Below are 128,471 nucleotides of genomic sequence, written 5' to 3'. Positions count from 1 at the left end.
TGACTCCATAGGAATCCCTCGGGGGGTCCCTAATGAGTACAAATTAGCTGACCAGATCGCGGCAGGGTTCGAAAATATTCCTATCATTTCAGCTATTCTTCCCATTACCCCTAACGAAAATGTAGACAGGATTAACTTTGTACATTACAATGTCCTCCGTTTAGCAAACCTCACTAGGGACGCAGTAGAAGGCCTAGCTGAACAGTTAGGGCCTACCTCCCTTATGGCTGTACAAAATAGAATGGCGTTGGATATGCTTCTGGCGGAGAAAGGGGGTGTTTGCGCAATGTTCGGTGATATGTGCTGCACGTTTATTCCCAACAACACGGCGCCTGACGGTTCCGTGACTAAAGCCTTAGAGGGTCTACGCACCCTATCTAAAACCCTGCATGAACAATCAGGGATCAAGAATCCTATGGAGGAATGGATGACAAACATGTTTGGTAAATGGAAAGGTTTAATAATGTCTCATTTCTGTGGCTACTTTTATTGCCATTTTGGTGACATGTGGTTGTTGTTGTGTGCCTTGTATCCGGTCATTGTGTGTTAGACTCATCAGTTCCACCATTGAGGGAAAAGCTGCCCCTTCCCCTTCGTACCAAATGCCCTTGTTGGCTTACGCGTCGGAGGGGGAAGAGCACGATGACTCAGCCGACAAGGACGAGTTTGTTTTAACATATTTTGGTCTCCCTCCACTGTCATAAGAAGTTGTTATGGTGGACTGTTCCTAAAGGTTTAAAGTGCTCTAAATCCCAGCTTCTGATGGATTTATATAAATGTTGGGGAACAGACACAGTAGAAAATAATGACAGTGGTTATGTTTCAAATGCTGTGTATAAGTTGATCTCTCAAGGTGAGATCAAAAGGGGGATTAAAGTCAACAGATATTGTTCGAAACTCTATTAAAGTAAACAGGTATTATCTTGAACTGTATTGAAGTAAACATGTATTATTTTTGGAATGTTTTAAGTAATCCTATATATACTGTATATAACCTTCTCACTTACACTCAATGACCCAGATACCCTGCTACACACACATACACCTCCTTCCACCAGCACACACACATATTCTTTGCTCACCTACACTCACTGACCAGATACCCTGCTACACACACATACACCTCCTCCCATCAGCACACACACATATTATTTTCAAGGTTCAATCTGGGCCAATATAATCTCAGGCACCAATATATCTGTGTATAATGTTTGATTGTTTAGGAAAGAATAGGGTTTGTGTGAAATATTCCTTGGGAAAGTAAAGGAGTAAACTCAGGTGCAAGATAAAAAGTGACTCTGTCCTTGTTTACTTCCGAAGCTCTCACACTCTGTTCAGAAGAAAAATACTTTTTCCCAGAACTCTGATTCGCTGTATTGGGCCCGACCCGAAGTGAATCCAACCAGTAAATAACACCTAGGGGAGTGAGCAGCCGAAACAACTCCTCCCCACGGACTCTCTGATTCGCTTAGGAGTAAAATGGGACGGAAGTGCCGACACAACTCCGCCCCAAATATGTCTATGTATACTGTTGTTGATTCATGCAAAATGCCCCGTTTCTGACTGGCTGGTCTCGATATCTGTATCGCACAGCAGTAGAACTGGGAGTCCAGAGTACTCTGTAACTTGTATTGGTGTTTTTTACCATTAAAATCAGATTATTGTTATAACTTTTATTCCGGTGTTTTTAACTCCTTCTCTTATTAATCTGACCAGGCTCATCTAACGGACGGCGCGGAGCGGAGGTGGGCTTTAAGCCACCACCACTGTGTTTGCTCCTACAGGACAGACACCAAAAACACATTTTGGGGAAGCTGGGTTATTTATTTAACCTTTATTTAACCAGATAAAAAGCATTGAGATAAAATCTCATTTACAATGCTGACCTGAAAATACAGAGAACACAACTAAGTAAACAAAAAGACGAAAAGCAGTCACTACATTGTGCACATTTGGGACTGTAAGAAAGGTACTCTACTTATTACTGCAAGAGCAGCTGGTGGTAAGGACTTCAGACAACTTCAATTTGGAACATGAGAGTACACAGGTACAGACAGAGAGAATGAAGAAGTAATGTGTCCCCCGAGAGTCTAAGCCTATAGCAGCAAAACTAGGGGCTGAATCTAATCAATCAATCAATCAATGTTTATTTATATAGCCCAATATCACAAATGTTACATTTGTCTCAGTGGTCTTCACAGTTTGTACAGAATATCAGTATGACAATACGACACCCTCTGTCCTTAGACCCTCACATCGTACAAGGAAAAACTTCCGGAGAAAACCCAGTTTAAAGGGAAAAATGGGAGAAACCTCAGGGAGAGCAACAGAGGGGGGATCCCTCTCCCAGGACGGACAGACGTGCAATAGATGCCGTAAATGTAAATGATGTAAATTGAAAAGATAATACATTTGCAACATAGGTAGTCCAAATGTTTGGAAATGCATTTGTGTATAATAGGAAGATGAATCCACGAGGATATCCATCCAGGACCTATGATCCAGGACCACAGCCACGACTCAAGATCCAGGGCTCGCGATCCAGGACACAGGACCGCAGGATCATTCATGACTCCGGATCCCGGCGTATATAGACACCAAAAAGAAAGAAATTTGGGGAAGCTGGGTTAATCGGAACATGAGAGTACACAGGTATAGACAGAGAGAAGGAAAAAGTAAGATGTCCCCCGACAAACTAAGCCTATATCAGCAAAACTAGGGGCTGAATCTAATCAGCCCTAACTATAAGCTTTATCAAAAAGGAAGGTCTTAAGCGCACTCTTAAAAACGGATAGGGTGTCTGCCGCCCGAACACAAACTGGAAGCTGATTCCACAAATGTGGAGCTTGATAAGAAAAGGCTCTGGCTCCCATTGTACTTTTAGAGACTCTAGGAACAACCAACAACCCTGCATTCTTGGAACGCAATGCCCTAGTAGGACAGTAGGGTATAATGAGTTATTTAAGGTAAGATGGCACCTGCCCATTAAGGGCTTTGTAGGCGAGAAGAAGAATTTTAAATTATATCCTGTGTTCTATAGGAAGCCAGTGTAAGGCAGCCAGAACAGGAGTAATGTGGTTCTTATTCCTAACTCTGGTTAGTAAACGAGCTGCAACATTTTTGAATCAGCTGAAGCGACTTGACTGACTTCTTGGTACACCCTGATAATAAGGAGATACAATAATCCAGCCTTGAAGTAACAAATGCATGGACGAGTTTCTCTGCATCGTGTTGAGGCAAGATATGCCTGATTTTTGCAATGTTACGTAGATGGAAGTAGGCGGTCCTTGAAATTGATTTTATGTGAGCGTTAAAGGATAAATCCTGATCAAATATAACACCAAGATTCCTTACAGTCTCACTGGAAGCCAAATTAATGCCATCCATAGTTAGTATATCTTTAGATAATTTGTTTCGTAGATTCTTCGGGCCAAGTACAATAACTTCAGTTTTGGTCGTGTTTAACATCAAAAAGTTTAAGGTCATCCACGTTTTTAAGTCCTTGAGCCAGTCTTGAATTTTATTTAGATGATTAATTTCATCAGGCTTGATTGATAAATAGTTGAGTATCATCCGCATAACAATGAAAATGTACAGAATGATTCCTTATAATATTGCCTAACGGAAGCATATATAATGTGAACAAAATAGGTCCGAGCACTGAGCCCTGTGGCACTCCATGCCTAACTTTGGTTTGCGTGGAAGATTCATCATTGACACGTACAAACTGAGAGCGTTCAGATAGATAGGACCTAAACCAGCCTAAAGCAGTTCCCTGTATGCCAACTAAGTGATCTAATCTTTGCAATAAGATATCATGGTCGATAGTATCAAATGCAGCACAGAGATCGAGCAAAACAAGAATAGAGACAAGTCCCTTGTCAGAGGCTATTAGAATGTCATTTGTGACTTTAACCAGAGCTGTCTCTGTGCTATGATGTGTTCTAAAGCCAGACTGAAAATCTTCAAATAAATCATTGTTTTTTAAGTAATCACACAACTGTTTTGCGACTACTTTCTCAAGAATTTTTGAGAGGAACGGAAGATTAGAAATAGGTCTATAGTTGGCTAAAACCTCTGGATCGAGGTTGTGCTTTTTAAGAAGCGGTTTTATCACTGCTACTTTGAATGATTGTGGAACATAGCCTGATAATAAAGACATATTCATAATATTTAATAAAGAAGTGCTAATTAATGGAAAAACTTCCTTCAACAGCTTAGTTGGAATTGGGTCTAAAATACACGTTGATGGTTTAGAAGAGATAATCATTGAATTTAATTGTTCAAGGTTTATGGCTGAAAAGCATTCTAGTTTATCTAGTGTAATATTAGAACTTACGTTTCCGGGAGCTGTTGATAACACTATACTGGTCAAAGGCAAGAGGTCATTCATTTTGTTTCTAAGAGTAACAATTGTATTGTTAAAAAAGCACATAAAATCATTACTACTGAGTGCTATGGGAATAGAAGGCTCAATCGAGCTATGGCTCTCTGTCAGCCTGGCTATGCCATGGAGCTAATCTATGTTGTTTTATTTTCTTCTTTTTCAAAGGAGCAACAGAGTCTAACTTTATTCGCAGCACATCTGTAGCACTATCAACAACATGATCAATTTGGGGTGGTGGACATTTTGTATAAGTTTCCTCCCCTCCATGCAGACATGCTATCTAGTTAAGTATTGGTGGAATCTCTTCCTTAAATTTGGCTATAGCACTAACAGATAGGTTTCTGCTGCAGGAGCTTTTGACTAATGCTTTGTAGTCTAGTAACAGTACTTCAAAAGTTACTAAGAAATGGTCGGATAAAGCAGGATTATGCGGTTCGACTAATAGTTGCTCAATTTCAATACCATAAGTCAGAACAAGGTCGAGAGTGTGATTATAGCAGTGGGTTGGTTCATTTACACTGACAGAAACCAACAGAATCTAATATAGAGTTAAATGCAACAGTAAGGCTATTTTTATCATCGTCAACATGAATATTAAAGTCACCTACGATAATTACTTTATCTGTTTTAAGTACCAAAATTGATAAAAACTCAGAGAATTCTGATAAGAATTCTGAATAAGGACCTGGTGCACGGTACACTGTAACAAATAAGATTGGCTGCAAAGTTTTCCAGGTCGGATGCGTAAGACTAAAAACGAGACTTTCAAAGGAGGTATAATTTAATTTTGGTTTAGTATTGATAAGTAAACTTGAGTCAAAGATTGCTGCAACTCCACCTTCAATGCCTCGGGCAATATGAATATTGATATGGCTGGGTGGAGTGGCCTCATTTATGCTGACATATTCTTCATGTCTCAACCAAGTTTCAGTGAGACATCATATATCAATATTATAATATGATATTAAATCATTTACCAATATTGCTTTAGATGCTAGAGATCTTATGTTTAAGAGACCACATTTAATCTTCCTGTTTTGTTGCACTGTAGTAGTTGTTACATTTACTTTTATTATGTATGACACCTCTATTAGGTTTTACCTTAAATTGTTCTTGGGCAGACACACACACCGCTAATATTGGGTATTTTATTGGGTTTGGGATTCCTATGGATGACTGCCTAGGAGAGAGCGCAGAGAAGCATGTAAGACTGCGACTCCGCCTCCTGGTCTCAACTCCAGTTTGTCATGGATTAAGTCCACAAAGCCCTGAAATGTTTGCTGAAATGAGATCTGCACCATCCAAAGTAGGATGAATCAGATCTTAATCAGATCAGGTTTTCCCCAGAAGGCTGTCCAATTATTTACGAAGCCCACATTGTTTGCTGGGCACCACCAAGAAAACCAGCGCTGAAATGATGACATGCGGCTATACATGTCATCATTGATCAGATTGGAGAGGGGACCAGAGAAGATTACGGTGTCCGACATTGTTTTATCATAACTACACACCGACTCCACATTAAGTTTGGTGCATTCTGATTGGCGTAAACGAACATCATTACCACCGACGTGAATAACAATCCTACTGTATTTACGTTTATTTTTAGCCAGCAGTTTAAGATGCGCCTCAACGTCGCCCGCTCTAGCCCCCGGAATGCATGTCACTGTGGAGGCTTCGGTCTCTAAATTCACGTGTCTCATAATAGAGCTACCAATAACCAGAGTTGGCTTCTCAGCGGGTGTCTCGCTGAGTGGGGAATATCTGTTAGATACGTGAACGGGTTGGTGGGGACCTGCGGGTTTCGTGTTATGCCCCTTCTGAACAGTCACCCAGTCTCCCTACTGCTCGGGAGTTGCCGGCGGACGGCTAATAGGAGCTACCTTTTGCCGGTCCGCACCGGCTAACATGGGATTTACTGTAGCTGAGTTACTTTCTAAGATGCAGAGCCGGGCTTCTATGGCTATGATTCATAGAAGCCCGCCCCTGGGGAATCACTTTCTCAGATGGGAGTGAGGACGCCTATGGAGCTGTGCTCTACCTCATTTCATTTCAAACCTTTATTTAATCAGATTGGTCCCATTGAGATCATAGATCTCTTTTTCAAGGGAGACCTGCAGCATATAGGTTCCACATGAAACATAAAACAATAAAGGACATCATACTTTATATTTACAGGATACATTTACATAGTTATAGACATTTACAAGTGCCCATAGTATCAACAAGCATTTCATTTAGCCTAGCTTTAAAAACATGCAGAGGAATGAGATTGCTCAGTTTCAATTCTTGCTGAAGATTGTTCCAAGCAAGTGGAGCTGCGCACATAAAAGCTGTCTTACCTAAGACAGTCCTTGCTCTTGGCACATCTAACAATACTACATCATGCAATCTCAGACAATAGCTGCTTGCAACTCTCTGTGTTATCAGAGAGCAGATATAATACGGGAGTTTACCCAACAAAGCTTTATAAATAAATGTGTACCAATGACTGAGCCTCTTTACAGTAAGTGATGGCAAACCTGCCTTGGCATACAGGGTACAGTGATGAGTAAGTGCTTTACAATTTGTGACAAATCTCAGTGCGCTGTGATAGGCGGAATCTAACTTGTTCAGGCAATAGGCAGGTGCATTCATATACAACAAATCACCATAGTCCAGCACAGGTAAAAAGGTCACAGTGACTAGCCTTTTCCTGGCCTCAAGCGAGAAACAGGACTTGTTTCTGAAAAAGAAACCTAGTCTAACCCTTATTAGGTTATTGACATGAAGTTTAAAACCTAGGTATTTATAACAGGTAACCACTTCAAGTACTTGTCCTTGCATAGTAACAATATCCAAAACAGGCTCTGGTGTCTTTTAGCTTTTGAAAATAGCATTACCTTGGTTTTTATCAACATTTAAAAGAAGCTTAAGTTCAGCAAGCTGAGTCTGAATAATGTTAAAAACAGCCTGTAATTTAACAACAGCCTCCTTAATGGAGGGACCTGCACAGTACATCACGGTATCATCCGCATAAAAATGTAAAGTAGCTTCATTCACATTTTCACCTAAACTGTTGATATATATGGAGAATAAAAGTGGACCTAAAACAGAACCTTGAGGAACACCATTAGTAATGTTTAACCACTCAGAAGACAGTCCATCAAAATGAACACATTGGGACCTTTCAGAGAGGTAGTTCACAAACCACCCCACTGCATGACTGGATATGCCAATACTGAGTAGGCTCTGCTTTAAGATGCGATGATCGACGGTATCAAACGCTTTGGAAAGGTCAATAAATAGAGCTGCACAATTCTGCTTATTGTCTAAAATACTCGTAATGTCATTCACCACTTTCATTGTGGCAGTGATGGTGCTATGTTGCTTTCTGAAGCCTGACTGATGTTTAGACAGGATATCATTTTTACATAAAAACTCCTTTACCTGTTCACTCACTAGGCGTTCGAGCACCTTCGCCAGAACTGACAATTTAGAGATTGGCCTATAGTTATTTAAAATAGTTGCCTCCCCTCCTTTTAGCAAAGGCAAGACATAAGCTGACTTCCATACTTTTGGAATTGCATTTGTGCTGAGGGAGAGGTTAAAAAGAGTAGTAAGAGGAAGAGCAATAAAATCTGCAGCTATCTTTAAAAAGAAAGGTTCTACGTTGTCCGGGCCAGCCGGTTTCTTAGGATGTAGCTTAGATAAGGCTTCATGAACAACATTGACAGTAAAAGGAGTAAAACTGAAAGGGTTTTCCAGACCAAATTGTTCAGAGTCACGGATTGGGGTGTTCACAGAAGCAGAGTTAGAAACAGAATCAAACATAGAACCGCAGGACACAAAATGCTCATTAAAGCAATTTAGCATAGTAGCCCTGTCCGATATAGAGCCAGATGCTGTGGTAAGGCACGGAGGTAGCTCATTACGGATCTCACCGGTGGATATCGATTTTATGGCTTTCCAAAATTTCCTAGGATTATTTAGGTTTTCTGTGGTAACTGACAAATAGTACTTCGACTTTGCACTTTTGACATGTGAAGTGAAGCTATTCCTTAGCTGCCTAAAACGCAGCCATTCTACCTCTGAGCCTGATTTCCTAGCCTTTTCCCAGGCCTTGTTTCTCTCATGCAGGAGACTAGACAGTTCAGCAGAAAACCAAGGATTGTCTCGTCCCTTCACTCTAAATTTACGCAGGGGTGCATGTCTATCAATGATCTCCATAAAACCAAGATAAAAATATGACCATGCAGTTTCTACATCAGCACACAGATCGATTTTTCCCCAATCAAACCCAAACAGATCATGAACAAAACCCTGCTCCACAAAATGTTTTATGTCTCTCTTAATAATAATACGAGGTTTAACCTTTTGAACCTTAGTGTCCCTAATTGTGGCTACAACACAGTGATGACTCAAATCATTCGCAAATACTCCCACATATAAGTATTTATAGGGATTATTAGTTAAAATGAGATCAATTCGGGAGGATTTATTAGGGGACTTAATGTTAGGGCGAGTAGGACTGTCAACAATCTGAGTAACATTCAAAGAGATACAAAGGTTTTTAAAATCCTCTGACACTGCAGTTAACCAGTCCCAGTTAAAATCTCCAAGTAGCACTATTTCCTTGTAGTCTAGTTGTGATAAAAGATTTGCTAGCGAAGACAAGGAGTCCTTGCCAGCTGAGGGGGGTCTGTAACAGCGCAGAAAAAGCCATGTTTCTGATAAAACAATGACGTCAGCGTCAGTCGAGCTCGCCCAGATGCGGACAAAATCTAGTTTACCTAACAGACTGCGCACATTCAAGTGGATGAAACCCAACCCAGACCTAGCTTTAAAATCAGCAGGCGTATCGATCTGACTACTACTACAGGGCGGACCAGGGTTAGGTTGTACATTTCCTGACAGTAATAACAACAAAAACAGGCATCTTTTCCTCTTAAACGACACACATATATTGTCATCTACTTTAGAAACACCGGAAAAGTCTGCGAGAGTGTGATTTGAGCTTAAGAAGCAGTCCTGAAGAACCATCATCGCAGGAAAACAAAAAAGACAAACATATTTTGTCGAGCAGATTGTCTGTGACAAGGCAACCGGTAATTATTTGTGCAACACATCCGAACCTTTGCAGGGGATGCCCACTGCGGGTGGCAGAACAGACCTGAATCCAGTAGACTTCTCAGAATGACTAGAGATCTTCTCATAGTGCAAAACAGTTAACAGGCACAGTCGAATCCCGATATGGGCCATTTTCCCAGACCATCACACAGTATCCGCGATGTTCCTGGAGCAAAATCAGGCGAAAAGGACAGGCGAAAACAGCAGCGTGGAAGCGCTCCGGTCCCTCCGTGGTGTCCCTCCGTGGTATCCCCGGGGTGAAAGCAGGCCTCTGCAACAGCAGAACCAGGACAGGTGGAAAGCAGGCCCCAGCCGGGGTAAAATCCTCCTCCGCACAGCAGCACACGCCCGGTGGAAGCAGGCCAAGCCCGAAGCATGGAGCCACTCCGTCTCTCCGTGACGACTCCGGGGTAAAAACCTCTCCGGTACAGCCGTATTCTACAGGTGGGAGCAGGCCTCCGTAGATCGCAGATCGCAGGCAGCAACAGGTGGAGTCGCTCCGTCTCTTCGCGATGAGCAGGCCTCCGTAGATCGCAGATCGCAGGCAGCAACAGGTGGAGCCGCTCCGTCTCTTCGCGACGTCTCCGGAGGAAAAACACCTCAGTACAGCCGTACTCGACAGGTGGGAGTAGGCCTCCGCAGATCGCAGACAACTAAAACTACTACTTGTATAAGCAGGGATGGCTAAAAGTTTGTAAGCAGGAGAGCTAGATGCTAACAGATGCCAGATGCTAACAGGTAGTGCGAGCCTGTAGAAATTGCGACTGCCTCCAATGACAGTGGAACTGCGTTGGGAGACGCAAGAAGGAGTGATCATCAGGCTAGTAGAGTCCAAAGCAAAGCTGGCACCTCTCGATCAGAAGGGGGAAGTGATCAAGGCGGAGATGTGCGGCGCGGTCTTCGCGAGTCGACTGAGGAAATATGTTGAGAAGCACGGTCGCCTGAACATCGAGCGCTGACTTCACCTCGTCGATAGCCAAACGGTATTGGGAGCTATACAGAAGGACAGCTATGGCTACCAAACATTCTATGCTAACCGGATTGGAGAAATCCAGAAGGCGGGACCAGTGGATGAATGGAAGTGGATTGAGGGCTGTCGTAACACAGCTGACATCATCACAAGGGGAGCTACTCCAGAGGAGCTCGACGAGGAGTCAGAGTGGCAAAGAGGCCCAGAGTTTCTGAGAAGGCCGGAGGCTGAGTGGCCAGTGAAGTCAGCCAGCGTTGTAGCAACTGGCATCAGCGATGAAGTTACGAGGCTTCAAAGGAAAGCATTCTCAGCGGTGGTCACCAGAACTCAATCGAAGAAGACCTCTGACCCAAGCAGGAATGAAATTGGAACTGATACAGGAGCCTCAGGGGACGGCAGTTCCATAGATTCACAGTCACCGGTTGAAATCCAAGGGCTGGTTCAAGTGGTGGCGAAACCGAAGAGGATGCCGTGGGGTGCAGCACTTGTCAGCCTTGTGGAACCTGAACGGTTCAGTACCCTGTCGAAACTATGTGGAGTAACAGCCTGGGTTCGACGGGCCGCAGAGGCGTGGATGAGCAAAAAGAATCAGGCCTCGGGTGAAGCAAAGTGGGAGGTGAAGGTCTCGGAAGTGAGACAGAAAAGGCCTGTGCTGGCCATGGAGGAACGAAAGTCCGCCTTCCAGGAGGGGATCAGCTTGGAAGGCCGCTCTTGGCACAGGTTAAAGGCTATCCAGGCCGGAGTAGATAAGTTCTGGACAAGCTGGAGTGATTTGGCAGGCCCAAACCTGTTCCTCCAACTCAAATGGCACCGAGCTGCCAGGAATGTCCAGGTGGGAGACCTGGTCTGGATCGCGGACCAGAACACCATAAGAGGTGAATTTCGACTAGGCCGAGTTGTAAAAGCCTATCCAGACAGAAGAGGAGTCGTCCGGGACGCTGATATTCGGACCTGTGTGGGCGGCTGTTTGGGTGTCCAGGGTGAATTTTGTGTGGTCTCCCTGGATCTAGTGATCGGGAGCCCAAGTGGGAGGTGTGGAGTTAATTTTGGTCGTTTATTCATTTATTTTCTATTTATTTATTTCAATCATGACGCATTAATATACTGGTTTAGTTGTGCAGATTGTCATGCAAAATAGGTTTCAGTTGGGAGGGAACCTTGGTTCCAATATTTTGTTTACCTTGGGACTCATTTGATGAGGGACCGTCAGCCATCTTAAAAAGGGCCAGTGAAATGTTTGTCAGTCATGTTTTGATCAGCCACAGGGCACACGGACAGCCGGTGAGTGTTTGGTTTACATATTTGTTTATGGTGACAGACTTTTGTGGTGTATGCGTTATGTAATTTGTGTATTATGTGTTTTCTCTTAGGTTGATAACCTAACTTTGTATGGAGGAAGTTAACTTTGAATCTAACTTAAAACGGATTTGTGAGAAGAAAAAGCTAACTTGTGAGACCATGTGCTAACTTTGAATGGAGAAGAGCACATGAAAATAAACATAAATCCTAAACTAAAGCTGAGTGGTCACGCCCCATGTTGTCCAACCCTTTCGGAGGGAGTAAAACCGAACACCAAGGGAGCAATTTAGGGTAAAGTGTCTTGCCCAAGGACACAACGGCATGTTGACTGCAGTGGCGGTCAGGGCGGGATTGAACTGGTGATCAGGCCGATGGTGGTGGTGTCAGCTAACTTGATGAAGGTGTCAGAGCTGTGTGGATTAACCCTTTCTAAAAAGGATCTGTACACATCTCCCCTGTTTAAAACAAGAGGGCAGGGACTTGTCCAGTGCTGTATAGTCCTCGTCACCAGCCTGTCCGTTTGAACTTCTGCCTTTAAGCAGGCAGCAGCAGAAGTGAGATTTGGAATGACTTGCGAAAGGGGTGGCAGTTGAGGGTCTTGTATCCACTCCGAAAAGGGGAATAAACATGTTTGGAAGTGTCTGTCGACAGTATAGTACAGTACTCTATCTGACCTAGTAACAACTCATTGTGCTGTTCAATATTGAACAAGTTATTTAATGCTTCAGAAAGCAGGCACAACAGATAAATGACACAAATTTAAAACATGTTAAGGCACCAGGTAAAAGTCCTGTTGTCTGTGGTACAATATAGTCATTAGTGCTTACCGGCATAGTGTAATTGTGACATCAAATAAGATTCACTCACAACTAGCATCTCTATACTAGCTTTTCACTTGTAACATAATTTCATAAGCGTGTTCAAATACATCATTTGAATTAGTCTTCCATGATAATAGAAACATTAACCGACTTAAAAGAATATTGCATGTTCAAATAATGCATGCAAGTTTCTTTCTCCTTTGTTGTCTTGAAAAAATAACACTTTGTAAAACATGACTGCAGTTTATGAGCAGGGAGTGCTACAGAGGAAGAAGCTTCTCATCATGGAGCACAAAAAACAACTCATTTTGTTCAGGTGAAATGTTTAGCTTCAATTATCCCCAACATTTAAAAAAAAAAACTCTTTAAACACTTTCAAGTGCAAATCTTACTCTATGCTGTGCTTTGTATTGCAAGAAGCAGTGTGTTTTCTGTCCCTAAAGAAGAAGCTTCATTCAGAGACTTCTCCATCGTGGTGCGTTTCTGGAGGAGCGTCGAGCAGCTCAAACATGTCATCAATGACCTGCCACAGGCAGCTCTCCAGAGGAAAGTCATTGTCCACCAGATTGACCAGGAAGTAGTTGTCGTGGATATACTTGATGATCATTCGTGAAGGAGACTCTTCCTCGTAGAGGTTGGCCCACTGCTCAATCCACAAAGCAAAGGCCTCGTCCTATGGAGACATGGGGAAAGGATTGTCGTTAGGCCTAAAACCTGTGAGTGTTCTAAAACCTCTTTTACACTCATTAGTTCTGTGCTGGTGCTAGTTTGATGCACCATCGACAGGATCCTGACCCTCTACAGGTGAACCTGTCTTGCGAACAACTTAAAAAAATAAGTATGTGAACATAACCAATAACCTACCATAGCCAATAACAAATACATGTAACTTATTTTATTTGTGTTGTTCATTCATATCTTATTTTACCTTAATATTTATTTATGCATTTTTTTTTTATTTCCAGTTTTAAAGGATATTTGTGGTTACTGTCCTATAGTATACATTGGAATGATTTAAAACCTGTTTATCCCAATAATTATAAAAGGAGTGCCTTGGAAATATGTGTTTACATAAATTGTGACCAAACCGATTGAACTTAGACTAAGAGTCCTTTACCTCACTGAGCTGTAGTTATCAGTCTGACTGGAGAGGACTCTCCCTCCACATTATTGTAGAAACATCTTCTTCTTATATCCGTTATAGCAGCTAGCACCAGATTCTAATAACAACAGCGCCGGTACCGGGCGGTGCGCCCTTCTCTCTCTCCCTCACTCGCATTTTGGCTGAGCTGCGGGCGCCAGATAAGCCAACATCCCCCATTTTCATCACTTACAGTGCCCATCGTACAGGGCAAATGAAACGTGTAACTGTTACTTACTTAATTATGAATATTGTTACATCAAGGCCGAAAATTAGGATGAGCGCCAACGGTCAAAAAAATGTTTTTCCCTCCCAGAACTGCCAGCCCAGCGCCTCCCCAGATATGGCGCCCTAGGCGAACATCTAGCCAGTGCTACGGGCCGGCCCTGAGTTCATATGCAACTCGCAAATATCTCTCTCTTCTCTCTCTCCCTCTATGTTGGTATGCAAATCCGCCTTATTTCAAATGACCCGGTGCTCTTTTTTTGGCGCACCTGCGCACCAGTTATGTGCAGCCCTGTGTATAACGACTTCTCTCCATAGTGAGGTGGTTACTTCTTTGCCATTATAATTCTGCTGCCATAGCTGACCGCTGGAGTGGTACGCCGATGATGGTGCTCTACCGGCATTTAGCCTATTGTCTCCTAACATCAGTGGCCGCTGGAAAGTAGTAATCCACCGTCTGACTGTAACAACAGTAACATCCCTGATGCTAATTTCCCCATAATTTCATCGGTTTCAGTTTTTATAGATAATGTTTGGCTTCATAGTGTCAATGAGTAAACATTTGAATGAGTAGGCACTTGTTGCCATTGTGGCAAGTTTTATTTTACAGGCATATTTAACCAGCGTATCCGTCACTATGATCCATCTGTGATCGAACTTGTGATTGTATTTATTACACCTGAGGCCTGTACTACGAAGCTGGTTCAACCTAACCTGGATATGTTTGAGTTAGCCGGTTGGCCTAATCCAAAACATACGCGCTCTCGCTAAACTGTACTACGACGCGGGTTATCAAGTGGATCGCTCAAGCCAGCCGTGTCCTATCTAGTTAGGTGCGCGTTCACATGAAAGGGGTGGTATTTGGAGCATTGGACCAATCACAAACATGGAGAAGCATACTGAGCATACGTTCACACAGTCGGTGATTTTTGCCGGCCGTGTTTCCTGCAACGGCAGCTTTTCTGTATTTCCTTTCTCCTGTAATATGACTTGATCGCTTTAAACTCTGCACACTGAGCTCTGATTGGTCAGCAGGCAGTGCTTTCACAGAGTTGAGCTCTTAGCCTGCAACCTAACCTGGTCCCGACCAGGTTAGCCGCACAGCATAAGTTACCATAGAGATCTAGCCTGCTAAAAAGAGAACCAGCTTCGTAGGACCGGAAACCCCGAGTTTTCCCTGAAGTTAGCCGGCTAAGCGAAAATCCTGCTTCGTAGTATACCCCCCTGGTAGTTGGTATTAAAAAAACAACAGAAGTCACAAGTATACATGGTAAATGTTGCATGACGTTTATATAACTAGTATGGTCGAGTTGCCACTTTGTGTTTTTGGCACTACCGCTTCTGTAACAGCTTTCTACTCTCCACTGTACTAGTCATGAACTGTTATTGCTCAGGTTAATCTGCTCAGACGGCAGCCTCAATTTGTGACATACGCGGTTCAATGTTTTTGGTTCTGGCAGAGAAGCTTGGGACTGAAGTTGAACAAGTTTTTTGCAGGCGCTGCAGTGAAAACACAAAACAGGGTCGCCGCAAAGGCCCTGAAACCATCTTCAAGGGGTAAACACACGTTGTGTTAAAGAGACTGTTTGGATATTTTGAAGTGTGCTTGTATGAACATCTGCTCTCAGTCAGTATTTTACCCTACATTAGAGACAACTCCGAGAAACAGTTAGAAGCATTAGTAAAACTAGAAGAGCCCACTGTCTGCCAGGAGGGGAGAGGCTATCTCCATGCAGAGCTGCTGGACAGACCAGAAGCAGCGTGTACAAATTGCTCTATATACACTATTATACTGTAGACTGCAAAAATATGTTATTGCGCCGGGCTGATTCAGTCAGACAGCTGAGTCACATAAGACATTTTATTTGGTATTAACACTTTTTATTAGTGGTTTGTCAGTATGCCAGGGTCTTGTGATGCCAAACCTAAAGAACATCAATACAAGGGAAGTAAATAAAGACAGGTTTTGGTTCATGGCTACTTTGAGTTTCAAGGTCTACACATGTTTTAGTACCTCAAGTTTGTCAGCCGTAAATATGTATTTTTCAAAATGTTAATCTATTGCAGTTCCATTTTTTACACAAATGCACACCATCATAGGGTGATGAAGGTGTGCATTAGTCAGAGTCCACTACAGTGGGCTGGACAACGTAACAATGAGGTCACTTCCTATCTCCACAACGTTTTTTAAAAGCCCTTGTTTTTGGCCAATGCATTGCACCTTAATCTTGTATCATTTTTCACTGGAAGAAAACAAGCAAATAGCAGAATGCTAATCATTCCCGAATCCCTGCATAACTCTATCTTACCTTCCAAAACATAAAGCTGACTGGGTCCACTACAGTGGGCTGGACAATCTCCCTTCCAGGAAAGATGCCCCATGTCACGGCGTTAGGCTGCATGTCAGGGGCGTTGGTCAGGTTACGGCCCTTCAAACAACATATTCATTGGGACATATTAATAATGCATATTCAGACACAAAACATGAAGTTAAAAGGTGCTCAGTAAAAACGTACGTGCACATTAACAATGTGGTAGTTGACACGGGGCTCGTACTTTTTCAGTACTTTGAGGAGAGCAGTCACATTTTCACTAGAAGTGAAGAACTCCAGATAGGCCTGTTTGATGTAAAACAAGAGGACTGAGGCATATCAACTTGTCAGACAAAAACACCCGACTCGCCAACCTGTCCATCCAGAAGGCACAATCAAGAAGAAAGAAGAGGTCCTACCTTCTGAAAGACGTAGCCTCCTGCAGGTCCCCAGCCTGCTACAGGGTCTGTGGAGGGTTTGCCGTTTATGTTGGGCTGGGAGTTGATGGTGAGGACTCCTCGTCTGTTCACTTTCTCCAGCTCGTCCTTCAGCAGGTTGGTTTCTGGGGCCAGAGGCTCATCATTCCATGGCAAACACTTCACCTAGCATGAGAGAAAACAAACATGGTGTATTTGTTGAGAGTTAATGCTTCAAAGCTATGGGCTAACTGTTGGGAGAGTTCAACAGATTAGGATTGTATTATTTTCTCCAGAGTGAAAACAGATATCAGCCCTATGTCTGTGCATCAAGTACAGAGCATGAGTCGGGACATGGTAAACCCAGTTTAGGATGAAGACGTTTAACCCATCTTTATCAAATAGCTATATTAGGGGATGATTATCTCCTCTTGCATATCTCCAAATTGCTTTTCAACTAATTACGCCGGGCATCATCATCTCTTCAAATCACGAGATCCAAACATATTCAAGTGAAACTACTGAACCTTTGGAAATAAATAATGTGTTATTCTTCACACTCATCAAAACCAAGATTCGGACAAACACGGACTGAAGGCAAAGAAAAGTCTTAGGTCGCATTCACACCAGCCTTGTTTAGTCCGGTTGAATCAAACCCTGGTGCGTTTAACCGCTTGGTGTGGTTAGTTTGGGTTGGTGTGAACACAGTCCAGACCGCTTGCTAGCAAACTCTGGAGCGGTTCATCGCTGGTATGAACGCAGTCCGCACCAAAACATAGGAAGCATAGTATTTAAGCGTCACAAGAACGCGGAGGTCTTCAAATCTTTAGCAAAAGAGTGAAGCAGAATAATGTTGAACAGTGTCATGTAAAGTAAAAATGCTCCGTCAACTATACATAAAAGTCAGAGCCCCCTGTTGTCGGTGAAACCTCCTCCTGACTGTAGAACGTCTCTCTTTATGTGTTATAATCAGGGCCATTTGAAAAAAGGCGCATTTGCGTACCAACATTGAGAGAGAAGGGAGAAAAGAGAGAAGAGAGAAGAGAGAGAAAGATATTTGCGAGTTGCATATGAACTCAGGGCCGGCCCGTAGCACTGGCGTTATAGATGTTCGCCTAGGGCGCCAGATCTGGGGAGGCGCTGCGCTGGCAGCTCTGGGAGGGAAAAAAACATTTTTGACCGTTGGGGCTCATCCTAATTTTCGGCCTTGATGTAACAATATTCATAATTAAGTAAATGTAACACCCTTTTCACCCCGGTTACACGTTTCATTTGCCCTGTACAATTGGCGCTGTAAGTGATGAAAATGGGGGATGTTGGCTTATCTGGCACCCGCAGCTCACAGCCAAAGTGCGAAGGAGGGTGCACCGGTTCCGGCGCTGTTATTAGAATCTGGTGCTAGCTGCTCTAACGGATATAAGAAGAAGATGTTGCTACAATAATGTGGAGGGAGAGTCCTCTCCAGTCAGACTGAGAGGCTGATGACTACAGCTCAGTGAGGTAAAGGACTTGGAGTGTTTAGATCAGGGATGCCCAACCAGTCGATCGCGGGGAGATTCCCAGTCGATCGCGAGATGTGTCTAAAAATAGAACAACAATATTCTGTTTTATCGTTAATGTCCTATAACTTAATCTTCCCGTGCCAGAATAATGCACTTGAACGCACCAAAGCTTTGTGATTGGCCGGCGTGATCCCATGTGGCCGGTGGGCAGTGGGAACTATTTCGCTGACGTTGTCCGTGTCAACAGGAGTGACAGTCCGCACACACACAAGACCGCAATTATGGCAGAAGCAAAAAAGCCCAAAATATATAATTTTCACTCTGAGTGGGAGGATGATTATTTTTGTATCTATTCCAATTCAAAGTCCATCTGTCTCATCTGCAATGCCAGCATGGCTTTATCGAAGAAGGGTAATTTAGGAGCGGCATTTCAAAACAGCGCACAAACGCTACGAGACGGAATTCCCTCCTAATTCTGCCCTACGCTCCCAAAAGGGGAGGGGCCTGAAAGGACAGCTAAATGCACAGCAGTCCATTTTCACCAGGCCCAACAACAAGAGCAAGGCTGCTACCAGAGCATCTTATCGTGTCAGTCACGTTATTGCGAAACACATGAAGTCTTTCAAAGACTGCGAAGTTGTGAAAGAAGCATTCCTGGAGGCTGCCGACGCGCTTTTTGGGGACAGTCAAAATAACAGAAGCATTTCAACAGGTTTTTGATATAATAAAAACTCATGTTAGATACCGTTATTAATCAGCTGTAAGTTTTAGTTAGTTTGAACTTATTCATTATAATTATTGTACAAAATGGTATAAGAATGCACACTTACATTGATTATAGTCTATTATCAATTCAGTTTAAGAAACTAGTGTTGCTTGCATCCTATTTTAAAAAGGCATTTCTTTTTATACTCTACTAAAATGCAACAAAAAAAGGGTTTGATTCTATTAATTTTGTCTTTTATTGCACTTTGGCAGCAGATTCCTGTGTAGCTTCAGATCTGAGTTGTTTTATTAGAAAGCCTAATTTTATTGGCAAAGAAAGGGGTCAGCGTCTTTTCTTTTTTCCCTGTGTCATATGTGGCAGCACTGTTCAATGTTTCTTGAAAACATTACCCACTGTAGTGACGTGTGAATAAACTCCAACTCTGTATCAACAACACTGTTGTGTAACTTCAGTTAAATACTTGTATGTGTGTAGATTAGAAAGAGCCTGAGGTAAGATAAAGGATCTGCAGTGTTTTATGGAGTATTAATCGTACAAAGGTCAGTTGTATACAAGTAGAAGTGTGTATTTACCTGGTAGTAGGCTGTCAGTAACTACGCCTCTCTATTTGGACTGGTAGATCTCGGCAGCCTGGCAACTTTAAAAGTAGCTCTCGGTTCAAAAAAGGTTGGGCACCCCTGGTTTAGATAGTTCACTTTAGTCTAAGTTATCTCAGTGGGTCTCAAACGTTTTGATCACAATTTATGTAAACACATATTTCCAAGGCACTCCTTTATAATTATTGGGATAAACAGGTTTGAAATCATTCCAATGTATACTATAGGACAGTAACCAAAAATATCCTTTAAAACTGGAAAGATAAAAACAAATGCATAAATAAATGTTAAGGTAAAATAAAATAAGTTACATTAATTTGTTATTGGCTATGGTAGGTTATTGGTTATGTTCACATACTTATTTGATTATATCCACTTGTCTAAGATGACAGAGACTTTCGACCCAAACCCAGCTGTTGACTTGTGGATGCAAGCATCTAATCGCAGACTCAACCAGAGAGAAAGAAGTAGGCCTACATCATCAGCTACCATGTCTGACAGAGAGGAAGACAGTGAGGAGAACAGTCAGGAGGGTAGTGATGACAGCTTGTAGGATTACTGGTCGTGCTAATGTTGTCTTGTGTTCACCTCTGCATGTGTGTTCTGTGTTCACCTCTGCATGTGTGTTCTGTGTTCACCTCTGCATTTGTGTTCAGCGCGTGTGTCTGGCAAATAAAGTCAAGACCCCCTCAAAAGTTACGGTTTATTTCATTTTAAGGATGAGCACCAAGCAACATCTCCAGGTCCTCCTTTGAGAACCAGGGCAAAAAAGTTATGTGCACCCCTGGTTATAATGTTTATCGCACGTCGTCTGATGGTATAATCATACTGCCCCTAGGTTCAATTCTCACAAAACATAATATCCCCTTCCATTGTTACGCTGATGTACAGATGTAACTGCCTCTCAATCAAAATGCTAACTCACTACAGCAGTTGAAGGACTGCTTAATGGAGATAAAATCCTGGCTGAGCCAAAACTTCCTTACCCTCAATGAGAGCAAGACCGAGGTCATCTTTTTTGGACCCCAACCAACAGTCTCCCCGGTTGATATTCTGGGCTCCCTCAATAAAAATATCCTCCCCTCTGTCATGAACCTTGGAGTGACCTTCAACAGCGCCTTTAAATTTGATAAGCAGGTTAGCACTGTAGTCAAGACCTGCTTTTTCAAAATACGACTATTGGCTAAGACCAAGTCGTTTTTATCTTTTAAAGACCTAGAAAGGGTTATTAACAGGGGTGCACATAACTTTTTTGCCCTGGTTCTCAAAGGAGCACCTGGAGATGTTGCTTGGTGCTCATCCTTACAATGAAATAAACCGTAACTTTTGAGGGGGTCTTGACTTTATTTGCCAGACACACAGCACTGAACACACATGCAGAGGTGAACACAGAACACACATGCAGAGGTGAACACAGAACACACATGCAGAGGTGAACACAGAACACACATGCAGAGGTGAACACAGAACACACATGCAGAGGTGAACACAAGACAACATTAGCACGACCAGTAATCCTACAAGCTGTCATCACTACCCTCCTGACTGTTCTCCTCACTGTCTTCCTCTCTGTCAGACATGGTAGCTCATGATGTAGGCCTACTTCTTTCTCTCTGGTTTTGGGTCGAAAGTCTCTGTCATCTTAGAAAAGTGGATGTAATCAAATAAGTATGTGAACATAACCAATAACCTACCATAGCCAATAACAAATTAATGTAACTTATTTTATTTGTGTTGTTCATTAATATCTTATTTTACCTTAACATTTATTTATTTATGCATTTGTTTGTATCTCTCCAGTTTTAAAGGATATTTTTGGTTACTGTCCTATAGTATACATTGGAATGATTTCAAACCTGTTTATCTCAATAATTATAAAGGAGTGCCTTGAAAATATGTGTTTACATAAATTGTGACCAAACCGTTTGAGTGTTTAGATAGTTCACTTTATTCTAAGTTCAGAGTCCTTTACCTCACTGAGCTGTAGTATCAGCCTCTCAGTCTGACTGGAGAGGACTCTCCCTCCACATTATTGTAGAAACATCTTCTTCTTATATCCGTTAGAGCAGCTAGCACCAGATTCTAATAACAGCGCCGGAACCGGTGCACCCTCCCCCTCTCCCTCGCTCACTCGCATTTTGGCTGTGATAAGCCAACATCCCCCATTTTCATCACTTACAGCGCCCATCGTACAGGGCAAATGAAACGTGTAACCGGGGTGAAAAGGGTGTTACATTTACTTAATTGTGAATATCGTTACATCAAGGCCGAAAATTAGGATGAGCATCAACGGTCAAAAATGTGTTTTTCCCTCCCAGAGCTGCCAGCGCAGCGCCTCCACAGATCTGGCGCCCTAGGCGAACATCTATTACGCCAGTGCTACGGGCCGGCCCTGAGTTCATATCATAGGTTCATATGCAACTCGCAAATATATTTCTCTCTCTTCTCTTTCCTCTCTTTTATCTTTTCTCTTCTCTCTCTCTCCCTCCCTCTCTCTCTCTCTCTCTCAATGTTGGTACGCAAATGCGCCTTTTTTCAAATGACACGGTGCTCTTTTGTTGGCGGAGGTGCGCATGCGCACCAGTTATGTGCAGCCCTGGTTATTAACGCCTTTGTTACCTCGAGACTGGATTACTGCAATGCTCTGTATGTGGGTATGGATCAGGCCTCAATTAGACGCCTCCAGCTAGTTCAGAACGCAGCTGCACGTCTTCTTACTGGCCATAGAAAGCGTGACCACATCACCCCAATTCTGGCCTCACTGCACTGGCTTCCAGTTCGGTTCAGAATAGATTTTAAACTCCTTTTATTTGTTTTCAAAGCCCTAAATGGGCTGGCTCCTGCCTATATAGCCGAACTCCTCCATCGCTACACCCCAGGCAGAGCCTTAAGGTCGGCTGATCAGCTGCTGTTGATAGTGCCTAAGACCAGGCTTAAAACCAGAGGGCATCGAGCTTTCGCAGCGGCTGGCCCTAGGCTCTGGAATACTTTGCCCCTCCATGTGAGGTCGGCCCAGACCCTGTTTTTTTTTTAAATCAACACTTAAAACTCACCTTTTCTCTCTGGCTTTTGTTTAATTATTTATTTATTTAGTTATCCTCAGAATTGATACTATTTTTAATATTATTAAATGTTATTAATATTTATGGGGTTTCAGTTTTTTATGATTAGTAGGTTGGGGGCGGGGAGACCTTAGAGAAGGTTCTGACTAGACTGACTGGTTGCTACGTCTGGTTGCTTGGAGCTGAGTTGGATTAGAACATTTTAGAAATATGAGGAATAACCTCTTGGTTTTATAAACCGTTTTGTAATTACTTCATCCATTTTTGGATCTCTGCTGGGTTTTCTTTTAAAACCTTAAACCCCCCCTTGGGCTTGGTCCCTCCCCTCTCCCTCTGCGGATCTAAGGTCTGGTAGAGGAGGATGGGGCACAGAGTCGCTTATCCAGGCGGGGGAGTGCATCTGACGAAGAGATAGGTTGTTGTGCTCTCTCTCTTTTCTTATCCTACATTTTCACCCTGGACTAGAGGGAAAGCGTTCTTGGACGCCTTTTCAGCTCTGTTTCTCACTATATTCTTCCTACCTCGTTTACCTTGAACTATTCTAGGAGAGTGTGTTGACGTTGACTCGTTGGGCCTTTCCTCCTGTACTTGTTTGTTCCCCAGTTATTTCCTTTAACTGAATCTAGGAGAGGGCATTTAGGCCTCTCTACTTCCTTCTTTTGATTAGTTTAGTTTTTCACCCCCTCCTCTGTTGCTCTCTCTGAGGTTTCTCCCATTTTTTCCCCTTAAACTGTGGGTTTTCTCTGGAAGTTTTTCCTTGTACGATGTGAGGGTCTAAGGATAGAGGGTGTCGTTTTCCTCATACTGATATTCTGAACAATCTGTGCTGTTGTATTTGCTGTAAAGTGTCTCTACTGTAGGCTAATTTTATTATATGTACAGCACTTTGGCTCGACCAAAAATCGTTTATAAATGTGCTATATAAATAAAACTTGATATGTGCCGGCCACTAGAGTCTGTTGATATGCTCTCCAGATTAGCAGCAGCATGAAAATAACCCGCGGATGCTCCATGGTGGAGGCTACAGATTTGCGTTTTTACCCGCTTAATGTCTGACCAATTGTTGAACAGCATTTCCGTGCACATGACTTGTGTTTACAGTTTATAGTCCGTTTGAGTTTTGCCCGTGTGAACGCAAACCGAACCTTCTGAAAAATTAAACAATGTAACAAACTGTCGTCAGGTGCGCACCAAAGAAGCGGACTATTAGGTGTGAATGCGACCTTAGGCTAGCGAAATTGTCTGGAAGTGGACAGCGTCAAGGCAGAGCTGCAAATTTGTGTCGACTTCACATTTGAGTGCGCAGTAGGGATGTGCATCTCCATCACTGAGGACGATGCGATGCGCATCTCGATACGTTGCCACGATACGATACATTAACGATACATTTGAAACACCAGGCCATGCGATACGATTCACCCCTGTTGCGATACAGTTCGATACGATTTGACTCAACATTATGCGATACGATAAAGTGCTTTACATATTTGGTTCTCTCTACTAGTACTGCGCATCCATTATGCGGTTTCTTTTTTTACCTTAAACTCTCCGGAGTACAGTACAATTGTATAACACCTCACAGTTAAACAATTTAAGGATGCATTGCCTATGATTAACAATGTGCAAATAACAATTACCATAGTGCAATGCCCATACAGCCAGGGGCGGACTGGCCATCTGTAGAATCTGGAGAACCACAGAACGGCCGGTCGTCAAGGGCCGTTGACGGCCGGCACTTTAAAAAAAAGAAGGTTTAACGTCATCATTTAAATTGCGCTAACGGCCGACAGAGGGCGACAGCGGCCGCTAATGCAGTTGTGTGGTTCTTATGTCAAATAATCACACACGAAGAAGAAAAAAGACCGGCCACATGAAGAGAAGGGATTAGACGCCACGGCAGACAGGGAGATGAAAAAACATGGTTAAAAATCAAAGAAAACGAAAATAAAAAGGTGGGCCAAGAAGGCAAGAGAAATAAAGGTGAAGTCACTCGCAGGTGAAGCATATAAATGTTGCAAATTGACAGACCTTTTTGGCAGCAGTGCTGCTACAAGCACTATCAGCAGCAGCTTAAAACAAGTGCAAGATGATGAAGAGAATGATGTGGGCGCGAGTTCAGATATACAGCCAGCCTCCTGCGTTCATGATGAGGGACAGAGTTGAGCTGCTGGAAGAACCAGCTCAACTGGCACATACAAGTGCAGGGCAAGAGTAAGAGGTGGGTGAGAATTATCCCTTGAACTCAGTGGCGTTTTCTCCTGGAGACCAAGGGAAGCCAGGCTTCCCCTGTTTTTTTGCATTGTAGTTATAATATTAATAAATAAATAAAAACACTTCGTTTAGTTTCGGTAATTATTCTGCCGGCCAGTCTCTCCCCCATTCTCATTGAGTATTTTACAAAGAGTGAAACAGCGCCCCTCTAGATGTTATGGTGAAACAGTAGATTGCACTCTCTATTGCGAGAGGAGGCTTGCCGAAATTGGCTTCCCTTGGTGAAAGAAAATTGAGGGATTGACCAATCAGATGAGGCTCACGTCATGCCTCACAATCCAATCAAATCGCATCAACTTCAGTTCGTACTGTAACTGTCATCACTGCCCTTAAAAAGTAGCAAGCAACTGAAGCAAGTGCAATTATGGAGGGTAGAGATTGAGTATTTCATCAAAAAATAATTGTACTAAACTTCCGCTACAGCAGCAACTAAAAATGAAATCTGATGACAGGCCAATGATCAAACTGGAGCTGTGTACAGAGAGGAAAAAAGGAGTGAATCGGACGTAAAACTTTAAATAATAAACAGCGGATTTCTAACATTTCATGTGGCCGGACTGGGTCAGTTTCCAGGGCTGAATTTTAGTCCCAGTCCGCCCCTGCATACAGCTGCCAGCCTGATGTGCTTAACACTCATTCATAGGCTAACTCACCAGTGAGCAGAAAGCAGTGGTTTCTATATGAACAATAAAGAATACAAATAACCTTTCACAAACAGGTATTTCATAACTGCTTACAGTAAAGAAGACATTTGAACTGTTATTGGCCGTCACAGGCTGTTGTAAACTAAACACCACTCTCTCTGACATAACACCTCAGAGTGATTTAACTCATGTCTAACTTTCAGGTTTCTCTTTTCAGCCGCAGACCCATGTCGCCTCTTTATGTGCGTCGCTAAGTTCCTCGTACTATTGTTTACAATTTGGAGCGATTTTTCAAGTTGTCCGTCTTTCTTGAAAAATCCGAAGTGTTGCCAAACGTTTGATTTGTAGGTATTTTTCGGTGCGCTGTGTTTCTCTTTCTCCTCGACTTCCATGTGTGTTGATAACTGAGACTCTCGGCCTCCGTAGTGCGAAGCAGAGATCAAAGATCGTCTCTGCTGAGTGCTGACAGGATGAGGGGATATTATATGAATGAATTGTTTTTTTACCAATGCAAAGACGCAACAATCGAATCGATGCATCGCGAGTTCAACCCAAACTGTAGCCGATGTGCACTCGCATCTTGAACGTTTATGCCAGTGCACCGATGCGAATCGGTGAATCTTAACATCCCTAGTGCACAGACATGTACCAGAGACTCCTTACAAACAAAAAACTCTTGAAAGCAGCCAGGAAAGGGCTAAAGTATCAAAAATAGACATTCAACTATGTGGTTAGTACACTAGAGTCTTGTCTGTTTTGAGTTTGAAGGATTCAGTGAAGCCAGGATAAAAACTAAAAGATAATCCCAAAGGGTCTCCTTTTTGGTCAGCGTTTCCGCCAGGGGGGCGTCTTGCCGTCATTTGACGCCCTTATTCAGCTCGGGACGCCCTGAACGCGAGCGTCCAAAAATATTAATAATTCGAGAGAAGATTGAGAGTTTTTATCACTTGAAATTACGAAAAGGACAAGGACATCCCTCTGTTGGAGGGGCAAAGGAGTCTGGTGGGATTATTTTCGGAGTATTGAAGATCGTTTCCCCGACATCGAAGGTGCCTGCTACAGGACAACACGGAACGTACGCGATGAGCGGGTGGGTACCAGAGCCTCGCAGCGGCGAAACTGAGGCTCTGTGGTAAACTGTGGTAACATGAAGAGCCGTTTGGGAGCCGAAACAGCCGGCGCTTTAAGAGAGCCGAGCCAAATGATCCGGCTCACTAACGTAAAAAGACAGTATCTATAAGGGACGGCTCAAGTCAAAATTCAAACCCCCCCGCGCTCGACGCCCTCTCAGCCCTGGTGGAAACACTGTTTTTGGTGTTATGGAAATGGCCACCCTAGTTCAGACACCGGCAGACACACTCAAACGTGCTTGTGTGCCTGACTGTACCAACATGCTTTCATGATTCTGTTTAGATATGCAAGTATAAGACATGATAGCTTATTTTATTAACACGCTAGTTTGATATGAAAATCAATGAATACTTCTCTTTGTAGGAAAACCTACCATCCATGACTGCCCCTGAGCTGAGTTTTATTTGTCATACAAATGTTGAGCTTTGGCTTCTCTTCTATGCATTGCAAAATGCTACACATAGGCTACTCATTAAGTATCAGATTTGAGCTCTCTTGCTATTCATTTCCAATTCAAATCTTTTTTAAATGTTGAATTAATTTTTTTCTTTCTATATGGAGACCTTTTGATAGTTCACTTCATATTTTTCATTTCCTAAAACAATTATTTTCCTCTCATATTAACAGTGTGGATCATTGAGACAGCGTGGTGTCCAGAGGTCTTATCCCGTTTTCCACTTCCTGTGAGGGGACAGCATCAGATCCACTGAGGGGGCATGAAGAAAGACCTGCACCAGCTTCATCCACGCTGGGCGTAGCTGTTATCACTGGCTCAGTGTAATTTCATTTCATGTCTTTGCATATAATTTTAATAGATTTTATTATTATCCACCTATTTGTTTTATGTCCTTTTTATTTAAAACATTCTTTGAGACTTCATCTTCTGGTTCACATTTCAATACATTGAATTTGTATAATCACTCTTTTGTCTTTATTCTACATAAAAATGTTAGAGATTCCATTCAAATCTGTTGATTATTCTTATCTTCCTCAGGCTAGGAATAGTATGTCGAGTTTTTAATGCTAAATGTATATCATTTTCTCAAAGGATATAGAATGAGACAACAGTTTGTATCCATTGTGTATGAATAAATGCTTCAGCTCTTCGTAAGATGTGAGCATGTTCCTAATTGTGTTGGTATGCAACCTAGGTCTGGTCTGTTTAATAAAGCAAATCTGCCACTTTTATATTGTAGAATTTGTTAAATTAAAGCAGTCTTTAATTGTTTGTTCTAAACATAGCCATATATGCTTTTGAAATGTAACACATCTTTGAAAAAAATAACAGTATACAGTAGTACTCGAGACCAAGACCACTTTTTAAAAAAGGTCTTGTCTCGGAATCGTCTGCATTTGGCCTCTGTCTTGTCTCGGTCCTATAGGTCTCGAGATTTTATGTCAAGACCGTTCTTATTATACATCCATCTCAATCTTTATTTATATAGCACATTTAAAACAACATTCAGTTGACCAAAGTGCTGTACAGGCAGTAACTACAATATTAAATAACACAATGGGAGTACAATAATAAAAAACATAATAAAAAGCACAATAACTAGAAACATATAATAAATAAATAAAAAAACACATACAAATATAAAAATGTAATGTTCAACTAGTATTAAAAGCCAGTGCAAAGAGGTGAGTTTTTAGCTGAGATTTAAAAAGTTCAGCAGTCCGGATATGTGCTGCAACACTGAAAGCCCTGTCACCTCTGTTTTTTTTCCTGCACCGAGGAACCACCAACATATTCTGCTGAGCTGAGCGCAATGCTCTAGCTGGAGCATGGCGGTGCAACAACTCAGACAGGTAATGTGGTGCCAGTCCATGCAATGATTTAAAAACAACAAGTACTTGAACTGGATCCTGTAACTGACAGGAAGCCAATGAAGGTCTGCCAAAACGGGTGTGATGAGGTCATAACGTCTCTTCCCAGTAAGAAGGCATGCAGCCGCATTTTGGACCAGCTGCAGGCGACGGATCAAACACTTGTCAACACCAATAGAGAGGGAGTTACAATAGTCTAAACGAGACGTTATAAATAAGTGGATTAGCTGTTCAAATTCCTTACTAGGAAGATAGGCTTTTACCTTCCCTAGAAGCCGCAGCTGGAAGAAGCTTGTCTTGACAAGATTTTTTTTTTTTTTTTACAAGTCTTTTTATTTCATTATAGTGTACAGTAATCGATGCCATTTCATTTATATTGTAATATCACAGTACCACAGTACACTCCCTCCCTGTCCTTTCTGACAGATAGGATTGAAACCATTTTAGGACGTTACCTTTAATACCAACACACAGTTCAAGGCGTGATAAAATAATTTGGTGGTCAATGGTGTCAAACGCAGCAGACAAATCTAAAAGCACAAGCACAGCAGAATTCCCAGAATCGGCAGTTAAAAGAAGTTCATTCAAAACTCTTGGAAGAGCAGTTTCCGTGCTGTGGCGTGATTTAAAACCAGACTGAAACTTCTCTGATATGCAGTTTAAAACAAGGGGTGACTGCAGTTGTGCTAAAACCACTTTCTCTAGGACTTTAGACAGGAAGGGAAGCTTAGAAATAGGTCTAAAGTTGGAGAGAACAGAATGATCAAGGTTCTGTTTTTTGATAAGAGGCTGCACTACAGCGTGTTTAAAAAAGGTTGGAACGTAGCCTGAGGTGAGAGAGATATTTATCAAAGTTAAAATATATGACCCAATAGTATTAAAAACGTCTTTCAGTAGTCTGGGAGGAATACTGTCAAAGGGGTATTGTGAAGGTTTCAATTGTTTAACCACATCAGATAACTCGGACAGTGAAACCAGGTCGAACTGCTCGAAGACAGCTGAGCACACAGGAGACACTGCTGGGTCTAAGGTGAGAGGAGGAGGTGAAGATCTGATGGCCCAGACTTTATCATTAAAAAAATGAAAGGAACTTTTCACATAGAGTAGGTGATGGCACAACACAGGGAGAGTTACAGGGATTTAAAAGACAATTAAGAGTGGTAAAAAGGAACTGGGGCCTATTTCTGTTTTTGGACACAAGATTTGAAATAAAATGAGTTTTTGCACATTTAACAGCCCTCTGATATTCACTTAAACCGTCTCTTAGAATCCCCAAGGAGACGTGAAGTTTATCCTTCTTCCATCTCCTCTCTGCTCGTCTACATGCGCGTCTCAGGGCGCGGGTAGAGTCAGTTAACCACGGTTCAGTCACAGGTTTAGGGTGTCTGGCCGTGAATGGAGCGATCAGGTCCAGAATATCCGTGCAAGTAGAATTAAAAAGGCTGAGAATCTCCTCAGCACTGGCATCACAAGAGTCATTTAACGTCGAAAGCACAGAGTCATTAAAGGCAACGGAAAACTGTGACGCTGTCAGAGGATTCAGCGCACGTAGGCGTCGCTCCGGAACGCACGAGTCAACTTGAGAGCAAGGCAGCATCATAGTAAATAACACAGGCAAATGGTCCGAAATACCAGTGTCACAAATGTCCCTGATACAAATATCTAAACCATGAGACAACACAAGGTCCAGTGTGTGTCCCTTCTCATGTGTCGGGCCATTAACCGACTGTGTAAGATTAAAAGAGTCAATGAGATTCATAAAATCTTTGACGAGCGGTCGGGAATCACAGCACACATGAATATTAAAATCGCCAATAATTAAAAATCGATCAAAGTTCAAGATAACCCCCGCTAAAAAGTCTGAGAATTCCTGAATAAAATCCTTATTTTACTTCGGAGGGCGATAGATCAAAGCAAAGAGCACTGGAAGTGTTAAGTGTAGTTTGAAAAGTTGCAGCTCAAAGCTGGAGAAGCTGTTCGACGGAGTTTTACGGCAGTTAAAGCTGGATTTAAAGACCGACGCCAGCCCTCCACCTCTACCGGTGGTCCGCGGGGTGCTGATGAATGAACAGTCAGGTGGTAGAAGTTCCGAAAAAGCTGTTAACTCACCAGCACAAATCCACGTCTCCGTCAGAAACATAAAGTCCAAATCCCGGGATTTAAAAAAGTCATTAAGCAGGAAAGTCTTGTTAGCTAGCGATCTAGCATTGATGAGTGCCAGGCGGAGAGTAAGCTCCTCTCTTCCCGGTTTTTGAGTCAAATCCAGTGGGCGAAGGTGTCTGTGATCCACGCCACCCCTGCGTATCCGCCTGGGAAAATTAGCCTGCTCCGGTAGGCTCACTGAGCGGCCATCCGGAAAGACGTGGAGGAGCCATCTCTGCCTAGTCATCGGGGCAGCATAGCATCCACTGCTATTGAGGCCAGGGGCCTTTCCACGTAGAGATGGCAGGTAAGCCCTGATCCTTAAGGCTTCTCCGCCCCGCTTTCCCCTTCGTCTTGGGCGCTTCGTCTGGGGGATGGCATATACCTGGCGGCGCAGGTATGTCGGTATGCTTGAAAGAAGTGGAGGAGACTACGGCTGTTGCTGGGGATGTGACTAGATGTAAAAACCAATCTTTCAACCAATAACGTGACTTCACGTGACTCAGAATATTTGCCCTCATGGGCCGCAATGTTTGTAAACATGGTACTGGTCTATACCGGCTGCTACCCCCTCACCTCCCCGTTCACACACACACACACTCAAACGGTCTTGCAGGTATATATATATATATATATATATACCTGCAAGACGGTGACTTTTGCAAGGACGCCAGAGATTAAAATACGAGAGCAAACAGTGTGAGGAACGTTTTAAGTCATGGACATGGAAAACAATGGCCTACCTTGTGTCCACTTTGGTTCTCTTGGGCTGTGATGTAGCAGGTGAAGACCTCATAGACACTCTCCTCATTTTTCAGCTCCTCTCCCCACATCTGCTGCAGTGCATCTTTAGATGACTTGCTCTTCAGGTAGAACAGGTAGTAGTCATTTAACTCGCCAAAAGCTGGAGAAGAGGAATTTCCCCTGAAAACATCAACAGCAGGATGCTACTAAGTCAAGATTTATTCACCAAATAAAATGCATTAATAAGGAAGTTGACATTGAAGTTTTGTAAACTGGTACCATCTGCCGTTGGGGAACTCGTCCCAGTCCTGAGTTCTGTAAATGTAGCTCTTTGGTCGGGATGCCCAGAAAATGGGTCGAACATCTTCTACCTTCCGCTTGGGATGGGCACTAACTGCCCAGGGAAGAGGACGTCTGGCAAAAAAAAAAAAAAAACAAGCTATGAAACTTCGGACCATTTTGAGTGGCAACAATGCAAACAGAGTGCAGGGCCTCTCTAAGATATCTGGCTTCACAAACCTGCCACTTGTGTTCCTGGAGAACTTACCCATCTAACTACAACTATGTGCATGTATAATTGACAAACATGTTCAGGATCCAGAGCAGCGTGTATGAAGTGATAGGATTTTTGTTAAACTGCAGCATTTGAAGTTATTATACCTTAAAGCAGGGGTCTCCACTCACAAGGAGCATTGTCCAATACGGAGACCAATATCTTGTTCGTATACTGATAGCATCAACAAAATAAGCAATCACCAGGAAATGGCTACAGGAGGAACCCCCTACAGTGCAAGTGCAATAATAAATATATATGCAAGTTGCAACACACACACAGTAAAACACTGCCCCTCATGTGTTGTATAGGCTGGCATGAAGAGGCTGTTCAATGGGGCTGATGTGTTGTGTAGATTCTGCCAGAAGGAAAGGTCACACTCCTTATGAAGTGTGCGGTGAGGAGCCGCTCCATATTGCTTTTCTTCCCGACTGCAACGCTGGTCCCGCAAATCGAGCAAGAACGTGATTGGTCGATATTCATTGTGGGGGTTGGGGGAGGAGGGGTGTAAGTTGTAGTAAGTAGATAGAGTTTGCTATGATTGAGGTTTCGTTTATGCATAGGGTAGATTCTTTTAATTACATTTCCTTTTTTGTGTGTGTATTTTTGACATTTCGGATTTGCTTGGCAAGCTACTTATTGAGGGCTTGCGAGCTACCGGTAGCTCACGATCGACGTGTTGGAGACCCCTGCCTTAAAGGCATCACTAAATCATGAAGAGACAGCAATACAAACTGATGAATATCATAACCAATGGGGCAATCATAATATTGCATGGTAGCAATCAGGAAAAAAATGAATTACCTGACATTCCCAAAAAGTATTGTGTGTTAATATTTCTGATTTGTGGTGTTCTCTTTTAAAATAAATAACAAGAACATGTAACCATTAACATTAATCCTCTTCTTGTAAAGAGGGGTATTGTGAAAATGTGTCTCAACTATTCAGGTGTTGTAGAGGTCATGTTCTAGAACCAGAATGGGACAACATTATTTATATTTTCAGTGGAACAGTAGTTACATCATGCTGCTTTTTGCTACTGTTGCCTTTCTGTCAACACTGGAACTCTGTAGGAAATACAACTATTTATGGTGATTTTTTAAGCAGGCAAAAAGGATGACTGACCTGGGGTCCTCTATCCACAGCCCCAGCTGTCGCAGGACCTCCATGGTGGCGACCTCTCGATTCAGTGTGTAAAAGTGGAGTCCCGGTACCTTTCCACTGTCTAGCAGCACACGACACATCTCCACCGCCTGTTGTATTCCGTAGTTACGAATAGCAGCATCGTTGTCTTTGATGGGCTCGATGACTTCTGTGATTTCCTCTGGCACCTCGAGCTTTGACAGCTTCACAAGCTGACGAAGAGACTGGTAACCCTGATGAGGAACAGGTTAAATGTCACATATTTTAAAAAGGTGATATTTTCCAGGGGTTTTTCTAGAAAAATATAGTACGAGGCAATACTGTGGCGCTGATCTTGTATGTATCAATTATCGCAAAGAACATGACGCCAGTATACAAGACGGCGCCGTGGACGTCAACAAAAGCATGCCGTCCGTAAAGCAAAGCTGTCTCTGCAGCTGATGGTCTATTTGACACACTTTCATATTTTTTGAGTAATTATACCTTGTTTGCCAAACAGAAATAATGTTTTCTGGCATCACTTTAACATTTTACAGGGAAAATCGGCATTTTGGTATGAGGGCGCACGCCGAAAGTAAGAGGGCGCAGCGCCCCTGTTACCCGATTTAGACAACCATGTTTTCCATGTATTTTATTCTAAAGCGGAGCTTGGTGCTATAAAATACTATAGGAATGGAACTATGGAAATGCTCAATGTATTAAGAAATGCATACAGCCGATACTCAAAGTGGGGCTTTAAAAGGAGAGTTACCTGGATGGGGAATATTCCTGGTAGGATGGGACATGTGATACCAATTGCCCTGCAGTCATCCAGGAACTTGAGGAATGTGTCTGCTCTGAAGAACAGCTGGGTGATCACAAAGTCTGCTCCAGCATCTACTTTTTCCTTTAGGTGTCTTAAATCCTCCTCATAGCTTTCTGCCTCGGGGTGCCCTGTGGGGTATCCTGGACAATACATGCATTATTAAATCAAAGGGAGTTCAACTTGAACTGCCGACTGCTGATCTGAAGGCTGAAAGCATACCAGCAACACAGATATCAAAGTAGTCTTCAAACTCTGATCGGATGTGTTTAACTAGATCGATGGCATGGTTGAAGCCTCCCTCCTCTTCCTCCCAGTCGGCTCCCACTGGGTCTACAGAGAATCACAATCACAGTTTAGCTGGCAGCCATGTTGTGAAGACCTCAAAGGTTAGAGATTCATTTTAAACTCAGATTATCACAATATTTTAAATAACATTGGCAAAAGAATCAGCAGGATGGGGATTTAATGAATAGAGTGAGTTTAATTGAAAAGTGCACATGCAAGGGAAAAAGCAGCCTGTCTTTCAACAGGTAATCCACACACTCCAGGCAGAGCTGCTCTCACGGCCCGTCTACACTACAGGCATCAAAAAATCTTGAAGCTGGGCGTGTCTGAAGTTTGGCGATTTCTCGCGCCCAAGGCGACCAACAACCAATCAGGAATCTCCTGCCCGCCCCCGGCATACAAAGCAATAGCAATGTTAAAACGAAGTAAACTGGATATAAAATCCCCAAACAGGCGAAAACCTACCAGTTTCACCCACTGTCTCTGCCACCTCCCTCCATGCCTCGCTCCTCCGGTTTGTATCCCGGTAGATCAACAGAGACTGATCATACAGCACCGGGTGATTCACTACCGCTATAATGAATTTTCCCTCCATTTTTTTTAATATGAGGAAATTACCTGCGTAGTCTCTCCCAGCATACACGCGGTTTGATTGGCTAGCGCTTGTACTGTCAGATTTGCATACGCGGGATTTGATTGGCTGATGCCAAGCATCGATAGATGCTCGTGATGCTTGCAAAGCCATGCCATGCTCCCCACAATGCAGTTCGGCGAAGTTTAAAAATCTTCTACGTCACCCCATTCAAATGAATGGGCGAAGCGTTGAAATCATTTTTCGATGCCTGTAGTGTAGACGGGCCGTTAGGCTTCTCTTTACTAAGAATTGCTGTGAGAAGCCAGTCAACCTTTTTTTGTAATCAGAAACAGAAGAAAAACTATGGACCAAATCAGATAACTCAATTTCTTTATGGTCTCTTGAGTGGGAATGTTCCATTTTCCAGCAGGAATTTCCTCGAGTGTATACTTTAGGCAGCTGATAAAATATGTTAGCACCAATGCTACTCACTTACCTACACTATACAGAAGACTTCTATAATCCAAAATGTAAACACATGTGATCTCTCCTACCTCCCCTCAGGGCCATGATGTTTTTGAGGCCCAGGTGCTTGGCCTTGGCGAGGTAGCCAGTAATGTTCTCTTTGGTCTGGTTGCAGCAGGTCAGATGAAGGATGCTATCTAGGCCACAATAATTGACTGCTGTGCTTGCAATCATCATAGATGAGGTTTCCTTGTCGGAGCCTGGGTCCCCTGCTGGGTGCCAAGTTATGTCGATGAACAGAGGCCCTCCGGTGCCCATACGGTCAAATCTGAGGAAAGAAGGCAAACTCAGCGCTCCAAATATTTGCTGCAGAATTACAAAAAGCCCTTTAGTTACTGGTCTATAATTGTTGAACTATGCAATCAAGAGACATATTTCTTTCTGCTATGACTAAGCTATTATTTTGTTATTCTTTGACCGTGCGTGCACATTTTTTATCTGGCCTTTGGTGATTCAAAGCATATCATGATTCCTGAATAAATATTTCAGTTTTCACATGCCTTGATATAAGGTTGACAGCTCCAATGGCTGTGCGGGGAGGAAAGAATTCCAGCGAGAACCAGCAGTCTCCAGACTCCGTCCTCTTGCGCATCTTGTCCCGCAGCCTGTCTAAGCGGTCTGCATCCAGCACCGGAGTGGAGCAGCGGGAGCTTTCCTTGGAGCTCTCCCCCCCACTGTTGCTCGCCCCGCTGAAGTCACTCTTGCATGAGTCCCCTCGCTGAACCATGATGGTAACTTAGTCTGAGAAAAAAAGAAACATCTGTACCATCAATGACTTCAGATGTGTATGTATACCTAGCTGTACAGCACATAAACCAATGAGACACAACCTATCACTAACCACAATAATAAAAAGTTATACAATTGTCAATACAGAATAGGAGGAAAGTTTAACTAAATTGCATGATTCAAATCCTGCTTGAAAAGTGTATAGAGAATCCAACAAGAGGCCACTAAAGTAATAAATAACAATAATGGTAAGGTTTAGGATTATTTAAATGAATTGCTATACCACTTGTTAGCATAACTTCTAATGCATAATGATTTATATTCTGTAGTATAAATTAATACATGCAAAGAAGTTAGTATCACATTTTTTAAATGCAGGTAGTGGAGTAAAAGGTAAAACAATGCCTCCGAAATGTAATAAAGTAAAAGTATTAAGTAGCAAAACTCGAAAATACTCAATGAAGTACAAGTACATACAATTGTATTTTGGTACAGTACTTGAGTACATGTACTTAGTTACATTCCACCACTGGGTGTTCAGCATATGTTACCATGGAGAAGTGAGCCAGCGTCGTAGGGCTGAAACCCGGCCAGCGTTAATCCTAAAGTTACCACGATAACCCCAAAACATGCTTCTAGTAAAGACCATGGGTCCCTTCTCACCAATGATTACCTCTAAACTGTAGAAAAGTAAGACATGTTTGTGATGACATCAACTCCCAAACACAGAGTAGCACGAGCCGCTCACTTTATACCCAGGTATATCCCCCCGCGCGTGCAGGTAAAGTAGTGTAGTAGCAAACTGCTAGCTCTGTGCGAACAGCTAATGTTAGCTGCGTGCTTCACGATGCAAGCTGTGTAGTTATTACATTCAAACAGACAGATAGAAGTGACCCAGACTATATTCTGCTTCTACCACGCCGAGCTTGTAGCTTAACCCAGTCCGCTCTGTTTGCGCTGTTGGTAAACAAAACACAGTGCTTCTCCCACCTTCCAAAGACTGTTGTCTTTGTGTTGCGGTACTGTCTTCAATCCGGGGCGGAACGCAAACTGTGGTATCCAAAAACAGAGATCTCATATGGCAGGGTCAACCATGTATGAAGAGAACTGGATCCAGCGTCGGAGGAGGGGCACCGCTCATTGCTATGAGAGTTGCTCAGTGGCGCATGAAGCAAAAATAGAGCGACTGTAGATTCAGAAAGTACCCGGATCGTCCGGGGCCTTTTGTTTAGAGAGCATGCGCACTTAAGTTTTCCTTAAGTCGATTAATGGAGAGAGAAAATAACTTTGGATTAAACTTTTGACGCATGGTACAACTGGAAAGCCCTAATGATTTAAATAAGGGCTAAACAAGTGTTCGTAGTAGGTAGTTGATTTAGCTCAAAAATAAATTATGCGCTGATTTACGGACGTTTCTTTCCCAATGTAAGTCAAGGGGAAAATGTATTTTTGGGTCAAAATGACGCCACGGACGCTGTTAGTACCGCCATTTGGCCGCTATAGTAATTCCAAAATCGGCTTCAACAATTGGCGCACTTCCTGGGGTCAACGTTTGCACGAGACTTGGGCCCTTTCTCATTTCACTAATTCCCCTCCTCGACTCCCCTCCTCGAGACTTAGTCCCGCCCACAGGAGATGCGAGAGGAGGAGAGAGGAGGGGAAGCAGCAGGCGGTTAGAGAAATGAGAACTCCTCTCCTCTGAGCGGTCATTTTAAAGAGACGTCCATTAATGATGACAGGAGGCACAGCAGCCCTCTGTCTGATGGACAGATGTGTTCATGACGACTTATATATTTACTTTTAATTCATTCACGGTTCATTCAGTGCGGTATAATGAGACAATAACAGGCTACAGATGCGAACCCTTTGGATTCTCCACACATAGCGTTGTGTGTTCCTTCCAAACAACAACTTTGGTTTCATCTGTCCACAGAATATTTTGCCAGTAGTGCTGTGGAACATCCAGGTGCTCTTTTGCAAACTTCAAACGTGCAGCAATGTTTTTTCTGGACAGCAGTGGCTTCCTCCGTGGTGTCCTCCCATGAACTCCATTCTTGTTCAGTGTTTTACGTATCGTAGATTCGTCAACAGAGATGTTAGCATGTGCCAGAGATTTCTTTAAGTCTCTAGCTGACACTCTAGGATTCTTCTTCACCTCATTGAGCATTCTGCGCTGTGCTCTTGCAGTCATCTTTACAGGACGGCCACTCCTAGGGAGAGTAGCAACAGTGCTGAACTTTCTCCATTTATAGACAATTAGTCTTCGTGGACTGATGAACATCAAGGCTTTCAGAGATACTTTTGTAACCCTTTCCAGCTTTATGCAAGTCAACCATTCTTAATCGTAGGTCTTCTGAGAGCTCTTTTGTGCGAGGCATGGTTCACATCTGGCAATGCTTCTGAAGAATAGCAAATTCAAAACTGGTGTGTATTTTTTACAGGGCAGGGCAGCTTTAACCAACACCTCCAATCTCGTCTCATTGATTGGACTCCAGGTTGGCTGACTCCTGACTCCAATTAGCTCTTAAAGAAGTCTTTAGCCTAGGGGTTCACATACTTTTTCCACCCTGCACTGTGAATGTTTACATGGTGTGTTCAATAAAAACATGAAAACATATAATTGTTTGTGTGGTATTAGCAGGGTTCGTACGGGTGCTTGAAATCCTTGAAAATGCTTGAAATTTGAGGTGGTATTTTCAAGGTTGGGAAAGTGCTTGCATTTTGGGAATGGTGCTTGAAATTGAGATAAAGTGCTTGAAAATGTAAATGCTTTACTTTTACAATAAATTGCTGTCTGACTGAATAGTTCGCTTTTTAGATTAAAAGAAAATAATTGCTTCGCTTCTACATAAAACAGCTCCGCTGCACCTTCCCGTGCTATGCGCGCGACCTGCAAGTGTTTGTGTTACGTGTGATAGATGACTGTGTGCCAGGAGGGTTGCAGTTTCAACGAGCGTTGGCTAGCAGAAGACAAATACAAGCCATGGCTAAGACGAGGGTCAAGCCCACGAGTAGCCTCCTGCAAAGTTTGCAACAAATAACGATGCGAGAGTCTGCGCTGACGAGCCACATGAAAGGTACGCCGTAGAAGAGCATTTTAGATTAGGCTAACGTTGCATGTTACGTTTGTTTAAGCTAACGTTAGCAAGCTGAATAGCGAACTCCATGAGGGATAATAATAATAATTGCAGGGGACAATCATTTCAGAGGAGCGTACCTATGTTATGTGCGTTACAGTCGCCATTCTGCGGTGTTCAGAGGATGAAGCACTCACGGCATTTCGTGTTATAGTCACGAAATATAATCTATTGATTCGACACAGAGCGATTTTGAAAGCAATGTATTTCTACTGGTAGTATGTTTCGTGCCTAAACCAAATGTAACTTGCTCTATCGAAATCAGTCACATTGACCCGAAGACACATTTTCGTTTGTATTACTGGTCTGGGGGAAGCTCGCGAGTGTGTTTGTGTATTTTTGTGTTTGTGTACCGGGGAAACACTTACAAGAAACACCGGCTGTTGTTATGCTTGCTGTGATGTTACATTAGTCCGTTCTCTGCTTGTAATTATGCCGAAGCTTCAAAGTTGTATTTATCATCTGAATTTGCCGAAACAAGTTTAATATTCTGAAAGCCAATACTTTGTTTATTTGAAAACAGATGAAAACAAACTGTCTTTTATATAAAATGGAAGTATTATACAAGTAAAACTACATGTTGCTTTAATCCCATGTAATTGTAGAATGAACACAGTCTTCCTTTGAAGATGTATAAGTCAGGTTTCTTGAGTAGTCAGCATTACCTACAAATCATTGTACACATTTGTAAATATTATTTTCTACTTGTTACCATTGTGAGTCTATTTGTATGCAGCTCTGCGTGATTTTGTGGCTACAGTTCAGACTAATACACTACCAGAGGTGGAATAAGTACTCAGATCTTGTACTTGAGTAAAAGTACAAGTACTCAGATCTTGTACTTGAGTAAAAGTAGAAGTACCAGAGAGTGTAGGAATACTCTGTTACAGTAAAATTCCTGCATTCAAAATGTTCCTCAAGTAAAAGTAGAAAAGTATTCTCATCAAAATATAGTGAAAGTAGTGACAGTAAAAGTAGTCATTGTGCAGATTGGTCCATTTCAGAATAATATATATGATATGTTTTATAAAGATTGATCATGAAAGTGTTCTCAAAGCTGGTAAAGGTGCAGCTAGTTTGAAGGACTTTGTATACTGCTGGGTAGCTGGTGGATTTACTCCAGGTGGAACTAAAGTATGATTCAACACTTGGTTATATTTCACACCATCCACATCTGTGAAGTAACTAAAGGTATTAATACATGTAGTGGAGTAAAGGTACACCATTTACCTCTGACTTATGTTCACTTCCAACCTAAAAGTACCTCAAAAATAGTAATCAATAATGTATTGAAAAGTTATTTGGCTGATTGTTGTATATTGGCTCAGCCAGGTTATATGGGATGCCCAGTCTACGTATAGATCACTCATTTTGAAATATTAAACTTAGTTTTCTTTTCTTTAATTTTTCATCCTCGTGTAGAATGCTATCACGAAACACACATTTGGTTGTTTATAGCATAAAGAACATCTGATTTAATGTGAGGTAGGGAAATAATCATTTGAGTATGTGTATATAAAATGTAATTTACAACAGCTGTAAGCTGCTTGAAAAGCTGGAAAATGCACCTTGAAAATGCTTGAAAAGTGCTTGAATTTGACTTTGGAAAAGGTGTAAGAACCCTGTATTAGTTTAAGCAAACTGTGTTTGTCTATTGTTGTGACTTAGATGAAGATCAGAACACATTTTATGACCAACTTATGCAGAAATCCAGGTCATTCCAAAGGGTTCACATACTGTTTCTTGCAACTGTACACACACACACACACACACACACACACACACACACACACACACACACACACACACACACCACACACACACACACATATATATATATATATTTATATAAATATATACAATTTCAGAATCAAACAGAGCACTCTCATAATAATGTAACACAATCAGAGACTGGATATATCCCCCCCCTCTCTGGTCGCTACAATGAGGAAAATAAATTACGGGCCAAAAGTTTTATTTACAAGTATTAAAAGTAAGCAGAGGACACCAAACCAACTGAGACCTGTCTGTCCGCTGCATCTACGCACACACTGTACCACACACACACACACACACACACACACACACACACACACACACACACACACACACACACACACACACACACACACACACACACACACACACACACACACACACACACCTACAGCTCCTAAAGCATATCATCAGGCTACAGCCGTTGTGTATTTTATTACCACTAAATGGTTTTAGAAAAATATTGACTCTTTGTTTGTAGATATCTACTAAACCAGTGGTTCTCAACCTGTGGTACGCGTACCACTGGTGGTACGCCAGCTCCCGCTAGTGGTAAATAGGAGGAATCTGACATATACAAAATATTTTTTTAATTTATTTAATTTAATTTAACCAGATGAAAACATTGAGACAAAATCTAATTTAAAATGCTGACCTGGCCAAGCAACGTTACACGTTCTTACACATAACACAGACATATAAAATACAGAAAACACAAGTAAACGAAAAGACGAAAAGCAGTCACTACATTGAGCACATTTGGGACAGTAAGGTATACTACTTATTACTGCAAGAGCAGCTGGTGGTAAGGACCTCAGACAACTTCAATTTAAAACAGGCTATAGGGACAAGGGCCATCAGTTTGAGGCGTGATTGAATAACATTAATTACAAAATAAATCATACTATCAAAATACTACAATGAATGAAAATAAGATTGAGATAATTGAAACTGTGGTTTAAATAAGTTATATAGGCTATTGTTGTTTTTAGATTTAGAAACAAAATTTGTTTTTAATGTATTTCTGGCATTGCTAATGATGACCATACTACCCGCGAACGATTAGCGAACGTTGCAAGCAAGCTAAAGAAAGAAGAAAGTTGAATTATGCTGTGAGAGAGGTACAGAGGAGAATATTACCAGCGAAAATGAACAAGTGAATGAGGAGGAGGACAGTCATCAACCGAGCACAAGCGCAGGCTCCGCCAGCAACACAAAAGTGATATGCACAGCCGCTGTGATGGAGGAGAGAAGTGACTCAGGAAGAAGGCATTTGCGCAAAGAATGGAGAGAAGGCTGTGACCGAGGTCAAAAGCTGAAAAAGCACACACTTGTCCTTAATTGTTGTCTTTTTTCTTTTCTTTTTTACTTTTCCAAATGGCAATAGCAAACATCAGCAGACTGAAGATGAGCTATTAGCCCTTAGCTCATCTACTCCTGGAAGCTTTCATTATTATTGTGGAACTGAATTCCCAATAGGAAATGTTCTGTTACAATGTAGGTTGTTGCAGGAGGCCTACATTCAAACGTTGGTATAGGAAATGAGATGTTGTCATTTGTTGTGTGAGAATAAGTTATTATTTTGTTCTTTATATTCTCACTTGTGGTGTGTGAGTGAGTGATGAGTGAGAGAGAGACTGCCCTTTGTACATGTAGCTGTGGTTGACAATAAATAATGTTATTATGAATAAATGTGCCTCCGAGTCCTGCATGAACTGTGCATAGACTTAATTTTAACATTGGTCATATGGTGGTACTTGGAGAGCCAACTATTTTCTCAGGTGGTACTACTTGGTGTGAATAGGTTGAGAACCACTGTAGCCTACTAAACTAAAGCAAATAAAGAGAGTAGGCCTGTTATACTGAGTGATATATATTATACACACTGCTCTGCTTTCTGCACGGACCTCACAGCTGTTCTCTCTGGAAACATCGCGATGCGATGAAAGCAGTTCATAAAATAATATCCAGGGGATGCATGCAGAGCTGTCATTGGCTGAGATAAGTCCGGCCGTGTGTCAGATGAAAATATTCGTGGTGGCCAAACGGCGGTACTCTACTTCCGTTTGGTTGCCAGGCCCGGAAACATTTTTTCCCATTGACTTAGGCCTACATGGGGAAAGAGTGGTCTGTAAATCGTTGGATAATTTTTAAAACTAGATAAACTACCCAGTATGAACACTAGCCCTTATTAAAAACATTCGTTCCTCAAGTTGTAAAAATGTGCTAATAACGTTATTCTGAGAGTTATTTCCCTCTGTATTATGAACGTGCATCTAACCCACGGGACCGCGCCGCCCGGCACGTTCATGTTACGTGTTCAGTAGCCTACATGGTTCAGTACTACATGAGTTTTACCTTTACCCATGGATGCCCAATAAGAACGTACCCATATCGCCTTACTGCCCACGGAGCTGTAATAATGGATATATTGCACATGTTTGCTGTAATTCATCATTTGTAAAATATTATACTACATGGGCTGTATGATTAAATCTTGTATTAAATAAAGTTAATATTACCGACGTAGATTAACGTCCCTGTAGCTTCATATTGCACTTGCAATATACCATTAAAGGAGTTGAACGTTGCTGTTTGCTATTACTATAATACCACGCAGGGATAAGCCAGAGTTTACAACCTTTGCATGTGGGCACAACACGTTTTGACCCAGATTAATTAGCTATACCATATGATATCGCCCGAGGAAGTCGTCATACTTATACATAAATAAATAAAGATATATGTGTCAAAGCTCTAATCAAATTAACAGTTGTATTAATTATACTTGTATTTGTATACATATATATATGTATATAGCCTGTGTTATATACACACAAATTAACAACCTTGTGTGTGTCAAATAACAAGTTGTATTGTAGTGTTTATTTTAGTGTTGTTTTATACGTATCCACATTTTGATTTCAGAGCACAGGAGAATGCTGGGCACAACATAAAGTTCAACAGTGAAGCTGCCAATGCTGAACAAAACCATCACTAGATCCTGTTACATCAGCGTAATATAAAAGTACATAACGATTGATGTGAACATTGGCATAATTACTAATGGCTCGGACGTTACACTAGCTAGACACTAGCTGCTAACTGCCGCGGCCGCCTCGTTATTCGTTAATATCAAATCCATCATAATAATCCAGAACCCGCGGTGCTGTTACGTGTACGCAAATTGACGTGCTTGATGTGAACGAGCCTTTTGGCGGGCGTGGTTAAATTTGCGCATGCGCTATGAGCGCACATACGGGTACTTCTCAGGCATGCTGGGTAATCTGTGACGTTTCACTTTCTCAAAAGTTGGCCCATTTTGTCATCCATGCGCCAATGAGCAACTCTCATAGAAATTGAGGCCCCGCCTTCCACGCTGTATCCAGTTCTTACTGTGGAGGATCCATCAGTGGGTGTTTCTCAATCGCGAGGATGCTGGCTTGGTAGTCGCGTACTTCCATGTCACTTCCTTCAGAAACGAAGCAAGTATACTTCCAAGCCACGGCTTCGGAAAACGAAGAAGAATGGAACAGGCTAACAAGTGTGCCACTCTCTCTAACGGTTTCAACATAAACTGTACCGAAAATAAATACCTCACGATGTCTATTTAATTATGAACTTGCTTTACTTTCACGGAACACATTTTTGGTGATAACAAACAAATTACATATTTACCAACACATGTTCTACGCCACTACATAATTACATTTAAATGTGTGCTGCGTCGGTTCAGCCATTCTCCGCAAGGTTTTTTTTAATTGGTCCGTGCGCAAAGCATTGTGGGGATTTTCAGGACGCGAAGTCTACCCATGTGCAGCCTCAAAATTTCCCCCAAACCAAGGACGCAGCCTCGGTGGAATTCCAAGTATGCTGGAGATGGGAACAGTCCTTTGGCGGCACTCGATGACGTATGCATCCTTGAAATATTGGCTTGGAAGCCAGTATCCTTGAGATTGAGAAACGGCCAGTGTATCCTTGATTATAGCTCCTCCAGACAGCCTCCTCGACGCTCGATTCTCAGTCCTCGAAGTGCATTTAGAGAAATTAGATGTCCTTCAACTTGGCGCACTGAAGTTCATTTCCGGGTCACTACCGGAGGACCGAGGAGTCGAGGGTTGCGTTCCAATAGTCCATTTAGCTTAGGAACCATCCTAACCAAGTGAAATGACCCGGAAGTCCCTCAGTGGCAGCCATGTTAAGTGCCGTTCCAATTCTCTAAATGAAAGGAAAGGAGGTTTCAAACTTCCTTTATAACCTCCTTTAGCTTAGGAACCACTGGACCTCCCTCACCGAAAGGAGAGGAGAAAGTGCTGCCCCACAATGCCTTGCAGCCGCAGCATTTGCCGTCACTCAACAGTCGGCCGTTCACGGAAACAACCGATTATGACCGAGAAATTATATCATGAAAGTTACAGTGATTATTAAGCATTTTAAAACGTATGTGGTAAGTTGCCAAAGTGCTTTGTTCTGAACGTTCATCAGTATTATAATCAAAAAGAGAAATATGAACGTTAGTTTTTACTGAAATGATCAAATAAAGTCAACATCTCACAGTCTTTACTGAGCTGTGTGGAGTTTGTTCAACTTTTAAAAGATGTTTGAATGGTGATATACACAGTGATAGATGTTAAGGACTAACGTTTATAATAAATACATTTGTATTGATTTTTAGATATTTTCATAGTTCATATAATCATACGTATTGGGATCATTTGTATTAATGTGGACCGGAGGGAGAGGGTGACGAGCATAAGTTTCACTTTCCTTTTTTATTTCAATTCCAACTTTGGTCATGAAGAATATGTTTCTCTGTTGTCCACGTTCATAAAGCATAAAGCAACAGCATCAGAGCACGGTGCAGAGTCTCTAGATGAGTTTACAGTAGTCCCTCGTTCTTATTATACATCCATGTTGTAGTCCGCTGTATAGAAAACTGTAGTTTCCATAGTTTCCCCACAGCAGCAGACGCACATTCATGACGTCCCCTGGCGCATCATAAACACGTCGGATAGTGAAAGTGCAGTCGATTCTTTAAAGCACCGCAGTCTCTTCTCCTAAGTCCTTTTGAATTCTCCTATCCACTAGTCCTTAACCCCGTGACGTTTCACTCAGAGGTCAAGGAATAGACGATAGGGTTAGACGTTAGGAGCTGATTTTTGGATTATCGGAACGCAACCGAGGAGTCGAGGAGGGGGAATTGATTAAATGAGAAAGGGCCTTATAACAGCAGCGGAAAGTTCTCCTTTGCGAGTTCGTGAAAGAGTTAAAGAAAGACGTAAACAAATTATAACATGACCCTGACTTAAAAAACGTTGATTATGCACCTGACACATTTGATTGTGTAAATGTCTACAAAAAATAACCTTTATTAATAGCTGCTAAATAGTTGTTTTTTAAATGTAAATAGTTGTTTTTTTAAACCAACAAGAAGAAAGTAAGCTAACGCAGCAGTGAATACCATTGTTTTTAATATTGTAAACAATGATTACAACAGCTCAATCACAAATTAATTGGTTTTTTTACACATTCCCATAGGGTGATATTTTTTAATTATGCATTAATTTTAAGAGTTTGAAATGCGGTTATGATATAATATTAAACTTATGCGTAAAAGACACACAGTTTTGACTATTTTGAATAACATTCCGCATTTTGACAAATAGGGGTAGCTACTCTTGCTGCGTTTAAATGTCATGGGAAATATTACTTTTCAAAGAGCAATAACGTTATCATCATATATTCAAAAATCAAATGTTAAGACACAGCCCCTACTCTTATATGCGGTCAAATAAGCTGTCTGTTGTTCTACACACTAAATGTGTAAGGTGTTTCTAGTGAATTAGATAGTTCTGTGCTAGGCGTTTTTACCAAAGCCACTGAACGCAGCGTGACACAACAGCGAAGATGGCGTGTTGTGGAAACTGTTTTTGTTGCCGATGTTGCTGCAGCGAAGGAGAGACTCGGACACCAGAGGAACTGGTAAGGCAAAAATATGAATTATTTCAAAAGGTGGTCTCTTGATTAATTCATAATTAGATATTTTCCGTCGGAATATCACGTGGGTTCTTCTCAGTGCACTGTTCTGGTTTGCTTACTCCACCCTGCTGATCCGACACTGTTGTGTTCTGGTGTCTTACATCTTTTACCATAAAACCCATTCACAATGCAAAACCGACACCTTCGCAATAATGTATATGCATTTAGGAAGGGACAATGCACATGAATCAACATGAGCACTTGAGTCCATGATGTAAATGTGTCAGATTTATCCATAGACGCAGGGCCGGTGTTAGAGTCAGAGTACAGCTACTTGCAATGGGCCTGGTCTACAAGATCCACTACACCTCTATGGTACCCATGTACATGTCAACATTCTTCCCAAAGGTCAAGGAATACCATGATCATAACACCAGAGGGAGCTCCACAAATCATGTGAAACCCAGATTTGGCACAAAAAAGGGGGAATACACGTTTCGCAATTATGCCACATCAAGGTGGAACGCTCTTCCCACAACTGTAAAGGAAAGTAAAACTATACTTACCTTCAAAACCTCTCTTAAAGAGCACCTTCGGGGGAGAGCATTGCAAAACTGGCCCCGGTAATGGTACAAATCTCAACCTGTCGTTCAATGGACAGCTTCCCCCCCCCCCCCCCCCCATCTATGTATATACTCGCATTTTAGACTCTGTTACTAACTGTATATCTGTAGACTTGGTATGTCTTAAATGTCCGGTTAGGATGTATTAGAACGAAATCTAAAATGAAAATTTTAAATAAGCAATCTGTATGTAAAAAACCACCTGTATGTAAATTGTAAATAAGCCATCTGTATGTCAAATATGTCTTATATGTCTTAAATGATATGATGAATTGAAAATGGGGGACCCTGATGTAAACAAGACGAAAGTCTTTCTCTGGTCTGCATCCCCTTAACAATTGTATGTTTTGAGCTGTACTGTACTGTACCCAATATACAAGCTGTTAATAAACTTTTCAATCAATCAATCAGAGTATAACTTGAGTTATGACAACTGGCGTCATTCTATTATTTTATTTAGATAGATGTATCCGGGGCGTGTACATTGAGGACCCATTGTTGACTTACAGGAAATAAACATGTCGATCGCCTCGTTTGTCGTTTACGTTCATCTTTTGCTATATCTGCCCCGATAGGATCACTTTGATGCACATTCAGTACTCGTATGTGAGGTTGTGGGTGAGAGGTCGATATCGTGACGCTTACAGGGAGGTATTGAACATTACAAAATAGGTGACTGTGTGGATGCCTGTTCAAAACATTGCAAACTTGAATAAATCATTTAAATTACATATTTGTGTCCGACTTTCATTTGTACATCGTTCTTAATGTGATATATAGTAGCTTTGATAGCTGTCCATACCTTCAGACAGCCTAAAAGTAAAACACAAGATGTTTACTCACAGCCCGAACGCTCATCGAGATGACTGGATCATCTATGACAAGCTGTGATCTGCTCCGATTCTATTGTGATATAAGTTCTGTAGCTATTCTCCTTTTTAATTAAATACCTGTATCCCTCTCATCACAACAAGACTCTACATTGTGCAGGGAAAAAAATTACACACGTGAAAATAACCTTGATGCATAGCTTGGAATGAAACAAACAAACTATCTTCCATGGCTAATACTGATATGTCACAGTAACGGTAAACCACAGAAAAGTAAGTCCTGCGGGGCACAAGTTGAATCCATATAATACGTTAGCATTTGTACAACCTTTTTATTTGTTGCTAAAGTTAACATTCAAGCCATTTAACAATAAAAATGCTTACATGACATGTCCTTTGTTAAACATTAAGCTGTCTGTGGCTCTTTTCTGCTGTCACAAATGTGAATTCCCCCTCTGTGGAACGAATAAAGGTATTCTGATTCTGATTACATTTAACCAGTTGTGGAAACATTTCTTGATCAAATTGATATGAAACAAATGAGACAAACATCGCTGTGACACTGATGTCACATCAGGACATTAACCCTAAACATTCACAGTAAACCCAGAGTGACATAGGCCCTATGCACAATTAGAAATATTATTATGATTTGCTCAGTTAATTTAGCTGATTAAATTATATTTAGTTAATACATTCTTTATTCTTCAATTAAAAGTATCTTCAAACAAATGTAAACCAAAAAATCATCCTCATTAATTAAGTTATAAATAAGAGTTACTTTACCATTAAAGCTCAATGTGACATATCACATTTCAGATATGTGACACTAGGGGGGGTTACTTGTCAGAAATGTGTTAGGTGGTCTATTTAGTCTAAATGACGTTCCCCTTAATTTCCCCAAAAGTAGAAATGGGTTAAGGCATAATAGAACTACCGTATTATATGGATTCAACTTGTGCCCCGCTGGACTTACTTTTCTGTGGTTTACAGTTACTGTGACATATATATTATTATATATTATATATATATATATATATAAATAAATATATATATTATATTATATATATATATATATTATATTAGCCATGGAAGATAGTTTGTTTGTTTCATTCCAAGCTATGCATCAAGGTTATTTTCATGTATGTAATTTGTTTTTCCTGCACAATGTAGAGTCTTGTTGTGATGAGAGGGATACAGGTATTTAATTAAAAAAACTTGCTCGCTGGAGAATATTCACAGAACTTATGTCACAATAGAATCGGAGCAGATCACAGCTTGTCATAGATGATCCAGTCATCTCGATGAGCGCTCGGGCTGTGAGTAAACAACTTGTGTTTTACTTTTAGGCTGTCTGAAGGTATGGACAGCTATCAAAGCTACTATACATCACATTAAGAACGATGTACAAATGAAAGTCGGACACAAATATATAATTTAAATGATTTATTCAAGTTTGCAATGTTTTGAACAGGCATCCACACAGTCACCTACTTTGTAATGTTCGATACCTCCCTGTAAGCGTCACGATATCCACCTCTCACCCACAACCTCACATACGAGTACTGAATGTGCATCAAAGTGATCTTAGGAAGGCAGATATAGCAAAAGATTAATGTAAACGACAAACGAGGCGATCGATATGTTTATTTCCTGTAAGTCAACAATGGGTCCTCAATGTACACGCCCCGGATACATCTATCTAAATAAAATAATAGAATGACGCCAGTTGTCATAACTCAAGTTATACTCTAAAACCGGTTCTAGCCAATTTGATGTTTTAAAGTAAAATGCTTCAATCTGGTGCACTTTGAGCACACAATTACTAGAGACTATCTAGGGGGTACAACTCTAAACACCCATATGAAAAAGATCGGTTTACATTTTAATAATCAAATAAGTATGTGAACATAACCAATAACCTACCATAGCCAATAACAAATACATGTAACTTATTTTATTTTTGTTGTTCATTCATATCTTATTTTACCCTCTTTAACATTTATTTATGCATATTTAGGAAAAAAAATTAGGATGAGCACCAACGGGCAAAAATGTTTTTTTCCCTCCCAGAGCTGCCAGCGCTGCACCCCCCAGAACTGGCGCCCTAGGCGACCGCCTATGTCGCCTATGCCAAAAACCGGCCCTGCATAGACGCTAACTTTCTTTCGTAGTCCCTGGCAGGTTGATGGCACTAAAAGAAAACACACAAGGTCACATAAGCACGGAAAAACCCATGAGCAGGATGACACCACATTAGCACAGGCAAAATCACATGAGCAGCCTTAAAACACATAAACATATGGTGCAAACATGATTTCTAATCGATTTACAGACACCGGTAGAGATACGAAACTGTTTAAAGCAGTGCAATAATGTATCTGTGTCTCTTGTACAAATCGTAGGGTAGACGTTCCTATCAAGCCCATGAAGCATTACATCCACTTGTGAATACTAGGTAATATAAAAAATAAACTACATGCTTTTTGCTTGATATTTTTTCCCCCAAATCTGCTTTTAAATTACAGTTTATATTGTCGGTCATTCAATCAATCGAAGTTTATTTGTATTGCACAATATCATACATGCCAACCTTTCCAAATCCAAAAGAGGTATGTTTGCGCGTGGAAAATGTGCACGCTCAAATTAGGTAATCAGAAGAAATGTAACCACAGTAATTACATGTACAAACCATGTATTTAATATATTTCATCACTTTTTGTATTTTGTATACAATGTTCAGTCACTTTAGTAATAATAATAATAATAATAACTTGAATTTATATAGCGCCTTTCATAACCTCAAGGTCACTTTACAAAGAAACATACAAGGACAGGACATTAATCACTAATCACGTGATGAGCAAATCCAATTTCATTGGATAGGAGCCAAAGTGGAGTCCATTGTCTATGGTGCACCAAAGGGGCATTTTTATTTTTTATAATTTGGGAAGATTGAAATCGGTAGGGAAAGCCAGCTAAATCGGTAGGCGGTAGAAACATGTCCAAAGCGGTAGACTACCGCCCAAATCGGTAGGGTTGGCAGGTATGCAATATTATTCACTTTATAATTGTCTCAGGGGGCTTGTACAGAATATGACATCCTCTGTCCTAAGACCCCTGCAGCTTACAAGAAAAACTCCCAAAGAAAACCTCTGGGAAAGTTGGATTAGTAGCATACATATTCGGAACATGAGAGTACACAGGTATAGACAGAGAGAAGGAAGAAGTAAGATGTCCCCCGACAAACTAAGCCTATATCAGCAAAACTAGGGGCTGAATCTAATCAGCCCTAACTATAAGCTTTATCAAGGAAGGTCTTAAGCGCACTCTTAAAAACGGATAGGGTGTCTGCCGCCCGAACACAAACTGGAAGCTGATTCCACAAATGTGGAGCTTGATAAGAAAAGGCTCTGGCTCCCATTGTACTTTTAGAGACTCTAGGAACAACCAACAACCCTGCATTCTTGGAACGCAATGCCCTAGTAGGACAGTAGGGTATAATGAGTTCTTTAAGGTAAGATGGCGCCTGCCCATTAAGGGCTTTGTAGGCGAGAAGAAGAATTTTAAATTCTATCCTGTGTTCTATAGGGAGCCAGTGTAAGGCAGCCAGAACAGGAGTAATGTGGTCCCTTTTCCTAACTCTGGTTAGTACACGAGCTGAGCATTTTGAATCAGCTGAAGCAACTTGTTCAGGTACACCCTGAGAATAAATACAATAGTCCAGCCTTGAAGTAACAAATGCATGGATTCGTTTCTCGTTTTAAGGCAAGATATGCCTGATTTTTATTATGTTGCGTAGGTGAAAAAGGGGCAATTTCTAAATGAAGCTATTGAAGTAGACGTGTGACGAGCCTGTTCTACCAAGAAGTGTACTTTTTGACACACTCAGAAGATTACCTTTTGAAGATAACATGTTTTGCATATTGCTACACCTGTTTACAGTTAATACACATTTCTTTAAATCAAAATCTAAGAGACCGATCAGAGACATAGGTCAATAAATCCTGGATATCCCATGTTCTCCTCGACATTAGGGTGCGCTGTGATTATTTTCTATGTAAACTATGTGCTGGTTTTCATGTTGTGGATGAAATAGTATTCAGCTAAACACTTGTAGTTAGCTGCAGGGTTTGGCAGTCCCTGCTTGGCTGGATGTGTCTTTAGAGAACAATAAAACCTATTTTGATGTTTTCCTGAAGACGATCCTTGGGGAATTCCAAGATGAAGAGGATGAGATTCTACCCAGGAAAGACTATGAGGTAAGTAAGCAGTGTGGATGTGTTCAGGTACAGATGTCTGAGTCAAGTGTGGATTGACTTTTCTCGTTTTGGCTTTACAGAGCTTGGATTATGATCGCTGCATCAACGAGCCCTACGTGGAGCTTCTCGAGGGAATGGACAACAAGGTAAGAAGATCACTTCCAATGTCTTTTGTTTACTTGTCGCTCAAAGTGGAGGACACATCTACAAAGCCTTCACTTCCAGCAGGTGGAATCTTACAGATCCATGTATATTGTGTGTTCAGGAAAATATCTCTCTCTCTCTCTCTCTCTCTCTCTCTCTCTCTCTCTCTCTCTCTCTCTCTCTCTCTCTCTCTCTCTCTCTCTCTCTCTGAGGAAGCAGTTATTGTTGTTGCTTGTTAAGGGTCGAGCTCAAACTGACACAAGATAGTTTGCTGGCTAGGGACATCTGGTAGTCCAATTTATCTGAATGCTATCTCCCCTTTGGCATATATTCTTAGCTAGGGACAGGCTTATAGTGCCTTGCTTGTTATGTTTTGTTATGCACAATGTTGATTATTCTCTCAGAGCTTGCTAAATACAGGGGACTGGGGAAAGATCTTCAGAATCGGTTAGGCAGGGGCTGCGACAACTCGTTGCTGCAGCAAATCTCTTCCAATAAACCATCATTGTCTGTCTGCCATCAAGTCCAGCTCTCCCGTGTTGCACTGTGTTTCGAGTCCTTGCTCCAGAAGTTTCCGTTACATTGTGTAGTGCCATCTTCCATTAAGGATCCACCCAGGGCTTCTGATAATAAAGCTTATAGTATTTACCAAAGCAGTGTTTCTAGACATTTTCATTTGTGGAAGTTGTCCCATACTTAAAATCAACCTAAACCTGGTGCTCCACACATGTTAGGGGCCAGGGCTATTTTGATTCTCAATGGAGATTATTGGTCTTGCCTGATATCAGTGAACTTTCTTCTTATATTTGATCTGTGGACACTACTAGTTTATTTTAAACTAGACTGCTTATCTAAATAATGAACTAAATCATCTAGCTAATTGAACGGACCTCTTTTTGTTAAGAACAGGAACATACCGTTACGTGTTTTTACAGATCATCTGAAAGAGCTGCTTTAACAAGATGTATCGCAGTAGTAGAAACAATTGAATAGTATGCCTACTCTATCTATTTCATAAATATGAAATAATAATTGTATGAAAAAATGTACATAAATTCTATGATATGAAGAAAATAAAAATGGAATGTGCACAAACACATAAAATAGGAAAATGTGCATTCTGCTGCACTACTGTTGGATTAGGTCATGTGATAAAAACAACTTTGTTGATACAATTTAAATCCATCATTAAAACATATTTTCTACATTTTAATATTCATATCTTATTTGTCAAATGTTTGTAACATGTTTTCATGTCCCAATAGAAAGCCAAAAAGTATGAAGCAGTGCGATGGATGCTGATGTTTGCAATCGGAGTCACCGTGGGTCTGGTAGGTGGGCCGGGAATATCTCTTTGATAGCCACATTTCAACGTACTAATCATCACTTCCTGTCTCCTTCAGGTGGGCCTCTTTGTGGATTTCTTTGTTCGCCTCTTCACCAAAATCAAATATACTTTGGTTGCGGATTGTATCCTTTGACATGCCTCTTCTAATGGCAGGATAAATGGCTGAGTGCAGTGTGCAGTGATCAGCCTTTCTGTGACGTGCTGTCCACCGCACAGGGTTATGGTGGTGGAAATGGTGTTAGTGGAATAATGTGCATTTGGGCAAAATAAGTCACAATATTACCCAAAGGGTTATAATAACGTCTGACAATTTAACAAAAATAACCAAGTTATAAAATAAATGATAAATAAGATTCTTATAATATAGATTACGTTTATAAAATCCTTCCTCCTGCCCCCTGGCAGTAAGGTCAGACTGTACACATGTCAATCAGTGCTCTGCAGTCACAGTATGCGTAAAGGGAAGCGTGTTAGCGGATCACATGATGCTATGAAGATAACAAATTGCATTTATAAAACAGAGCAGCAAATACACAAACAAATAGAAACAAATCTGTAAACCTTAAATTGATTCACAAATGAGTGCAAAATGATTATGATACATAATGAATGGAGTATGGACAGGCATATAAAGTGCATACTAGCCGTTGTTTCTCTCTTCCGGGCAGCCATCATTCATTACAGTATGTTCTGACAGTAAGCAGAAACATTGAGATGTGTGAATGTTGTCCTGAGCTCAGCCTGCAGCCTTGCAGCAGTGCAGTGACAGAGGCTGTCTCTCTGTGTCCCTGCTGGAGCTCCTGGCCTTCAACCTGACCTTCGTCTTCATCGCCAGTGTGCTCGTCCTCGTTGAGGTAGGACTGCTCACACACAGCAGCTTTTACATTCAAACAGAAGGCATTGTCTTATGATATTAAGTCATCGCAGTAATGTGAGTAGTAAAACATGTAATTCTCCTCAAGACTCCAATAAGAAGCATATTTGTTAAATGAAATTCTCGCAAGAGATAAAGCCCTGATGCGTAACCTCCCGACACACACACATCATAACAATCCATCTAGCCAACACAGTAACAGCAGGGAGGCTAAAGAGTGGGTTGTTGGTTTGATTCCCCTGTAGTCAACATATTGAAGTGTCAATTGGCAAGACACTGAAAATGGTCCCTGAAAAAGCACTATAAATGCAGTCTATTTACCTTTGACAAATGTAGATAGTCTGAAGTATTCATACCATAGACTAGAGAGCAGTGATTTATTAATCCTGTGCATTAATCATTCACACAGTCTCCTTCTTACATGTGGCTGCAGCAACTGTGTTGCTTTGAAGCTGCATCATGTGTTTAGCATCTTCATATTTGTCTGATATTAAGGTTTAATCTTCATTTGTGAAATATGCTGCTGTGCAGATGTTTGTGATAAAGCTAAAACACTCTGGTAGACGGTTTGAGAAACTCTCTCTGTGTTGACCGGCTTACAGACCACTGTGAACGTGTTTTATAAAACCTTCACTTTCCAGTATTTTTTTCAGGATTGACCCAAACTTGACCCGGCATCAATACATACATACACAAAGATGCAATGTATTCAGGGTTTTTAATGCAAATCAAAGTGTGTTTGTGATCCTAGAAAACGTATGTTGCCTGTTTCCAGCCTTTAGCTGCAGGTTCGGGGATCCCAGAAATTAAAAGTTACCTAAACGGAGTGAAGGTTCCAGGAGTCGTCCGGCTGCGAACTTGCCTCTGCAAAGCTGCTGGAGTCCTGTTCAGCGTGGCTGGAGGTAAGGTCTGACTTTCATACTGAATGTGTCCAAGTTGAATTTATTTATATTGAAGGGGCTTGCTACTGACAATTTGTTCACTTAAATCAAAAATCTTAGTTTCCAAAAGGAATAAATGCATATCCCCACAATGATGAGCAGTGCTGTTGTGATGATCCAATTAATAAATACATGTAATGGAATTGTGTGTGTGTGTGTGTGTGTGTGTGTGTGTGTGTGTGTGTGTGTGTGTGTGTGTGTGTGTGTGTGTGTGTGTGTGTGTGTGTGTGTGTGTGTGTGTGTGTGTGTGTGTGTGTGTGTGTGTGTGTGTGTGTGTGTGTGTGTGTGTGTGTGTGTGTGTGTGTGTGTGTGTGTGTGTGTGTGTGTGTGTGTGTGTGTGTGTGTGTGTGTGTGTCCAATCAGGTCTGTTTGTGGGGAAAGAGGGTCCAATGATTCACAGTGGAGCCATAGTGGGGGCCGGCCTTCCTCAGGTACTTCTGCACCTGTCTCATACTGTATCTTAAAGGACAGGTTCACATAAAATATGTGGTAACACAGCTGTCAGTGGCCACAGGGAAAAAGGTTCCTTCATTTTATTCCTCCGGTAAAAAATACAAGTGGTGTCCCTCATCTGGAAACGGAGAACCTGAAGACGACTTTAAAATGCAGCTCAGCACTGTGCGTCAACAATATTCTAGTCTGAAATCTGTAAATAAACTGCAATAATGTAAAGGGTATTAGCGCTGAAAACACTATGAAAGTTGATGATGACCATCAACATGCTTTATTATGTCTTATAAATTGGTGCAGAATGGTTTAGGTTGATATCATTTGTTACATGGATTTGGTGCCAAATAAAAACAAATTACCACTCAGGAATTGTTACAAATTAGGAAATGTCACTCCATTAGGACCTTTAGACCTTAAAATAATAAATGCTGGGATTAGAGTTAAAAAACACTTTTGGTATTTGGAGATCAGAAACCCCCTTATTGTGAAATAGGAAAGTCGAACCCCTCTGAAAGCTCTCAGTCTGCAGTTTGTAAAGCTTCATGAAGATGTGATTATCATAAAGTGAGCATGTCTGTAGAGCAGAGGCTGCTGGGTATCTATAGAACATTTTTGCATTCAGAAAACTAGAGGTCAGAAGTCAAGGGGACCCTGTGGTTGTAGCCATGGCAGCTCTAACCTTGCCAAAAATGTGCTTTGGAGATTATTTATCCTCCTTCCCGACAAGTTTAAACTGCAATATGATATCGGTGTCTTCGCTCCAGTGAGCCTGCTACAGCCTCTTAAAGACAGGGAAGTGGGCAGGGCTTCACTTCCATTGTAAAATCATTGACTTTCAATTGGTCCATCCACTGATGGATTTGACTCATAATATGGCTAGAAATGTGCTCATCAGTTTTCTTCCCCCTCCATCAGTTTCAGAGCATCACTTTCAAGAAGATCAAATTCGATTTTTCCTACTTCCGCAGTGACAGGTATGCAAACTACACAAACAGCGTTACCGAAGTCAAAATATGCAGCTAGTGTGAACAAGCATATCTCATGTTGTCATGTGTTCTGATTTTCAGGGACAAGCGAGACTTTGTGTCAGCAGGTGCAGCAGCTGGAGTAGCTGCTGCATTTGGTGCTCCTATAGGTGGCACGCTCTTCAGTCTGGAGGAGGGCTCCTCTTTCTGGAACCAGGCACTCACTTGGAAAGTGGTATGTCACCTCATCCAAAACACCAAAACATGTGTTGTCTTTCCGCTGGCTCTGTTGCTTTAATCTACACTAGTTAAGTAGACCTCAGTTTTCTCCTCTGTTTCTGTTCAAGCTCTTCTGCTCAATGTCTGCCACGTTCACCCTCAACTTCTTCCGTTCTGGGATCAACTTTAACAAGTGGGGCTCCTTCCAGCTGCCTGGTCTGCTCAACTTTGGAGAGTTCAAGGTAAAGAGTTAATCCCTGGGGTTGTCTCTTTGTTTGAGCTAAAATATGTGTGAAAATGTATGTCTTTAAGTTTTATTAAATTATAACATTTATATTATAATTATTCAATATATTATTGGTATCAAAAACTCTTTTATTACACACATCTCGACAACAATAACAATTGTGCAAATTGTAAAAATATTGTTCAAACACCACGCTAATTTCATCATTACAGCAGCCTCCTCCAATTCCTCTCATTTGCTGCTGTTGAAACCTTGATAATCTTTGTGGTTAATATCCACATTCTTTAGTAGGACTCCAGTACATCCAGAGCTCTGCTGCTTGCATGTTCACTCACTACCGCTCCAGGGACCACATCGTCCCTCTACTAAAAGACCTTCTACTGTTTCCCCATCCCACAATGGATCCATTTCAAAATCCTCATCACAAACCAAGCCCTTCATAACCAGGCCCCCTTCTGCCTCACCCACCTTCACTGCCATCCTCCTTTCCTTTTGACACCAACCTCCTGTTCCCACCATTCAGCAATGGACACCGGATATGGGTGGGGGACTCCATCTGGAACTCTCACCTCCAATTTATCTGTGACTACTCAAATCTGTTTATGTTCAAGATCAAGAAAGGACTGAGAACTCTTAAGACGGCTCTTATTGTTTCAGTTTATGTCCTGTCCTGCCTTTTGCCTGGTGAACTCTCTATGACCTTTTGTTTTCTCTCCTTTCATTCATTGCTTGATGAAACATATCAGTGACGTTCTGATGTTTGCTCTGCAGTGTCCAGATGAAGATAAGAACTGCCACCTGTGGACAGTAGTGGACCTGGCCTTCTTTGTCCTGATGGGGGTGGTGGGTGGCTTGCTGGGGGCGCTCTTCAACTGCATGAACAAAACCCTGGCCAAGTATCGCATCAGGAACATCCACCCAAAGGCCAAGTTCATCAGGTGATTGCTACAGGGCATCTTCATACAATCAGCACCCATCTTTACTGTCCTAAAGGTCTGTTCTGCTTTTGACTGCAAATGTCTTAAAATGTGACACTTATTTCTTTTAGAGTTTTAGAGAGTCTACTGGTTGCCATGGTGACAACAGTAGTGATATTTGCTGCTTCGTTACTGTTAGGCGAATGTCGTGACCTGTACTCCCCCACAACCCACAACACCACAGTGAGTGACTCTTTCCTGCATCCTTACTGAGCACTCATGTAACTCACTCAACTTTTAAATAATAAGGGGCTGCTTGTATCAAATATGTCTTAAAGGGGCCCTACTATGCTCCTGTTCAGGTGTGTATCAGTATGTAGTGTCTCTACTTTAAAGAGTCCTCTCCTGCTGATGTTCAGGTGTATATCAGTATGTGGTGTCTCTACTTTAAAGAGTCCTCTCCTGCTGATGCTCAGGTGTATATCAGTATGTACAGTAGTGTCTCTACTTTAAAGAGTCCTCTCCTGCTGATGTTCAGGTGTATATCAGTATGTAGTGTCTCTACTTTAAAGAGTCCTCTCCTGCTGATGTTCAGGTGTATATCAGTATGTAGTGCCTCTACTTTAAAGAGTCCTCTCCTGCTGATGTTCAGGTGTATATCAGTATGTAGTGTCTCTACTTTAAAGAGTCCTCTCCTGCTGATGTTCAGGTGTATATCAGTATGTAGTGTCTCTACTTTAAAGAGTCCTCTCCTGCTGATGTTCAGGTATATGTTGGTATTTAGGGAGAACTTTGGGATGTTATCCTTTGCAGACCATTTACATGCACAAAAACCTATATAACACAATACAGGAAAGGGAAAACTCTAAAAAGCAAAATAGGGCCCCTTTAACACAGCAGTCAGGGACGTATTCCTACAGTTCGTACTGTTCCATAAGTTCACTTTGATATCTTCAGTACAGCGTTCATGTGTCACAAATTGTGAAAAGCAGAGGCTAACTCTGAATATCTGCATGCGTTCAAAGGTCTTAAAAGCATTCAATTGAGGTCCTCCATGAAAAAGGCTTAATACGATATGATGTTATGTTAATTGTAATTACCAAGTCTTAAGTCTTGTCTGGAGGTTTGTGTATGTGACTGTGGGCTTTCAGAACTGTTCCACACGTCCTCTGAGCTATCACACATGCGGGAAACACAAAGCTACAACAGCAGCAGCTCAAACATCAGCCAAAGTGCTAGTTTTAGTAAACACAACAATTCTGATGTTTCCTTGGTTATCCATCTATTCACTTGTAAAGAATATTAAGTAAGAAGACACTATGATACAGCCTTAGGATAGTCTGGTTCAATTACTTCCTGTTAGGACTTGATCTCATGTTAAGCTGTGAGTTGTGTTTCAGCTGTCTGGCAGTGAGGACATCAACTCAACCATTCGTCAGTTCTTATGCACCAACAAGACCTACAACGACATGGCCACGCTGTTCTTCAACCCTCAGGAGGCTGCTATCCACCAGCTCTTCCACCAGGATGGTGGGATAAGCCCCCCGCCCCCCTCCACAAATACACACACACACACACACACACACACACACACACACACACACACACACACACACACACACACACACACACACACACACACACACACACACACACACACACACACACACACACACACACGTTAAATGTACAAACATAATGGATGTAATAAATGATTGTGATATGCAAAATGTTTCATCTTTTCACAGACTTATGCTGCCATGTTTCAGGAGGTCTCTATATTAACTCTGCCCCTGTTGTCCCGTCAGGAACCTTTAGCCCGGTGACGCTGTCAGTGTTCTTCCTGCTATACTTCCTGTTGGCCTGCTGGACCTACGGTGTGTCTGTGCCCAGCGGACTCTTTGTCCCCTCACTGCTCTGTGGGGCCGCTTTTGGACGTCTGGTTGCCAACATCCTCAAAGTGTAAGAAGCATGTTCTCATGATTTTCTAATGACAAATGTGTGAATGTCCCTCTTTCTCTATAACTATGAAATGTCACATCAAAAAGGGGTCAGAATCTGATGCAGTAAATTATCTCACTATCAACCGGTGCCATAGGTAGAACATTTAGCAGCTTAAGAGACAGATTTTCCCCTCAGGCGGCCAGAGCATGAGCTAAAAGAGAGATTAAACTGAACCTGTGTTCACCGGAGGTTAGAGCCCTCACACAGCCAGAGACGCTCTGCAGCACTGTCACACACTCAGAGGCTTCCCCACCCAAGTGTTTCTATCAAAATGTCTCATGATGAGTTCAGAAGTGCTGTTTTGGACTGTTTGCCTCCCCAACCCCTGTCTGTGCTCAGTAACTATATGTTAGGGATGTTAAGATTCACTGATTCGCATCGGTGCACCGGCATAAACGTTCAAGATGCGAGTGCACCGGTTTAAAGAGTGCACATCGGCTACAGTTTGGGTTGAACTCGCGATGCATCGATTGTAGCGTCTTTGCATCGGTAAAAAACGGATTCATTCATATATTATCCCCTCATCCTGTCAGCACTCAGCAGAGACGATCTTTGCTTCGCACTACGGAGGCCGAGAGTCTCAGTTATCAACACACATGGAAGTCGAGGAGAAAGAGAAACACAGCGCACCGAAAAATACCTACAAATCAAACGTTTGGCAACAATTCGGATTTTACAAGAAAGACGGACAACTTGAAAAATCGCTCGCAAATTGTAAACCATGCCGTGCCGCTTTAAAGTACACAAGTAGTGCGAGGAACTTAGCGACGCACATAATTATTATTATTACTTTACATTGCATTTAGCTGACGCTTTTATCCAAAGCGACTTACAATAAGTACATTCGACCAGGAAGACACAACCTTGAAGAAAACAGAATCATAAAGTACATCAGGTTTCATAGAGCCAAACATTTCAAGTGCTACTCAACTGGCTTTAGATAAGCCAGTCCTTTAGTAGTATAAAAGTGCTTTGTTAATAGTTCTATCGCTCGAAGTGGAGTCGAAAGAGATGAGTTTTCAGTTTGCGCCGGAAGATGTGCAAGCTTTCTGCTGTCCTGATGTCAATGGGGAGCTCATTCCACCATCTTGGAGCCAGGATAGCAAACCCACGTGTTCTTGCCGATGGGAACTTGGGTCCCCCTCGCAGCGAGGGCGCAGCAAGTCGTTTGGCTGATGCAGAGCGTAGTGCACGCGCTGGGGTGTACGGTTTAACCATGTCCTGGATGTACGAAGGGCCAGATCCATTCACAGCATGGTACGCAAGTACCAGTGTCTTGAAGTGGATTCTAGCAGTTACCGGAAGCCAGTGAAGGGAGCGGAGGAGCGGAGTGGTGTGGGAACATTTAGGAAGGTTGAAGACCAGACGAGCCGCTGCATTCTGGATGAGCTGCAGAGGTCGGATGGCACATGCAGGTAGACCAGCCAGGAGGCTTTAGACATAAAGAGGCGACATGGGGTCTGCGGCTGAAAATAGAAACCTGAAAGTTAGACATGAGTTAAATCACTCAGTGAGGTGTTCTGTCAGAGAGAGTGGTGTTTAGTTTACAGCAGCCTGTGACGGCCAATAATAGTTTAAATGTCTTCCTTACTGTAAGCAGTTAAATACCTGTTTGTGAAAGGTTATTTGTATTCTTTATTGTTCATATAGAAACCACTGCTTTCTGCTCACTGGTGAGTTAGCCTATGAATGAGTGTTAAGCACATCAGGCTGGCAGCTGTATGGGCATTGCATAATGGGATACGCAGTACTAGTAGAGAGAACCACATATGTAAAGCACTTTTTAGTTAATTTATCATTTGGATATAAGGAATAAAACAAAATCCTCTGTCATACCATATTGAAGTATCATTATTTTTGCATCGTGTTGAATCGCATCGTATCGCCCTGAATCACATAATGTTGAATCAAATCGTATCGAACTGTATCGCAACAGGGGTGAATCGTATCGCATCGTCTGGTGCTTCAAATTTATCGTTAATGTATCGTATCGTTGGCAACGCATCGAGATGCGCATCGCATCGAGATGCGCATCGCATCGTCCTCAGTGATGGAGATGCACATCCCTAACATATGTGCAACATGTCCACAGGGCCTCCTCTTTAACCTCTATGTTTTGTCTGATGTCCGGCTCATCACAGCTCCTCTGCAGGCTCTTATTTCCACTCTTCTTTCAACCCATGCCCTCCACAGGTTGCATCAGAAAGAAATACAGTTTCTATTATTAAGAATTAGCACAAAAGCGAGACTTGGACATACCCTAAATGCACTGTCTCCATGATCTTAGACCATGGCCTAGAGATGGTCTGAACAGGCTCAGAGCCTCCTGATGAAGGATTATGTTGCTCTGGGAATATGCCACTGATGGAGTTTATCTGCCAAAATGTTTTTTTTAATGAAGTGAAGCCTTTGAAGGCAAGATTGTCAAACAATGAATACATCCAATATTTTAACTTTGGACCTTGCAAAGCTAGTTGTTTGCCTTGCTTGAAGTCTTTATCAGTGGCGCCCCGAATGTTTTTTCTGTAGCCCCGGACAATTCTCCCTCAATAATATAATACATTAACCGTGCTTTACGTGAACTTCATCATGACACTAGAGAGGACGGCTGGACTGTAATTCCCCGTGTTCAGTGAATGCAACAGAGGCAAGACACCAGACCAATCAGAGAGTTGCATGGAAATAAAGAGAGAGAGAGAGAGAGAGAGAGATAGATAGATAGATAGATAGATAGATAGATAGATAGATAGATAGATAGATAGATGCCAGCAGGGATTGTGTTGTTAGCATCTGGTTAGCTAGCTGCACTAATGGACATACGGAGCTGTTGGTTCCACAACAGGCTGGAGGAAAGCTCTCTCCTGTCAGACTGAGAGACTCAGGTGAGCTAAAGGACTCTGAGTGTTTAGATAGTTCACTTTAGTCTAAGTTATCTCAGTGGGTCTCAAATGGTTTGCTCATACATTTTTCAAAAGATTATTTCCGCGGCACACCTTCATATGATCATTATCGTTATAAAAAATGAAAAACAGTTATGAAATACTATATGGCAGTAAAACAAGAACACAGTTTAAAAGGGGAGTGATTTGTAACATATCCATAAAGAAAAAGAATATCTGATTACAGTTGTGTATGGATGTTGAGAGATGTATCCATAGATCTCTTAATGTTGCTCTCAAAGTGCACCAGATTGATGCTTTTAACTTCAATATTTAAAAAAAATCTTCCCGGGGGAGCTTCCCCCCGGACCCCCTAGAGGAGGTGAGGTCCGCTCCCCACTCGTAAAAAATAGCACTTTACCCCTTCCTATATGCCGTGAGCTGATTATCGAGCCTGTGTGTGCTTGTGGGGAGTGTTGCAGTAGAACATTCGACTGTAGGGTGTGGGCTAAGCCCCGAATGTTTTCAGGTCCAGGCGACGCCCCTGGTCTTTATGCTAAGCTAACCATACCATGTGACTCACACAAAGACATAAGAAATGCAGACAAAAGTGAATAAGGAGAGAATGTAAAGATACTTATTAAGGTGAAGGTTCAAAGGTACTTTGGAACAATGGTAGAAAAAAGACTAAACATAGAGCCAGAGTGCCTCACAGCCTGCTAAAATTGATGGATTCCTGAAGTAGCCTACCAACGTAATGACAACAGAAAGACACAAAGCAGAGGCTGAATCCCTGTGTGTGTTGCCTCTCTGTAGGAGAGGTGGTGGGGCCAATTGTCTGAGGATGAAGCCATGCTGCTTCCTGATGGAGACTCACGTCTTTACACTCACCACACAATCCTCACTCTGTCCCCTCTGGTCTGTCCTCTGTTAGGAAGCTGGGAATGGACATCTACCCAGGGACCTTTGCTCTGATTGGAGCTGCTGCCTTCCTGGGAGGCGTGGTCAGGATGACCATTAGTCTGACCGTCATCCTCATTGAATCCACCAATGAAATCACATATGGGCTGCCCATCATGATTACTCTAATGGTACAGCAACAATTAACAATTTTTTTCACAAGGAGTCATTGTTTCCATGTTGGTCTTGAGGAGGGAGAGTTGTGAATAATAGTCATGTCGTTCTTGTTGGGTTCACGTGCTTCATGCTTTTGTGTTGACCACCAGGTTGCCAAGTGGACGGGAGATTTTTTCAACAAAGGCATCTATGACATCCACATCCAGCTGAGAGGAGTGCCGCTGCTGGAGTGGGAGACTGAGGTTGAAATGGACAAGTAAGATTAGTTCTGGGGGCTGAAGGCCTGGTGCTGCACTCTCACTGTCACACACACATACGGCCCGTCCACACACAGGCATGAAAACAATCTTTCAAAGCTTCGCCCATTCACTTGAATGGGGTGACGTAGAAGATTTTGAATCTTCGCCGAACTGCATTGTGGGGAGCGGAGCATGGCTTTGCAAGCATCGTGAGCATCAAAAGTTGAGCAATGTTCAACTTTTGATGCTCCCGATGCTTTCGAAGCTGGCATCAGCCAATCAAATCCCGTTTATGCAAATCCCGCCAGTACAAGCGCTAGCCAATCAAACCGCGTGCAAGCTGGGAGAGCCAGACCGCAGTTAATTTCCTCATGTTCCAAACGAGAAATTACGGTAGCAAATCACCCGGTTCTTTACGACCAAAACTATTTACCGGGATACAAACCGGAGAAACCAGGCATGGAGGGAGGTGGCAGAGACAGTGGGTGAAACTGGTAGGTTTTCGCCTGTTTGGGGAGTTTATATCCAGTTTACTTCGTTTTAACATTGCTATTGCTTTGTATGTCGGGGGCGGGAGATTCATGTGATTGGTTGTTGGTCGCAAAAAATCGCCAAGCTTCAGACACGCCCAGCATCAAGATTTTTCAAGATTTTTTTCATGCCTGTGTGTGGACGGGCCGTTACACTAAGGTTAGCTGCTAACATGTTGATTGTTGGATACCGACACACTCAAAACCATGCCATTCATGTGTGCGCATCGTGCCTCAAGGTTAGGGTTAGGCGGGGCGATCGGCTGTTTGGCGGGCAGAGCGACGCTGCATAAAACTGCCGTGACGTCATCCTTAATGCGAACCACAAAACCAAAACATCAGCCGTTAGCTGTTAGCACTCAGAGCTCACAGCTCCTCATATCTGTTCAGAAACTAGACAAAAGTTAAACAAGTACAAACCACAGACTGTCTGTGTCATGGCGAATACAGTCGCTGCTTTATTTATGTCTGTAGGCCGTTGTTGTGAGTGTGGACGGAGCATATACATATATTAGCTTAGCCTGATCGATCCGATCTCCATTCAGAAAAACACGCATTTTAAAAGGTTTTTCCCCTGCCGTCTTGTCTGCAGACCGGTATCAGTGTGTTGTTACTTCGGCCTCATTTTGAAACGTGTATTACAATTAAATCACGGTAAAATACGTTCATCTTGTTGTAGTTGTAGCCCCCATTGCCAGCGATTCTCTCTGACCATTCAGCAGTCGAGAGTGTTTACCTCACTAGTTTAGCATATTCAGCCCGCTTGTTGGCCCGGTAAGAACCTCGATTTTGGAGGGCCAAAAAAAAGGTGAAAAAGTAGCCCAGCCGGAACTGCCCCTAGTGGAAAAGCAAAAAAAAGCAGGCCGGGTTTCGCCCAGCCCGCTTAAACCGTGCTACGTGCTGCAGTGGAAAAGTGCCATAAGCAGGGGTGCACATAACTGGTACGCAGGTACGCATGCGTGGCAACAATCTGAAATGCGTACCGTCACTTGTGTCACAAAGCGCATTTGCGTACCGACGTACTTGTGAAGCTTTTCCAGAAGGCGGTTAGATCACCGGACGACAGAGTCGGTCTCCGTGTGCACAGACAGAGCTGCTGTTAACGTCGGTCTGTACAACGGAATTGTGCCAAAACTACGTCAACCGGATGCGGAGGGACACTCCCCCCCCACCCCCCTTCACTGGAGAACTGCGCTAAAACAGCTGATCACAGAGTTCACACTCTGTGGTCACGAAGTACTCCACTAGACCCCCCCCCCCCGGCCATCAGCCTCCAAGACTAGCAACAAAGAAGCAGACTGTATTCCCACCAGAGTATGTGAGCCCGCAAACAAAATCAGCTGCATGTCGCTCCTGCTCATTCCAAGATGTCCATGATTTCGGTCATTTGTTGTTTTTTTTGGTTGATATGGAACAAAAAATATCTTGGCTTTTAGAATGTGGAATGCTTATCACCATATTTAGACGATGAATACATTTATGGAGCTTGTAAGGGCAGGATGATAGCCTCAGTGATCACCGTCTCCTCTCACTCTGCTCAGCGCCGCCGCCGCCCCCCCGGATACAGTGAAGGAAATAATTGTTTGATCCCTTGCAGATTTTGTAAGTTTTCCCACTTACAAAGAAATGAACAGTATATAATTTAATTTAATGGTAGGTTTATTTTAACAGTGAGAGTAAGAATATCCAAAAGAAAATCCAGAAATTGACATTATATAAAATATAACAATTTATTAGCATTTAACTATGGGAAATAAGTATTTGATCCCCTTGCAGAACATGTGTTAGTACTTGGTGGAGAAACCATTGTTGGACAGCACAGAGGTCACTTCTTGTAGCTGGTCTCCAGGTTTGTGCACATCTCAGGGAGGATTTTGGTCCACTCCTCTCTGAAGGTCCTGTCCAAATCCTGAAGGTTTTGAGGCTGATGCTTGGCATCTCAAAACTTCAGCTCCCTCCACAGATTTTCTATGGGATTAAGGTCCGGAGACTGGCTAGGCCCCTCCATCAGCTAAATGTGCTTCTTCTTTAGCAGCTCCTGTGTTGCCTTGGGCGTATGTTCAGGGTCATTGTCCTGCTGGAAGACCCCTCCGTGACCCATTTTCAGTGTCCTGGCTGAGGGAAGGAGGCTATGGGCCAAGATTTTAAGGTGCATGGCCCCGTCCATCCTCTCCTCGATGCAGGGAAGTGGTCCTGTCCCCTTAGCAGAGAAACACCCCCAAAGCAGAATGGTTCCACCTCCATGCTGACGGTGGGGATGGTGTTCTTGGGTTATATTCAGCATCTCTCTTCCTCCAAACACAGCGTGTCGAGTTGATGCCAAAGATCTACATTTTGGTCTCATCTGACCACATCCTCTTCTCTGAATCATTCAGAGGTTCGTTGTCAAACTTCAGACGGCCTCTCATGTTCTTCTTGAACAGGGGGCCTTCAGGCGCTGCAGGATTTGATCCATTATGGTGTAGTGTGTTACCAATAGTTTTCTTGGGTCTGTGTAGTTCTTGGCTGACCCCTCACCTTTCTCCTGATCATCAATACCCCACGGGGCCAGATCTTGTGTGGAGCCCCAGACCGAGGGTGACTGATGCTCATTTTGTGTTTCTTCCATTTCTGAATAATGGCACCAACAGTGGTCTCCTCCTCACCAAGCTGCTCTCTGATGGTCTTGGTCCCAGCCTTGTGGATGTCTACAGTCTTGGCCCTGAGGTCCTTAGACAGCTCTTTAGTCTGGCCCCTGGTGGAGAGGTTGGAATCTGATTGATTGATTCTGTGGACAGGTGTCTTTTATACAGGTAACAAGTTGATATTAGGAATACTTTCTTAAAAGAAGAGGACTTGTGTAACCGGTCTGTGGGAGCCAGATCCTTGTTGGTTCCTAGGGGATCAAATAATTATTTCCCACAATTAAATGCAAATCAATTTATATGTCTTATATAATGTACATTTCTGGGTATTCTTTTTGATATTCTCTCTCTTATTAGTCAAATAAACCTACCATTAAAATGATAGACTGTTCATTTCTTTGTAAGTGGGTAAACTTACAAAATTGCCAAGGGATCAAATACTTATTTCCTCCACTGTATGAGTGATGATGAGGGTCTTTTAATCTCATAACTTCATGGGATTTATAATAACACCCAGAAATGTAAGTGTGTTTGCATACACACAGTAATTTGTGTCTATATACATGAGTGTATATCGATGCACAACATATGATTTGTATCTAAATTCATTCATTTTCTGAAAATAATTGTATAATCATTGTACAATTGAATGTCCGATTGCAATTATTTTCCCTAGACTTCTGCTTTCAGAGCAAATGATTAATTAGTTATTACTAAAACGAATGATAATCAGGGCAATTATCTAATATGATATAGAGTACATATATTTATATAATAATAATAATAATAATAATACATGTGATTTATATAGCGCTTTTCCTGGTGCTAAAAGCGCTTTACAAGCAAGTAAAGAAGACAAATAATATATAACTATATATAATTAGAATCTTACAGTTACAAACGTCCCTTTTAAAGGGGAGTAATGTTGATGGGGCCCGGATGAATTGAGTTTGACACCCGAGCTCAGCATGATCAGTTCTAAGCATCTCATTGTGTGCGTCCATGAACCAGCCAGGGGGCCGCCAGGGATTTTGGGCCCCATGAAAAGATATCAAATTGGGCCCCCCCACCACCAGGCCCAGGCCACCCCAACCAAGCACAATTGCTAACCACATCTCCAGAACCCAACCCACTCATTTATGCTTTAAATAACTCTACCTGTACAGGCTTGCATCTATCTTGTAGTCCAAAACTAACCGCACAATATTTATTGACACTGAGCTGTGAAAATATAACACTGTGCAGACGTGGAACATTCTGCTGCAGTAGAATTCACTATTTGATATAAGACTAACATTCCTGACAATAGATCTCAATAGTAATCTTTTATGGTGTAAATGCCTTTTTAATAATAACATTTATGAATGGAACATTCTCAACATGAATGCATAAATCCAAATAAATATAACTTAAATATACATGACCTCTTAAATTAAAATAAAGTGAACATTACCAGCAACAAAATCATTTATAAAATGCTATAACACAAAAAATAACATAAGCAGCAGATTTTAAAATTAAATATACATACCAACTACAAAATAAGCAGGTATTAAAGTGGAACACAACGGAAATGGAAATGAAAAGGCCTGATGGTGGTGCCAAATCAGAGCCCATTACCTGTTCTCAGTCTTTTTCTCAACATGCATCAGAGTCCTTGCTCAGCCTTACTCACCAAGAGCCCAGCGCCTAGCCTTCTTATGCGGCTTTCACACCAGCGCTTTTCCCTTTCTAGCTCCGAGCTAGAGCTTTTCTGGTTCAGCTCCGGTTTCCCTTTTCTGCTCCCACTCTGTTCACACCGCCCAGAGCCCGACGGGTGCTGCCGCTGCTGCGTCATGACGTCACCGTCAACGGCGTTACGGCGCTCACAACAACAACGGGGAACTGCGTCGGGTCGATGATCGTGTTGCTTTTAATCACACGAAGCCAGATTAAATTAAATAACGACTTCTCCAACCTTATACTTTTCTCCAGAGTGCCGTGGTTCATTGTTTATTAATGTGTTTCTGCAGCATTTACCGACCGCTGCAGTGTTGGCTGCTCTTCCACGGGAGTTTATTCTCCCGTTAGCTCCCGGTTAGCTCACACTGCAGTGGCCGCTCTAAAGTATTCACTGTCCTACTCAAACAAGCAGCTGATACATATCCCCAGTTCCCCTTAAGTGAATGTGTGTCATTCTGAATTGACGCTGTTTGGCATCACAACGCTGTTATGAAAGTTTCTCTGGTATAAAATGGGTGGTGTTAGCATAGCAACCGAAGCTAAACTGACTACTTGCTATTGCTATCCTATTGTGGCATAAACCGTTTTCTACAGGCACATTTTACCGGCGTATTTTTATTATGATTCTACTTGTGATAGTCGGACACGACAACCTGTGCAGCCCATGTATTGATTCCATCCGATAGCTGCTATAATACAAAACAAAACGTCTGCCTCTCTCCACAATGATCAATAACAATGAACGGATGGTCAAAGTAAGGTACAAATAAACAGAATCACACGAAGCCTGGTTAGTGTTGCCTGACTTTATAAAGTGTGTTTATAAGCACTACTGCTTGTAGGCAGTCATGACAGTCGACCCATGTGCAGGGGAGGTGGGTTTAGTTTCCTGCACGCCTCGACGTAATAGAGACGTAAGCGACGCCATCTCTTAGCTCCAAAGCTCTTGCCTCTAGACCAACAATTTTTTGGAGCTGGAAGTGAACCGGATTCCGGAGCTAAGAGGCGGCGCCGCTGCGGTGTGAACAGGAAAAACCAGCACTTTTCAGGCTCCAGCTCCGAGCCGGAGCTGAAAACGCGTTGGTGTGAAAGGGGCATTACAAGCAAAGTCACTGATTAAGTCCTTGAAGTCCAGCTTTCTAGCTAACTGGCTTTCAATGGACAGCATGGCAAGACTGCAAAGCCTGTCCTGAGACATAGTGGACCTCAAATAGTTTTTTATCAATGTTAGCTTACTGAAAGCTCTCTCACCTCCTGCAACAGTCACAGGCAGTGTACAAAATATACATAAAACAATGCACAATTCTCCAAAAATGCTTTGCAGCTGCATCTTGTGAATTGCATTCAGGAGACCAAGAGGGGACAAGTTAGTGTGGAAAGTGGCAGCATACACAGTGTTCAGGTGTCTTACTTCATTTTCAAACTCAGGTGTAAGATCTCTTGAATACTTCCTGATCAGTGGTTGGCAAACAGAAGGGACTTTATCCTCAGCAATCTGCCCAACTTTCAGAACAGCAGAACATTCTTCCACAATACATTGAGTGGTGCGGAACCTAGTGTCTAAGTCGCATATGATCTTGTCCATTGCAGTAAAAAACACTGTGTTGCGGAACACCGTTGCTGCACTGTCCTGATCTGTCTTCTCTTGAGAGGTCTCATCATGGAATCTCTTTCTTTTCCTCTTGCGACAGTGTTCCATGCTAAATTCAGGTGCAACATCCATTTGAGCAGCAATCAGTGTTGCCTCAGACAGGAGTGACTCCCATGCATCTCTAAGAGCCTGTATCTCTTCCTTTAAGTCTCTATGTCGAGTGAGATCTTCCCAGACTGGAGAATTGTATTGTGTGTTACAACACACGTACGTAGGCTACTAGCATCCCTCCTCACATGCTTTCACTCTGCTAGAAAGTGCCGTTTCTGCGTTTGGAGGCAGGAGTCGCAGGACCAAACAATTACATGTAAATAGAGGGGGTGTACAGAGGCTTTGGATAATTAACTTTTGGAAGAAAATAAGTTAAATGAATCGTAAGTTTAGTGAGTAGCCTACTACGCAATATAACTTTATATTAATGTTAATTATTGATGAAAGGGTACTTAAACATTTGTTCTTAATGTTCTAAACATTTTGGGGCCCCCTGCTTGTCACGGGCCCTTAGAATTGTCCTAACCTTTCACGGCGCCCCTGGAACCAGCTGATTGTTATCCATGCTTATCCTTGTTATCATTTGGATCCTCAGTCTGTCAGGAGTTGTTCTATCATCACCTTAAACAGGAAGTCTCTTTGTTCCTTCTCTCCTTTATCCAGGCTGACAGCTAATGATATCATGGAGCCCAACCTGACCTATGTGTACCCCCACACACGGGTCCAGTCTCTGGTCAGCATCCTGCGCACCACTGTCTACAACGCCTTCCCTGTGGTGACAGAGAACCGGTATAACGAGCAGGACTTCATGAAGGGCAACATCTTGGTCAGCAACAACATCCGCTTTAAGGTCAGTCGAGAATGGAAACATCTTTAACACATGCAACAGTTCCACTGTACACGGAGACCAATATCCTGCCTGTCTTTGTTCTCTTCAGAGAAAACAGGGAACACTTCAGTTATACTGCTGGCAGCACTACATTCACTATTAACACGCCACAGTGTATTCAGTGGGGTAACCAGTGGAGGGAGGTAGAGGTCTGAGTATAGCAGCAGCTGAACATGTCCTTACTACCCAAATTAGCCCTTTTCACATTTCCTTTAACTTTAACTTGGAGCTAGAGTAATAAGGAACAGCACTGATCCTCCCATCTTAAGGTTTTGTCCGGTTTTTTTCCGGTATAATTAAGAACCAATTTTGTCATTTATACCAAATGACAATGGAAGTGTGTACACTCTCATAGGTGTTTTTAATTGCACTTGGTAAGTGTGAACAATGTTGCACATCAATGACTAGTTCTGCTCCAAGGCAATATCTAAATAAAAATTGATTTAGCTTTATTCTTAGTAGCAAGTTGTTATAAGTCACTTATACCATGAACGATTTGTACTATATTTACAATCAAAGCACACACATGTTAAACAATACATTCAATGTTCTAATGTAATCAATCCAAGAGAAAGATATTTTCAATTCTTATTTTACACCGTTGACTGGATAATGGAACCAAAGTGAATGCTGTTGGAATGGATCCAGCAAACTGAGGAAACATGCTCTTCAAATTCCCATCCAGAAATCCAGTGTGTTGTCCCGTGCGGGGGAGCAGCGGCGGCGCTGCCAGTCTATGAAGTCATACCCGTCCAGCGAGCTGAGGAACGTCTGTGAGGAGCGCATCGCCGCCGGGGGGGAGGGGGAGAGGGGGGAGGACCTGCTGCAGCAGATGCTAGAGAGGAGGTAGGTCACACACTACACAAGTTTAACATGTTCCTGTACCACCCCCCGACAGACAAAGTGTTGTGACTGTAAACACCCAGCTGCACCAGTTCACAAGAGCACTCTATCATTTACTGGCTTTTCACATTTTAGTCTTCTTGCCATGAAATGTTGAGTACCCCAAGGTTTTATGATAGAAATGTATAGTAGGGTCCCCAGCACATACAAACTGCTGGATGCTAACTTGTTGAGTAATTTGCATAATTACATTACATTACATTGCATTTAGCTGACGCTTTTATCCAAGGCGACTTACAATAAGTACATTCGACCAGGAAGACACAACCTTGAAGAAAACAGAATCATATAAGTACATCAGGTTTCATAGAGCCAAACATTTCAAGTGCTACTCAACTGGCTTTAGATAAGCCAGTCCTTTATTAGTATATAAGTGCTTTGTTAATAGTTCTATCGCTCGAAGTAGAGTCGAAAGAGATGAGTTTTCAGTTTGCGCCGGAAGATGTGCAAGCTATCTGCTGTCCTGATGTCAATGGGGAGCTCATTCACCATCTTGGAGCCAGGATAGCAAACCCACGTGTTTTCGCCGTTGGGAACTTGGGTCCCCCTCGCAGCGAGGGTGCAGCGAGTCGTTTGGCTGATTCAGAGCGTAGTGCACGTGCTGGGGTGTACGGTTTAACCATGTTCTGGATGTACGAAGGGCCAGATCCATTCGCAGCATGGTAAGCAAGTACCAGTGTCTTGAAGTGGATTCTAGCAGTTACCGGAAGCCAGTGAAGCGAGCGTAGGAGCGGAGTGGTGTGGGAGAATTTAGGAAGGTTGAAGACCAGACGAGCCGCTGCATTCTGGATGAGCTGCAGAGGTCGGATGGCACATGCAGGTAGACCAGCCAGGAGGGAGTTGCAGTAGTCTAGGCGTGAGATGACGAGAGCCTGGACCAGAACCTGAGTCGCTTTCTGTGTCAGCTGGGGACGTATCTTCCTGATGTTGTAAAGCGTGTATCTGCAGCAACGGGTTGTAGCAGCGATGTTTGCAGTGAAGGACAGGTTGTTATCTAGGGTCACACCCAGATTCCTTGCAGTCTGAGTCGGGGAAACAACTGAGGTGCCGATGTTGATTGTTAGGTCAAGAGCACAAGTTGCATTAATTAGCATTAATTCCCATATGCAGACAATAGTTAAAAAATGGCTTGCCCGAGTTGGAACATTTTCGGTGTGTGTGAATCAATTTTCTGAAATTTGTAGTTTTGAGTCTCCTAAAACAAAAAAATCAACCCCAAATTTATCAAAATCAGCCCACCGGGATTACATACATGGCCAGATATATATGTCAGATATTGCAAATTGCTCAACATATGCAAGCTAGCATCCGGGAGTTTGCTACTATACATTTCTAACATAAAACGTTGTGGTACTCAACATTTCAGGGTTCACAGTATGACCCTACAACTGTATCACTATACATTTCACACATTTTATATAAATCATATATGTATGCGTTCACTGAGAGAAAACATTTTGTGGGTTTTAATGAAATGGTTGTGTTGTGCACGTGAAGGCATGCTCCGTACCCCAACCTGTACCCCGACCAGTCCCCCAGTGAGGAGTGGAGCATGGAGGAGCGCTTCAGACCGCTCACCTTCCACGGCCTCATCCTGCGCTCCCAGCTGGTCACCCTGCTCATCAGGGGAGTCTGCTACACCGAGAATCAGTCGGTCAGTTGCACACAAACACACAAAGGCATTAAATCATAATTGAAAACACCGCAAAGCCTACAGCCAGCATTACACTGCACGTAAGTTCTGGTAATAACTCTCCAGCTGAAGTTTGTCTGTATTCTTCATTGAATTCTTCTTTCTTTGTAAAGCGACCTTGAGGTTATGAAAGGCGCTATATAATTTCAAGTTATTATTATTATCATTATTATTATTGAACATGATGCTTATAATATGTTTGCACAAATAAGACAGTCAAAATTACTTGTTACAATTTCACACCACTCTCCACTTAGCTTAATTCCAGTCACCCTGTTGTTGTGAAAATATCAGAAAATCCTCATAGATCTGCATTCCCCTTATTCCACAATAAGGGGAATGTCAACACAGACACCTGTCAACCCCCACTCTGTTCCTCAGCGCCGCTCCCCCTCCCTCCCGCTGAAATTATGAATGAAAATCGTATAGTAATCACAGTTTGTTTTCATCTGATTTCAAATAAACAAAGTCTTGGCTTTCAGAATATTAAACTTGTTTCGCCAAATTCAGATGATAAATACAACCCTGAAGCTTGTAAAGGCATAATTGCAAGCGGTAACTTGACATCTCAGCAGGCATAACAACAGCCGGTGTTTCTTGTGAGTGTCCATCCATCCATCCATCTTCTCCCGCTTATCCGTGGTCGGGTCGCAGGGGTAGCAGTTCCAGCAGAGAGCCCCAAACTTTCTTTTCCCTGGCGACATCAACCAGCTCTGACTGGGGGATCCCAAGGCGCTCCCAGGCCAGCGAAGAGATATAATCCCTCCACCTGGTCCTAGGTCTACCCCTTGGTCTCTTCCCAGCTGGACGTGCCTGGAACACCTCCCTAGGGAGGTGCCCAGGTGGCATCCTTACTAGGTGCCCGAACCACCTCAACTGGCTCCTTTCGACGCTAAGGAGGTAGGGGTTTCACCAACTAATCAACTAGTCGACTAGTCGACTACCTTTACCACTAGTCGGCGCTGTAGGCCCTAGTCGACTAGTCGTGTGAAAAATGGAGGTAAACGAGGTGCTGCAAAATGCTTCAAAACACGTCCGACATTCTTATGTATGGCAGTACTTCAACAAAGATGTAACCAACTCCACAGTGAAGTGTCAGTTGTGTACAGCTGTACTGAAGTACAACAAAAATACATCTGCTATGCGCAACCATCTGAAGATGAGACACCCGCTGCCGACAGCTAGCACTAGCAGTAATGCTAGCACCAGTGAGCAACGGACCGGCGTCAGCACAGGACAGAGGCAGACGAGCAGCAAGAAAAAACGGGTCTACAGTTATGCGGATGATGAGCTAGGGTTTACTGCCAGCGGACACTGCATATCCCCACAATGGATAACCCACTGGAGTGGTTTGGCAGAAAACGCGCACCGCGTCCCCCGTTTAGCCAAGCTTTCGAGGAGCTTCCTGGCTATTCCAGCCACAGGCACCCCGAGTGAGAGGGTTTTTCCCCTGGCAGGCAACACTGTCACCCGAAAGCGGTCAAGCCTCCTTCCCTCACATGTCGATGCGTTGGTGTTCCTCAACGCAAACCAAAAACCTGGAAAGGTGGACGTTATCGTGGAGGACAGCGCGTAAAGTGTTGCACAATGCGCTGTTGCGCACTGGATTTACGTGGCATTTCAGTAAACAGAGTTTTTTGCTGTTGATTTTGGTGAGTCCAGTTACTGTTTGTTATTTACTAAGTCCAGTTACTGTTTGTTATTTACTCAGCCATATAACACAAATTAAAATGCAGTGTTTAATGTAACTGTATGAGTTCCAATATAAAATACAGTTGTACACCTCTCTTTGTGTGTCTTTATTATGACGTAACGACTAGTCGACTAGTCGACTGCTATTTTGAAAAACGCGTCGACTAGTAAATATTGGTAGTTGTGAAACCCCTATAAGGAGGAGCGGTTCAACTCCGAGTCCCTCCCGGATGACCGAACTTCTCACCTTATCCCTAAGGGAGACACCAGCCACCCTGTGGAGAAAACCCATCTCGGCCGCTTGTATCCGCGATCTCGTTCTTTCGGTCATGACCCATCCTTCATGACCATAGGTGAGGGTAGGAACGAAAATGGCCCGGTAGACAGAGAGCTTTGCCTTCTGGCTGAGCTCCCTTTTCGTCACAACGGTGCAGTAAAGCGACTGCAGCACCGCTCCCGCTGCTCCGATTCTCCGGCCCATCTCACGCTCCATTGTTCCCTCACTCGAGAACAAGACCCCGAGATACTTGAACTCCTTCACTTGGGGTAAGGACTCATTCCCTACTTGGAGTGGACAGTCCATCGGTTTCTTGTGAGTGTTTTCCCGGGAAACAAACACAATACACACAAACGTGTCACAGATTATTATGCGGTATTTGAAATCATGTACGCAGCTCGCGACGTAACTAGGAGTCTAGTGGACAGTATCGGTACTAAAAAAAAGAGGCCGCCATTTGCCCATCCCTGGTCTAGAGTGTTCAGCAGTGGGGGTTGAGAGGAAGAGGAAACATGAGTGTGCCCTTTTGATTTGTTTTCCTACCATCTGTTTTTCTGGAACTGATTTGCTTCACCCTCAGAGACCCACATGTTATCAATTTGTGGAGGGCAGGGGATCTTTAGGTGCAGAAAAAGTTGTTTACACCCAAAGCTGCATGTGATTAACATAAAGTGAGCATGTCTGTAGAGCAGAGGCTGCTGGGTACCCATAGAAAATGTTTGCATTCAGAAATCTTGAGGTCAGAAGTCAAGGGGACCCTGTGGTTGTAGCCATACAGTTTTTCCCTCGCCAATAATGTGCCTTGAAGGTTATTTAACCTCCTCTCTGACAAACTAGCATGACCTTACACAGTATTTGTACTGTATTTAATTATTTAACAGGGACAGTGCACGTCGATTAACATTTCTGTGAATGCGCAAGAGTTAGGCAAGAGGAAACGTTTCATCTGTAGTCCCTGGACAGATGTTAAAGTTACCCTAAAAACTAAATTAATTTAAAATGGTAAAGTAACTAGAATCAGTTAAAACATGCAACATAGTGGCTTACAATACTGGGAATGCTGATCAAAACATACATATTACATAGCAAGAAGATAGCAGCAGGTTGAGGCAGTACAGACACAGAGGGCACAGTGCAGCTGATTCCTAATTCCATGGTGACCATCTATTGCCAGGGATGATATCTCTATCTTCACTCTAGCTTTACAACTGAGCCGGCTACTGCCTTTAAGTCAGCAGAGTGGACCACCGTTAATCCTGTTGGCCTCAGAGGCATTAATATGATCAGCCAATCAGAGTGATCTCTCTCACTGAGGGGCTTATGCAGCCGCCAACTAGTGCCAGCAGTGCGGGGTCTTAGGAATCATTTTTGTGACAGATTTTTTTTGATACATTCAGAGCGCCACTCAGCCCAGGTTGTCCTATGCAGAGATGACTGAAGATTACCCACGTTACCCGGATATCCATGACTTGGACCTCGCCCTGCTCAACCCCCGCATGATAGTGGTACGACCTGTTTAAACACTAAGATAGAAGAGTACTTTTTAGAGTGGAAAAGCAATAAAATAAGAACTCTGTGTTTCCAGGATGTCACCCCCTACATGAACCCGAGCCCCTACACGGTGTCACCCAACACCCACATCTCCCAGGTGTTCAACCTATTCAGGACGATGGGCCTGCGACACCTGCCAGTGGTGAACGCTGTTGGAGAAGTAAGTGGTCATCCAAGAGAGCTTTTCCTCCAGTATTACGTGTTTAAGTCAATGTTTTGATCCTGACACCCGAAGAAAACCCCAAATAAAAACACTGTAGGGCGACTGTGGCTGCGAGGGAGTGCGGTCGTCTTTCAACCAGAAGGTTGTGGGTTCGATCCCACCCGTGCAGTCAACATGTCGATGTATCCTAGGGCAAGATACTTAACCCTGAGTTGCTCCCGATGGCATGGCCAACGGTGTGTGAATGTGTGTGAATGTTAGGTCCTAGAGCAAGTGGTACTGCTCTGTGTGAATGGGTGTGAATGGGTGAATGACATGTAGTATGTAAAGCGCTTTGAGGGGTCGTAAAGACTGGATAAAGCGCTATATAAGTACAGTCCATTTACCATTTTACTGTAGCTATTCCACTATGCACAGGCTTTTGTTTTCTGTCTGGACTCTTGTTAATTTTCTTCCATCTGTTTCAGATTGTTGGAATAATCACACGACATAATTTAACCCACGAGTTCCTTGTGGCCAAACTGCGACAGCACAGCATCAGTGTTTGAGGCTGGACGTCCTGCTGTCCTCCCGACACAGACTCTGTCCTGCTGTCCATCCGACACAGACTCTGTCCGGCTGTCCTCCCGACACAGACTCTGTCCTGCTGTCCATTCAACACAGACTCTGTCCTGCTGTCCATTCCTCCAGCAGGACACGCCTCAGTGCTGCTATAGTAACCCTCCTCCAGCCTGCCTCCCGTCTAACGGCCTGACACATGAACCAGGTGTACTGTCATACAACCATATTAAACATATTTGACTTTAACATGTTGATATAAATGTTTAACATGACACTAACATCCTCTAATCTAGCTGAATGATGTACTCTTGCTGTGCATTGACACAGTGAGCAACAGCAGCAAGGCTATAAAAGTATTAATACTCTGATACTGATAGTATTGTCTCAGCAGGAATTGTAGTGGCCACCATGTACTCATAGTCTCTCAGTGTTTTTCTCCCTGGTCACACAAAGATGAAACTGGAAATATGTTCCAGTGATTTCAGGTCTGCTGTTTCTGCTAGAGACACAATCCACAAATCAGAGCTTGGTAAGCAGAATTCAGAATAAAGAAATCCCAGTCCAACAAAGCTAGCTAGACAGTCAGAGACACAGTGTGAGGGACAGTCAGAGACACAGTGTGAGGGACAGTCAGAGGGACAGTCAGAGGAACAGTGTGAGGGACAGTCAGAGGAACAGTGTGAGGGACAGTCAGAGGGACACTGTTGCCCCTTTCACACCAGCGCTTTTTCAGCTCCGGCTCGGAGCCGGAGCCTGAAAAGCGCCGGTTTTTCCTGTTCACACCGCAGCGGCGCCGGCTCTTAGCTCCGGAATCGGGTTCACTTCCAGCTCCAAAAAATGGTCGGTCTAGAGGCAAGAGCTTCGGAGCTAAGAGGTGGCGTCGCTTACGTCTCTCTTACGTCGAGGCGTGCAGGAAACTAAACCCTCCTCCCCTGAACATGGGTCGACTGTCATGCCTGCCTACAAGCAGTAGTACTTATAAACACACTTTATAAAGTCAGGCAACACTAACCAGGCTTCGTGTGATTCTGTTTATTTGTACCTTACTTTGACCATCCGTTCACTGTTATTGATCATTGTGGAGAGAGGCAGACGTTTTGTTTTGTATTATAGCAGCTATCGGATGGAATCAATACATGGGCTGCACAGGTTGTCGTGTCCGACTATCACAAGTAGAATCATAATAAAAATACGCCGGTAAAATGTGCCTGTAGAAAACGGTTTATGCCACAATAGGATAGCAATAGCAAGTAGTCAGTTTAGCTTCGGTTGCTATGCTAACATCACCCATTTTATACCAGAGACACTTTCATAACAGCGTTGTGATGCCAAACAGCGTCAATTCAGAATGACACACATTCACTTAGGCTAAGGGGAACTGGGGATATGTATCAGCTGCTTGTGTGAGTCGGACAGTGAATACTTTAGAGCGGCCGCTGCAGTGTGAGCTAACCCGGAGCTAACGGAGGAGAATAAACTCCTGTGGAAGAGCAGCCAACACTGCAGCGGTCGGTAAATGCTGCAGAAACACATTAATAAACAATGAACCACGGCACTCTGGAGAAAAGCATAAGGTTGGAGAAGTTGTTATTCAATTTAATCTGGCTTCGTGTGATTAAAAGCAACACGATCATCGACCCGACGCAGTTCCCTGTTGTTGTGAGCGCCGTAATGCCGTTGTCGGAGCTAGAAAGGGAAAAGCGCTGGTGTGAAAGCCGCATGTGAGGGACAGTCAGAGGAACAGTGTGAGGGACAGTCAGAGGGATATTGTGAGGGACAAAAACACAGTGTGAGGGACAGTGTGAGGGACAGTCAGTGTGACGTGGTTGTAGGGACTGAGAGCTTTAACCTGTCAGTAAATGTAACTGTTGTTCTTCTCTTTGCAAATACAAAATGGAGAAAATGAGCAAGCTTTGCTGAACATACACACTTTAGTTTGGTCACATTAAATGTTTGAGTCTAAGTTCCAGGTGAGGCTCTCTGCTGCACTTCATCTGAAAGTAAGACATGTCCGTTTTTATTAATTTGAACTGCAGAAAAACTAGTCCATGCATTTGTTACTTCAAGGCTGGACTATTGTAACTCTTTATTATCAGGCTGGACCAAAAAGTCTCGTAACATTTTTCATTCAAAATGCTGCAGCATACGTAGGGACAAGATCATGGAAAAGATGGTGTTCCTTTGAAGGTTTGCAGGTGACAGTTTATCGGCAAAGGTTTCCTTGCCACCTGTGTGAAACATTATTCTAAATAGTTTATTATGCTTTATCCTCTCTGTCACTGAAGCACTTTTGATTTTGACTGTTTTTACCTTTGTATTAACTGTGGGACCGAATGCACTAAAGAGTCCGCACAGACTGAAGAGAGTTTCATGTTTGATCATTTTTCTGCATTTATAATCCAAGGTAATATTGTCACTGTCATTCCGTCGGGTCAGCGTGGTCGGTTTTACAGTCTCGATTTATGTTGACTGAGGTTTTGTTAAAAGGACTTTATTCAAGCGAAACTGGCAAAGCTCTAATTTTTATAAAACGTATGTGTTTACTATTTCATGTTAGTCCTCTGCGATACGTTGATCAGCACTGTATTATTTTTCTGGTCCATCGTACTCATGCATTGTTTGCATTGCCCTTAAATGTGACTCACAGCTAAGACAAGTAATAGGAAGTGGCATTGCAACTTTTATTGATGGACAAGAAGTCCACTGTTTGTCAGGCTGGAACATATTATACATCAAACATTCCTTTTTTGTTTCTTCTCTCTGCTTTATGTGTAATTTAAGAGATTATTTTTATACAGTTGTATTTTTATGATTTGCTACCCGTGCTGTTGTGTCTATATATAATATAGGCATTGCTCGTTTGTTATTTTAAAATGATTATTTTAATGTTATGCATTCTAATTACTAGTATGGCAGGACAGGTTGTGTGCAAATATAGGATGACATGTTGCTTAGTTACATATGACTTGTGTGGAGGACGGGCCCTGTGCTTGTTCAGCAGTGATTCCACAAAGAGAGTGCTCTGTCTGTGCCTTTCTTTCTTTTCAAATACAAGTTCTGTTTCATCAAACAAGGTGTGTGTGTGTGTGTGTGTGTGTGTGTGTGTGTGTGTGTGTGTGTGTGTGTGTGTGTGTGTGTGTGTGTGTGTGTGTGTGTGTGTGTGTGTGTGTGTGTGTGTGTGTGTGTGGTGTGTGTGTGTGTTACAAGTTTGTGATTTAACTGTAATTGTTGATCTTTTTTTATAAAATATCAAATTAATTCTGTGAGGTCGCTAAATTAGTCAAAACCACCAGCTAGCTATACAGGTTAAGGTTGGTCTAATTTATCTTATTTAATCAAATGTTTTCCTAAATGTATAACATATTTCTGATGTTGGATTATTCAGAGTTACTTATTGCCCCCATTAAAACCAAACCTGTCTCCTTCACACACTCTGGTCCCGGTACACTGACACTACGATTCGTCAAAACCATGTGCCATCAACTGGAAAAACTCTCTAAAAAGAACAGACCAAATGTACACCTGGAAGCCTACAAACTCCAACAACAACAAAACATAGATGCACTCAACAGCGCTCGCTCCACCAATTACTCCTCCATCATCCAATCTGGTCCCAACTCCAAACACTTTTCTACACCATCAACAAACTCCTCAAGCCCATGAACTCCTTCTCAAACTCCTTTACTACTGACAAATGCAACGCTTTCCTCTCATTTTAGAATTCAAAAATTGCCACAATTCACAAACAACTAGCTGTCTGCTCCTTTACCTCCACCCCTGGACCTCAACCCAAATCCCCCCACCTCCATGCTTCAAACTTCCACTTCCAACCAATGGTGTGGATCAGTGGCCAACCGTGTCTTTCACAACTGAACCTTCTGAGGACACCCCCCCCCCCCCCCCCCCCCCCCCCGGCATTATAATGTCCATCACTGAATTGTCGTGAAAAGGGTACTCACAACAATTCCGCAACTACTTCCTCTTCACCTGAGGCACTTTTCATTTCAACGTTAAAAACAATAAAACGGCATGAATTGCTTCATCGCATTCATCTACAGTAGATCCTCTGTCTCGAGCCAGTTAACTAGCGGGCCTTCTAGAATACCCTGGAACCGAGGGAAACTGAAAGAATACGCCCATTGGCTACAAATCAATATATGATTGGTTGATCAAACTGTCAGTCCAAACGTACGCTCTCATTTAGTGCAACGGCCAGAGCATTCTATCAAGGATGTAGAATACCTTGGTTGAAGGATATTCTACCCAGAACAAGATCTGATTGGTTGCTTTCTTTTCTAACACAAAACCACTGAAATGCGTAGTGCATGGTCCGAGAAGGACAAACAAATCAACGTAACACTAATATTACAGATCAACAACACGGATACGATTCTCATTTATTCATTTTATATACATTTTATTTATAAATGAAATCGATTTTTTGTTTGTTTTATCTGAGTGTTCCAGGGTATTCTCTAAATACCTTGAAGGCCCTGACGGTTCGCCACTGGTGTGGATACAAAACAGCAGGAACTAAAGGGTAAAAAACGACAAACTAAATCTCTCTCTACAAAATGTTATAGAGAGGGAACAGCAAGATTTACAAGATGGTGCAATACCTTCACGCTCTGCCATTATACTTTATTGTCCGGATTCTATAAATATTTAACCCCAATATTGTCACCTTATTGGACACACATGTTAACTGGATGGCTGCCATGTTTTCGAGCTCCTCTCCAACATTCTGTTCCTGTCTGACTCATGCCCGGCGCCGTTGGAGGGCCAGGCCCTCCCATTTGACATTCCTGCCCTCCCCCAATAAACACAATTTTTATTATTTATAAAAATGTAAAAATATATATATTTTAAATTATAAATAAACTGTGAACTTTTATGCTAAGATGTATGTGATGTCAGATAGTAACTAAAACAAAAAATCGCAGGCTACGTCAAATAAATTCATGTGTCTGTTGTGATTTGTGAATCGTCCACATTTAGACCAATCACAGCGTCACACTCTGCCGCCTATTCTGGATTTGTTTATTGTTTATTGTGCATTCTGTAGACTCCTATTTATGTTTGAATTACACAATGGACATCAGAAATTGTCTTAAAAGGTCTAAGGATTTATTAAAACAAAATAGCGATGAAAGAACTGCAGCCGATGGTGCTGCTGGCGACCCTGCACCTGCCGTTGCAGCAGCATGCCTTAATGTCACAAGCTTGACCTCGGCAAACCCCGGGGCTGAGTTAGCGAGCCCAATCCATGACTCATCAAGGCGGCCGCCACCAACGCTGTCCTCCGAGGCACAGCTCATTGTGCCCCTACCATCACCACCTGCGTTACCACACCCGCCAGCATCCTCCTCCTCCTCCGTGCCGGTGCCTCCACTACAGACGCTACCTTGCAGCACATCAACAGGTACTATTGGGCCAGTAACTGCTCAAAGACCAACAGCCCCAGATGATCTTGGGGTTAATAAACCCAACAGGTGAAACTGGATCGTTATCCAGGGAGATTGTTTTCAGGAAGAGAAGCGCACTTTTGCCGCTGCATGGTACAACAACAGACCATGGCTTGAAGATTCGTTAAAAGCAGACGCAGCCTTTTGTTTCCACTGTAGACACTTTAAAGTAAATACGTCTTCATCTGATGCGGCTTTTACTGTCAAAGGTTTTTGCGACTGGAAACACTCATTACAGACTGATAAAGGACTGCTAAGGCATGCTGCATCAAAAGAACACATTTCATGTGAGAGTTTGTGGAGAGGGAGACAGATATGTGAGGAAACAAATAAGGAAATGAGTACTTTGGTGCAGATCAGCTGGCACAGAACCGTTATTACGTGTCAGCTGTCGCTGATATTATAGATGTTTTAGCTGTCAACCAACTCCCTCTCAGAGGTGACCACGATTCACTCCACAGCATGTCCGAGTCAGGCAGTGGGCTCTTCCTATCGCTGTTTGAGTATACGCTGCAGTACAAAGATGCAGAGTTGGCCAATATAATGGACAGCATTCCCCACACAGCAACATACACCTCTCACGACATGCACAATGCCATAATAGAACTAACAGCAGTTCATCGTCTCCCTCTCTACTATTTCTCTCCGAGTGCAACGATGAGGAATCTGCCATCCTTAACCAGTGTGCCTTGCTCGTGATTTACCAGTGTTTGTGCTGCCACGCACACAATGTTTCAAAAGTGGTTTCTATGTTGCCCTTTATTTGTGTATGTATTTGCGATAAGTGTGCGTCTTTGCGCAATGCTGTTGGCCTTGCTGTTTGATATATATTGTGCCGCAGGCCCGCAGCACATGACGGTTTTGTGTGCCCTCCCATGAAAATCATATGCCCTCCCTTTAGATTTGTTCTGGCACCGGGTCTGGTCTGACTCCTGAGCCAGTTGTTTGAAACAACAGAGTGGTGTGTGTTTGAGGATGACATTTAAAGAGTATCCTGACCTTCTACAGGTGATAGAGAGCATCCTGACCTTCTACAGGTGCACCATAGAGAGGATCCTGACCTTCTACAGGTGCACCATAGAGAGGATCCTGACCTTCTACAGGTGCACCATAGAGAGGATCCTGACCTTCTACAGGTGCTCCATAGAGAGCATCCTAATCTCAGGTGCACCATAGAGAGGATCCTGACCTTCTACAGGTGCACCATAGAGAGGATCCTGACCTTCTACAGGTGCACCATAGAGAGGATCCTGACCTTCTACAGGTGCACCATAGAGAGGATCCTGACCTTCTACAGGTGCACCATAGAGAGGATCCTGACCTTCTACAGGTGCACTATAGAGAGGATCCTGACCTTCTACAGGTGCTCCATAGAGAGGATCCTGACCTTCTACTGGTGCACCATAGAGAGTATCCTGACCTTCTACAGGTGCACCATAGAGAGGATCCTGACCTTCTACAGGTGCACTATAGAGAGCATCCTGACCTTCTACTGGTGCACCATAGAGAGGATCCTGACCTTCTACAGGTGCTCCATAGAGAGGATCCTGACCTTCTACAGGTGCACCATAGAGAGCATCCTGACCTTCTACAGGTGCTCCATAGAGAGCATCCTGACCTACAGGTGCACCATAGAGAGCATCCTGACCTTCTACAGGTGCACTATAGAGAGGATCCTGACCTTCTACTGGTGCACCATAGAGAGTATCCTGACCTTCTACAGGTGCACCATAGAGAGGATCCTGACCTTCTACAGGTGCTCCATAGAGAGGATCCTGATCTTCTACAGGTGCACTATAGAGAGGATCCTGACCTTCTACAGGTGCACCATAGAGAGGATCCTGACCTTCTACAGGTGCACTATAGAGAGGATCCTGACCTTCTACTGGTGCACCATAGAGAGGATCCTGACCTCCTACAGGTGTACCATAGAGAGGATCCTGACCTTCTACAGGTGCACTATAGAGAGGATCCTGACCTTCTACTGGTGCACCATAGAGAGGATCCTGACCTCCTACAGGTGCACCATAGAGAGGATCCTGACCTTCTACAGGTGCACCATAGAGAGCATCCTGACCTTCTACAGGTGCACTATAGAGAGGATCCTGACCTTCTACAGGTGCACCATAGAGAGCATCCTGACCTTCTACAGGTGCACCATAGAGAGGATCCTGACCTCCTACAGGTGCACCATAGAGAGGATCCTGACCTTCTACAGGTGCACTATAGAGAGGATCCTGACCTTCTACTGGTGCACCATAGAGAGGATCCTGACCTCCTACAGGTGTACCATAGAGAGGATCCTGACCTTCTACAGGTGCACCATAGAGAGCATCCTGACCTTCTACAGGTGCACTATAGAGAGGATCCTGACCTTCTACAGGTGTACCATAGAGAGGATCCTGACCTCCTACAGGTGTACCATAGAGAGGATCCTGACCTTCTACAGGTGCACCATAGAGAGCATCCTGACCTTCTACAGGTGCACCATAGAGAGCATCCTGACCTTCTACAGGTGCTCCATAGAGAGGATCCTGACCTTCTACAGGTGCACCATAGAGAGCATCCTGACCTTCTACAAGTGCACCATAGAGAGCATCCTGACCCTCTACAGGTGCACCATAGAGAGCATCCTGACCTTCTACAAGTGCACCATAGAGAGCATCCTGACCCTCTACAGGTGCACCATAGAGAGGATCCTGACCTTCTACAAGTGCACCATAGAGAGCATCCTGACCTTCTACAGGTGCACCATAGAGAGGATCCTGACCTTCTACAGGTGCACCATAGAGAGGATCCTCACCTTCTACAGGTGCACCATAGAGAGGATCCTGACCTTCTACAGGTGCACCATAGAGAGGATCCTGACCTTCTACAGGTGCACCATAGAGAGGATCCTCACCTTCTACAGGTGCACCATAGAGAGGATCCTGACCTTCTACAGGTGCACCATAGAGAGCATCCTGACCTCCTACAGGTGCACCATAGAGAGCATCCTGACCTTCTACAAGTGCACCATAGAGAGCATCCTGACCTTCTACAGGTGCTCCATAGAGAGGATCCTGACCTTCTACAGGTGCACCATAGAGAGCATCCTGACCTTCTTCATGTGCTCCATAGAGAGGATCCTGACCTTCTACAGGTGCACCATAGAGAGGATCCTGACCTTCTACAGGTGCACCATAGAGAGGATCCTGACCTTCTTCATGTGCTCCATAGAGAGCATCCTGACCTTCTACAGGTGCTCCATAGAGAGCATCCTGACCTTCTACATGTGCTCCATAGAGAGCATACTGACTTTCTACAGGTGCACCATAGAGAGGATCCTGACCTTCTTCATGTGCTCCATAGAGAGGATCCTGACCTTCTACAGGTGCACCATAGAGAGTATCCTGACCTTCTACAGGTGCACCATAGAGAGGATCCTGACCTTCTTCATGTGCTCCATAGAGAGGATCCTGACCTTCTACAGGTGCACCATAGAGAGCATCCTGACCTTCTACAGGTGCACCATAGAGAGCATCCTGACCTTCTACAGGTGCACCATAGAGAGGATCCTGACCTTCTACAGGTGCACCATAGAGAGCATCCTGACCTTCTACAGGTGCACCATAGAGAGGATCCTGACCTTCTACAGGTGCACCATAGAGAGCATCCTGACCTTCTACAGGTGCACCATAGAGAGCATCCTGACCTTCTACAGGTGCTCCATAGAGAGGATCCTGACCTTCTACAGGTGCTCCATAGAGAGTATCCTGACCTTCTACAGGTGCTCCATAGAGAGGATCCTGACCTTCTACAGGTGCACCATAGAGAGGATCCTGACCTTCTACAGGTGCACCATAGAGAGGATCCTGACCTTCTACAGGTGCTCCATAGAGAGGATCCTGACCTTCTACAAGTGCACCATAGAGAGTATCCTGACCTTCTACAGGTGCACCATAGAGAGGATCCTGACCTTCTACAGGTGCACCATAGAGAGCATCCTGACCTTCTACAGGTGCACCATAGAGAGGATCCTGACCTTCTACAGGTGCACCATAGAGAACATCCTGACCTTCTACAGGTGCTCCATAGAGAGGATCCTGACCTTCTACAGGTGCTCCATAGAGAGGATCCTGACCTTCTACAGGTGCACCATAGAGAGCATCCTGACCTTCTACAGGTGCTCCATAGAGAGGATCCTGACCTTCTACAGGTGCACCATAGAGAGCATCCTGACCTTCTACAGGTGCTCCATAGAGAGGATCCTCACCTTCTACAGGTGCTCCATAGAGAGTATCCTGACCTTCAACAGGTGCACCATAGAGAGGATCCTGACCTTCTACAGGTCCTCCATAGAGAGGATCTTCACCTTCTACAGGTGCACCATAGAGAGTATCCTGACCTTCTACAGGTGCTCCATAGAGAGGATCCTGACTGGCTGCATCACGACCTGGTACGCCAGCTGCACCACCTCAATCGTAATACTCTACAGAGGGGGTTGAAAACTGCACAGCAAATCACCAGGACGGAGCTACCATCCATGGAGGACCTCTACTCCCAGCGGCTCAGGAAGAAAGCCCTCAGGATTATAAAAGACCCCAAGCTGTAGCTGTAGCTATTGTACTGACAATCTTTAAAGGTTGAATCTACAAAACGTAACAATGGACATAAAAGTAGTTTCAATGGCTATTCAGATATTTTATCCTAAAAATAACAATGTAAAAATCACTGATGTGCGACTGTACAGCTATCATTGATACCATTATTATCATTATTATTATTGTGTTAAGAAATCTCTATTTACTGTTTACTAATGGGGGCTCTTCTGTATTCAGTAGTAATGAATTAGATATAATGATTTCAAAATGATATAGAGCAGTCAAAAGTCACCCGTGTGCAGTGTGCCAGCTATTTAACATTTGTATCACTTTGATATTCGTACATATTATAAATTGTTAATTTACTCTGCCAATAAAAGCAATGAACCTAAAGAAAACTGAATTAAAATGTGAGTTAACATAGTGAATGTACAGTATATGACAGTGGAAGCAGTGAATTGACTCATGGACGGTGCTGAAAAGAGGAGCAGAGCTGCTTTTAATGAACAGGATGTGTTTATGATTAAACCAATGACTTTATTAAAACAAATAAATTATATAATCCACAAGAAATTATTTGGGACACATGCTGGTAATGTGTTTGTTATTGGCCCTCACTACCAGTTTACTGCTGTGGAACTACAAACCATCAGTTCTGAAGATCATTTTCAGTTTTTTCAGTGACTGTTGAATTTGCATGACAAAGAAAAAGTTTTCGGTATCCAGATGTCCAATGTTTGTTGCTTTAAATTAAACGTATTTTCAAGCAAAGGATTCATCTGCTTAATGAAGCTCAGCGCAAGTTCAATCAGGGAGACCAAGCTCTTCATTCATATTACATGTCATTTCAATACTCTCTCCTCCCTCATTAAGTGATCGGGGGCGTCACTCCCCAGCTAACCAATCACTCCTCTCTCCATTCTCACAAGCCTATCGTTGCACCCGCTAATCCCTTTAAATCTGCTCTTCCCTCTTGTCAGCTGTCATTTCAGGTGACAATATGCAAGTGGTAGTACAAACAATACTCCTCCTTCGTAAAGCACTTTAAAGAAAAGGAAAATAAACCTCAAGATGTCTAACCTGGCCGATTCCGTTCACGAACCTTTCTCGAAGGATCTCGATCCCGGCTCCGACACACCACTCGAGGTAGCTTCCAATTCCTCGAGCCAACGGCGCATGAGCGCTCGTTTGGCTTTCCGCAGCAGCTCATGTACAGCAGAGGCAGACTTCCTCATCGCTCGTCTCCAGCAGCAGGGCATTTCCTCAGCCCCAGGCCTCCCTCTCTCTCTCCCAGCTCCGCGAGCTTTCGACCAAGTCTCCGGCACGGTACCCCCAGACCATGCCAGCAGTCCCAGTCAGCTCTCCCGAAAGATCAGGGCGAGGACGCGGGCGCAGCCGCGGAGGAAAAAGGACAAGGAAGTCTAGCCCTCCAGGAGTTCGCCCGGCCAAAAATCAACCACTTCCCAGGCTCACCAGCCCGGGAGCACCGTTAATCAGCCCCTCACGGACGGTAGCTTAGCCAGCTCCCTGCAATCCCTGGCTAGCTCCATGCTATCAATCGATGCTCGCCTTCAGTCCTTGGAAAATGTTTCTGCCGGAGCTTCAACCTCATCTGCGATTAGGGCAGTGTTTCCTGCCTCCGTGCCGCCGGGGTCAGGTTTTTATGCCGGGTCAGGTTTTTCCAAATCCACAAGTAGTAGCTCCCTCTCATTCCCTGGCTTCTGCCCTTCCAGCTCCTCCTTCAGGTAGGCCTTACATTTCCCAAGCCGCCAACATTTCCTCACGGCTCCGATTAAAAGTTCTCGAAGGGAAGGACATTCATCTCGTCAGCTTCATTCTGCCTTCCCCGGAGTGCGATAAATCCATTGCCACGGGAGGAAACACCACTGCCGTCTTCAAGTCTGCAGACCCCCGGCTCCTCAAAGACCTCAGCATAGGGCAATTTCTGGTAGCTTTTGGCATCTTCCGTGACGTTCTCTGTTCCGTTTACCCCGATAAAAGAATAGAATTAGATGCTTATATGGTCATTATTGGCGATCTTCATCTTAAATACGGGAGATCCGTTTTCTATTACTAGCATAAGAGCTTTTCAAGCAAAGCAGCGCTTCACTTAGCTCATTGCAACATCCGCCTAGATTGGTCCGTGCTGGACACCGAGCTGCTCGTGATGGCTGCCGCTCCGTGGAGATCCAGGACACAGGACCGCAGGATCATCCATGAAAAGAAAGACATTTGGGGAAGCTGGGTTAATCGGAACATGAGAGTACACAGGTATAGACAGAGAGAAGGAAGAAGTAAGATGTCCCCCGACAAACTAAGCCTATATCAGCAAAACTAGGGGCTGAATCTAATCAGCCCTAACTATAAGCTTTATCAAAAAGGAAGGTCTTAAGCGCACTCTTAAAAACGGATAGGGTGTCTGCCGCCCGAACACAAACTGGAAGCTGATTCCACAAATGTGGAGCTTGATAAGAAAAGGCTCTGGCTCCCATTGTACTTTTAGAGACTCTAGGAACAACCAACAACTCTGCATTCTTGGAACGCAATGCCCTAGTAGGACAGTAGGGTATAATGAGTTCTTTAAGGTAAGATGGCGCCTGCCCATTAAGGGCTTTGTAGGCGAGAAGAAGAATTTTAAATTATATCCTGTGTTCTATAGGAAGCCAGTGTAAGGCAGCCAGAACAGGAGTAATGTGGTCCCTTTTCCTAACTCTGGTTAGTACACGAGCTGAGCAAGCTTCAGCAACTTTGAAGCTTGTAACGGCATAATTACAAGCGGAGAACGGAGTAACTTAACGTGACAGCAGGCATAACAACAGCCGGTGTTTCTCGTGAGGGTTTTCCCCGGGAAACAAACGCAATACACACAAACGCAAAATTACACAAACACACACACGTATACACACACAACACACACTTCCCCCAGACCAGTAATCCAAACGAAAATATCTTCCCTCCGTAGTATTTTGATCATTTGCTCCGCTAATCAATCAGATCGATGGATTCCAGAGAAGAGAAAACTTTGAAGGCCTTTTTCTCAAAATGATGACTCGGTGACAGTCATTATATAATGTGACATATTTCGCTTAATATTTGGAGTACAAAAACAATCCTGATATCATTAGAAAGCTAGGAATATCCTCTTTCCAACAGTGTATACAACTCAAAATGTGTCTTCGGGTCAATGCGACTGATTTCGATAGAGCAGGTCACATATGTTGTAGTGCACTGTCACAACCTAGCAAAGCTAACTAATATATTTTTTTCAATTATGTTGTTTTTGTAATTGTGGCAGGCCAAAATCGTAATTGCGATTAAAATAGGATTAGTTGCACAGCCCTAACACACACACAAGCACACAGAGTGTGGATGGTTCCAATGGATCCAATGGATTTCGGATCCTTAACAGCTATGCTGTGCCCATGTATAGAATCATTTTACAGTACTATGTCCATCCTCTGTTAGTGACTGACAGGATGACATAAGAAAATGAAGGTCCACAGTGTTAACATGTAGAATACAAGTTTACCTAGAGGCCATTTTATGATTACCCTGTCAGTGTGCTGTTTAGTTAGCTATTTAGCTAGCAAACATTAGCTGGGTGATTCTCATATTTTAAAGCAATGAATTAATGTAAATGAATGTAAAACTAAATATATATATATTATTTGTCCTGTTTCCTTAGACTAAAATGCGCAAAGCGGCACAGGATCTGTTGGCCATACTGAAGGCAGAAGCGAGTGGCGGTATGTTTTATATATTGTATTTATTTTGACTTGGATACTGGAGGACATTGGCAGCTTGGAAACTTTATATGTTAGCCTGTGTATAAAAGCAGAGATGTAAATATTAACTCAAAGCATTCTACCTGAGGTAACGAACATGTTTGGTATTTGTGTATAACCTATGAATATAGCCCATAAATGTTACGTTTTTGACATCATGTAACCTACATCATGTTTAATGAAAACTGAAGACCAGGGACAGGGAAAGCAGACAGCAGACAGTGCAGGAACACCAGCAAACCCTGCTTGTTCGTGCAGGGAGTTCTGTTCTGGACCAAATGACCATGTTTGAATGTTGTTATATATACAATTCCCATGTTAGCCTAGACCTGTTATTTATGTTATTCTTATTGAAATTAGATAATCATTATTTATTACCTTCTTTTGAAAGGATTCAAGCCAGGGAAATATACAATTATTTCTTAAATAGTTCTGTTAAACTTTAAATGTCATCTCCACCCTGTCTTTCAGGTCTTTTCCTGGACTATTCCGGTCAAACAAAAACGTCAGATCCTTTCCCAAAAGTGCAAAGAAAAGAACAGGCCCTAAAACTGTTCGTGTTCCATTCTTCTTCCTCGCCTCTTCCTCCGAGAAAACCCCTAAGCCCTCTGAGGAGCTTATTCTCTTGCAGGCTGGGCTGGGAAGAAGGTCTGCACATGTCCCGGCGGATGCTGACCATAAGAAGGTAAATATGACTCTTTGGTTTTATAAGAGCAACAAAATAAAATTGGAAAAGAAAGTGTGTTCTCACAATCACTTTATCAGAAAGTTACATATTTTAGTGTTAAGACTGATATCATAATGAGTAATGTGTATCCAACAGGCATGCAAACTGTCTAATACAGTTAAAGAACATTTTGTTAACCCCTATTTGCATTCATTCTAATCAATAGATTACAAATATCCTTTGTGAGGTCTACCCCAAGATGGCTGAGCTTGAGGGAGCCTGGCTTATACACAAGGCTACGGGTAAAAAGCAGAAGATTCTATTTGTATTTTATTTATTACAAGCTGATTTAAGAATGTTTGTAATAAAAGTAATTGATTTGAAATGTATGAACCTTCCAACGTATAAGAGAAATATATGTTTCAACCCCAACAGGAGGATCTGGTCAAATAAAGTTGTGTGTAATATCCCCGGAGGAGGAGGGCTACTCAGGGGCCAGTCTCGTGAAGGCCTTGGGAGGCAAGGGTTGCCTCTACATAATGCCCATCCAGCACACTTTGGACACTTCTCCCTTGGCCCTCACCGCACCAGAGTTCGAGAGCATGCCAAAGGCACGGTGCATGACGTGTTATAAGGATGTGCCTTTGCAGCTGCTTGTACAGAGTTGTAGGCCGGAGCAGATATCTGGCCCAGAGCTTGATGTCCCTTTTGAGGTAAGGCATGCTGAATGAAACATAAATTGTCTGTTCTGCCTGTTTGATGTACAGATGTTTAAAATATGTCAGCACAGTTCCCATCAGCCTATCCCATACTTTGTAATAACATTGTTTTTTGGTAACTCTATCTTATAACTCCTGTTATTGTTTGATGTTTGCTCTTATAGACCCACACAGATGAGTCTGATGATGATGTCCAGTTTCTCAACACCACAGAGGACTATGACAATCAAGTAAGCAATCAAAACTTAGGTTTCATCCTTGTTAGTATTATTTCATACGTTTGAGCATCCAAACGCATGATGTGAATTAGTAACAGTGACATTTTATAGGTGTCCACTGATAAGGCAACATCATCGGGTCATAAGGTGAGGAAACTACAGTGCTACAATACAGGCCTTTCTTTTTAGTATATATTTTTTAAATACTTTTTTGTGTCTTAATGGAAAAAATGTTTCCTGTGCTTTGTATAACATGTGATCTTCTTTTTTTTGTTGTAAATGTTTTTCTCTTATGTCACAGGTTGCTTGTCCGGTGTGTGGAGAACTCTTTTCACAGGCGGTCATAAATATCCATGGAGAATGCTGTGGGGTTACAGAGGAAAGGTAAAAGTATTTTCAATAAATGCATGTCTAACATTGTTGTATGAATTCCTTGTGCATTTGGATTTGCATTCCTTTGTAGAGTCACTTTATTTGCCCCCCTTTTAGTGAGGCCATCCTACATTTGAACATTTGATGGATTCAGGTTTCATTTATGGATATTTAAAACATGTTACATCTTTCCAGCGTCATTAATGAGGAAGTGCCAGAGCCAAGCACCACTGACCGGACCAGACCAGGGCAGAGCAGGTATGCAGAAAATCTATTGCGAAGAGATTATGTTTACCACCAGAGCTGAATGTTTTAAAATATTGTTTTTCTTTGATGTAGCTTGTCAGACCTCCTGGACAACCTCAAGGGGAAAATAGACAACTCAAAAATGTTTAAAATAAATGTCACAAGGGAAGATCTACTTCAGAGGGGCCTGAAACAGTGGGCGAGGCAGAAACAGGCCTCCCCAGAACACCATCATTGTCTCCTTCATTGGAGAAAATGGTATCGATCAGGGGGCTCTGAGGAAATAATTCCTCACTGGTATGTGGTCCCCGTTAAGGCTGACACCATTCGTTAAGTGCAAATGTCCTATGTTGCCAATGTGAATAATCTTGAATTTCTTCTTTCCTCTTTACAGAAATGGTCCGGGCAATTGAGTCAAGATTTTTTGAAGGGGACGAACGGGGAAAAAACCCAAAGTACAATGTGTCAGCATATCAGGACAACACGTTCAGGTATGTAGCGCTATGTATTGTATGGTAGTCATTGTATTTTTAAATTGTGGGTAAGGGTAGATAGCTCCCATTGTTCTGTGACCTGTCAATCATCAAACCGGGGGTCATATTTCATTATGTGTTCATTTGTATCTGAAGTTGTAACCATGGATGTATAAAGAAGAGTTCGACCGCAAAGTTATTCTCCGTGGGGACTTCCGGCAACAATCTTGATTCTGATTGGCCAGAAGACTGAGTAGCATGAAGCTGCAGCGTCGGAGACGACACTTGTAGAACCACACACACAGGTCCCGCGTCACGAGCACACACACAGGTCCCGCGTCACGTGACGGGAACCACACAGGTCCCGCGTCACGTGACGGGGTCCCACGTGACCCGCGTCACGTGACGGGAACCATATTCTGTTGCACGTTCACATGAATGTTTATATGTATATTCTGTTAATTTAGTTGAGAATTTCAAAAATGAATTTCAAAAATATAGTCTTTTATATGTATATTAAACAACACTGTTAATTTAGTTTTGGGTATGTTTATAATTCTCGTTTCATTATTATTCAAAAGAAAACAACACTGTTAAACACTGTTCCTTCTACAGTATCATAATTCTCGTTTCATTATTATTATTAATAAATCAAAGGTGTCTTCGAAGAGGTGCTAGATTACTGAAAAACAACTGTTAGTGTGTTCATGCACCAGCCTGCAAAAGATAAACAAGCAGTTTGACCGAGAGGCATTTCAGTTCAGAATACATTTTTATTGCGGGGTCTGCTGATTCTTCACTGGGGGTGAGGCGGGGTCTGCTGATTCTTCACTGGGGGTGAGGCAGGGTCTGCTGTTCCCTCTCTGGTCGTGGCACTCTGAATATTGGCTGAAGGGTTCCCTCCAGCAAATGGAGGATACATATTTTGTTGTCTTCGGGGTTCCAGTTTTCGAGTACACAGATAAAGGGACGTGGTTACATTTGGCAAGGTTTTGCCGAACGAGGCAGAGGCTCTTTTATCTTCACCAAACCATTTGTTGCTGAAGGGTTCCCTCCAGCAAATGGAGGATACATATTTTGTTGTCTTCGGGGTTCCAGTTTTCGAGTACACAGATAAAGGGACGTGGTTACATTTGGCAAGGTTTTGCCGAACGAGGCAGAGGCTCTTTTTATCTTCACCAAACCATTTGTTGTTCACCATCTCCGTTAGAATATCTTCATCAAGCTCAATAGGGGAGGCATAGGATGAACAGTAGGTTATGGATTTTAAATGTGTACATTGATAGGCTTTAATTCCACTCCTCCATGCCAACTCCAGGTTCACCTGGCACTCATTATTTTCACAAGACACATGCTGATTTTCTCCCCACACTTTATTCTGAACATGCAGAGGAATACTTGTTCCATGGAAGGCTTTGTGGACAGCATAGACTCCATGTTCAGGATCTATGCATTCACTCGGTAGGTGTGAACTTGCGGTTATGTCCTTTTGTTTGGCAGAGTGCTTTCTTTCCATGTGCCTTTTCAAAAAAAAATTATTCATGAGAACATGGCATATGGGACATTTTTTCTTGAGTACAGGCTCTACACGGACCCTTTGCATCTTTCGCACTGGGATGATGGGGATTGCTGGATCTGGGATGACGGGCGTTGATGGATCTGGGATGATGGGGATTGCTGGATCTGGGATGATGGGGGTTATGGCAGAGTGCTTTGCCTTGCACAAAGCGAGGTGCTTTACAAAGCCAGATTTGCGAGTATGCATGGATTGGCAGTAGCAGCAGTGAAAATGATAGTCTGGTCGGCAATTTAATCGACATCTGTGAATGGTATACCCTTAAACATAAGAACATAGAATTGTAGTATTATTATTTTGTGATCATATTATTTAAAAGTGTAAATTATGAATACCAAACATCTGGATCAAGTAACTGGTCACCACAAACAAATCATAGGACTTGTTTTGATGTATTGCTCAAATGGAACTGATCATAACATTTAGGCTGCTTTTAATGCAGACACATTGCAACTCCATTTGCATTTCACAAGAGAATGTAAGCTAACTTTACCTTCATGGAGAACTGCACGCTGGAAGTGGCTCTCGAGATGGCTTTTCACCTTGCAGTGTTTTGTTGGAGAGAATAAACGAGAGACACAGAACGGGCAGTGGAAGTCATTGCAACACGTCGTGCACCGTTGAAGGTCCGGCAAGGATCTCCCCTCTCGGATTGTAATATGCATCTTGAAAAAGAGAGATCCTAATTGGTCAAACTGAACATTTTGAAACAATTTCACAGACAGACATAAATTAGGCTTAATTGTTAGATTCTGACACGACAGATTCTAACCTACAGAATAGGCCGACATAACTGACTAAAACACCTCATGCAATATTACAAAACATGTCAAAATGATGACACTGTCTGATAAACGGTAAACAGGCAGTCAGCACAGTGAAGATTATTTACAATGAATTCAAATTGTAATACAATGACTATTAAAGAAGCATTTACACTGAAGACAGAACTTAGGCTACTGCTGATTTAATGTAGTGGACATATTGACATGCTTTTGTCATCCGTTGAAGTTTAATTAATTAGCTGACTATAATGAATCATTAGGGTTGGGAAGTTTACTTTTTTAAATGTAGTAGGTTACAGATGAGTAATTACCCTGTTACAAATGTAATAAGTAATGTAACTTGACTATGTAACTATTTGTATTGAAATTCTAATGTTAATTATGGTTATTTTATGTTTTTTGTGAGTCACTTTGGATAAAAGCCTCTGTCAAATAACATAACCATAACATACAGTTTCATTAAACAAATAAACAAAATGGTTAACAGTTGGTTTTGCAGCGAGTCATCATAGGCTAACAGATGACATTTAGCACTTGTTGCTGGTATGGCTGTTCAATACAACAGAATAGTTGTTAACTTAAAAAAACAAAACATGATTCACATTACTCACACTATTACTGTAATTAGTGATTCAATTAATCAACTATGACACCTAGTTGGGTTTGCCAAAATCACGCTAGTTTCATTAAACAAATGATCAAATATGCTAACGAAGCTAATGCTTTTGCTAATGCTTTTGCCGAAAGCTATAGCTAATGAATAGTTGTTTTTAGAGACTTTAATACGGTTAGAAGCTATCATAAGCAAACAGATGTTTGTTTGTATTGCCTTAACACTATCATAGTTAATGTTGGCTAATCACACTTCATTTCAAGACACCGGAATTGTTATTAATGTTAAACAAATAAAACTGTAAAAGCACTTCACATTACTCACATTCTCTGCGTTGACGTTCACATTCATGTGAACGTGCTCCGTCACGTGCCGCCGTGACGCGGGACCTGTGTGTGTGCTCGTGACGCGGGACCTGTGTGTGTGGTTCTACAAGTGTCGTCTCCGACGCTGCAGCTTCATGCTACTCAGTCTTCTGGCCAATCAGAATCAAGATTGTTGCCGGAAGTCCCCACGGAGAATAACTTTGCGGTCGAACTCTTCTTTATACATCCATGGTTACAACTTCAGATACAAATGAACACATAATGAAATATGACCCCCGGTTTGATGATTGACAGGTCACAGAACAATGGGAGCTATCTACCCTTACCCACAATTTAAAGTAAGTCACACAGACTATCTCCTCTTTGCTCTGGAAAACAAACAATGGCATACAAATATTATTAACATGTCGGGTAGTAATACATCTATTTATTTTCTTCTCAGAGTGTACCAGAATGCATAGTTTATGTTAGTATTTCTAAAAATCTCCTGGGGGAGAATCCCCCCGAGATCCCCCTGCTGGGGTTGGGTTTTCAGCATGCGTGCCTTTTTATATAGTTCAGCTTTGATTCCATCATCTCATTAAACCTTTTTTAAAAGCATACTTTAGTTCTGTGAAGGGATATAAGGGATATATGCACTGTACTTCACTTTTATTAATATTGTATGCTGAAAAGCGTATATATTACAGCACGTTTTTTTGTTGAATAGATTTGAGTGTTTCAAAATGTTGGGTCGCGATGTATTGACCAAGTAAAAAGTGGGTCCCGAGTCCTGACCAGTTGAGAACCAGTGTTCTAGAGTATGTCAGTTATTGAATTCACAAATTTCTTCAGCTGTGACCAATTCTGTCTTAATTCATACAGTATGTTTGCATTAGTGTTACACTCATGGCTCAGGCTCCTCCCAATCCTGCAGCAGTTGCGAGACGGACTGGCCCTCTACGGGTTGGATGAGCTGCTGGTAGAACAGCCACTGTTGTGCCAGCAACTGTTTGTGCCAGGCAGCCTTCAGGGAGTAAGTACATTCATTAAATATTTCCCAGATTTCCATAGCTTATCCAGTAATATAGAGTAATGAACTACAAAACATCACATGAAAACAAAAATGATTGTAATAATTAAATTAACCGAACCACACCTCAGAGGGGTATTTGTTTCATTTTTTGTTTTTGTTTTTTTAAAGGTGGATGCTGATTTCTTGATCCTTGCACTGTCACCTGAATACAGCCCAGAGGGGTCAGTCAGGCGGCAGTGCGAGATGAGGATAGTTAATCTTCTGCAGGACTACCTGCAGGAGCTGGAAGACAAAGGTGACACTTTTTCAATTTTACATATATGTGTGTCTGTCAAACTTAATACTATTTGCACAATGTAGACCTCTTATTGGGGCACACTCATCAAGTCATTTCTAGTTTGATTATCCTGCATTTCCATGCTGACTTTACTTTTTGGTATTGCTGTTTTGAAGGAGAGTAGAATCCTAAGTAGTCCCAGGAGGAAGATTTGAATACATGCAGCGACATCAAGCCTCCAACTGTCGACACCTTTTGTCAGTGGGTAACTGGCCAGGCCCACGTCCCTCTGGGGGAGGCAGAGAGGAGAAACTTCAGAGTGACTGTACACTTTGATCATGAGTGTCATCTTAAGTATGGGGAACATGGAGTGTGTTACCCCATAGTTAATGCTTGCTCAGCTGCCATCACAATTCCTACACGCCACTTTGAAAAGGCGAGTGAATTTGAGGTCAACATGACCGAGGCAATCCTTGCTGGGTTTGAATTTAACCTGCACTAACTAAACCGTGTCATCCTACCAGCATTATTATTGTAAATAGTTTAAGAAATGTAATAGCATTATTTCATAAAAATGCTTCTCTGGCCGTTGGAATATATCTTTATTGTTTGCTTGTTTTTATCTTTATTTTGTCCATTCTTATAAATCTTTTTGTTATATCCAATAAAGACAACACATTTGACAGTGGCCCTTTTTAGTTTATTAGAGCAAGCCGTGTGGCAGCAGGTTTTTGTTCCAACAGAGCAAGAGCACACCTTATCCAACAAATCAACATGTGACAGTTCAGTTGACAGAATCAGTCGAGTCAGGTGTGTTCCTGCTTTGTTGAAATGAAGACCTGCAGCCAGACCCTTTGTCTCAGCATGACTGAAGATTTAAACCAGGTAAGCACGGCAAAGGAGGTATTGGTTTATTGTTGCTTCTTCAGTTTGTCCTTCATTTTCATCCATTAGACACTGAAGCTCTGCTCGCTGCTGTTCATCCAAGGGGTACTGAAATTCTGGGACCACTACCACCCCATCCACATCTTCTCCATAATCTGCTGCAACATCCCAGTCAACTTCTGGCTCTTGGATGTCCTGAAAGTTGAAAAAGACAGAGGCTATCAATATAAGAGAACAAGTCAACCTGTACGGCTCTGCATTTTTATGAATTTATATGTAGTCCAGTTACTAGCTTAGAGTTTACAATAATAACACATTTTCAGGTTATTTATCAGTTCTAGAAGATGTGTGAAATAGAGAAGCCAGTAGTAGGCCAAAATCCTTCTTTAACAGTTTACTTTGGATTTACAATTCAGCCTACTATTCAAGTGTACAAAGTTGTCGCAAATATAACCTCAAGATTCTCTGGTTGGTTGATTGGGTGAAGCATCATTCCAGTGTGCCACAACTGCTCCGGAGTTCGATTCCTTTCTGTTCTGAGGGGGTGGTTATTCCATCCCTCCACAAAAGCCTCCAGGTCTCCCTTAAGTTTGGGAAGAAAGGTCATGTGGACAGCAAAAAGGTCTTCTGTAAAAGACGGGAAATAATTTAGTGTATTGACAGGTGAGCTTTGAACACATAACATTTAATACAAAACCATGAAATTGTGTTTTTATACATTGTCACAATAAAGTATGTGCCAACATGTTTAAAGTTGATTTAGCTATAGTTATGCTGGGTCAACAATGTTCATTTCAGTGCCCCAGACATTTTAAAGCTAGCTAATCAGTGATATTCACCAATCGTACAGGTCCCAGTACCTTACTGGTTTTCCCCATCCGTACCTCTTGAGGACACATCAAGAAGGCCATCCATCTCCAGGCTGTGTAGTGTGTTGTAGTATTTTGATGTGACACACGTTCTGACGTCACGCCGCAAACCTTCAATCCTACATATAACAGTGCATCGTTGTTAAACATCAATGATATGTTAAATTGTCTTTTGGCAAGTCAAATAAATAAATATACAAAATAGACCTTGAAGGCATATAATGAAACCTTTGATTGTGGACGCTTTTTCCTGACATGAAGCTTCCTTGATCAGTTCCCCGGACATTGAACATGTATCGGGTAATGTCCACATTCTCCACACCCTGATCAGCTCTGACCCTGTAGTGTACACACAGATGACCAAAGTTAAAACAAATCCATCTGTATTGTACATTACAAGCAATAAGTATGCATTCCCTGTCATGTTTTGTCTGTGTATGAAGACTTAACATAAAGATGATAAAAATAAATATGTTTAGCATATGAGATCACTGAAAATGCATGAAATTGTGGGACTTTTATGAGAGAAGTGGGTGCATAGAGAAAATACAATATAAACAATTGTTCTCAGTTAACCATCTGTGTCAGTACATTATAGCTTATAAAATGTACCTTAAGGGTATGCCATGCTTCTCAGTTGCTTCTTTGAAGGCAGAAAATGCTGTTAATGCACGATTGTTGGTTGCAGCTTCCAAGCACATTACCTGTGTAATTATATGAAATGTTTCCAATATATAAAAACACTTTCTTATATTCTGGCAGAGATGTTCACAAGTCTTTTTTTGCAAGTTCAAGTCTCAAGTCTTTGGTCACGAGTCCAAGTCAAGTCTCAAGTCTTTGTGGGGTGAGACTTGATCAAGTCAAGTCTTTGGTCACGAGTCCAAGTCAAGTCTCAAGTCTCTAAAAAATAAAAGTCTCATGTCTCTTCTGGTTGTAATAAGCCTTCTATTGTCTGCTGCTATCCAGTCTGTTAAGAATACTGCACAGCTATATCTAAGACATTCAAAGCATTGACTGTATTATTATCACTCCTATATCTATTAGCATACAGTATCAGTACTGATTAGTTGTTTGTTATATGATCACTTTAAACAGGCTATTGCAATGCAATATGAGGAAAAACATCACACTTTAGCTAAATGCAAACAACTTATAAGCAAAACACTTCAGAATCAGAAATCAGTATCGCAAATACTTTATTAATCCCCTGCAGGGAAACTGTGTTAAAAGTACTTAAAAAGTAAACATTTGTTCTGTGCCATTTGCAACTAAAAAACTATTGCTGCATTATTATCTGAAATATACTGAAGTGGTGATATTAAAACATGACCTGTTCCAAAAGAGATATCTACCATTAACACCATTTACCAGCCAGATGCTGGTAAATCATGCAAGTGGCTGGTACTGTATGTTGCACGCACCAGCCAAAAATAACAATGGCAATCTATTGAGTGGCTGGTAACATTTCAACATTCACTAGGCTAGCCATTTGGCCAGTGGGCAAAAATGTTAAAATTTGACCTCTGCAACCGTATTGTTTAATTACACTGTGTCTCTAATTACATCTTTTAAGTCTACTATAAATAAACATATTCCTCTATCCTCTCACTCAAACCCAGTGTAATGGTAACCTGATAAACCTGTAACATTAACGTTACGTGGTCAACAATAAACCTATAAACCGACAGATGTATTTATGTATGTAACTATGTATTTTTCTACGTTTAACGTTAGCCAGTAGATGGTGGCAGCGGAACGTAATGATTAATGTTACCGACCTTTTTTATGTCATGTCAAGAGTTGGATGTCAACGCCACTCAACGCAAACAAGTGTGACAAGCAAACATTCACTCATCTTTTCAAATATTCAGTTACAAAGCTAGTAGCAAGCTAAGTTAACATTACATAGCTGATGCTGAGCTAAACATGTTTGCTAACCGTCCATATGCGTTAATGTGACTGACCTCTCCGGGTGAGTTTTCAAGTGCCTGATGAAATTTGACGTTGTTGCACCAGTATCCTTGATTTTAATATTGCAGACTTTGCAGTGTGCGCTCCTTTTGTTGGTGCCGCCGGCGTTTTGTTCGAAGTTTTTATAGTTGAACCTAATTACAAGCGGTACAGCTGCAGGTGTGCCGCCGGTCGCCATGGTGTTACCATGATGTTAATGTTAAAGGTGGGGTAGGTAAGTTTGAGAAACCGGCTCGAGATACACTTTTTGTTATATTCCATGGAATGCTCTTAACATCCCGATAGCAATGAATATCTTAAGTGCTTTGACAAAAAATCCATAAAAACATTTCATCTGTGGAAGCCGTAATACTGTAAAAAGCACGACCAATTATTTTAGCCGGCCCGGCTATAATAACTGGATAGCCTACCTGTCTGTCAGCCTCCCATCGGGGCACAAACTTACCTTGTGCCCTCATTGGTCATGTGCGCGTTCGTGTGTGTTGGAGGAGGGGCTCTGTAAGGAAGTGGCAGATTTTCTCCGGTTGTTAATTTTCAAATTCTAGCGATCTCGAGCCGGTTTCTCAAACTTACCTACCCCACCTTTAATACGCCAAAAATAGAAAACACAATGATTGTTCACGAGTCCCAAAACACGAGTCCAATTCGAGTCCGAAGTCTTTTGAGCAGGAGTCCAAGTCAAGTCTGAAGTCTCTGTGTGTGTGACTTAAGTGCGACTCGAGTCCGAGTCACAAACTCGAGTCCCCATCTCTGTATTCTGGTCCCTGCAAATCTTAAGGAAGAGCATATTGTAATGTTTTTGTAATACTGGAACACCAGTAAAAATATAATGTACATCTGAAAGCAAAACCTACTTCGAAAGAGAATATCAAATCATAAAATAACATTTGTGTGTTATGCAATCCTACCTTCCTGGAGAAGCCATCCACTGCACCAAACAGTACAATGTTGTACCTGGTGAACAACACATAGTACAGCCCTATGTTAATAATGTCTAATTGATTTTTTGCAGAAAATATAAATATCAACTTAGAATTTAGCAAAGATATTTTAAAAGATCTCTCCAAAAGTACTAACCTGATCAGCTTGTGATTGGTATCAATATGCCACAGTGAAAGGGGGCCCCTGACAGAGTATGTTCTTCTCACAATGCAGTTCAATCCTGCAAGCCTGGATAGAATACCCAAGGAGTCAACACGGTGCATTGATGCCATCACTCTCCTCCACTGGACGTGCATCCCCATTGACAGCAGTCTGCCTTTCACCATCCTATAGCCCGCTGTTGGCATTTCAATTTTTATCCTTTGGACTGCCTGGTCCAGCTCCTGGTCAGTGGCATCAGTGTATCTTTGTCTGCTGTAAAGACGATATTCCCTCATCCGCCTCTTCACTGTACTGCTTGAGACACATAGGAACCTTGCGATGCTCTCCACGGACATATTCAGTTCCAACAGATGCTCCAGTCTCTCTTTTCAATATCGTACCTGGGACGTCCCTGGGACCCTGCTCCAGATTCAATTTCAGTGTGATGGCTTCTATCCTCAGCCTCTTCAATATAGATTTTCACCAGCCTATGAAACTCCCTTAAGGCCTGTAAGGCAAGGCAAGGCAAGTTTATTTATATAGCACTTTTCAACACAAGGCAATTCAAAGTGCTTTACAAAAAATGAAAGACATTAAGAAAATGGCATCGAAAATCAGTCATTAAAAAGAAAAGCTAATAAAATAAACATTAAAAGAAAAAATACATGGATAAAAGTTACAGTGCAGTCTAAGATATGAATAGTTCAATTAAACATTAAAAGAAAAAGTACATGGATAAAAGTTACAGTGCAGTCTAAGATATGAATAGTTCAATTAAAAGCAGCGACAAAAAGAAAAGTCTTCAGCCTGGATTTAAAAGTAGTCAGAGTTGCAGCGGACCTGCAGGTTTCTGGGAGTTTGTTCCAGATATTTGGAGCATAATAACTGAACGCTGCGTTACCATGTTTAGTTCTGACTCTGGGGACAGAAAGCTGACTAGTCCCTGAAGACCTGAGAGATCTGGATGGTTCATAATTTAGCAGGAGGTCAGAAATGAATTTGGGCCTAAACCATTCAGTGCTTTATAAACCAGCAGCAGTATTTTTAAATCTATTCTTTGACACACAGGAAGCCAGTGTAAAGACTTCAGAACAGGAGTGATGTGATCCACTTTCTTAGCGTTAGTGAGGACTCGAGCAGCAGTGTTCTGAATCAGCTGCAGCTTCCTAATAGATTTTTTAGTGAGACCTGTGAAGACACCATTACAGTAGTCGAGTCTACTGAAGATAAAAGCATGGACAAGTTTTTCCAAATCCTGCTGTGACATTAGTCTTTTAATCCTAGATATATTCTTTAGGTGATAGTAGGCTGATTTAGTAACTGTTTTAATGTGACTGTTGAAACTCAGGTCAGAGTCCATGACTACACCTAGATTTCTGGCTTTATCTGTTGTTTTGAACATTGCAGACTGAAGCTCAGCGCTAACTTTTATACGTTCTGACTTGGCTCCAAAAAGCATTACCTCAGTTTTATCTTTGTTTAATTGGAGAAAGTTCTGACACATCCAGTCATTGATTTGTTCAATGCACTTACTCAGTGTTTGAATTGGAGCATAGTCTCCTGGTGAAATTTGTACGTACATTTGTGTGTCATCTGCATAGCTATGGTAACTTATGTTGTTGTTTTTCATTATCTGAGCCAGTGGTAGCATGTAGATGTTAAAGAGAAGAGGCCCCAAGATGGAGCCTTGAGGAACCCCACATGTCATATTTGTTAACTGATGTGTATTTACCTATAGAAACAACGTTGTTTCTGTCCTTAAAGTAGGATTCAAACCAATTTAGAATTGTTTCCGAAAGTTCCACCCAGTTTTCCAGTCGGTCTAGTAATATGCTGTGGTCAACAGTGTCAAACGCAGCACTGAGATCTAATAATACTAACACTGAAGTTCTGCCACTGTCTGTGTTTAAGTGGATGTCATTAAAGACCTTTACAAGAGCAGTCTCAGTGCTGTGGTTTGGACGAAAGCCTGACTGGAACACATCGAAACAGTTATTTAAATGCAAGAAATTACTCAACTGTTGAAAAACAACTTTTTCAATGATTTTACCTAGAAATGGGAGGTTTGATATGGGCCTGTAATTGTTCATTACTGAAGCATCTAGATTATTCTTTATTAAGAGCGGTTTAATGACTGCAGTTTTCATGGCCTGTGGAAAAATACCTGAGTGAAGAGATTTGTTTACTATATGAAGTAGATCTGAGGCCATGCAAGGCAAAACATCTTTGAAAAATCCTGTTGGAATAATATCAAGGCAGCAGGAGGAGGATTTCAGAAGTTGTATAATGTCCTCTAGGTTTTTATCATTAATCTGATGGAATTGTGTCATGGTGTTTGAATTGATGTTAAGTTAGACCCTCCAGAAAAACGCGGGCAAAAATCCTTGATTATGCGATCAAACATGCGGGGTTTTATGTGATTTTATGCGGTGAAATTGCGAAATATGTAGCAGAAATGTTCGTCTGTAAATGAGATGGATTAGATTTTTTCATCTTGGTGAGGAGAAACTCTCGTGTGAGTTCCATACGTTCACTCTACGGTGTTGTTTACCTTCTGTGATGCGCGTAGACCATAGACTGTATATATAAAGGTCAAGACGAGTTAACTTTTTTTTTTCTCAATTTTGTGTGGAAAAATGCGGGGATAATGCGGCCTTTTGATAAATATGCGGCTTTTTTTAAATCGGCGCCATTTTGCTGATTATGCAGTAAATTCTGCGATCGCAGAATCGCGTTTTTCTGGAGGGTCTATTAAGTGGACACAGAGACAACACATTTGCTGTTCCTGATGCAGAGGCACTGACTGCTTGTCTGATTTTCTGAATGTTGTCAGTGAAGAAGGAGGCAAAATCATTGCACGCCCTGGTGGATATCAATTCAGAGGCTACTGACACTGGGGGTTAGTTAGTCTGTCAACGGTAGCAAACAAGGCACGTGCGTTGTTTTTGTTTTTGGTAATGATGTCAGAGAAGAACGATTGTCGTGCGTTTTTCAATTCCAAATTATAAAGGCCAAGTCTCTCTTTATAGATTTCAAAGTGAACCTGGAGATTTGTTTTTCGCCACCTGCGTTCAGCTTTTCGACACTCTTTTTTCTCTGTTCTCACGCTCATGGCCTTTCTCCATGGAGATATTTTCTTGCCAGACACTTCCTTTACCTTAGTTGGAGCAATGGCATCTATAACATTTTTAATTTTTGAATTAAAATGATCTACTAGCTCATTTACTGAGATGTTAGCAGGGGCAAGTGTGGAAGAAAAATTCTGAGTAAACATTTCCCTAGTATTTTCAGTTAAATATCGCTTTGTGGTTATCTCTTTTTGAACATTCTTGTGAACGGAAATAGAGCTCTCAAAGAAAACACAGGAATGGTCAGAGAGTGCAACATCAGTCACCACAACCTTAGAGATATTCAGACCCTTTGAGATAATTAAGTCCAGAGTGTGCCCCTTATTGTGCGTGGGCTCCGTCACATGCTGAGTCAGTCCATAGCTATCAAGAACACAAAACAGTTCTTTAGCCCCTCTGTCCTGGGGGTTGTCAACATGGATGTTAAAATCACCAACAATGACTAGACGGTCAAAGTCAATACACACTATAGACAGCAGTTCAGTAAAGTCATCAAAAAAGCTTGCACAGTATTTGGGTGGTGTATAGATATTTAGGAACAGAGCTCGAGAGGAGCATTTTTACATTACATGTCACTTGTTAGACGCTTTTTTTATCCAAAGCGACTTACATACTCAATACTGTGGGCAATCCCCACAGGAGCAATTTTCAGCTGAAGGGCCACATATTCAAAAGAAGCAAAGTTTCCATACGATGTCTTCCTGCATTGAAGGGAATCATTGAACAGAATAGCAACTCCACCCCCTTTCTTATGCATTCTTTCCTGACTCATAAAACTAAAGTTGGGAGGGGTTGATTCGATAAGAACAGCTGCACTGTTATTTTGTTCAATCCAAGTTTCTGTTAAAAACATAAAATCGAGATTGTGCTCAGTGATAAAATCATTGATTAAAAATGTTTTTCCTGCCAAAGACCTGACATTTAATAAAGCTAGTTTAAGTTTGTTAAACACACTATCAGTCATGTTTTTTGTAACAAGCTGTGGCTGACATGGAATCACTGCTAAATTAGATAAACTCACACAAACGTTTGAGCGCTTCCTGTTTCTAAGATGATTCACCGCTCTTAATATATTACCTATCAACACAGATATCGGCAAAGCTACTGGCAGGCAGGGCCCCGACATGTCCTGGAAAGAGTTGAGAGTGCCATACGCCCTTGAGCCTGGACCCAGCACATATCAGTAAGAGTTTGTTGTGTTTTGTACACACACATCCTTATCAGGCTTCGGAGACTGCAGATGCTTTCTTGAAGGGAGGGGAGGTGGTTGACGTAGGCACAGTGATGGAGACGGGGGAGATGGTGCGGGGGTAGAGGACATGCTGCCAGGTGGGGAGGTGGTTAACGTAGGCGCGGTGATGAAGACGGGGGAGATGGTGCGCGTCTCTGCAGTGATTTTGGTGGGCATCGTTGAGGAGCGGGGGTAAAGGACATGCTGCCAATCCTGCGTATCGTATTACTAGACCGACCGACCGACTGGAAAACTGGGTGGGACTTTCGGAAACAGTTCTAAATTGGTTTGAATCCTACTTAAAGGACAGAAACAACTTTGTTTCTATAGGTAAATACACATCTGAGTTGACAAATATGACATGTGGGGTTCCTCAAGGCTCCATCTTGGGGCCTCTTCTCTTAACATCTACATGCTACCACTGGCTCAGATAATGAAAAACAACAAAATAAGTTACCATAGCTATGCAGATGACACACAAATGTACGTAAAAATTTCACCAGGAGACTATGCTCCAATTCAAACACTGAGTAAGTGCATTGAACAAATCAATGACTGGATGTGTCAGAACTTTCTCCAATTAAACAAAGATAAAACTGAGGTAATGGTTTTTGGAGCCAAGTCAGAACGTATAAAAGTTAGCGCTGATCTTCAGTCTGCAATGTTCAAAACAAAAGATAAAGCCAGAAATCTAGGTGTAGTCATGGACTCTGACCTGAGTTTCAACAGTCACATTAAAACAGTTACTAAATCAGCCTACTATCACCTAAAGAATATATCTAGGATTAAAAGACTAATGTCACAGCAGGATTTGGAAAAACTTGTCCATGCTTTTATCTTCAGTAGACTCGACTACTGTAATGGTGTCTTCACAGGTCTCACTAAAAAATCTATTAGAAAGCTGCAGCTGATTCAGAACGCCGCTGCTCGAGTCCTCACTAACACTAAGAAAGTGGATCACATCACTCCTGTTCTGAAGTCTTTACACTGGCTTCCTGTGTGTTGTTAACTGTGATGGTTATTCTCGCGTCCAGGAAAGAGAAGCTTAAAAAGGAGACTAAATGGAGTCTCTGAGATGTTTTCAAATTGGTACTTTAATTAATAAAAAAAGGCACGGTAAAGTCACAAACAGGATATTTTCCAACAGAAATACAGCTGTGCATCTGGCCCTTGTTAGCAGAGAAAAGAGGCCGAACCCCTCAGGTTTCGTTGTTTATATAGCCTCTCCTGGCTCCTCCCTGGGGGCCGGCTCTCCGCGTATTTAATGTCCGTTGTTACGCATATCACAGGATACAGACATTGTACATTCAATATAATCTAAACACGCCTTTTCTTGTCCTTAACTCTTTCATGACTTTTCATTTAACACATTCTAAACGCTGTAATCAATACTCCAAAAAATACAGGAAATCCTTCACAGCAATTTGATTTCCGGTCGTTCCGAATGTTGTGACATGCTACCCACATCTGTAAACGATAACGTACTCAAATAAACTGTACCTTCATTTAATATCCAACAATAATAATATCTCGACGTCTATAGTTGTAGTGTTGAAATCAGTAGGTTTCGGTGTGCAACATCATATCATATCGCTGCTAAATTCACCTCTATAGGAAATGGTATATTAGCCTCATGCTAAATGCTAACCGGAGGTGAAGGATTTTCAGAATAAAAGTCTAACTGGTTGTGCACAAGAACTTCTGGTTTTTCAGTATAAAACAGCATTTAAACTAAAGGTACATTTAAGGTACATTATGCCATCAAAACATTGATTTTAATTTCTAACAGTGTCAAAGAATAGATTTCAAAATACTGCTGCTGGTTTATAAAGCACTGAATGGTTTAGGCCCAAAATACATTTCTGACCTCCTGCTAAATTATGAACCATCCAGATCTCTCAGGTCTTCAGCTTTCTGTCCCCATAGTCAGAACTAAACATGGTAAAGCAGCGTTCAGTTATTATGCTCCAAATATCTGGAACAAACTCCCAGAAACCTGCAGGTCCGCTGCAACTCTGACTACTTTTAAATCCAGGTTGAAGACTTTTCTTTTTGTCGCTGCTTTTAATTGAACTATTCATATCTTAGACTGCACTGTAACTTTTATCCATGTACTTTTTCTTTTAATGTTTAATTGAACTATTCATATCTTAGACTGCACTGTAACTTTTATCATGTATTTTATTAGCTTTTCTTTTTAATGACTGATTTTAAATGCCATTTTCTTAATGTCTTTCATTTTTTGTAAAGCACTTTGAATTGCCTTGTGTTGAAAAGTGCTATATAAATAAACTTGCCTTGCCTTTGTGTCTGTCCGACACCGGCATTTGTTTTCAAATGACCATGAACAGTAATTTACACACATCTGGCTAACTCCCTAGGTATATGCGGGTGTTCCCACAAGAAGTTAGTTTAATCTTAATCTCGATGTAGGCCCTAGTGCTAAATGCTGTCGGACGTGCACCGGAATGAACGTCACTATCATAATATCTTCTGAAAACAAATGCCAGTGACACACACACACACACACACACACACTTCATAATGCGCCTTCTCCTCGTTTTCCCAGCATTCACTGGATTATCCGTAAATCATACAAACAAAACCAAAACGTTGATTTATCTGTTTTCCCGTTTCGGTTTAAAAACTGAATAATGTCGTTTTTTTGGTTTTCCGTTTTTCCGAAAAACCAAAAAACGACACCGGTTCTTTTTTTAAACGTTGTTAATATATTTTGGATGCATATTGTTCTAGTATTTGTTCAGGCTGTTACATACAATTAGCCTCTGTTGCTGCCTGCTGCTGGTGAGTAAATATTAAAATCAGTTAAAATTGACAACCGGTCCGCGATTCTTTTTTAATGTATCTGCCGGTCCTTGGCACAATAAAGGTTGGGAACCCCTGCTCTAAAGAAAATGACTGGAACTCAAGACCAGGTTTGATCTGCTGACAACACATTCACTTATAAAACAAAAGACCATGTTCTATATCCATGTAGACAAGTCAGACAAAATGCAAAGCATTTCCAGTATCAAAAGGTAAAATGTCCATACAACATCTGACCACACACAAAAGCTACTTCTACTTTCAGCTCTACACCTAGAGTCTCAAACGGATGACAGTGAAATTCCAAATGTTTTAAGCAGTCTCAATATTCCCAAACTTTCACCTGACTTCAGGAGGACGTTGGAGGAGCAAATATCTCAAGCAGAAATAATTTCTGTTACCTTGGTTGGTTATTGGCTAATGGTTACACATGCCAAAAAATCGTCATGACATCATAAAGTGGCCAAAATCTGATCAGCTCATTTTCAGACAGGTTTTTATATAAGTGAGCGAATCTTTTTTCCTGAAACATTCAGAATCTCTTTACACAGAGGGGACACATGTTTATGTATAAAATACATGAACAAGTGGATTTTGCATAATAGGTGACCTTTAACTGGTGGATAGAGTTGCTGCTGGGGGGTTGAGATCAAGCCCCCAGGAAGTGCGCCGGACTCAGATGAAAATATTCGTGCTGGCCAAACGGCGGTACTACACTTCCGTTTGGTTGTCAGGCCCGGAAACACTTTTTCCCATTGACTTACATGGGGAAAGAGTGGTCTGTAAATCGTTGGATAATTTTTTTTAAACTAAATAAACTACCCAGTATGAACACGTGTATAGCCCTTATTAAAAACATTCGTTCCTCAAGTTGTAATAATGTGCTAATAACGTTATTCTGAGAGTTATTTCCCTCTGCATTATGAACGCGCATCTAACCCACGGGACCGCGCCGCCCGGCACGTTCATGTTACGTGTCCCGACCAATCAGAGCACACTGTGCTCACAGGAAGGGTGGGGGCTGGAGCTATTGGAGCTACAACGAGCCGTTAAAGGCAGAGAGTGAAATTCAGTGAATACAATACACGTAGTTTACAGAGATGCTGTTTGAGAAACCAATGTGAGTTGCGTTTATCTTTACCCATGGATGCACAATAAGAACGGACCCATATCGTCTTACTGCCACCCCACGGAGCTGTAATAATGGATATATTTGCTATAATTCATTATCATACTACATGGGCTGTATGATTAAATCTTGCACCGTAAATGTTGTATTAAATAAAGTTAATATTTCTTATTATATATATATATATATATATATATATATATACAGTGCAATCATTATTTCATGCTAAATGAAGCTCTGTTGCTTGGATATCACTAGACCCTGTTACAGCATAATATAAGTACATAACGATTGATGTGTACATTAGCATAATGACTAGCTAGCCGCTAGCTGCTAACTGCCACCTCGTTAATATCAAATCCATCATAATAACAAATCATTACCATGCTGTCATGAACGTGCGGTGCTGTTACGTGTACGCAAATTTACGTGCTTGATGTGCATTTTGGTTAAAGTTGCGCATGCGCTATGAGCGCACATACGGGTACTTCTCAGGCATGCCGGGTAATCTGTGACGTTTCGCTCTCTCAAAAGTTGGGCAATTTTATCATCATGCGCCAATGAGCAACTCTCATAGGAATGAATGAGGCCCCGCCTCCCACGCTTTATCCAGTTCTTATTATACATCCATGGTTGAGATGCACAGGGTGCAGAGGAGACACTGCACACAGCTGATTGACAGAAACACAAACCACAAAATAAATAAAATGAATTATAAACAAAGCCCCAACTGTTTGTGCAAACCCAGCTTGATTACACTTATACTATCATTTCTTAAAAGGGAAGGACATTACGTCACCCTGATGATGTTTAAAACCCGGATTAGGGTCCTCTCGGGCATAGGCGGCGCGTGAGGCTCAGGTTTGGGAAGTGTTACGTTCCCTATTGGGCTAGGGGGACCAAAGGGACATGACACGACCAGATTGGAATTGGTATGTGTTACCGGTGATTTATTTGTAACCAAAACAATGAACACAATAATATATACGAACAGCCTGGACCAACAACGGACCAAACTGTTACGATTTAACAAAAGGAGAACTCCAAAAGAGAGTTGCACAATATGATACAAAAGAAAGAAAGTACCTCACTTCTAAAGTGGAACAAAACACTAAACAAAATGAGGCAGTGTGGGAACACAGCGGTGGCTGGTCAACAGGTGCTAATCACCTGGGTCTAAGCAATACTTCCACAAATGCTGATCTACAGGCGCTAAGCTAACCTGGGTCTAAGCTGTTTCACAATGTCCAGAATCCTAAATGCTGTTCTACAGGAGCTAAGCAACCTGGATCTAAGCAATACACACACACAAACCCTATACTAAACACAGAACACTACGACACACTGCTAATCAGTGTGCTCGCACAGAAACCCTACTGAACACACTGCTAGGCAGTCTAACGAGGCACAGAATACACACGGCTAGGAAGTCTAAGGAATCACAGAAGATGGCAGTATCACAATGAGAGGCTTGAGGCGTCTGTCACACAATACAGAGCCTCCAGAATGATGTCCGTGCCCGGCCTTTGTACTCCTCCCACGGATGACGTGGCAGAAGCGGGCGGGTTCGGGACGGCCAATGACAGCAGAGGAACTGCACAGCTCATTTACATATGCACACACAAACAGAGTTAATGGCATAACGAAAGTAGCGGCTGTAACACCCCCCCTCCCTTAAGACACAAACCCCACAGGGTTTTTGTGAACCATAACACACACTACCCAATGAACACATCACTACAGTCTGGACAGGGCATCCGCAAACACGTTCTCTGAACCTTTCTTATGGCGGATTTGCAGGTTGTAGTCCTGGACGATCAGAGCCCACCGCATGAGACACTGGTTGTGATTATACATGCGGGACAAGAAGACAATGGGGTTGTGATCAGTAAACACTGCAACTGGCAAAGAACTGGACCCGACATAAACCTCAAAGTGCTGGAGAGCTAACAACAAAGCAAGGGTCTCCTTTTCAATGGTAGAGTAGCGGACCTGGTGTTTGTTGAACTTGCGGGAGAAATAACAGACAGGATGATCAACTCCATCCGCATCCTCCTGCAGTAAAACAGCACCGGCCCCCACTGCACTGGCATCCACCTCGAGTTTAAAGGGTTTAGCAAGATCGGGAGCAGCGAGCACAGGAGCGTGACTTAAGAGTGTCTTTACACACTCAAATGCATGTTGGCACTCAGGGGTCCAAACGTAGTCCACCTTGGGACTTATCAAATTAGTTAGGGGTTGGGCTACAGTGGAAAAGTTGCGGCAGAAACTGCGGTAGTAGCCTGCCATACCGAGAAAACGGCGGAGGTCACTCCTGGTGACGGGCACCGCACATTCAGCCACCGCAGTAACCTTAGCTTCCACTGGTCTGACTTGGCCTTGCCCAACCTGCTTCCCTAAAAAGGTGACAGTAGCTTTACCAAACTCACATTTGGCCAGATTCAAAGTAAGCGACGCCTGTGCGAGCCGGGTGAATACCTGCCCCAGGATCTTCATGTGCATCTCCCACATGGGCGTATACACAATAAATTCATCCAGATACGCGTTACAATTACTTATCCCTGATAGGACGGTGTTCACCAATCTCTGGAACGTAGCAGGAGCATTACACATACCAAACGCCATGACTGTGTACTGCAGAAAACAGTCAGGCGTAGCGAAAGCGGAGATTTTTGAGGCACGGTCCGTTAAAGGTACCTGCCAGTAACCTTTAAGCAGGTCCAATTTACTGACGTATCTAGCGGAACCTAAGTTGTCGATGCAATCCTCCATTCTCGGCAATGGGTAGCAATCGGTCACCGTAACAGCGTTCACTTTACGGTAGTCCGTGATAAAGCGCGATACAAGGTATTCAGCCTCCTGTTTCATAAGCGCGCGCTTGGTCGGATTGGCACGGTACGGATGTTGTTTAATCGTCCTCTCGCCTTTTACATCGATGTCATGCGTTATCACATTAGTTTGTGTCGGGACATCATGGAAAAGGCTCGGGAAACGATCCACCAACTGGGTTATGTCCTGCTGCTGCCCCTCCTGCAGATGACCTAACGTAGTTGGCAATGTCTTTACCATCTCCGAGTTACATAACCGAGCACCCGGCTGGTGATGTGAACGCATCACCAAACCGTCGTCAGATGGGCTGGAACTATCTGTAACTATTAATGCGGAAGCAGCTACTCTTTGATTAGCCAAGCCGGCCGGCGGACTATCAGTGGCAGTGCGTGAATAATAACGCTTCAACATGTTCACATGACAGACGCGCGTTTTTCGTCGTCTCTCTGGAGTACCAATCACGTAATCTGTGTCACTGAGACAATCACGGATTTCGTACGGGCCGAGGAATTTTGCTGAGAGCGCAGCGCCGGGGATAGGCAAGAGTGCGAGGACCTTGTCACCTATTTCAAAGTGCCTAGGGACAGCGGCACGGTCATAATTACGCTTCATGACAGCTTGTGAAGCGGATAGCGACTCTCTAGCGAGTGAATTTGCTCGGTGCAAACGCTCACGAAACTGACTAACGTAATCCAATACGTTCTTATCTGGAGGAGTATCAGCCGAAAGAAACTCATCGTGTAGGATTTTAAGTGGGCCGCGGGGCGTATGACCGAAAACGAGCTCCGCGGGATTGAATCCTAATGACTCCTGAACAACTTCACGGGCTGCGAACAAAACGAAGGGAATTCCCTCATCCCAATTTGTTTCTGTTTCCATACAGTATTTTCGCAGCATGCTTTTTAAAGTCTGATGCCACCGTTCTAACGCCCCCTGCGACTCGGGATGATACGCACTGGATATGACATGTTTTACATGTAAGATTTGAAGAACCTGTTTGAACAACTTCGATTTAAAGTTTGTCCCTTGGTCACTCTGAATTACTCGCGGAATTCCAAATGTGGAAAAGAACTTCGTCAAGGCCTTAACTACAGCTGCGGAAGTAATGCTACGCAGCGGAATAGCTTCCGGGAAATGCGTGGATGTACACATAATGGTGAGTAAATACTGTTGACCTGTTTTCGTACGTGGTAAAGGGCCAACACAGTCTATCAACACCTGGTCAAAGGGCTCACCTATAGCCGGGATGGGATGTAACGGAGCTTGCGGAATTTTCTGGTCACGCCCAAGTGTCCTGACCATTGGCTTTCATGCGCTACAGATAGTACATGTTGGCGGTATGGCGCCGGCACGACTACCTGATGCACTACACTCCAGTCAGCTTCCGCAGTAGCAGTGAGGGACCATTGGCGCACTAATATCTCCTTATCTAACACATAAGCTACCTTCTCACCCCTTGCTTTGTTATCACTCACCACCTGCTCGAAACACTTCGCAAGCGTCGGATCCGCCCTCTGCGCGGCGAGTAAACACTCTCGGGTTACCGGGAGTGTGGAACCGTCAACAGCTGGGCTGGCAGGTTGCGCTGGCGCAGCGGTCACAGCAGGGAAAGCGGAAACCGCCACTTCTGGCTTTTCCTCCGGTATTTTGTCATCTGTAAGCAATGTCCCAAACATAGTATCATTTAAGGACACATCCGAGTCACTCTTATGCACCTGCGCGCGAGTGACAGCACAAATGGGGAAAATGTGGGCATTTGTCACCTCAGGCAACACATTCTGAGGGGAATCCAATATTTCAAGTGCAGGAGTTACCTTACCTCCTGCGATGTCATTTCCCATTAAGAGAACTATACCCCGTATGGGTAATGCTGGGCACACAGCAACAGGGAAAAATCCAGTAATTAACTTAGATTGTATATGTACATTGTGTACGGGACGGGGCACGTAACCCATTTCAATGCCACATAATAGTGATCCATACCCACACGCTGATTGGTCTGAGAATGGCAGGGCCGAGGCCACAATCACTGACTGTGAACCTCCAGTGTCTCCTAGGATGCGGACGGGTCTCTGATCGTCTGACTCACCTGTTAATGATATCAACCCCTCGAACACAAAAGGCTTAAAACAGGGATCTATTTCCTCCTCATTGTCAGATGCGGAAATACTGAGTGAGTTGGTGTTAATTAAGCCGATGCCTTTCGGCCTGGTCATGTTTGGTGGCTGCTCCTTCTGCTTAAGGATCATGCAGTTAGCAATAACATGTCCAGGCTGATGACAATAGTGACATTCTCTCTCCTCTTTATTCCTCGTAAATACTCTCGCTGGCTGACCAACAGGTGCACCGGGCATACGGCGATAGTTCTCAGCAACAGCTGGAGAAAACACAGTTTTATGCGTTAGCACATATTCATCTGCCAGTACAGCAGCTGCGGAGAGAGACTGTACTTTCTGTTCATTTATATGCCCCACAATACGGTCAGGTAATCCCTTCTTAAATTCCTCCATCAGGATTAATTCTTTCAAGGCAGAATACTCTGCAGCGTCACATGAGTCAATCCACTTAGTGAGCAACATCCCCTTCTCCCTGGCAAACTCGACATGTGTTTGATTAGCCCCCTTTCTGTGATTCCTAAACTTCTGCCGATAAGCTTCGGGAACTAGCTCGTACACCCTAAGTATGGCACGCTTTACCAGGTCGTAACTTAGGCTGTCCTCTATTGAAAGAGCAGCAACCGCCTCCTGAGCTCTCCCGTGAAGTTTGCACTGCGCTAACAGAGCCCAGGCCTCAGCCGGCCACTGTAATGCCGCTGCAATGCGCTCAAACGCACCGAAATACGCGTCCACTTCATTCTCCCGGAAAATCGGCACTAACGAAACATTTTTACCTACATTGAAGGCAGGTGGGTGAGAATTACCTGGAGAACTTTCTCCGGCACGGCCAAAAGCACCGGATGCGCGCAGCTCGGATTCTAGCTCCAGCTGACGCACCCGGACTTCCTTCTCGATTTCCAGCACTCTCAGTTATTTGTCTATTTCTAATTTCCTTAATTCCAACTGGAACTGCCTGTCTTGCTCCTTGTCTTTAGAAACCAACTGAAGCCGAGCGAGGCCAACTTGGAGTTTACTCCCCCTCTGGGAATCTGTACTGCCAACAGGGGGAGGGTGGAGATTTTCGAGGCGGCGTGAGCGGTGCTTTACACAACTCGCCCCCCTCGCTGTCACCACTCTTTTCCGGGGTAAACGTAAACTCCTTCTCCAGCCTCTGACTTAATGGGTCTTCAGCTAACACATCAGACACGGGGAGTTTAACTGGTACAGCCGGTACTAATAACTCCCTTTTCACCATCTCATCCACCACTAATGCCTTCAACTCTTTTTTTTAACATTTGCCGACTTACCACAAGACTGAAGTGCCGCCCTATCTCCATCAAATCATCCTTTTTACACCGGTCCAGCTGCTCATAGCACGGCCAGACTAAGAACGCCTCTATGTCGAATGATGCCATACCTGAGTGTACCGCCCACATGTTTGACAAGTTTACAGCTACAAAAAAAAAACACCTATAACCCCAGGAATTTATTTAGAGGTACCGGACGAGCCCCCACGTGTTACGTTCCCTATTGGGCTAGGGCAGGGGTTCTCAAAGTGCGGCCCGCGGGCCAATGGCGACCCTGGGAAATGTTTCTGGCGGCCCGCGATAGTTAATGTGACACGCTGAAATGCATGCGTTATATTTTAATCCTCCATGGTTCGTATCTAGTAATTTAGGTTAACTTCCTGTTTCATTTGCATGCTTTTATTTTGAAGGCGAGATAACGTGTTTGACAGGAAGTTGTGGTGGCATTGGAGACAACTTGACGGATAAAGTAGTGTCTTCTATGTAACGGCAGAGAAAGAGAACAACGGACTGTATGTTTTAAATGTTTAGCACCCCCCGAAGAGGCCACAAGCTCTTACGTTGGGTCTGGAGTTACAAAAAATTCTGATTCATCAGTAAAGTAAAGCCTACGACCATTATTCGGAGGGAAATGCTACACTGTCATTTTTGCTAGATCAAAAGTCGAAAGTTGTTTTGGATGAGTCACTAGTTGACTGGTAAGAAATTATATGAGAAGCCGCTGTGGTGCATCTGATTAAAATGCCAGAGAAGATGTACAGATGGAGCGCTCCATTTCAGACGCCTACCCGTGCGGGTCCGTGATCGGCACGGGGTGGGCCCCTGCTGAAAAGGAAAACCCCCCCGCAGGACTTGAAACGCCCCCTTGATAAATACATTGAATTATAATTAAACCAGCTGCAATGGATAATGGATCCACCAGGGGGAAGCGTGATTAAAAAGCTGCCACACTGGAACTCATGTGAAATAAACAGCTGATCTACACATATCTGATATAGCAGATATTTGTTAAGATCCATATGTCACGGATAGGATCATATTCTGTGCTAAATAAGAGACATGTAATCATTTATTAAACATCCCCATGTTTTTATTTAACAAAATAATGTTTAATTCACGTTGGCGTAAGTCCAAAACCATCGCTATGTTTTTAGATCAGGAAATGCATCCAGGCTCAAACAAACGATTTTCAATCATCATCCTCACGATCATTTAATGTATCATATGTTCGCGAGTTGAAATGAATGCACTAAATTTAATCCACGTGAGTTTACAACAACAAAAATAATCGCTTTGTTTTTACATCACATCCGACCGGAGGAAAATGCAGCACGGGTCTCACTACCGATCATCCTAATCCCACGGGCAAACAATAATATGTACAGTGTTAATAGTTTACTGTATTATTAGTGTCTAATATTACTGGGGATTTCAGAATGGTAGCCTACTGGATTTTGATTTATTGTATCGGCTTCATATCGCAATATATTCCCGAAGTCTGAAATGCAAAAATTTCCCACATTAGGGTAATTCACCCTACATTTAATCATTCATACAAAATCATATTTCGTTTATTTTTAACGAAATAAATGTGGTTTAATCCACATAATTTACTGTGTTAATTGTTTTCTGTAGTATTGTGCACATTACTTTTCGCTGCTTGTTGCACCCCTGGTTAGAAGCTAAACTGCATTTCGTTGTCTCAGTACCTGCAATATGTGCAATAACAATAAAGTTGAATCTAATCTTGAGAAGGAACAAATGTATTTAGGCTACTTAGTACATATCTGACATAAACGATTAAAAACATTTGTGCATTCTTTAAGCCGAGTCCGGAGGTGGCGGCACATTAAAGTGTGCACCTGATTGTTTAACTTGAAGGTGCCTGATGACATTTAATCATTCTAACAAAATCATATTAAGTTTATTTTAACGAAATAAATGTGGTTTAATCCACATAATTTAGGCCTACTGTGTTCATTGTTTAGTATTGTTTAACTTGAAGGTGCCTGATGTGAACATTTCCAGAAGAACTCTAGCTTGAATGGCCTTTGTATGTATACAGTAGGCCTAACATAGGCGGCGCGTGAGGCTCAGGTTTGGGAAGGCTAAATAACTTTTTTTTTCATCTTACGCTGCCCGCCTCCGGCGTCTATAGAAAAGAGATCAACTCAGTGAAAGCACCGCCTGCTGACCGATCAGAGCTCAGTGTGCGGAGTTTAAATCTATCAAGTCATATTACAGGAACAAGGAAATGCAGTTTAAACTGCCGTATGCAGAGAAGACGCCGACGTGTCGCACTTATCATTCATATCACACTGACATCACATCATCAATCAGATCATCGATCTCACATCGATATCACAATATTTCCTTATCTGAGTCAGCTTCTCGAGCCGTATCTGGCCGTGCAACACTTAGTTACATTGTCACATATACTGTATGCAGACGTATTATTTTAAGCAACACATTAAGTTGACGAAACACTCAACTCAAATGTAATAAAGTCAGATCCCCTCGTGTTTTAGATGGGGCAGTATCATAAAACTGTTGTACGCTTTCAAACACTCGGTAGTTTATTTTTTAACGAGTTGTTCTGTATTCTCCTTGCAGGTGCAACTATGTGGCTTGTATCCTGGATTATATGTTTAAGTCATCATGGATGTTTACAATTCATATTTGTCTAATATTAGTTTACTTTTCATTAATGAAGTATGATGTTGCGCTGTCATCACACTTGTGATTGGTCAAATGTAGCTAACCCCGCCCCTTTCACGTGAACGCGTTCTCAGCTGGAGAGAGAAACCCTGGCTTGATTTACCGAGTTGATAACCAGCGCCGTAGGACCGTTTAGCGAGATCGCGTTTGTTAGGGTTAGTTAAGATAACTCAAGCATATCCAGGGTCTGTTGAACTGGCTTCATGGTACAGGGCACAGGTGGCTGCATAGCAGCGCTAATGTCAAAGACATTATATTTTTATTTGACCAGGATGCAGTTACACAAATATTTGGGAAGGCTTACCCCCTAATCGCACCAGGAGCGTCTGCGCCGCGCTGCGACCTCCTCCTGCGTCCTAACCCACCAGGCGCATTTCAAAACGTTGCGGAAGCGGAGCGTCTTGTGTGCAGCCTCGCAGTTGTTGGATGAACATTCCACTTCCTGCCTGCGCCGCGGTGCGCCGCGTAAAAAATAGGATTCATCCTATATTTTAGAAATTCCTTGCGGCGAGGAGCTTCTGGGACGCTTCGAGCCGCGGCGCAGCGCGGCGCAGCGTGTCTGGTGGAATAGCACCCATTGACTAGAGTGGCCGCGATCGCTAAAAACGCCGCAGCGCAACGCAGCGCAGACGCTCCTGGTGGGATTAGGGGGTTAGCCTTCCCTAGCCTACAGCACCCGCCGCCCCTGGGCCTACAGTATAGCCCAACCATGTACACCAGGGGTGGCCAACCAATCAGAGGTAAAGAGCCAATAATTGTCCTGTGTTACCGCAAAGAGCCACATCATACAGTACACACAGGCACACATGCTGGGTGTATGTCCCCCGACCTCTCTCTCCTTCTCTCTTTTGCTCTCAGCCTTTCTGTGTGCTCCCTCACTCTCTTCCTCTATGTGCCCCTCTCTACCTCTCACACATACAAAATGAAAATCTAAAAATGAACAATAATTGACACACACACACACTCACATACAGAAACACATACCTCCGCTCAGCCAGATTTCCTATAAATGTCACAGTCCATGATATTGACAGAAATTGACTTAAACCTCTCCTACCAGTATTAAGACCAGAGGCCAGTTATAGTCAACCATTAATATTGTGTCTCACACACAAACTCTCAGTTAAAAACATTTGAAAAAAAGTAGTTATCTTACTATGCATGTTGCTTCTTGAAATGTGCAGAGGATGTGGAAGGGGCTCAAATGCATGAAAGGGCACATTTGCGATCTTTGTGACTTTTTTCTCCCTGTCTGTATCTCACACACAGATTCATGACAGTTATTTAAAAATAAATGAAAATAAATAAAGTGTATTTTTGTTAATTCTCCTCACATGACATCTCAACTTTTACCTAACTGACAGAAGCTCTGCTGACAGAGATGCACTTTCTCTCTTGTTTATTTCTTTACCACGAATCACCCAATTCGGGAGCCCTTCTGTGTCAGTAGCCAGCTTTCCGGGAGCAGGCCTTCTCACATACACATATACAACTTGTGTATGTTAGAAGACTCGTGGCGCAGTGGTCTGTGCATCCGATCATCAGATCAAGTGTGCTGGGGAACTCCAGTTCGAAACCCGCTCCTGCCGCCACTGTCAGGCCGTTGTGTCCTTGGGCAAGACACTTCACCCGGATTTGCTCCTGTGGGTATTGTCCACAGTACATGTATAATACCAATGTGTACTTGTAAAAGCGCCTCGATGACCTCGAGGCGTGAAGATGGACGGTGTGGCGCTGTGCAATGATCATCAGATCAAGGGGTGAAACCCGCCGCTGCTGCGTCTGTAAAGCCGGTGTGTCCTTGGGCAAGACACTTCACCTGAACTTGCTCCTGTGGGTATTGTCCACAGTATCTGACCATTGCTTGTGTAATGTGTGTATATGTAAAGCGCTTTGAGTCATTGAAAAAGCGCTATAATAAATGTAAGTAATTATTAACTGCAAATTGTTACCGTTTTGATTTGACAACATTATATTGAGTTATTACGGTTTTATCTGAGTTATATTTCTGCCAATCGGAAGCAGATCTCTCCCTTCACTGTCACATCGAGTGCAGTAAAGCCCGCCTCCACTACTGCAGGATCTGCATTTTGATTGGCTAAAGCACTTATTTGTTGAAAACTCTGTGTAACGATTGGGCTGGAACTTGTGTGTTGTTAACCCTTTGTGAACTGGGATACATATGCGCAAAAAAAAAAAAAACACAATTAAAATTCGATATGAACTGAGGAGCCGCATGAGACTGGGCAAAGAGCCGCGGGTTGGCCACTCCTGATGTACACCTTCCTTTTTTCCCGTCCAAAGTTTGAATTGGATAAAGGTAATGGTTATCGATGGTGCTTTTATAGCCTATTGTATAATAACTATGTGATTTATATTGCTTTTCAAATGCATATGGCCACCCATTTACACTGCTCTTCCCGTCAAGAATATGAATAGAACTTAGTTAGATCACTTTACATTTCTGCAAATTAATTTTTAATCACACACGTCTCCCTGTCCCGAAAATGATAAATAAAATAAAAAGAGGAAACCATTTTCAAGTTCAGTTTTCAACGTTTTATTTAAAATAACTGACATAACAGACACCATACTGTAGGCCTATCTGCTGCGGAAACCAGGACGAGCTATTTCGGGATCTGTTTTTCGGGGGCTCCTCAGTCTCTCATTTACCCGGCTCCTGATTAGAACACATCCTGGGGATTGTGTTTACAAACATTGACCAGACCGTTCACCAGCCCCCACCCCCCATGTTGCCTATGCTGTCCTGTGTTGCGAACTCTTTGTTTAAAACGAATTGGCCATCGGAATGTGTGGAGGAATTCTCCCAAGGGTCACATTCCACAGCTCTCCCCCCCCCCCCCCCAACTCCTGTGATCTCCCATCCCCCAGTCTGTAGGTTTGTGTTTGCATATGTCTATGCCGTAATTCCTACTGGTCCTCTCACGCACATACATTCTCCTTACAGTATACATACATAGGCTATATGAGTCCGTGTATCTACGGACCATTTGTTTTTCTTTATTAAAAAAGTAAACGGAAGAGCGTCTGAGAGGCGTTTTTGCCCTTTTGCTTGTTACCTTACTAAATGGTCTAATGGTCAGTGGAGCGAGGGGGGAGGCCCGCGAAACTCGCGGAAGTGATTTCAAAACAAAAAGCACTCGTTTGCTTGGAACAAAGAAAACGGCCAAGACACACATTGAGTCCAGAAAATGAATGTTATTAAGGGCTGTAAATATAATAAGCCTGTGTCTAAAATTGACAACAGGCTTATTATATTTACAGCCCTTAAGATACACTTTTGTGTTTAACAGCTGACCACTACCATGACGTACTTTGTTTTAGTAGATTTCGCATGAGAGCAAAATGTATAAATATGAGCATTACATTATATGAATATGAGAACAAAATGCATGAATGTGTGAGTGACAATATATGAATGTGTGCATTGAAATATGATAATATGAGAGCAAAATGTATGAATGTGTGAGTGTAAATATATACGTGTGTGAGAGTGAAAATGTATGTATGTAAAAGGAGAATATATGTGTGTAAGAGTGAAAATGTATGTATGTAAAAGGAGAATATATGTGTGTAAGAGTGAAAATATGCTGCATTTTGAATGTCCGATAGTCCACCGTTTACACCGGAAATATCAAACATTTAATAAAAGTGAAAAACAATGAACAAGACTTAACGTATCATAATTAATTATATTTATTTCGTTTGGATGTAGGATTTTTGACTTTGTTTAGAGCAGTGATCTTCTACTATATGAACATTTTGGACCCAAAATCACAAAAAAAAACGTAAAAACTGATTTTGAAAATGATATTATTTTTCATATGTAACACAAACATACACAACGAAACCATTTAAAAGCTGGAAATATATACATGTCACTATGATAATGTGAAAGTTTGATTGAGGTAGCATGGGATTTCATTCTGATAAGGCAAAAGTGTTATTATAAATATAATACAAATATATATATACACATTATGTACAAAAATCTTTTTTTTCTGTCTTTATCTGTGCCACGCTTCAAAGCGGTTTCTGTCAATACGACACAGAGGGCAACATCACAGGTTCCTCCTCCTCCATGTCAAAAAACAAGCTTAAAGCTTGACTCATGTTCAGAGTTCTCTTCATCATAGTTGAATCTTCAGAACTCTAAATCTATCTAACTATATCAAAATTCTCAATGTGTGTCTGTCACTTTACTTCAATCGCAGTCTCTCGCCGTCCCTCTTCGTCCCTCTTCGTCTCTTTTCGTCTCGTTTCGTATCACTCCGTTTACCTGATTACCTCACCCCCTCCCTGGTAAATACATCCTGTTGAGCAGAATCTACAGTTTCCAGTATTTTCCGTTTCGTAAAATGATAAAATACGGCAAAGATATTAAAATATGTGCTTCCATTATTCATACTTCTGAAATATATCTGTATTAACTTTATATCATCGTATGTCCGTGTTTATTGGGTCTTTTTGCATGAAACAAAGACTGGCATATAGTTTCAAGCCAGTACTTTCGACATAAATACACATATACATCCTGTTGAGCAGGATCTACAGTTTCCAGTATTTTCCGTTACGTAAAATGATCAAATACGGCGAAGATATTAAAATATGTATTCCATTTTTTATACTTTTGAAATGTATTAACTTTATATCATCGTATCTCCGTGTTTACTGGGTCTTTTTGCATGAAACAAAGACTGGCATATCGTTTCAAGCCAGTACTTTCAACAGAAATACACATATACATCCTGTTGAGCAGGATCTATAGTTTCCAGTATTTTCCGTTACGTAAAATGATCAAATACGGCGAAGATATTAAAATATGTATTCAATTTTTCATACTTTTTAAATGTATTACCTTTATATCATCGTATCTCCGTGTTTACTGGGTCTTTTTGCATGAAACAAAGACTGGGATATAGTTTCAAGCCAGTACTTTCGACAGAAACACACGGCAATGTTGTCCGGACTGTTGTTTTTATGCGGCACCGTCTTGAACAGGTCATGTGATCTGATCACGCCGGCGTGACGGTCGACTCCAAAGGGTTAATATTAAATACATATAAGTATTTTTACAACTTGTATTTAGAAATATTCTGTTGTAATTATTGATGCATAAATGTGTTCATCCATTCAATGTGGCATCTGCTATAATGGGGTTAATGTATGATATTACTTAATAATACAATACATTATAATATATGATATGATAATTACATTTTAGTTTTATTCATTTCTTATTTCATAGTTTCTCATTATTATTATTTGTATCGCTCATCTTATTTTTGATTGTATTAATCTGTGTGAATCTGTGCTGTCCTGTTTTTCACTCTCACCCTGTTGCTGTTTGAACTACTGAATTTCCCCACGGGATTAATAAAGGTCCATCTTATCTTATCTTAATGTATAAGTTCATTTACTTCAATCTACTGTACTGTGTAAAAACACCCCAACAATATTACAAGAAATATACTGCATAAAGCAAACTATATACTTTATTTGATCTAAAATATTGATGTTTTTTCATTATAGTAGTTTGTGAAAACCATACAGTAACAAATAAGTGATTAAATGCTACAGTATTCAGCAAACACAACTGTAGACCTGCAAACATTGCAAACAGACTAAGTTCATCAACACCCAGTTGTCTTTGTGTATTTTGTGAATGAAGCGCCATCTCAGGGTTAAATCCTGTAATTGAACAAATGGGGAAATTGGGCAACGCCCTCTAGCAATTTGGCAACACCCCCAGCCACTGGCATCCGCTGGGCTTTTGACTGGGACACACCCATCTGAGTCTGATCTGGAGTGCTTCATCTGTAGACAAACATTAGGAACTGCCGCAAAAACTGAAAACGTGACCTGGATCATAAATATATCAGCAATTAAACAACATCTTACATTTCTTTTCACACAATACGTCTCCTTGCCGTATCGACACTAATTCAGCTGACTTTTATATTTGATCCAATTGGTAGATAGGCTGTATTTACACCATAAAGGTGCACAGCTGATATAAAGGGACACCTAGTGGTTAAAGCATGTTATTGAATTTCATTATTTTTATAATTAGATATTAATAGGATCCCTATAAAGTATATTCATTACTCGTTATTCTCTACTAATAGTTAATTAAAGACTGTATATAATGACTATTTTG

General features: G+C 42.4%; 4 protein-coding genes across 5 annotated transcripts; 1 reads left to right on the top strand and 3 right to left on the bottom strand.

Annotated features, from left to right (window-relative positions):
- Window positions 1–12,464: 12,464 nt before the first annotated feature.
- Window positions 12,465–37,111, bottom strand: mthfr (methylenetetrahydrofolate reductase (NAD(P)H)). 2 transcript variants are annotated; one of them, XM_034235950.1, is made up of 12 exons: window positions 36,931–37,111; window positions 35,712–35,952; window positions 35,241–35,479; window positions 34,047–34,157; window positions 33,774–33,967; window positions 33,005–33,255; window positions 31,606–31,740; window positions 31,326–31,506; window positions 16,684–16,866; window positions 16,469–16,570; window positions 16,262–16,381; window positions 12,465–13,259 (listed from the first exon to the last, which is right to left on the bottom strand). In XM_034235950.1, the coding sequence occupies exons 2-12, from the start codon at window positions 35,936–35,938 to the stop codon at window positions 13,038–13,040; spliced, it is 1,965 nt and encodes a 654-aa protein (XP_034091841.1). In that variant the 5' UTR covers window positions 35,939–35,952; window positions 36,931–37,111; the 3' UTR covers window positions 12,465–13,037. The 2 variants fall into 2 exon arrangements, with proteins under 2 accessions (XP_034091841.1, XP_034091842.1); XM_034235951.1 differs by lacking the exon at window positions 36,931–37,111 and adding an exon at window positions 36,614–36,914.
- Window positions 37,112–46,415: 9,304 nt separating this feature from the next.
- clcn6 (chloride channel 6) lies at window positions 46,416–79,949 on the top strand. The gene is made up of 23 exons (XM_034235948.1): window positions 46,416–46,835; window positions 52,488–52,547; window positions 52,628–52,693; window positions 53,957–54,022; window positions 54,095–54,161; window positions 54,787–54,893; window positions 55,689–55,815; window positions 56,218–56,285; window positions 57,220–57,278; window positions 57,372–57,504; window positions 57,617–57,730; window positions 58,507–58,673; window positions 58,784–58,895; window positions 60,053–60,182; window positions 60,461–60,614; window positions 64,470–64,626; window positions 64,762–64,868; window positions 72,033–72,219; window positions 72,944–73,104; window positions 74,659–74,815; window positions 78,221–78,328; window positions 78,409–78,534; window positions 79,005–79,949. Exons 1-23 carry the CDS (start codon window positions 46,761–46,763, stop codon window positions 79,083–79,085), a joined length of 2,589 nt encoding a protein of 862 aa, XP_034091839.1. The 5' UTR covers window positions 46,416–46,760; the 3' UTR covers window positions 79,086–79,949.
- Window positions 79,950–96,422: 16,473 nt separating this feature from the next.
- On the bottom strand, window positions 96,423–99,084 carry LOC117559246. Its single transcript, XM_034235923.1, has 3 exons — window positions 98,925–99,084; window positions 97,696–97,867; window positions 96,423–97,462 (listed from the first exon to the last, which is right to left on the bottom strand). The coding sequence occupies exons 1-3, from the start codon at window positions 98,949–98,951 to the stop codon at window positions 96,423–96,425; spliced, it is 1,239 nt and encodes a 412-aa protein (XP_034091814.1). The 5' UTR covers window positions 98,952–99,084.
- Window positions 99,085–100,912: 1,828 nt separating this feature from the next.
- LOC117559270 lies at window positions 100,913–117,704 on the bottom strand. The gene is made up of 8 exons (XM_034235953.1): window positions 117,645–117,704; window positions 105,021–105,534; window positions 104,852–104,897; window positions 102,585–102,676; window positions 102,201–102,311; window positions 101,988–102,091; window positions 101,558–101,730; window positions 100,913–101,298 (listed from the first exon to the last, which is right to left on the bottom strand). The coding sequence occupies exons 2-8, from the start codon at window positions 105,380–105,382 to the stop codon at window positions 101,095–101,097; spliced, it is 1,092 nt and encodes a 363-aa protein (XP_034091844.1). The 5' UTR covers window positions 105,383–105,534; window positions 117,645–117,704; the 3' UTR covers window positions 100,913–101,094.
- Between the last annotated feature and the right edge of the window lie 10,767 nt (window positions 117,705–128,471).

Source organism: Gymnodraco acuticeps, unplaced genomic scaffold (assembly GCF_902827175.1).
Source record: "Gymnodraco acuticeps unplaced genomic scaffold, fGymAcu1.1, whole genome shotgun sequence".
In the NCBI taxonomy this organism is placed as follows: Eukaryota; Metazoa; Chordata; class Actinopteri; order Perciformes; family Bathydraconidae; genus Gymnodraco; species Gymnodraco acuticeps.
This window is presented reverse-complemented; position numbering and strand designations above follow the sequence as displayed.

Bases quoted from the DNA above. Each gene is read 5' to 3' on its own strand.
- mthfr (XM_034235950.1), bottom strand. From the start codon at position 35,938: ATGGTTCAGCGAGGGGACTCATGCAAGAGTGACTTCAGCGGGGCGAGC. The intron at 31,741-33,004 runs GTCAGTCATCCT...TTTTTTTGCCAG, and splicing joins CTGTGGATAGAGGACCCCAG to ACGTCCTCTTCCCTGGGCAG. The intron at 16,382-16,468 runs GTACGTTTTTAC...TGTTGTTTGAAG, and splicing joins ACCACATTGTTAATGTGCAC to GGCCGTAACCTGACCAACGC.
- clcn6 (XM_034235948.1), top strand. From the start codon at position 46,761: ATGGCGTGTTGTGGAAACTGTTTTTGTTGCCGATGTTGCTGCAGCGAA. The intron at 56,286-57,219 runs GTACTTCTGCAC...CCCCTCCATCAG, and splicing joins TGGGGGCCGGCCTTCCTCAG to TTTCAGAGCATCACTTTCAA. The intron at 58,674-58,783 runs GTGATTGCTACA...TATTTCTTTTAG, and splicing joins CCAAAGGCCAAGTTCATCAG to AGTTTTAGAGAGTCTACTGG.
- LOC117559246 (XM_034235923.1), bottom strand. From the start codon at position 98,951: ATGAATGTGAACGTCAACGCAGAGAAT. The intron at 97,868-98,924 runs GTGAGTAATGTG...CTCTTTTTCAAG, and splicing joins TGAACGTCAACGCAGAGAAT to ATGCATATTACAATCCGAGA. The intron at 97,463-97,695 runs GTAAAGTTAGCT...CTTATGTTTAAG, and splicing joins GCGTGCAGTTCTCCATGAAG to GGTATACCATTCACAGATGT.
- LOC117559270 (XM_034235953.1), bottom strand. From the start codon at position 105,382: ATGTCCGTGGAGAGCATCGCAAGGTTCCTATGTGTCTCAAGCAGTACA. The intron at 102,312-102,584 runs GTACATTTTATA...TGTACACTACAG, and splicing joins AAGCATGGCATACCCTTAAG to GGTCAGAGCTGATCAGGGTG. The intron at 101,731-101,987 runs GTACGGATGGGG...CGTCTTTTACAG, and splicing joins TCTTGATGTGTCCTCAAGAG to AAGACCTTTTTGCTGTCCAC.